Source organism: Pipistrellus kuhlii, unplaced genomic scaffold, assembly GCF_014108245.1.
Source record: "Pipistrellus kuhlii isolate mPipKuh1 unplaced genomic scaffold, mPipKuh1.p scaffold_m20_p_5, whole genome shotgun sequence".
NCBI lineage: Eukaryota > Metazoa > Chordata > Mammalia > Chiroptera > Vespertilionidae > Pipistrellus > Pipistrellus kuhlii.
In genome coordinates this window covers 39,492,394-39,636,572 of record NW_023425551.1, presented here as the reverse complement: position 1 = coordinate 39,636,572, position 144,179 = coordinate 39,492,394, and the positions used below count along the sequence as shown (strand labels likewise).

Below are 144,179 nucleotides of genomic sequence, written 5' to 3'. Positions count from 1 at the left end.
GTTGTCTCAATCACCTTATTTAAAGTAGCCAAACTCCCTGTCTAGCTCTTTCAATCACAATATCCTGTTTTGTCATCTTCATATTGCTTACAGCATTTGAAAATTTTTTTCCTGTTATCTGTCTTCACTGACAGGAGTAAAGCCCCAAGAGGACAGATGTTGTTCTTTGTGATGCCTCTACTACCTAACACAGTCCAAACATGCAACAAGCAATCATTAGGTCTGTGTAGGCCTAATGGAATGGATAATATATTTTCTTTACATAATATATTTTCTCTATATAGTTTTTTTCTAACATATGATCTATACAAGGGTTTCTTGGATTAAAAACATGTGTGAGAAGATCATACCTTTGACTTTTAAATCCAAACTAGCTCTCTCTTTTCTATCCTTTCTTGCTTGTTTGCTTTCTTATTTTTCTGCTTTCTTTTCTTCTTAGTTTCAAATGTTTATCAGTTTTCTATCACATGCCTGTTAGGTACCAATTACTAATACAACATACTATGTACTATGGTCTTAAATACAATATTTTTAATATCTAACTTGCTCTGAATATTGTATGCTGTTTTGTTAGGCAGAGATTATAAATGATTTGGCCTTGTTATTCAAGTGTTCAACATGGTACCAGTACAGACTTGTTTAAATGGTCCATCTATCTAAGGTCCATTTAGAAGAACAAAACATATTATTTGAGACTATGAAAAATTCCAACCAAGAAGGACCACAATAAATTCATTTATTTATCCATCAACTCACTAGTGTAGTCATGTGATCTAAATAGAGCATTACCTAGCAGCTAGTATTCCATAAGAGAAAAGACACAGTGCTGTGAAATCATGGCATGTTCCTGAAACTATAAACACTCAATATGCTTCAAGTACTAAGTACTATTATTGGAATTTGAATTACGCAATGTGGGAGCTAAAGCCCAAGGAGCAATATAAAACCGAGGAATCAACAACTCCCTGGTTTTATCTTGGTTGTGACATTCAGAGACACTGGAATGGGGTGATGTTTATTGGAGTTGATGTCACAGCAGTTTCTCTATACTTGAATTTCCTCATTCTATTTGTTTTTGTTCATACATAAAAGATTTGGTGGGAGAATGGGAAAGGAAGAGAAATAGACCCACCAGAATTCTCAGGTTTTGAACTGAAGTGGGTTTTATTTTTATTTTTATTTTTGCCTACCACTCATTGCTTACTCCCTCACCGTTAATGATCTAATCTTTCTGCTTCTTTCCCATACTTGCCCAGTATGCCTTCTAATGTATGCCTTTTGTCTCTTCAGTTTTCACTCCCCTGATCAATCTTGCAAAACACAACTTGGTAAATGCAGTTCATATACCAGTATCTTCCTCACTTAATAAATAATCTGCCAACTTCTTGAGGGCAGGGTTTACGTATACCATAAATCAGCCACCAAAGTGTCTGCCGGAAAATAAATATTTGATGTATTGTATTCTCAGTGTTCTCAAGCCAGCAAAACCAGAGTGAAGGGTTCTCCATCACTTTAGTTTCTCCCTATTGTGCTTAGTAGGATATCTGATTTGTAATCTGTATGTAAAGTGAAAATTAAGGCAAATGATTTTTCACATGGCTTTCTTTCTATAGTCATATTTCTGCATAGTAAAATAATGGAAACCCTGCAGGGGTATTGGCATTGTGAGGTGGGAGAAAAACTACTGAACCTAGTGACTGCCACTTTCCTGGCTCTAGAATGCACTTGAGAGGTACATCTTTTAACTCCCCTGACCATCAGTTTCCTTCCTCATAAAAGCACATTTCTTAAAGCATCTCTGCCTCCAAATTTCTCTGTTCTATGCTTTTTTGAAACTATTCAGGACACTAAACAAGCATATTTAAAAAAATATATTTTTTTATTAATTTCAGAGGGAAAGAGAGATAGAAACATCAATGATGAGAGAGAATCATTGCTTCAAACTGAGAATCAAGCCCACAATCTGTGCATACGCCCTCACCAGGAATTGAATCATGACCTCGTGGTTCATAGGCTGATGTTCAACCACAGAGCCACACCAGCTAGGCAAAAAACAATCACATTTAACATATAAACACACTCTTAATCACCACTTCTACCTTTTGTTAATCTTAATGATCCTCCTCTTGTAATGGCCTAACCATATGTGCAACAAAGTTTATTGAAGGACAGTATTCTCTCTGATAATTATATTTATGTACAAATAAAGAAAAGAGTGGCAATTGTTCTTATATTCAGAAAAAGAAAGATTAGCTGAAAATATCAAACTATTTGAAGCATAATTATTTTTGTCTGAACTTGATCTTTAGCTATCCATGCATAGGGAAGAAATGACTGTACAGTTGTATTTCATATCTAAGTCAGTGAGAAAAAGATAGAAAAATGTATAAATACTGTGAAGGAAAAGACAAAACTATCATTGTTTGCAGATAATATAATTTTATTCTAGAAATTCTGGGAGGATATATATATATATATATATATATATATATATATATATATATATTAATTGGCATCCAGAAGAGAACACATCACTAAAATATCTAAAAACTTCCTGCATATTTGGTATCCTGCAGAATACCAAATATTTAACTGATCAACTCTATTTTTAATTGAATTTTAAACAACTGAAGTATTTTTTTCCTATATTTCTAAAATAAAACCATAATTCTTTCCTGATGACATAATAATTTCCACAACAACTGGCTCTTGGTTCACAATGAGTTATTATTTAGGATTTAATTTCCAGAACATCTCAAACCATTAAAACAAAGAAACAACAAGCATACAAACCTTAGCACTGTTTCAGTTGAGATTATATAGGGGGAAAAATAACTATGAAAAATAGCAACATCTTAAACATTTTCATGTCACAGAGCCAGTAGGATTCCAATATACAAATATATACATGTATATGTGCATATACATATCTCTATGTGTGTGTGTGTGTGTGTGTGTGTGTGTGTACTGGTATACACACAAGCACACACACATAAACTCTTTAAAACAGTCTGTCACACATAAAATATTTATTTAAAATAAAAAACATACTTTAAACAGGAATAAAACTGTACCATACCAGGCAATTGTGACAAGTTATGTAGTCAGCACGTTTTTATTGTCTTTTACATTTTTTTAGTTAATGCACTCTTTCTCTAGGGTAGTGGTGGGCAAACCGCAGCTCGCGAGCCACATGCGGCTCTTTGGCTTCTTGAGTGTGGCTCTTCCCACAAAATACCTCGTGCGGGCGCACACGTACAGTGCGATTGAAACTTCGTGGCTCATGCCCAGAAGTCAGTTTTCAGCCTGGGAGAGTCTATTTTGAAGAAGTGGAGAAGTGGCGTGAGAACACACAAGGGGCCAAAGAGCCGCATGTGGCTCAGAAGCCGTGGTTTGCAGACCACAGCTGTAGGATATTATCAAATTGCACCCATGCTACTTTTCCAGAACTTGACTCTAGACTAGAGACTGAATTAGCCCTCAGTCTCCTGTCAGGTTCATTCTGCATGCCCTTAGGTTTAGCTTGGTCAAGTGAGTCAGAACTAGATGCCAAATTGTGCCCACAGGTACCAGGGCCTCCCACAGCCTCTGATACATGTTGAAAGTGAGAGTCAGGGCAAAGATGATTATACTACAAGGAAACCAGCACAACCAGTAATTTTGGACCTGGAGGCAAGCAGCAGAATTCCTGCCCTTTAATATAACTATGGAACTACCACATGGATGTTAGCAACCATGTCTGCATCTCATAACTTCTTATTTTAACTAACAGCTGCTAGAAAATTTAAGGTTGATTTTGCATCCTTTAATTTTTTTTCTATTTTATTATGGAAATGTAAAACACATGGAAATTTAAAAGAATATCATATATACCCACTAGATTCTACAACTAGTGTTATGTTGCAATTGCTTTGTGCTTGCATATCCATGTACTTATCCCCTGTCAATTCATCTTTTTTTTAATGCAAAGTAAATTGCAGACATCAGTTCACCTCACCTATACACCAGTATGCATATCATAAACTGAATTTCAATATCTGCTTATGATTCTTTTTTTTCTTTTGAGTATTTAATGTAGGTTTGAGAGATGTATATTTTAGAGATGAATGAAATCTTAGATGTAATGAGGCCCTTAACACTGCTTTGACAATAATAACCATAGTAACATTTACTAAACACTTACCCTGTCTGATAGACTTCATTTTAAAGAAGCTAGATATGTCAACCTACTGAATTCTCATTACATTTCAATAAGGTAGGTCCTCATATTATGCCCTTCCTTCCTATATAATAAAAGCCTAATAAGCAAATCAAATGATCAGCAGAACGACCAGTCACTATGACGCACACTGACCACCAGGGGACAGACGCTCAATGTAGGAGCTGCCTTCAGCTGGCAGGTCCCAGGTAGGCCAGTGGGGACCCCCCAGTCACCCTGCAGATAGGCCCTTATCGCCAGCCAGGTCTAGGCATCCTAACCATGCATGAATTTTGTGCACCAGGCCTCTAGTTTCACATATAAGGGAATTGGAGCCTAGATCAAGTAATTAGGCTTAATTTATTTAGCTTCCTTTGTGCAAATAAAATATACAGTTATCACTTTAGAAGCTTTCATAATTGTGGATATCAGACATTTGTCTGGACCATTGTTGTTCTTGACTCAATTTTTATAGTTCTGGCAATATAAAATACATTAAAAATTTGTCAGTTTTCATAAGCCTAATTTTGATCAATTCATAGGATTATAAGATTATAACTCATAATTGATGTCAGATGACATTGCTTTTTAAAACTTATAATAACAAAAGATGGCAGGTTTATTTTGTATGGTTGGTTGTTTTGTTTGTTTATTGCTTTTACTGGAAAGAAAATATCAATATTATTTTATTTGTACATCTTCTGGTCCATAAAAATCTCCAAATCTGGGAACTCTATGATTTTTAGTATAACTAAATAATTAAAGAAATCTCATGCATTTAACTTTTCTTTAAAAACTTAAGATTGTAATTGCTAGTTTTTAAAGAACAGAGCTGCTATGAATGATTTATCTTGCTGGAATAACACATTTTCTCTTAACAGTGCAGGCTCAAATAAAAAGGTTTACAACTTTCTTGTTCTGACAGTTGATTCTTATATGCCAGGCCAGGGATCGATCTTTCTTTCTTTCTTTCTTTCTTTCTTTCTTTCTTTCTTTCTTTCTTTTCTTTCTTTTCTTTCTTTTCTTTCTTTTCTTTCTTTTCTTTCTTTTCTTTCTTTTTTTTTTTAAGCATAAGATAAAGAGGCTGCAAACACATTTTCAAATGACAAAGAATATCAGAATCATTAAAAATATATTTAAAAATGGCATTTCTTCTGCTATCTGTATATTTGATAGTTATTCTATCTGTATATCTGATAGAGTTACTAGTCTATACAAGATGAAGTTTCAACCACTTTAAAATAATCGTGTTGTTTTTGAATCAGTTAAATTTTGTACCTTTCAATGTCACTTTAGCTCAAAATTGTGCCATTAAAAAGTAATGTTTGATTAAAAAAAGTATAATAGTAATTCTGTTTCTATGTCTCTGTGGGTAGGTAGATAGGGGAAAGAGGGTGGAACAATAGTACCAGAGACATTGTAACTTACATAATTTTTGTACATGTCTGTATTCAAAAGGAAATGAATGTATATGTATACAAATGAAAGCCTTTATTCATGGTGATTTTTCCATTATCTACAATTTGTCTCTAAATTGAAGGAGTGATTCCATGAGCAAAAACCAAGTTAAGGCAGCATGACCTAAGTAATTGTTCTTAAACCTGACTGATTCCTCATTGAATTTTCTGAATTTAGTCACTTTTAAAAAAATATTTTTTTGGGCACAGGCAGAACGACCTTATTTAACAAGACCATTTGCATTCACAGTTGCTTAGAATTGAAAGGAGATATTCCCCAAATCTGTGTGTGTCTTAAGCTCAGTCATGTTTGATAAACTAAAGTAAAAGCCAAGCATACAAATAAACATTATTTTCCAATATGTGACATAGTTTCTTCTTATAGTGTTTGATATTTGCATTGACACAGAATCTCTCAACTAGCACACAGGTATTACATAACAGAAACTCTTAGATTAGGCACTGGAATTTTGTTCAGTAGATTTTTAGTTTCTCTTCCTGACTTAAACACAGCTAAACTTACATTTTTAGAACCACAATCTGGGCTAAATCATCATGATGAAATTGTCTTTAGAAATACCTTTAAAAATAAGAAATAAAAAGATTTATTTATTTATTTTTTTATTTTAGAGACAGAGGAAGGGAGAGGGAGAGAGGAAAACATCAGTGTGGGAGAGAATCATTGATGTACTGCCTCCTGCACACCCCCCACAGGGGATGAAGCCCAAAACTGGGGCACGTGCTCTGACCAGGAATTGAACCACTTACACTCCACCAGCTGAGCCACTCTGTCTGGGTTAGAAATACTTTTTAAAATTGTCTAATGACTGTAGTAATAAGTCATATGAACTTTAAGAAATACTTTACTTATTTTTTGTAAAAAAAATACTATATAAATTAATCACTTTATGGTAATTCAATAATGGTAATCTTAGAATAAGTAAATTTAGTCCCATTATTTAAATATTGGCTGCTATTTACAGCCTAACAGGTTCTACCTGTCACAAATATTTTAAAAGTGCTTGATAATGCCAGATGACTAATATCATTTGGAAACCAAAGGCACAATCTAGGAAGTTAAACTAATGAGTGTGATAGAAAAGGGGTAAGTCCTGGCTGTGCAGCTCAGCAATGAGAGCTTTGGCTCTTGCCCTGGAGGGTCTTGGGGTTGTTTCCTGGTCAGGGGCATGTACCTAGGTTTTGGCTTCCATCTCTGGAGTGTGAGGAGGTAGGCAACCAATGAATGTATCTTTCTCACATTGATGTTTTCTCTCTCTCTTCCACTCCCTTCATCCCTTCCACTCTCTGTAAAAAAGAAGGGGATGGTGGTGAGATGGGCCAAAGTTATTGGAGGGGAGATGTTGGGATTCTGGGAGTTAGACATAGGGCAGATGAGATTGGTCAAACTGGTCTATCAGCCATCATAGCCAGGAGGCAAAGGGGCAAAAATTGAAGATTAAAGGAAAATTATGCTGGAACGAAGTGTCCAGTAGAAATGCCAGAGCAGGGGCTCAGCAACCACCAGCTGTCAAACTGGAAGAAAGAAAGGTGGGTATTAGGTAAAAGGAATACAGGAAATTAAGGAGAAGAGTAAATTGAAGCAAGTGGAACTAAGAGGAACTTTCAGAGTGCCAGAAAGAACTTGACCTGACTTTTATTTTTATTTTTTTTTAAATATATATTGTATTGATTTTTTATAGAGAGGAAGGGAGAGGGATAGAGAGCTAGAAACATAGACCAGCTGCCTCCTGCACAACCCCTGTGGGGTTGTGCCTGCAACCAATGTACATGCCCTTGACCGGAATCGAACCTGGGACCTTTCAGTCCACAGACCGATGCTCTAACCACTGAGCCAAACCGGTTGTGGCTTGACCTGACTTTTAGATGCTGTTCCAGCTGTCTGTTATTGTAGATTGTTCCATGTGCAACTTGCGGACACAAGTTTCTGACATCACTGTATAATAGATTCACTTTGTTGACACCTAGATATTTCATTCTTCAATTACTTGCTTCATTTTTTTTAGCATAATTTTAAACCAGAACTATATTAGGTACTGGTGGTGCTTAAAAATCCCAAGGACTAGCAAATAAGCATTTACCATCCAAGATAGCAAATACTGTTGGAAATTTGACTGGTGAGGCTAAAAGCAGAATTCAGGGCTTGCCCAGAGATCAGGCATGTGGTTATGTACTTCCTGCAGGGTAAAGGGTACTCAACTATGGGAAAAGTGGGGCCTGAAACCAGTCTGAAACCCACTTGCCAAACTGTAACTGGTCACCCTGCTGAGGATATTGCCACGCATTGCACCTCCAAGGAGGCAGCTTCTGTTGAAATCTGTCCTTACCAATAGGGCATCTTTATTGTAATTTTCCCAAGGCAGCTTAATGTAGGACGGGTGCCTCGAGGAGAAAGATGGTTAGTTAAACCTTTCAGAGGTCACCCAGCTCCAAAATGTCCCATGACCTAGGGGCTGATTTTTTCAGCTTCCAAATCCTTAAATCTGATCTCCCTAAAAAAAAAAAGAGAATGGATCAATAGATCCAGTTTTTGAGCAGTTCCCATTCTTTCTTTGTATGTACATATATGGCTTGAAACATTCCTCAGTGTCTTAATACATGTGATAAGCTCTTCAGTAATGCCTGTCAAAAGTTCATTGGTACTCATTGGAAGAAGAGCACATTTTATTTCATTATTCATATATGCATGCACACACTTGTGCACACACACATATGAAGCAATCATTTTGTGAAAACTATCTTCGTAATATATACAGTGCACTCTGATCTTTATATTTTATTCCTTTCTTGTTTCTAAAAAGGCATGGTAGGAGCATTCTTTCCAACTGTTTCTAGGATCTTGAAAAAATTGTTGTCACTTACTGAATTGATTTCAAGATCCACAAATTGGTAACAAACCACAATTTGAAAAACATTAACCTATTAAAAGTCCCAGTAACTTGATTCTAAGGCTTTTCCCCTTTGCCTTATACTCCCCAGTCAGAGATCTCTGAAGGAATGGCACCTTCTTTCGTTTTAAACATCTACTCAAATGTCACTGTTTCAGAGAAGATTGCATTTATCACCTAATCTAAAGTAGATTTTCACCCCAGCGCTGTGGACATCAATGCCATTCACTTATTTAACTGTTTATTTTATGCCGCTCCCCCATGACGAATATACACGCTCTATGAGAGGGGAGTCTGTCTCCTTCACTGCTGCATCACATGAATGTTGGTATGGTGGCGAGTGAATAATGAATATTAGTGCCTCATCTGTCATATATGTGCATCTGTGCTAGAATTCCCAAGGATAATTTTGCAGTGAGAAACACCATTTAGTGTCAACCTGCAAAGTCTTATCAGCAGATGATTGTGTCCTTCCTCTAAGGGCATGCTACATAAAACACTAATTTATTATCAAAATGAGGGATAATTAGTCATGTATTTTGACTTCAGTGACATCAAAGATAACTTTTCCTTCCCTAATGACTAGAAAATCCTTGTCCCTGAAATAGGACACTTGCTTCTTTTTACGGTGCTTTCATGGCAAATGTAAACTCTATGTAGTCTTCACTTTTCTCTAAGAGGAGAAGGATCCATGTTTTTTATGGCCAGAAGTTGGTATAGTTTGGGGACCTCTTTAAGAATGAAAAACTACAAATACAATATGTCCTTCCAATGCTACCCAGCAGAAAGCAAAATGTGAAGGAGAAATGGTAAGACTGACTATAGTGGAAATATCTCACGTGTGCATTTGTTACTACAATGTTTGAGCCTCTCAGGCCTCGCACAGACTTTGGAAGGGGCATGCAAGCGAATAGACCGACATTGTTGAGCATCGTTCACTTCCCTCTCAATCTGTCTCTGCTTCTGGGTGCACATTGAGTCGAAAATCTTTTCTTCTACAGTAAAGTGCTATTAGTACAATTTCCATTTACTGAATCATAATCATATCTTTTTTTCTTTCTGTTTGAGTCTATTCACAAGTATCTTTATTGAGAATTGTGGATATTTCCCAAGTAGATCATTGTACTCTTAAACCATTAAATTTTTGTTTATTCCCTGAGATAGCTAATAGCATTCATTGAGTGTAGATTTTGTGATTTTAATATAAAAAAGGAAATGTATTTTTCACTTACAGTTCGGCAGGAGCTCTTTCTGCCACCCCCACACCAGTGTGAAATTAGAACAATAATGATGATAGAAAACCACCATAGGTAGTGTGTGAGAGAATATGCCAGACAACAAGCATTAAGAAAGAAGTCCCAAATTCTCTAAGGAATTGCTAGATGATTTATAGAGGACAAACTTCTTTTCCATCGCTGCTTAAATAACCACAAATTTAATGGCTTGAAACAATGACAATTTTTTATCCTATGGCTTTCTAATTCAGAAATCCAACGTAGTTTTCAATGAGCTAAAATCGAGGTGACAGCAAGGCTGTGATCCCCTCTGGAGCCTCCAGGAGAGAGTCTGTCTTCTTGCCTTTTCCATCTTCCAGAAATTGCCTGCATTCCTTCATCCATGGCTTCTTTATTCCTTCCTCAAAATCACCAATGTTGCATATCTCTCTCTCTCTCTCTCTCTCTCTCTCTCTCTCTCTCTCTCTCTCTCTCTCTCTCTCTCTTTGTCTCTGTCTCTCTCTCTCTCTTTCCCCTCTCTCTCTTGGTAGTGATATCTTCTGACTACAACCAAAAAGGTATCTCCATTTTTAGAGAACCTAATGAATATATCAGGCCCACCATAAAATGAGGATATTACTCCATCTTAAGGTCCATAACTTATGATCTGTAGAGTCCCTTTTGCCAATGAAATAATATATTCTCAGGTTTCAGGAATTAGCATATAGACATCTTTGTGGGGAGGCATTATTCTTTCTACCATGGAATGATCAGAGTTTTAGAAGGATAAATCTGGTAAAAATATGACAGTAAGCTTGGAAGCTATTAAATGACTGCCACCATTACTCAAGAAAGAAAAGTCAGTCTTCAATGGAAGTGTCAGTGGCTTTGGAAGAAGGCTTTGCTGTGTAATAAATTTAGGAAAGGCTGACAAAGAAGGATGAGGGGTAGGGAGAAGAAAAAAGCTATTCCAAGGTTTATGATTTGGGCAGAGTTCAATCGCAGTTCCATCAGGAAGATGGAAGCTAGAAGAGAGGTTAATGGATAGTGAGTTTATAACGTTATAATGACTTAATGATAGTTGTGCTACACTCATGTGAAGAAGTGCGGATTCCCAGGGAACCGAAGCTCAAATAAAAAGATCTGCACTGAAGATTCTGATTTGCACATTTTCACTCATTTAGCAAATATTTCTGAATACCTCCTAAGTGCCTAAATGTGGGAAATAGGAAGGGGGAACTAAGTATGACTGGAGCTGATTTGGGTTCTGTTTATTTGGTAGGTGTGGTACAGGGGCAGTGAAGCCAGGTGATGAAGAGCAGGGACCTGAAGTCAAATTCTGACTCTGCTTCCTCCTACCAGGGTCACTTTAAGAAAATTGGTTAATCTTATTGTATTTTAATTTCTTTCTCTCTAAGATGGGCATAATACAAGTGTCTTTTTTATGAGCTAATACATACATGTGAAGTTCTTAGAAGAATGCCTGACACATAGTAACTTTTATTTATTTATTTTTTTAATAGATCTTTATTGTTCAGATTATTACAATTGTTCCTCTTTTCCCCCTTTATAGCTCCTCTCCACCTGGTTCCCACCCCACCCCACCCTCTGCCCTTACTGCCCACACTATCCCTATTCATAGGTATACAATTTTTGTCCCGTCTCTTCCTGCACCCCCTACTCCCCTTTCCCCCCAAGAATTGTCAGTTCACTCCCTTTCTATGCCCCTGATTCTATTATATTCATCAGTTTATTCTGTTTCTCAGATTTTTAATGCATTTGATTTTTAGACTCACTCGTTGATTAATATGTATTTGTTGTTCATAATTTTTATCTTTACTTTTTTCTTCTTATTATTTTTTGAGAATACTCTTTAGCATTTCATATAATATTGGTTTGGCGGTGATGAACTTCTTTAGCATTTTCTTATCTATGAAGCTCTTTATCTGACCTTCTATTCTGAATGATAGCTTTGCTGGGTAGAATAATCTTGGTTGTAGGTTCTTGCTATTCATCACTTTGAATATTTCTTGCCACTATCTTCTGGCCTGCATAGTTTCTGTTAAGAAATCAGCTGACAATTGTATGGGTACTCCCTTGTAAGTAACTAACTTTTTCTCTTGATACTTTAAATATTCTCTCTGTCTTTTGCTCTTGGTATTTTAATTATGATGTGTCTTGGTATGGTACTCTCTGGATTCCTTTTGTTTGGGGTTCTCTGCACTTCCTGGACTCCTAAGTCTATTTCTTTCACCAGGTGGGGAAAGGTTTCTGTCTTTATTTCTTCAAATAGGTTTTCAATATCTTGTTCTCTCTCTTCTTCTGGCACCCCGATAATTTGGATATTGGTATGTTTGAAGTTGTCCCAGAGGCTCCTTACACTATCTTCATATTTTTTGGATTTTTTTTTCTTTCTTTTCCGGTTGGGTGTTTTTTGCTTCTTTGTATTTCAATTCTTTGACTTGATACTTGCAATCCTCTAGTCTGCCATTGGATCTCTGTATATTATTTTTTATTTCAGTTAGTGTATGCTTAATTTCTAGTTGGTCCTTTTTCATCCCTCCGTACCTCTGCACTTTACCTCTGCAGCTTCTCTGAGTCTCAGTGTGCTTTTCTCTTCCCTTCTAGTTGTAGAATTTACTTAGCCAGTTTTTCTGTGGTTCTAGATGATGTCTGTTTTGTCTTTTATTTTTGTTTTTTTTTTATATATAGTATTTTATTGACTTTTACACAGAGAAGAATTGAGAGGGATAGAGAGTTAGAAACGTCAATGAGAGAGATACATTGACCAGCTGCCTCTTGCACACCCCCCTCCCCCACTGGGGATGTGCCCGCAACCAAGGTCCGTGCCCTTGACCAGAATCAAACCTGGGACCTTTCAGTCCGCAGGCCGACGCTCTAGTCAAACCGACGCTGTTTTGTCTTTTAGTTGCAGTTTTGAAGTTGTTGTGTGAGGCAGCAAGTTCAGGTGTTTTCCTATGCAGCCATCTTGGTTTCTCACCCATATTAGCTTTTAAATAAGTACTAATTATAATTTTGAAAAGGCAAGAAGGCAATTATAAAAAGATATTCTTAAAGTAGAAGTTTGGTTGGCCTAAGCTGGAAAGTAATGGATAGGAAGAAGAAGGGACATAGAGAGTCTCATAAAACAATCTCTTCTTCACAAGGGTGTGGCCTTCTCAGAGATGTCCTCTGGAATCCCTCCTACCCTGGCTGCTATCTTGTAGAACTTAAATATATATTTTTTATTGATATTTTTACAAGAGGAAGGGAGAAGGATAGAGAGTTAGAAACATCAACAAGAGAGAAACATCGATCAGCTGCCTCCTGCACACCCCCACCTGGGGATGTACCTGCAACCATGGTACATGCCCTTGACTGGAATCGAGCCTGGGACCCTTCAGTCTGCAGACTGATGCTCTACCCACTGAGCCAAACCAATTAAGACTTGTAGCAATTTTTTTTTTTTTTTAAGAATTACATAGTTAGTAACATTCAGTTTCTGGAATGATAATCATAATATACCAAAACACATGCTACTTACTGATAACATTTAGTATTTAAATTGCATAAAATAATGCTTATTTATTTATAATTTATGCATCTAGGTCTAATAAAAATTATTTGTTAGTCCTATCATTAAGTCTGTGAAAAACTCCTTCCTACTTCTCTTATGTCTCATATGAGGCTATTCTGTTTCAAAATAAATATTCAAGAGAATCTGTCAGAGATAGATTTGAAGATAAGGTAATCATAATACTTGTCTGTTTGTGATGCAGTAGAAATAAATGGGTGATTTACCAGACTATTAGCCCCAACTTTTTCAAGTTCTGGAGCAAGAAACACAATGATAAACAATTTTGATTTAATATTTTTTAGTCTGTTACATCTATTTTTTATTACTTTACTTGGATTATGAATTCTTGGGATACCTCTCTATTTTTATTTACAGAAAAGAAAACCAGAGACTTAGATTACAGTAAAACCTTGGGAAAGAGGTGAAATTCTCAATGTAGTGCAGTTAACATCGACTGAACAGTTATGTGTCAGGAACTGTATGAAAATGCTACCTTTCATTGATTCCTCAAAATAATTTTGCAAGGCAGATGTGATTTTTATTTTAAAAATAAGGAAAGGGAGAAATAAAGTAATCTGACTAATAGAAGAAGCCAAGGTATGATTCTAGCTGTGCTTGAGGTGCTTTTTATTTTGGTTTATGATTATTTTATTAGTTCATTTTTGCCATGTTTATTGAGCATGTAATATATGCCAGGCCATTAAGAGTAACAATTTCTAATCCTATAAAATTTTCTGTGTTTTCTTTCTGTTACTCCATGGTGAACAATGAGATCTAACATTTCTAGAAAAGGATTCATGGTGCGAAACTAATTATATTGCTCCCATAGAACAACCTCTCCGTATATCCTTGATGGGTTTGGAAATAATCCAAAATGAAGTGCAGTAATAAATTTAAGTATGCACATACTAGAAGATTTCATCTTTATAACTAGCATCAAATTAGGCATTCTATTTGCAGGAGAAACTGATATTCAAAGATGCTAAGTAACTTAGCTAATGAGTGGGGAGGCAGATTGCCCACTGTATCCAAAGGAAGGTTTCTCTTTGGAAATACCAAGAAAATAGCTCTCAGCTCCAATAGGGAGGATATCCAGCATACTCTATGCCTTCCCTAATTCTTCATAGCGTTTATTGACCTGTTTAAGGTCTTAAGAAACTCTAGTTGTAAGGAAATCTGCTTAATGTTGTTGAAGTTATCATCCCTAAATTTATATAACCATATAGGATGGATAATAGCAAATGGCACCATTCAATCCAAGCATCACACATCCTATTTAACCAGAATTAGCTGCACAATTTGTGGGACCAGATGCAGAATGAAAGAGTAGAGACCCTGGTAAAAGCAGGAAAAATGTCTCTTTAACCATACTAAATATAAAATATGTTCTTTCCTTTTGCAGTAATTACATAGCTGTAATGTCTTTGTCCTTTTCTATCTGATGAAGTAGTATTAAGGGATTTTAAAAAATTAATTCTTGATAATCCAGAAACTGTTTCCTGACTTGCTTGAAATTCTTTTATAAACAGTGAAATAAAGTGAAATTCATTAATTAAAATTTTGAAAATCAGTATTATATATTAAATACACAATCATTTTCTTTTATTAGAATTCTCATGGGAAAAATGCTGGTGGTTTCCCAAAATGCTTTGAGATGCTCAGACATTTTGTTCTTCTTTCCCCAGATGATATTTAGCCTCTACAGTGTTCTCTGTTGATTATTCCTTCCCTCTTTCACTCCTGAACTTCTTGGCACACTTATAACAATTTTCCAAGTTTTTGGCAGTTACTGCTATGAACCACAATTAATGTTCCTCAACTTCCAACTGGTTAAGTCAAGACTAGCAAAATGAAAGCTGGGTGACCCCGAGGTGGCCAGGCTGACACAGAAAAGAAATAGGAGCAGGAAAGACACCACCAGAAAATTTTTCCAATGGAGCCAACTTGACTTGACTGTGGTCACTCAAATGCCAGATCTCTGCAAGATGTCGCAAATATTATTGCTTCCTATTTCTAACATGCTATTTAAAATGAGAGGGTTTTTTTTCTTTTTTAATGTGTAAGATACTTCTTGAAATATCAAGAAAGAATCTCTGAGAAGAAAAATGTCAACTTTTCTCTATTAAGGTGGTATGGAGAGAGGGATACAGGAGAAAATGATTCAATAATTTTATATTTCTATAAAATCCATTTATTTTAAATTCAGTCTTCACAGTTACCTTAGATTTTAGAGATTTTACATATCCAAGAAGCAATAAAACAATGCATTTTTACTAAGCCGCTTAATTTCAATTACTGTTGTGGTCTAGAAACTTCAAAATTATTGTGTCTAAATTACTGCTACAACTATGATTACATTAAATGGAAAAAGACATTTCTCTATTATCTAATTTAAATGAGAGAAAGAATTAAGTTTTAAGTTATTTAAATTGGAAAAAATAAATTTAACAGACACATTTACATACATAATCACTTCAATGCTAGCCAAAATATCACATGTCGCAAATTTATTGTCAATTTTGCAAAGTTCTCTTGGAAAGCTATTTAATATTTGATTGGGTACACCAGAAGCATAAATTATACATAGTATTTATCTGTAATATTAAATTATGGTTCTAGGGAAATTGTGAATCTGAATTATTTGTGAATACAATGTGATATGAGTTACAGAATTAATATATCAGATTAACCAGGTTTATTTCTAATTTTTATATTATATATATTTAATAGTGCCACATGAAGCACAAGATATTATAAGGTGTCAAAATATGATGTTGCCGTGAAGAGTGCGGTAGCTAGAGGACTAACTCATCGACTGTTTCAGGGTCTGCTTCACCAAGTGATCATAGCTGTCAAGGCCTTTTTGGCTTAAAGGTCTTGTCCTTCTATGTGGAGGATGAATGGAGAAACTCATCCACCTCATTTTCTCAATCAACTCTTCTTTACCAAACACTTACTCTGGCCTGGGTATTGTGTTCAGTGCTGGAGTTATAATAAATGTGAGATAGATGTGGATCTTGGTCTTTATGAACCATATGGTCTAGCAGTTAGTTACAATTTACAAGATACTATAACCCAAGCCCAAGTCCACATGCTATTTTACAATATGAGATGTGCCCTACAGAATTAATTTATTCACTCATTCATATATTCAGTCAATCATTTTTTAGTAACTATTATGATCCAAGCACTCTCCCCTGATTTCTGGATTGCAGAGATTTAAATATAAAATCCTTCTGTTCTAGTAGGATTTACAATCTAATACAAAATAATAGCTAAAGTAAACAAAAGATATATAATGCAACACAGTGAATAATAAAAAAACAACCCTTAAAAACCTAACTCTCACAATTAACCATCTAACATAGGGATGTCGAACTCAATCAGAGAAGGGGCCAAAATCTAAAATCCAGCCTAAATCGCGGGCCGAATGGTTTACTGAACAGTCATAAACTGTCATTGTGATGGAAACGCAGCGGAGTGCAGTGATGACAGCGAGGTGCGGGCCACATTGCAAGGCCTGGCGGGACGGATTTGGCCCGTGGGCCTTGTGTTTGACACATGTGGTAACACAATAATTATGTCACATAGTTATAATATGCATACTTCTTTTTAATATATTTTTGTTGATTTCAGAGAGAAAGGGAGAGGGAGATAGAAACATCAATGATGAGAGAGAATCATTGATCAGCTGCCTCCTGCACGCCCCACAGTGGGGATTGAACCCACAACCTGGGCACGTGCCCTGACCTGAAATTGAACCATGACCGCTTGGTTCATAGGTCCGTGCTCAACCACTGAGCCACACTAGCCAGGCATAATGTGCATACTTAATTGTGTACAGTAATAATGATAAAAGAGAGCTTAGGCAGATGAAAACTGCCACAGTTCATTTCTTATTATCAATCTGTTCTATTATCAATCTATAAGATATTTTAGTTTGTGTCCACTTCTTTTATTTTTATATCTGACATTAGAAAGTGCAAAAGAGCAGTAAAGCCACACATATTACCTGCATCATGCAAAAACAGGTGGAAAAAGAAAAACTGAATTGCCAAAGCAATTATAATACCACTCAAAGCTAAGAAACTCAACATTATCAATAGTAACAATGGACAAAATTTACATTTGTTGATTTTATAAACTTATGCTTGAAAAGCTCTTAATTGTTCTTTCCCACCCCTTAAGTTTGGGTTAAAACTCCTTGCTTTTAAATGCTAAATGGGGGGAATTCTTTGTTACCATTTTTGTTGTTGTTGTTTGTTTTGCTTTTTGTTGTTTTTTGCTACACAAAACTAATGTAAGCCCAGGATAAAAAGCAAAATATACATTGGAAGCAGCTGTTGGAGGAAACAGAACGTGAGGCATCGAGATAGGCAACAACACTGTGCATAAAGCGGAGTAGTTGAGGCATCCAGAGAGGACTCCTTGAAAAACCTACCTTCCCTCAATGTCATGTTGCTTGTAAGAACATTGCCATTAGAGTGCATGCCATTGGACTTTAAAAGAGGAAAGGTTTAAGGAAGAGAGGGAGAGAAAACAAACTACTATAAATATAAATAACTAGGCATAAGAAAAAGTATAGGAACTATCTGAAGTAGAAGGTTCACCTCTTTCCAGGAATGTACTTCAGGTGGCCATATATGAGGTAGTCAGATAATATTCTCCGTTTCAAGGACCAGAACTTAAAAATCATCGTCTTTTGGTTCAAGTTTCTAGAAACAGGCACTGGGAGTCTGTTCAAGACATGTCCAGTAATTTTTTTAATGTTTTTATAGATTTTTGAGAGAGGAAGGGAGAGGCAGAAAGGGATAGAAACATCAATGAAGAGAGAGAATCACTGATCAGCTGCCTCCTGCACGCCCCCTTCTGAGGATGGAGCCCTGACCCCCAGGTTCAAGGGTTGATGCTCAACCACTGAGTTAACACGGGTCAAGCGATATGTACAAGAAATGTGATATGTTTGTGCTCTACACAGAAAGGAGCCTGGCATTTCTGAGTCCCAACTTCACCACTTGCTTACAGTGGGGTTCTGACAAGTCAGTACTGGAAGGGATCTAAGGTTCCCATTCATGCTAAAACTTCCCTTGTCTCTTCTCTCTGTCTCCCTCCAGTCCTATGTGTGCCACACACAGGTCTACTGCCACCTTTCTCCCTGCATTTCCTTCTTCTTCCTTCCTTCGTAAGTCAGAGTGAGGTCTCTGTAGCTAATATTGAAGCCCAACCTGTGCAGCACCGAGGGGGGAAGGGGAAATAGGGAGAAAAGCAGAAAAGATGGCCCACAACATGAAGCCACCCCAAACCTGTCAACTTCCCCAAGCCCAGATTCCTCTTTCTCACCAAAAGCATCCAGAATAGTAACAAGAAATTGAAATACTTTCTCATCTAAATACAAACCAGTAGTCACGATGGCTCCATTTTCAAATGAGAAAAACAAAGCAAGACATTTTTAATTCTAATCGGTTCCAGTGCTTTGTAAAATGAGAGCAGCTAATAAAATACCGGGAGTGCTTGACACAGACAGTATTCACCAGGTCCACGTTCCTTTCAGAGGCCTTTGAAAGCCTTGAGACCTAGATGATATAACAAAACTATGTTTTGAAGTAACTGTTAAACCTATTTATATGAACTAGACAGTTTTCTCAAGATGTATTCTTTTTTTGCCTCTTCAGACTCTCTCTAGACCTCTGTCATCAAGTGCTTATTCATACATGTGGAGAAGCCTGCAGCCTCTCCAAACATTTTTTTTAAATATATATTTTATTGATTTTTTACAGAGAGGAAGAGAGAGGGATAGAGAGATAGAAACATCAGTGAGAGAGAATCTTAGATCAGCTGCCTCTTGCACACCTCCTATTAGGGATGACAACCAAGGTACATGCCCTTGACCGGAATTGAACCTGGGACCTTTCAGTCCGCAGGCCGACACTCTATCCACTGAGCCAAATCGGTTTTGGCTCCAAACATTTTTAACATCTGTAAATTAAAGACATTTTCAAGGAATTCAAATGATCTCATCTGGACTGGGGCTTGCCCTAGTTTGACATCCTTCATTATTCTTTTCATAACAGTCCATGGCAGAGGGGCTGTAACGGATCTTCGTTCTGCTCTGTTATGCTGCTCCCGTTTGTCAGTAGGTAAAAACTTTCCCCGTTCCCCAGAAGGCAGTACCTTCTGTGAATAGTTGCTTTAGACAAGCATTCATTGTTCAGGGGGCTAGATTCCTCACTGAGCAAAAGCGACAGCATTATAAAGATGCCAGTTTAAATTTTTTCTAGGCTTGAATTTTTCAAAGCTGGAAAGGAACCCTCACTGTTGAGGCAGTCATGAAAGAAAACCTCTTTTCACAACCCCTGGAACAAGTGGATGAAGAGAGTAAGAGTGAAAGTGCAAAGACTGGGAACCTGGCTTGTTTCCAAGGAACAGAAAAAAGCCACAGTCAGAAGTAATTGAACACTTTGGAAATCTCTTTGAAGACCTAATGCGGTGGAACTTTTTAAAATGAATGAAAAAGCGAAATGCATAATAATTCCATGTAGGAAAAATATCAATTAATATTTGACGTACTAAGTAATGAATGTATAAATGTTTAATGTAGTGAGACCTGGCAGTAGCACAACCCTTTGGAAATGTGTGTTTAGCATGGGCACTGTGGTTACTTGGAGGAGATAAATGAAAAAACCTGACAAAGTTTTACTTCTTGTTATGTTATGCCTTGAATGCATTGCCTGGTTCTTGGTCATGAGATTAGCCATATTGATCACCCTTACTCAATAGAATTTTGTGCACTTTCAAACTGAATTTTGAACATACACACAAAAAGAAAAGATAAAAGAACTAGACAACTACAAAATTGTTCACTCATTCATATTATGACTAATGACATATTAAACAATTTTGTATTTCACTTATAATAACAGGAGGGGTAGTTGTGCTTGCAGGAAAAATGTTAGAATAGATGTTGTTAAGACGACATATATGATATGAGATTTTTGAAATATATGGCTACATGTGGTATTTTTAAATACTAGTAAAATTATATGAAAACCATTGACACTTGGTGAACTTTGGTATCAAATCAAATGTGTGCAGAAGATAGTGGAGGTTGAAAGTCATCTGAGACCTATAAATGACTGCCATTACCATGGAAGACCACTAATTTCTAGTTTTTGACTTAGTTTATGGAGTGGTTTTCCAACCTGCCCCACAATATGTTCTTTGTATGAAAAAAAAAAAAAAGTTTTGTTTTTTTTTTTGCTTTCTTCCAAAATGTGAAGATAAAGAAATGAGACTGCTTTCCTTTTGTGAGTCATATCCGCTCTCTAAAAACAGTTCCTAAAATGGAGTTGCTAAAATATTCTTCAGCATGGAGCATGGTTGGAATAGGCTAAGTCAGGTGAATATTCTGACTGGTATCTCAGCACTCATTTTATAGTCTGTATCTCTACATTCACAGGAAGAACTTTAATACTAAATTGAGTAACTTTAATACTAAAAGAGAAACATAAAACGCATTGCGCCTATTGTTTGCACAGAACAATAGCTTAATTTCTTTATTAGTATATCTCCCTGTGAAAGGGAGCCTGACAAAATTTCATCTTTTTATCTTGCTCTCACTCAGTTATCTAAACACAAGGAATGATTCTGATCTGAATTAAAATGCTTTGTTTAGTGTCAAATTGAGCAGATACAAACTCTCTCATGAAGAGCCTTCCCGTGGGATAAACTCTTTAATTCAATGACTATCTAATCCCAGAGAATATGAGCACCTAGTTAAATTCATTTCAACTAACAAAGAATATTTCAGCAATAACCTTTATATACTAATTTAAATTTAATTATGCAACATAAAGCACAGCACCATTAAATACATGAAGATTATGTTGCATTTTTAAGTGCTTCTAACATCATTCACATAGTAATATAATATTTAAAATAATGAATTAAATACTTAAGTAGACTCTTATTTTAATTTGATTAAAAGTTGGTTGGAACGTGCAGCACACTCAGCATCTACAGAGACATTAATAGTTGGGCTTTTTTTGGACCTAAATCATGGAATTCTATGACTGAAAAAGACCTTTTATTAAGATATAACATGAAAACAGGGAGTTTAAAAAAGTAAATGTTTGGTTTGCTTTTGCAAAAAATGTTCTAAAAAGCGACAAATAGGAGTGTGAGTACACATTACAATGTATTTTATAGCTAATATAGCTAATGAGCAATACATTTGTAATCTCATAAGATTTATCATGACATTATAAGAGACCTATGATAGCTTTTTCTGTTTCATTTAGAATTTACCTATTACAGTACATGAATATTAATCTACTTAACAATAGTGTTGATGAAGAAAATTTTGTAATATATATTAGTAGATCATTCTAATATTTAACCACTTTTTCTATAAGAATAATTTATTAGTTATTGCCCTTTAAAGGTCTCATGGCAATTCTTAAACCCTATACACATCGGGAATTGGTAAAGTCTAATAACCATAATATATTATTATCTTAGAAATCATTAATTTTTTACTTATTTGATATGTTTAACATTCTTTGTTTCTCATGGATCCAGTTTTACAAATGATTTCACTCTTTGTATTGCTCTTCATTTTATAGTTGCATTGACTAATGAAGAATCTTCATTGTATCTGCTGAGAGTTACCTGTTGTTTTTTAAAAATATATATATGTTTATTGATTGCAGAAAGGAAGGGAGAGGGAGAGAGATATACACATCAATAATGAGAGAAAATTATTGATTGGCTGTCTCCTGCATGCCCCACACTGGGTATCAAGCCCTGGATATATGCCCTGACCGGAATCTAACTGTGACTTCCTGGTTCATAGGTCAATACTCAACAACTGAGCCACACCAGCTGGGCTAGTTACCTGCTTCTTATCACCTTAAAATTATGCCAAATCTTATGGAACATTCTTTGCTTTTATATATTACTAGAGGCCTGGTGCACAAATTTCTGCACCAGTGAGGTCTCGGCCTGGCCTGCAGGATCGGGCTGAAACTGACTCTCCAACATCCTCCATGGGGTCCCAGATTGCAAGAGGGCACAGGTCAGGCCAAGGGACCCTACTGGTACATGATTGATTGGAGCTAGGGAAGGACACAGGAAGCTGGCCAGTCTGGGAGGGACCACAGGAGGGCTCCAGAGTGTGTCTGGCCTGTCTTGCTCAGTCCTGATCCACTGGACCCCAACAGCAAGCTAACTGCCTCCTGGTGGTCAGTTCACGTCAAAGCAACTGGTCAACTGCCTGCCCCCTGGTGGTCAGTGCACATCATAGTGAGCAGTTGAGCAGCCTTAGCATAACATTAGCATATTACACTTTGATTGGTTGAACGGCCAACCAGACACTTTGCATATTAAGCTTTAATTATATAGGATTCTCTTTTTCTCACTTTATTTTGTGTAAGTGCACTATGATTCTGAGATCTTGTACTCTCATGCTATGCAGCTATTTACCTTGCTTTGTGTTCCTGTTCTCCATTCTAATGGTGTCTAGCTACTTCACAGGATTAATGTTATTTGTATTGTAATCCTCTCCTCTCAGATGCTGATGATCTAATTATATTTAATCATCAGCAGGTTGAGAAAGCTCTTAACCTTCCCAGTTTTATTGGGAGAACTCTTTAATAATATGAAGTTCTTTTGAGGACACTAAAAAGAAAAAGTGAACCAATGCCACTTTTGAGTTACTTAAAACATAAACATCAGGATTCTCTAGTAGCCAGAGATAATATTTGGTCTATGTGATGTATACCCTGGACATCAAGTTGATCTTTATCATTCTCATGGACTGGATGAATTAATTTAATAATTTTAACTTATAAATATGCCACAGTTATAATAGTATTATGATAATATTCAGAATGACTTTAATTAAGATATCTCTTTTAATACTTGGGAGGAAGGAGATAAATCAGCTGGCTGATGAACCATTTACCATTATTATGAAGAATCATAAGTAAGGATGCTGTTGGGAAGGACCAGGAACAAGTAATTCAATATAATCTCTTTGGAAATAGCTACAAACTGGACCTCTTGGTAATGAACTAATGCTATTAGAGAGAAAAAGGAACCGTATCTATGGAATGTTCTTAGTTTTGTTTAGTATTGCTTATGGTGAATAAACCCATAATTTGTGGCTCTATGGAGCATGATAAATATGGAAGTTTAGTGACTACCTGAGGTATCAATAGATGTGTCATGACCTAAATACCTCACATCTGTGTGAGACAAGTGAGAGGAACGAAGTGTTATAGGATTGTAGATGGAAATGTTATTGATCCAGTGGGAATACATAATGGGGAACAATCAGTTTTCCTTTGGAGAGAGAATTTAGGGAAAGATCCTGTAAATGTCATTAATATTCTGTTCACAAGACAGATGCATCAAAGTACCCCAACCAATATCAGGGTAGGATCCAAAAAGGTGAATGTACATTTAGGCTGGCAAGTAACTCATACGGAACAAATCTATATAATTAAACTAAAAGTTAAGTAATTTTTTTTCTCACTGGAAAAGCCTCAGGGTTAAATAATGGTATGGTTGATTGAACCAGCAAACTCTTTGTTACATTATCAGGATTGTCACATATCTAGATCCATTTGCAACTTATAACAATTGCTGCAAAGTGTACAAGAGATTTGGGGTAAGAGATTCAGAAATACTGGCAGCAAAGTGGAACAATTACCTCATGTTTTCATTGGTTCAGGTTAAACACTAGTGGAGAAGTTGTGTGCCCATACTGGCTGGCTGTGATAAGGAACTTATACTATACCTCACTGGTATTGTGATTGTGATCTCATTTAACTTGGGGAACAGGTTCTCTGACTGACTTCTGCAACATGACCTGGCTGCTGGATGAGAGCTAAATGGAGGTCACAGAGAGCATGGTACAGGAATATATGGAATGTGATGTTGAGGATTGGTCATCCCACATTGGCAATACCCAAATAGGATGAAACTGGCATGCAAATGCACGGCAACAGCAGCAATGAAAATATGAGAGGGCTGAGGGCGTTGTTAAAACAAGTAGCTCTTCACAGTGTCTTCTCGTTTCCTGTGGTAAAAGATTTCCATTTTGAAGTATTTTTTTCCTTTGGTTCCCAATATACACATTTACTCATATTCCCAAAAATACATATGTAAAAGTAGTTCTAATGTATAAAAATGGCTGGGCCCTAAATCTATTTGATTTATTATCTATGATGCTCTTAGCTTGTTTATGACCAAGGTCCTACCCAAACCATTCTTCATCTTTATCTTTTACTGTAACATACACACACACACACACACACACACACACACATACACACACCACACCTCTCCAACCCTTTTCACTTCTGTCTGCATTATATATCTCTAAGCTGAATGGCTAGGTAATTCCACTATTAAGAAACTGAATGTGCAGCCAAAGCAATGAGGAAGATTATCTTTTATTAAAAATATTTTATTGATTTTTTTACAGAGAAGAAGGGAGAGAGATAGAGAGTTAGAAACATCAATGAGAGAGAAACATCGACCAGCTGCCTCTTACACACTCCCTACCGGGGATTTGCCCACAACCCAGGTACATGCCCTTGACCGGAATCGAACCTAGGACCTTTCAGTCCGTAGGCTGATGCTCTATCCACTGACCCAAATCAGTTTCGGTGAAGATTATCTTAATTTATGAAGAAATGTGGTATAGAACAGTATTTCTCAAAATATGTTCTTAGATTGACAACATCAGCATCCCTTGTACATCAGAATCTCCTAGACTGTAAAAATGTAGATTCAATGAATTCATCACCAATTTGGAGTAGGGAATCAACAAAACTTTATGTTTAGCAAGTGTTCCATGTGACTTCTAAGAATAATTATTATTACAACACTATATCATCTGTTTCTGGAAAAGTTGTTAGTGTCATATGCATGCTTTTCCTTTCTTTCTATCTAAGTAACCTTGGGCAACTTATGAAAATCTTCTAAGCTTCATTTCTTTGTCTATAAAATAGAGCAATTAAATTAGATGGTCATGGAGGGCTAGTCCTGGTCTTAGAACAATTCATTGTAAAGTTGTTCAGCTTAAGTGTTTTAAAATGAACTATTCAAACAAACAACACTCTCTTACAGGAGTTTTCCTGATTTTCTGTCATTTCTAGTGTGCTCTGGGAAGACTTCTATAGCCACAAGAAAAACAATACTTGGTGAAGAAAAAACTGTGTTTAGTGAGGGGAATGCCAATGGTTACAAATTCCTGGCAACTTGTTTAGTTCTCTAAGGAGTTGGCAATGTGGCTACTCCATCTATTATAACGGGACATGATCAGCATATTAATTAACAAAATATTGTTGTGTCTCTTTGAGCTGCAAGTCTCTGAATTTTCTCAGGAATTGGTATGCAGTTTAAAGAATTTTGAATTTTTTAAAAAATGCTATATATTGGCTTAGCTTTTTGCAACATTTTCCTTCTAGATGACATGAATGGAAACATAGCCATAAAACTGCTATGGGTCTATTATTTTTAAATTTTAGTGATATGCCATATGCCAAAATATCAATACTTCAGTTGAAAATTTAGTCCTCTATCTGGTCATAAATTACAAAACTGATAGAAAATCTTCAGTGAAAAGACTTAACAATTATGAGCTGCAAGATAACAGAAAGACAGATTGTTGTCACAAGATAATGGCCACTGACTATAAGATAAATATCAAGGCAAAGTCATGGCAAAGTCTGGCCATTTATCAAACATAAACATTCAAGAAAAGTAGCGTACATTTATCAAGCAACTGTTCTAGTTCAAAAATTTTATTTTTCTCATCCAAGCTGATCTATGATTTAGATGCTATCATTTCACCTGCCAGATGTTTGCACAGCTAAATGGCTTGGGTCACTACTACATTATTTAGGGTTATATAACCTTGATTTTTGAATGATGATTTCATTTAATCCAAGAAATATTTTATAGTAAGAAAATAATTAAGGAAGTCATTGATTTGGCTTACTTTTAGTTTCTTTTTTCTTTCTACTCTGAATTTATTATACCTCATATATTTCCTGAATGTGATTTAGTCTGTTTCACATTAAAATGCATATTCAATTGATTTGTAGGATAGACATTCAAATAAAAAGCTAAAACTAGGGCAAATTGTACTCAAAATTATTTTACTATAGGCATAACAGTTCTAACAAGTATACTGAGTGCTTCTACACCTTTACTTCCTGATATGTGTGTCCTACTGAACTACAGGAATGATATATCACTTTGATACTTGACAGCATACTTGTCATCCATAGTCATTTATACCTATTTCCACTCCTAAATTATTATAAAAGAGGGTCACATTCCCCTAATTTAACATGCTATACATTCCAATCATGATGGTGAATTTGGAATGCATTTAACTTCTTAAAAGAATAGGGTCTATAGGCAGCTTCCCCTAATGAAGAGCGAGCTCCCAGTAATTAGTAAGCTGAGGGAATATGAGAAATCTTTGTGTGACTGACACAGCATAAGTTTATTTCCAGATGTACTTGGGGATGGAATGACTTATAGACATTGTAAGATTTTCTTTTCCATTTTACTCCCTAAGTATTCAAGGCACTTAAGTATGGTATTCTCCTTCCAGAATCTTATCTGATTCCTGCATTTACACACTTTTCATTTCTCAGTGTGAGAAATACTAAACCAAATTAATGAAAATCATGAATCATAAAATATGGTTACCTAAAAGCTTTTAATGTCTTTCTATCTTTACTGCTTCCATCATACATTTATGTGTTCAACCAAAACTTATTAAATAACTGCCATATGTGGGGTTTGTATATTGTTAAGGTAAAAAAAGAAAAAAAGAAAAAAGAAAAATAAGACACAATCTTTCCATTGAGGAATTCCTATTCCAGTAGAGAGAATAATCGATACATATATTTATCAGGCTGTGGATATACACATATACATATATGTATGTGTATACACATATACATACATATACACATGCATATATATTTTTAGATAAGATCAGCAGTTTAGTACAACAAAAAAACATATGTTTGGTGTAAGGTTAAGGAGTAAGTGGGAAATTTCTGGAACATAAGACAATTTTAGAACATAAAAGATCTGGCATACATTGCTGAGGAGTTTAAATTTTATCCTATAGGGCACAAAAAATCATGGGAAGATTTTCAGCATAGGAATTATGGAATTGTGCCTGACTACATTAAAATCATCATGAAAGCATAAATATTGGAGAATGATAAGTCTGCCACACTTCAAGAAAGAATTGGTGATTGTTGTAAAAAAACAATAAACAATTGGAGAGTAGAGGTGATTAGAAGGGCATTGACTAAGGACATGAGAGACCAAACTGACAGGCCTTGGTAAATGATTTAGGCATACAAAAAGGAATGACTCAGAGATGACTCTGCTTTTAGTTTGGAAACATAGAATTACATTTTTTTTTTTTAAACAGACTTTGTGGTGAGACTGTTTTTACCACTTTTCATTTTATCAATGTGACCTTGGGTAATTTGCTAAAACTGTACCTAAATTTTCTTACTTGTCAACAGGGATAATAATTACTTTTACCTTGTGGGATTTTTATGAGGATTAATGAATCAATATATTCAATTACAATATATTAACATGGTACTTGGAGTATAGTGTTGACTAAATGTTCTTCTGATTAATGTATCACTATTATTATAGAACATCATTATTATCAATTAATGTCATGATGGTTTTACCCAAAATAAATAATTCCAACAAAGATGGTTTTGAAGAAAACATCACATCTCATTTGGGACTAAGTGAACATTTTAGTCAAACATCTAGATAAAAGTGGCAGATAGAAATGCAGTTCTGAAAAGAGATGATAGCTAATATATAAACTTGGCAGTCTATTGTCTATAGGTCACATTTGAGGCTGAAATAGTTTGGGTTGCCTAAGGAAAAGTATAAGAAAAGAAAGGAAGGAAGAAACAATGACAAACAAATCAGCTTTCATGGAAATACCAATACATATCTAAGCAATGAATAGAAGATGAGCCATTATAATAGCTTGAAGATCAGTCAGAGATGTAATGAAACAATGTGAAAAATGAGTCAGATAACCAAGGAGATAGAACTTAATAAGGAAGAAGATGAAGAAAGCTGCATTGTCAAATTCTAAAAATAAGATACAGCCTAAAGAATACTCATTAGAATTCAACAAATGATTATTGTAAGTGAAGCAATTAACTAATATGATAACTGAGAAGTCACTGGTGACATAGAAGGTTATTTTCATACTGTTTCTATCACCTTATTTAACATATGAATATATTAAAATAAATATTAAAAAAAGAAAGCAGTTTAAGCAATGTTAGAAATGCAATTCAGATTTTAGTGGGTTAAGTTATTAATAAGGAAACAAGGAAAGCTATGCTTTGGTAAAAATATAATTATAGACATATTTTCTATTTAAGTGAATTATATGCCATGTAAATTAGCTACCATACTATTATTTGCACCATTGTAAGGGGAGATGAGCCAGTAAATTTTATCCCTGGGTTTAGGAACAAAACATCCATTTATGAAGAACCTAAGAAGATTAATTGGAAGGAAAAAAGAAGGAAAAATGTTTAGTCAAATAAACTGGGTACAAGCTAATTAAATACCAAAGAGTTCCTGTGCACAAATTATAACCAATTAGAAATTATAGTGGTAAAATAATTTTTTACAAGAGCACATGTGAAATAATATTTTGTGTGACATAATGGAATGAATAAAAAATTTCTGAATGGGAACATTGGAAAAAAATTATTTACTTCCAGATTTTTTTTTATATATTCCATTTAATTTTCATCAAAATCCCAATAGGATACCTTTAGGAGATTTAAAAATCAATTCTAAAATTCATCAAGTTAGACAACATTTGTTAACATAACTTGGAAAAGGATGAGTAAAAAATAAAACAAATTTGTAAAGCACATTTAAATAATAATTAAAACAAAAATCAATTAAAGAAAAGTAAAAATACCTCAATGGATACAGTTCATGAATAATTTATGAATTATTCATTAATTTAGAAACATAATTACTAATGAAATAAAGAATATTTAACTTTTTAATAAAATAAATAAAACATAATGAGAAACATTATTTTACTTTTTTGATTAACTGATACATGAAGAGTACATATTTTATTTAACAAAAATAATAACATGCTTTAAATATTTATATTTTTTGTCCTATAATGACATTTATATGAAGCTATTTTAAAAAAATCTATACTAATAAAGAGCTAATATGCTAATGGTTGGGATTCCGTTACAGGTAATGACCAGACCTTTAGCATATTAGCTGGGGCATTGCTGAGGAGATGGGGCAGAAGTGGGGAGGTGCCCAGAGGAGGCGGGGCCATCCTGTGCCAGGTAGGGTAGAGGTGAGGTCCCATAGCGCCCCCCTCAGCAGTCCTTTGGCACCCACAGCTCACACTCTGAGTGCCCCTGGCCCACCCGCCAGGGGAAGGAGCACAGCGAGCAGGCTGAGGAATCCACGCTCTCCTCCGATGCCATGATGGGGCGGAGCCTCCATGTTGCTCCAGAGACAGGGCAGAAGCACGGAGGTGCCTGGAGACCAGCCCACGTATCATGATTATTAACTTCCTGGCATTTCATTGAAATAAACAATCCAAAAGAAAATATTTCTGGAAGTAAAAATTGATATTGTTTATAGCAGGTCAGTTTTTTAGAAAATAAAGTTTAATTGTCATTTTAGGGAAGAGTATAAAGAGCACCAAGCTACACTTTCAGACACCTGGAAGCTGTCCCAGTTTAACCATTACTACATGGACAAACGAGCAAGATTCACAGTTGTTGTGAACTTCTATGTCCTCAACTGTAAAATAAGGGATTTGTTTTTAAATCATCACTAAGGTCCCTTCTATTCTTAAATTCCTGTGACCATAATTCCAATAACAATCACTCCACAGTTAAAGCAATAATAATAGATTTCACTTATTGTTACCATTTAGCTAAGTGTGCACAAAGTATTTCCTATGCATTATTCTACCTAATCATTGAAATTTATAATGTATATAAAAGGCTAATGTGCACAGTGTCCCCTTGGGAGTTTGACTGGGACACCGGGAGTTCGATCACTTGCTCTGATGTGCAGTGGCCACAGGGGGCGGCGTGGAATGAAGGAAGGCCCCGCTGGCAGCCAGAAGGTCCCGGTTGGCCCAGATCACTGGCCAGGCCTAGGGATCCTACTTGTGCAGAATTTTGTGCACTGGTGCTCTAGTGATTTTACAAGACAGGTTCTGTTCTTCTACTTTTAATGAGAAACTAGGGGTTTAGAGCTGTTAATTAACTCGCCCAAGGTCACATAACTGCAATTGGCAAAGTAAGGATTCAAACCCAATTAACTGCAAATAACAAACACAACCATTAAAAAACACTCCCTCCCCATGTCTATCAGTATCTTATTTAAACAACCAGAGTATATTAGCATCTGGTTGTGAGCATGTAAGAAATTCATTAAATTTATTTGACTTAATAAGTTGTTTCTTATTCTAGTTATTTTCCATAGCATCTAGTATAGTGTCTTACAGCTATACCTTTGTTGAATATACTGAAATACAGCAATTTTTTTCCCCTTAAATATAATTGTTAGGATATTTCAAAAAAATAAATGGGAGGAGCAGGTTGAAAATTATTAGTCCATAATGGTTTGACATATGCAATTTGCTGTAAGCTTGGCATACAACTTCAACATTGTATTAAAATGGTTATTTTAATAGTGTTTTTGTCATAAATTTTTATAAAAGGATCACATTGTTTTCTCTAACAATGTTCACTGGTTTAATTCCTTGATGAAAGACCAAGATTTCCTGAAGCCATCTTTTTGCACCATATATTTTAATTAAAATATTTTGATGCATGTAAGAAATGCACAAATGTAGCTGAGTAAAGTTTGTGATTATTCTAAATATGAGAAAAAGTTGGAAAGCAGATGCTTTTAGTATTTTGAACAAATCAAATTATACATCACCATAAAACTGTATTTTGCAGGCACATTGAGGCCAACACTATCTAGGCACTGAAGTTACTTACATGGAGGAACCAGGCCCTCTTCCTAGTCTTAGGATTCTTTCAGTTTAATGGAGAGTCACACATGAAGAATAAATCAGAAAAGAAGACAAATGTTATCTTGTAACTAAGAACAGGGAACAGCACATTATTTCTACTTGGTCATGGTGGGAAGATGGAAATTAGGACACATTTCACAGAAGAGGATATTAGCATTGTTCCCTGAAGGAGCATTGAAAAGAGAGAGGATGATATTGCTATTAAGTGTACAGGTCAAGTAAAGACCTAAAACTCTATAAGTTCTGAGTATTCAATAGGAAATAGAGGTCTGAATATCAAGAGAGAGGTTGTGCTAGAGAAATGTGTTGAGCATCATCAGTATCAAGGTATTAAAATCTTTGCATTGCATGAGAAGCAGAGCTAGCAAAATTGAAGTGGGAAAGGACAATAGGTACCCCAAGCATTAAAGGGGGGCAGGCTGAGGAAGAAGTGCTAATGAGGGGGTCATAGATGGTGTTTTCTCAAATCAACTCCCCTTTATATTGATTTTCCCTCTGGTTGCTACCTTTCCTGGGTTGTTCAACTTTGAACTTCATACATATCCTGGCACAACTCTTGTCATTTGTCGATTGAAAGAATGAGGCTCATACATTCCCAACTTGGGCCCCCAAAAGTAGTGACAGAGTTCTTAAAACTGAATTCAAACTCCATATCATTTTTAGTATTAGAAAAGTACAGTGTACGTTGCAAGCTTGTCCACTGATTTTCAATCCTTCAAAATTTAGGCTCTGTAGTTAAAATAATGACAGAATCTTTACTGGTTAAAACATTGCAAATCATTTGTCCAGATGGTTATTAGAATTCCTTTTAGCTCTGAAAACTTGTTATCTCAGTGAACATTTGCAGTGGCTGGTTTTCCACATAAAATGTGTACTGCACCGAACAATATTCACACACGGTCCCCAGCTCTAAGAATGTAGCCTTCTGGCAGCTGCACATGGGCCATTAGCTCTGCAGTTTACATAAAATGCAGTGGTATCTGTTTTCTTTAGTTTTTTAAAATCCAAAACATAGCATTTTAAAGCAGTCATCTCCTGCAAGGAAGGCAAAGGCAAAAATGAAAGCAAAGAGTTGTTAACATAAATTTCCCAAAGAAGTCTAGTGTATTGACATCTAGTTAGGAGTCAGACTTTCATTTAATTAGAAGGCTCTTGGAGGAAATTAAAATTAGCCTTCTGGCATATCACTTTCCTTTTTTTTGTAAAAGGGACAGGATCATAATTGCTCTCACCTAGTACTTCACAGATACCTCCAAAAGAACATTTCAGGAAGAGCCTCTTTGTTCTTTTGAACTCTGGAGGTAAAAAACAAGCTCATTTAGTCACAAACATAACCACTTTTTTATAAGCAAATTATTTTCAATACTAAAAATTTGCTCTTGAAATTATATCAAATATTGTAACTATAAAATATAAATAATTAGTATTAATTTTTAGACAATTATTAGATTTTAGTTTTAGTCTAATAAGTAGATTTTAATTTTTATGAAAGCCTGCATTATAAAGAAAACAGCTCTTAGCAGAAAGCTCTTACATAACAAATAAAAAACACTACAGAAAGTTGATTCAGTCAGGATCCAAGTTTGAAACTAATGATGGTGAAAATTTAAACAGTGGCAAACAATTGTGGTTCATGTTCCCTTTGGATACAGCAGTAACTGAGTCATTGACCAGGACTTGATGCAAAGAAAAGTTAAGAAAGCGCAGAATCTTCAAATATTAGCTTTTTACCATTTCATGGTTAGCATCAATAGGAAAATGATGAAAAATCAGTGTTTCAGAAAGGAATTCTACTTTTCTGAAAAACAAATATAGGAATTTTCTTTCTTGCAGAAGCAAGTTTGGCAAATATGAAAACTCAAGTCATGTATCCTTTTTATTTTTTTAACTTGTAATCATTCATTCATTTCATTATATTTTGAAAAGAGAATTAATGGATCAAATATTATAAAGACTAGGACATTCTTGTACTATGAATGTATGAGTGAGAATAATGGAAATTAAAACATTTATATTTTTTTAAACTACCAATCTTACTCAGTTGGTTGCTTCATCAGTTGAATGTTAATATCAGCTGATTCCTTGAATTTTATTTCAATTAACGTCCACTGACTGATTTGACAGTAGCTCAAAGAGCATTGTAGGATTCTAAACTTTAATATGTACGTTAACTGAGAGATCGGCATTTCTTTTCTCCTCCTCCATGTTTTGTAGTGGGCATTAACAAATGCTTGTAAACCCAAGAATCCTGTCATTAGAGCAGCCTTTGTTTTCCTACCTCTTAAAACATACAAGAAAAGGATATTTACACAAGCTATGCTATTCACACCGTGTCACCAGCCTATGGTTTACTCTACACTGAGTGGCCAGATTCTTATGATCTCTGAACGCATAATAATCTGGCCACTCAGTGTAATTATGTATAAGGGAAAGCTTGCAAATCTTGATATGTCAAGGGACCAGGAGATAGTGGCCCCCAGCCTCTGGATAGTAAGTCCTCTGTTTCTTTCCAACTACCCACAATGCATTTCTTATACATGGAAAAACCTTATTTTAAAATCCCAACTCGGTGGTCAGTCTACACTGAGTGGCCAGATTATTATGTGTTCAGAGATCATAATAATCTGACCACTCAGTGTAAATAAGGAAATGACCAGATGAGTGGTCTGAAGTGACCTGTGACGCGGGGCAGTCACTCTGCTGGGGGTAACACTTCCATGGGATTCAGCAATAGCTCAGATTTTCAGTAACTTTCAACAGGAGCATGTACCAAGCAAAGAAAATTTGCATTTTTTACACCAAAATGTATTTTTTAAAATAGATGTTGAAATTTCAGGGACTATAGAAAGACTGTTTTCTTTTGGGGCTGTGTCTGAAGTGGGAAAAATTAATAGGGATTATTAAGCTATCTGCAAAATGTCAAGGATGGCAGCTTCACTGAATACATAGCCTGATTGGTAATCTGGAAATAACTTAGGGTTTCAAGAGGCTGCTGAATTAATATATCCTACCCTATGAATATAAATTACAGTATTTCTTCATCCATGCAGACAAATATCCACATACTTTGTGAATTTTCACCTAAATTTTGTTTTTTGTTTTTTTTTAGTTAGGCCCATTTGAAGAATGCTATATTTATCATTTTACTATATGGGATAGAATTGGCAAACTGATCTGTTTTTTGCTGTTGCTGTTGTTGTTGTGTGGTTTTTTGTTTTGTTTTTTCATTTGAACATTGAACTGCTGGGACTGGCATATATGCTTGGTACTGTTTAATAAGTGCATATTAAATAGATTATTGACAATGTATTACACTGTTTATATAAACACAAAAGAATGAAATCTTGTCATTTGCAACAACTAGATGGATCTAGAAGACACTATGCTAACTGAAATAAGTCAAACAGAGAGAGACAAATATCTTGATTTTACTTACATGTAGAATCTAAAAAAATAAAACTAAAAAAACAGTAACAGACCCATTGATATAGAAAACAAGGTGATGGTTGCCAGAGGGGAGAGGGATGGCAGATGGAAAAAATATATAAATGCATGCTTAACTCCCCCCAAAATGAAAATAAGCATGTTATAATATTGTTTTGTGTTTGCGGTATTATTTCTCCTAGGGCAGCTGAAGTGCTTCTAATAGTAGTTATTTTTGTCTTAGAATTTACCGCATGAAGTACTCTGCAGCAAATATTGTTAACCTTGCTTCACAAATTGGAACATTTAGTCAGGTTTATATTCATAAACGAATGGACCATAGTAAGGAAACCTTGTTGTTAACATACTTACACAAGTCCCTTTTATACAACCTCCTAAACTATTAATATTACAAACTTGTTGGTAAATACCTTGTTTTTAAATGTGGGGAAGAAGGACTAGAAAATAGCTGATTTCTATGTATTCTTTCAACCAACCTTCCATTTTCAATAACTCGAAACAATATCTGGTGTTTCCCAACAATGAACTTTTGGGATACCACGGCTATATTAACCAGTTTCTTATTGTTCTCCTTCTGTCTAGGCATTTAGTGGAAGCTTCCTCCAAGAAGTTAATTCAGTTACGACTTTTTTATTTCCCTTTGGGGAAATAAGAGTTCTTCCAAATTTTCTTAACTAGAACACTGCAGTTGCCGCTTAACTGGTTTCTCTGCTTCCACTTTTGTCTTCTTACAATCCATTCTCCTTATTTATCACAATCTGGAATTTTTCTATTTCAGTTTCTCTTCTAGAGCTCAGCTTCCTGAGAGCAGAAACTTTGTCCTATTTTGATCAACATTGTATCACCAGTGTCTCAAATTGAGTTGTATCTTGAAAATATTTTTGAATAATTGAATAGGCAAGTCACATATATCCCTATTTCAGAATACATAAGTCCCCAGAAAGGCTTGCTTTTCTGATATATAAATAGATTTTTTTGGCTATTTATTAATGAGCATAAACCAAAATAACGGAATTGCAAACCTAACGATAAGATTTATGTATAGCAGGTACAATAGAATAAACTGATGACCTTTCATTTATTCTCTTTTGTTCTCTGGAAATATTCACTTACAATTGTCTTTGAACAGAGTAGACTAGTACGGTCACCTCTACCTACTCTCCTTGTCACACAGTGTCCTAGCACCTCTATTACATCTTTGTTGAGTGGCCACATGACTTACACTTGAATTCCTTCAGTAACAGGCAGCATCTTTTTTCCTCAGGTTTCCATTCCATTTTCAAGTATATCTAATTATGTTAGAGTTCTTTGTACTGAATTAAATTCTGCTTCTCTTGTATCATCATCATTGATTTCACCTTCTGACTGCCAGATCCACAAAACACAATTAAACCTCTTTAAGCAGGATAGCGCTTCAAATATTATAAGTAACCTATTAAATTTACTAATTTTTCTCTTATAAGCCTAAATATCTCTCAGCTACTATTTCTTGAGTGTCTACCATGTCCGGAACATAGCAGATATGAGCAATAGTAATTTGAGAAAACATTTTCCTCACATGTTATCATATGACACTTCAAACTAAGCTTTAACCTTTCAGAATGTATTGCCAAATGAATAGAAAATTAGTTGGAACTTAGGGTTTCTTTTTAATTTTAGTTATAAAAATGAGAGTTGCTTTACAAAAAAAGTGTATAACAACCTTGAAAACATTTTAAAAGAGAGACTTTTATTTAAAAATGTTTAATTATGCCATACTTTAGGTTGCATAGAAGATCATATATTTCTCTTTTCTCTTAATATTTAAAATAATTTTGGATTGATTCTCCAAAAAATTTGGTAAAAAATATTCTAAATTTCTAGGAAAAAACATCTGGTATGTTTCATAAGTGCTATGTATTTATAAGCTATAGACTTAACCATCTAAGAAGATAAAAAGAACAAATTTTTGCATACAGTACTAAAACCAATAAATTGTACCACATTCTTATCTCTTGAAATTACTTATCTAAATTATCCAGATTTCATTGTTAAACTTATCAAAGCTTGACCTTCGCTGACTTTAAAGTTGAATAATCATTATTCAAAGTGCAAAATTAATCTTACCAGACACCCATTTGGGACTCATTTCTCTAATACTCAGCTATTAGCAAATTAAACCTAACATATGCAAAAACATTTCTCATAGAGATTAAACTGAGCTGACTAGCAAAGTAACAGTTTTAAAATTTGTCATATAGTGGAGAGGATTCTGACCTGTAAACCATAGACATTACCTTGAAGGCCCAGTACTGACAGTTGCTTTACTCAGACTCATCAGCTCATTATGGTCTGTAATCTCTGCAAAGTTCTGGTCACTGATTCCCATTGTTTCTTCCCATTCCCCATAGACATTCACTCTAATGTTTATATGTGCTACATATTCCTGGTTCTATATGTATCCTTGTAAAAGTTACTGTTTAGTTTCTATGCATATTTTATTAATTTGCATAAAGGACATTGTGATGTACAGCATGATATCTTATTAAATTTCTTGTTTTACTAAATAAGCTCTATCTAGATAGCTACATTTGTGTGAAGATTTTCTAAGTTTGGCAATCTGAAAGGACTGACCAGACTCCACAGTGGATACTCACCTAAGGCATTTATTTAAATGTAAAATATTCTGGTACAACAAAAGAAAGATAGTGCAGGTAAGTATTGGAGGGTAAAGAGATATCCCGTGTGTAAGGTGCTATTATTGGGAAAACTCAAAGGAGAAGAACCCAGGGAAACCATTTATGTTCCTTTGGCCACGTACAGAAGCCTGGCTTATCAGGCTTTAGAAAACCAGTTGCAAATATCAGTAAAGATCCTCACTCTGAGGGACCCTAATACATCATAAAACCCCACTGCTCTTATCTTGGCCATTGGTAAAAACCAGACACACAGATGTCCCTGAAGTAAAGATAGAGTTTCCAAGTACAGCTATAGGTTCATTCTACATTCACATGTATCTAGTTTATCATTTATAATCATGTGATACCATTTCATATCATACATTCTTTAAGTATTATTTTGTCATTTCCCTAGAGAAGGACATCTAGGTTTTTCTCCAATTCCCAAATACCACAAGCAGCACTGTGATATAATATCCTTACATATGTGCTTAAATAATTATTTAAGAAACCAAGGTGTAGAATTACTGGGTCATCAGTAGAGCATTCATTTAACTTATCTTCCATATCGAAATAACTTTGAGAATGGAAGAGAGAATCTATAATAATAAAAGGTAATTGCTAATTAGACCGAAAGACTTTCCGGAAACCTTCCTGACAAAGCTGGGGGCTTGGCCGTCCTGCAAACTGCCCCCAAATGTCCCTCAGCCCCTCGCCCAGGCTGGCCACACCCCCCAGCGACGACCCTTACCCTGATGAGGGCGTGGCCTGCCTGCAAACTGCTCCATCCCCTTGCCTAGGCCAGCACTGCCCCTCAAGGGGCCCCCCACCCTGATCCAGGGCACCCTTCAGGGCAGATCAGCTGGCCCCCACCCATGCACTAGGCTTCTATCTATACTAATAAAAGGGTAATATGCTAATTAGACTGGGAGACTTACTGGATGTTCTTCTCAACAAAGCCATGGTGGTGGGGCTGAGGCAGAGACGGTTAGGGGCAATCAGGCCAGGAGGGGAAGGCAGTTGCGGGCAAGCAGGCTGGCCAGGGGGGCGGGGGGCAGTTTGGGGTGAGAAGGCCAGAAGGGGGGGCAGTTGGGAGCAATCAGACTGGCAGGGGGAAGGGGGCAGTTGGGGATGAGAAGGCCAGCAGGGGGGGGCAGTTGGAGGTGAGCAGGCAGGCAGGCAGGCAGGTGAGCAGTTAGGAGCCAGTGTCCCAGATTGGAGAGGGTGCAGGGTGGGCTTAGGGACATGCCACCCTGGGTGCATGAATTCCATTCACCGGGCCACTAGTTATTAATAGTTAAGCTAGAGCATCAGCACAACCAGAAAGTAAGCAGCCCAGTTTTCATGTATACACTTAATATACTAGCCTATTCTCCAGATAACAAAGTGCCTGCTAACACTTAGTATTCTCAAATTTCTGACTTGGTAATGTGATAGGTTCAATAATCCTTTCATTTGCCTTTTTATCCACTTATTTGCTAGTTATATAGTCTTTTCTATATTTTAATTTTAAATTTACAGCTTTAAATTTTTTTCTATTTTAAATATGCAGTTGGTGTCAAATTTATACAGATATTATTAGTCCTCAATTTTTCACCTACCCATTAACTTTATCTTTGAACAGAAAAGTCCATCTTTCCTCCTCCTCCTCCCACATCTCATTCCTCAGTTACACAGGAGACACAGGTTTGATTTTCCCATATCACTCTTGTAACATTCCATACTTTTCCTTCTATACCAGTTATTATTTATCATTACTTATAAGGCAGCTGGGTTAATACAATCAGAAACCATATCTATTTGCTAACCAGTGTATCACCAGCACCTAGTGTAGTTTTTGCATATTAAATGTGCTTATCAAATATTTACTAATTAGATGAATGAATTGGCAAAGTCACTTTGCTTCATAAGTTTTGTTTATTTTTATTTCTATGCATTGAAAATTTTTTTATGGATTATTCTATGTTCTCATTTATCTCTCCCATCTGACTAATGCAATTGGATGAGGTATAGGTGTCTCTGTCTGAAGGAGAGGGAATGGGTGTGAGGCTTGACAACACCACTGCATGATTGAATGGCCCATTTCCCAGAGAAATGGAAAGGATATGCTAATCTTGGCTTTATATATATACATAAAGAAGTTGCATAGAAGACCTATTGTAATAAATTAAGTTGTGTTATGAATTAGGATATACCACAGAAAAGCTCTCTTTAACAAAAACAGATTGGAATATGCCTTTCTTCATATATATATTATATGAACATACAAGAGGCCCGGTGCATGAAAATTCATGCACTGGAGGGGGGGGGTCACTCAGTCCAGTCTGCCCCTCTCACAGTGTAGAAGCCCTCAGGAATGGGAGGTGACCCAACAATCAGGGAAAGGCAATGTCCCCATCACACCTCTGCTGTCCCCATCACACCTCTGCTGTCCCCATCACACCTCTGCTGCTACTACTGCTGGCAGCGCAAGCCTTGGCTGGCCCTTGTTACCTGAGCCTTGGGCGGCCCTGAGCGGCTGCGCAGCTGCCATCCTAGGCTTGCCTGCATCTGGGGCATTAGCTGAGCAGTGACATCAGAAGCTTGCCTGTGCCTAGGCCAGCCCTGGGTGGCTGGGGGGCTGAGGGTGGGTCAGGCCGCACCATGTGCCTGCCACCACCCCTCAGCTGGGCTGAAAGGACTGGAGGACCCTGGCGGGACTGAGGGGACTGGGTGCTACCATCTTGTGACTATGGGTGCCACCATCTTTTGTGACTGCATGACAGTCAATTTGCATATTCCCTCTTTATTAGATAGGATAATCACAACTCTTCCTGAGGTAAGAGTGAACATGATTCAAAGATAGTAAGTACATAGGCATGGATTTCTCTTCTTCCAAAATACTTCCTAGGTGTGAATAAGAAGAAAGAATAGGAACAAATTTAAAGCCTTGCTAAACGGCAAATCAAGTAAACTGGGTTCTTCTGTGTTTGCTTAGTAAAGTCAACATTTATGATTATCTTGGAGCACAATCTCTGGTTGGGGTAAGAACAAAGTGCTACCTTTATTTAGGCTATTAAAATCCTGAAATTCAAGTTTTAAAAAGATTCAAAAGGAGATGAATGCATTTTAAAGCAAAATGCTTTCCCTTGTATGCAGAATACAGCTTTGTTGTAAAATCAGGCTACCTTCTGAATGATATTATGTATTTCTTTTTTCTTTTTTAATAAGTTGATTCATTCATAGCTCAAACAATTGTATTTAATGCAGCAATTGCAGCTAAAAATGCATTATATTCTTTGTTTTCTCCTGAACATTACTTGAGGATGAGCATTTAATAAGAAATTGTGATCCTTAAAAATCTTTTGGCAGTTTCAATGCAACTTAAAAGAGAAAATACATAATTTTAAATTAAGTTGTCATGGTATAAAATAGGTTTGGTACTATCAGCAGTTTTAGGCATCCACTGGGTATCTTGGAATAAACCCCCCACAAATAAGGGGGGATGACTGTATTAATAACCACTCACCTTAAATGAGCATTTTCTGTGTTAGAACTGTCTCAACATATCACAAAACTCATGTAATGCTCACAAGGACTATTTATTTTCCCTTTCCTCTCTCTCCCTCTTGCTCCTCAAAGGCCCTGGGCTTTGGGAAAATAACAGCTGGGAGGAGACACATAGGCTTCCTGCTTTCAACTTTGCAACCTTAGCTGAGGTAGTGAACAAAGAATGCAACCCTGTCATTGAACTGGAAATTGAACCACTGAGCCATGCTGGCCAGCCTATATGTGTATTTTTAGGTACTTCCTTCTTCCTCTCTGCTCTCAATTTCCATTTCCCTTGTGAAAAAAATTCTTATGCTCTCTTGTTATTCAGGAAAGGATCACTACTGAAGCTTACCACTCCCACTCCTACCCTTCTTACCCAAATCCCAATTAAACCTTTGACTGATATGTTAATTTTGTAGGGCTGCTATAACAAAATGACCTCAAACTAGGTGGCTTAAAACAACAGAAATTGATTCTATCATAAATTCTAGTGGTTAGATTTTTTCAAGAGAATAATTTGAACTTCTGTTGGCTGCCAGCAATCCTTGATGCTCGTTGGTTTGTGCCAGGATAACTCCCATCTCTGTCTCTGGCTTCACACCGTATGGCATTCTTTTTGAGTGTCTCTGTGTCTCCAAATTTTTCACTCCTTATAAAAATACCAGTCACTGAGTGTAGGGCCCATCTTAATCCAGTGTCCATCTGTTCCATGCATCTATGCCTCTGGACCTATTTTATTCTTCAGTTTATTTTCACTATGTGGACAAAAAGGGTGGGATAAACTCTAACCCTAACCCTAACCCTAACCCTAACCCTAACCCACAGCCCCTGGCTCCTCACTTTGCAAGAAACCCAAGGCTGAGGGTCCATGTCCCTGCCCACTGACCAGAGTGAACCAGCTCCAAATGAGGAAAACTTAGGTTGCTTATCTCAGGTACTTTTCCTTCAGCAATGTTTTCATTTTATGGCAAATATTTAAATAATTTCTTTAAGTCAAATTATATAAAAAATGGCTTCATATTTCATTTTGATTTTCTCATGATAATGTGGATTTAGGTCTGCACATTTCCCATATGTGGTCCCTAAATGAAGGACATAATATAAAAAAATAGGAGGGACATTTGTGTAAAATTTTGGCAACAGAAAACTACACAAATATAAATGGTCTCATAGGCATGGGTTTCTCTTCTTCCAAAATACTTCCTAGATGTGAATAAGAAGAAAGAATAGGAACAAATTTAAAGCCTTGGTAAAGTGTAAATCAAGTAAACTGGGTTCTTCTGTGTTTGCTTAGTAAAGTCAACATTTATGATTATCTTGGAGCACAATCTCTGGTTGGGGTAAGAACAAAGTGCTACCTTTATTTAGGCTATTAAAATCCTGAAATTCAAGTTTTAAAAAGATTCAAAAGGAGATGAATGCATCTTAAAGCAAAATGCTTTCCCTTGTATGCAGTGAGCCAGAATTCAGCTTTGTTGTAAAATCAGGCTACATTCTGAATGATATTATGTATTTCTTTTTTCTTTTTTAATAAGTTGATTCATTCATAGCTCAAACAATTGTATTTAATGCAGCAATTGCAGCTAAAAATGCATTATATTCTTTGTTTTCTCCTGAACATTACTTGAGGATGAGCATTTAATAAGAAATTGTGATCTTTAAAAATCTTTTGGCAGTTTCAATGCAACTTAAAAGAGAAAATACATAATTTTAAATTAAGTTGTCATGGTATAAAATAGTTGTTTACATTTTTAACCAGCATTTCTTCTTTGTTGATTATAAAAAAATGCTAAGTTTTATTATTTTGATGATTGATTTTCCAAGAGATTTTTAACTGAATTACAAAGCTACATAGCATAAGGTGTGTGTGTGTGTGTGTGTGTGTGTGTGTGTGTGTTTCCCAAATACACTTTTCTTTTTACCAAAACACAGGAAAACAAATACATTTAATTTATTTTCAATAAGTTTAAATCCATGGATTCTGTATCCAATGGCCTTAGCAGCAGGGTTGCTTTGGAATTTAGCACGAACCATGTCACTGCTTCCATGAGCACCAGTTACCTTTCTCCCCATTACTCTGGTTTTGTTTGGCTTGCCACCAGGAGTCACTGTGGTGTTCTTTGCTTTGTACACATAGGCACAATTTTTGCCTAGATAGAATTCTGTTTCATCTTAGGCATAAACCGTCAGTTTTAAGAAGAGTTGTGTGCTCCCTTTGGTTCTGGAAATCCTGCTTACAGCCCATAAAAATGACCATGTACCACAGCCTTCCACACATATTTGTCATAAGAGAAGCCCTGTTCCCAGCAGGTCTCCAGATGGCGGAAAAAGGTTCAACTATGTTTTAATTGATTTCAGAGAAAGGAAGGGGCAGGGAGAGAAAAATAGAAACATCAATGATGAGAGAAAATCATTGATTAACTGCTTTCTAAGGCATGTGCCCTGACTGGGAATTGAACTGTGACTTCCTACTTCCTGGGTTTCTGTTCAAATATTGAGCCACACCTTCCAGGATAGCTTAGATTTATAATTAAAATTTATAGCAAAACATTTTTATGCAATTAAGTCATATTCAAAATTTTTTTTTAGTTATTTAAGAAATCATATAAGTTTTTATAGTCTCTTTTATTCAACGGTTTTGAATATTATGGAACTTACCTAGTTGTGATATTTTACAGCATTGCCCCCAAACATCTGCAATAAATTCCACTGGGAGAGAAGGGGCTTATTTTAAATGGAAGTTCTGGATCCTATCCCACATTTATCAGTACCTCTTGAAAATACAGTTCATGAAACTGTTTATAACAATTTTTTTAGTTGTTATTGTCATAGTCAAGGAAGGAAGAAAAGAAGGAAGGAGGGAAGGAAGGAAGAAAGGAAGAAGGAAGGAGGGAAGAAGGAAGGAAGGAAGGAAGGAAGGAAGGAAGGAAGGAAGGAAGGAAGGGAAGGAAGAAAGAAGGAAGGAAGGAAGAAAAGAAAGAAGGAAGGAAGGAAGAAAAGAAAGAAGGAAGGAAGAAAGGGTGTCATCAGTCATCTGTTCTTGGCCAGTCTCCCATCTTTGTTTCCAGCCAGACATCTCACTCTGGATGACTGAGGAAGGATATAATTATCTTACAATTTTTATCTTGACTTTACTTTCTACCTCTCATTTTTAGATTCTTTATTCAGGGAGAGTTTTAAGAAGTAGGATCAGAAATCAAAGCATTATCTGAACAACCAAGAAGGTCACTTGCTTCTGGGGAGCAGCTACTGGACCTCAGTCCAGTGATTATCCTGTCTCTCACAATAGACAGAATTTATTGTTCATTGAATTAATTGCTCCATCACCCCCTCTAGACTAGAGAAATGAAGGGCTTGAGTGCCTAAACTTTATTGATACAATTTAAAGGTAAGGGGTAAAAAAGCCACTTTTAACCGATATTTCAGTGAAATTAAATTAAAACAAAACAAAACAGATTCATATAATCTAAACCAAAAAGTAGAAAACTACAGTCTGTAGGCTAAATCTGACTGACTGCTAGGTTTTATGAATACCAGTTGACTAGGACACAAACCAGAGCATGTGTTTATGTCTGATTTCACACTACAACAGCAGAGTTGAGGAGTTGTAACAGAAATTGCATAATATATTTATATCTATAGAACATCCTTGATTTTACTTCTTGGCCATCAATGCTTAAAATATTTACCATCTGGCTTTTCAATGCACAGTTTACTAATCCTATTCTCAACCAAAACAGTCATGGTGTATTTTTTCCAGCTTCTGAAAGCAAAATACTCAACAATGGAATTCCCTAAAAAGATTTCCCATAGAAATAGAAAATTTGAATAAACCAATTACTAGTAAGAGGACTGAATTAGTAATCCAAATTTCTCCCAATGAAGCAAAGCCCAAGCCTAGATGGCTTTACTGCTGAATTTCACTAAACATTTAAGAAAGAATTAAAATCACACAGTGTGTCTTTCACAATCTGACATATTTCACTTAGAAACTTAAAAGTGGTTTTCACATCTTGGCTATTGTAAATGATACTGTTATGAACAGGTGTGTGTGTATCTCAATTTCTTCATTTATTTTCAGAAAATTTGTTGTTAGTGTATAGAAAGGCAACTGCTTTGTGCATGTTTATTTTGTATCCTGCAAGCTTACAGAATTTATTGATTAGATCTAAACATTTTTTGGTTGTGTCTTTCGGATTTTCTTTATATAAAACCATGTCATCTAAAAATTGAGACCATTTTACTTCTTTCTAATTGTGGTTCCTTTTGTTTCTTTACTTTTTTTTTTTTTTTTTTTTTTTTTTTTGCCTGCTTTCATTTATATGTGGAATCTAAAGAAAAACAACAAAAAACAACACATAAACAAACAACTCATAGAAAAGGTGGTCAGACTACTTATGGTTACCAGAGATGGAAGATGGGGGAAGGGAGAATTGGAGGAGAGTGGCCAAAAGGCACAAACATGCAGTTATAAGATATATACTAGTAAGTACTAGGGATATAATGTGCAATATGATGGCGATAGCTAACATTACTACATGATGCAAATGAACATTCTTTATCCACTGAGCCAACCCGGTTTCGGCTGCAAATGAACATTCTTAAGAGAGTGAATCCTAAAAGTTCTCATTACAAGTAGACTTTTTTCCTATTGTACCTATTTGAGATAGTGGATGTTAGCTAAACCTATTGCATTATTCATTCCATTATATGTAAATCAAACCATCATGCTGTATGCCTTAAACTTGTACGGTAAAGTATGTCAATCATTTCCTAATAAAATTGGGGAGTGGAAAAAGGATTCCTCATATAAATGTTAAAACATACCATGTTTTTCCTCACTAACCAGCACAAGATAACCTGAAATATGTAAGAATAACTGCTTTAATCTCAATAACCACAATAGCACCTATCACAGTAGGGAGTCAATAAATATTTGGTGAGATAAATCTTTAAAAATGCATGTGCATTCTGCATCTTATTTATTACATATCTCTATTATAGAATAATGTTTTCCTAAACATTTGAGTGAAATGGATGATCTAGGAAGAATACACGATGAGCTTTTCAGTACTGCCCCAGATGGAAGGAGCTCAACAAATTGCCCTTAAGGTTTCTGCCCATTTTTTGAGAATTTAAGCAATTCTCCCTCCATCAAAAAGTGTATGTTGAAAAGTATACATTTGTATAGCTACAGACAAATTGATTCCATGTATCTCCAATAATACAATAACCTGTATACCAAGTATAAGCATATTTAAAGTCCTCAAGTTACTGATGTGTTTAATGGTCCTAAGCGCTACTTATCCTGTCTCCTCCAGCAGCTCAGCAAGTACAAGAATCTGCATCAGTCAGGAAGGCTCACTTCATCAGCCCCAATACTGCTCTCTCAGTTCACAGAGATCTGTGTCCTATACCTGTGAGGAATAAGGGTCAGGACAGATCACCCACACCAGCTGCTTAAGAGGGGAGGGAAGAAGAAAGCCCAAAGAACCCAGGCTATGAAAATAACCAAAGAACCATAGCAGTAACCAACCACACACTGCTCCCATAGCCACTCTTTTATTCCAGTTTCTGCAGGGATATGGACCAAGGAAAATGACCATTAAACCATCCAGACTAGAATTGGCCTCATGGTAAAATGTTCCAGAAACATTATTTCCTTCCCCCTCCCCTTTCTTTCTTTGTGTTTTTAGGTTCACGATTCTTATTCCCAGTTTTACATAATATAAAGAGCAAATCAACAAGATGTACTGTCAAAAAAATTATTTATTCCTTTTTCATGTATTGTACATTATTCAAAAGAAATCTCTTACATCTAAATCATCCTATGTGGATCACATGAGGCTGGCCTGAGGGACCAAGAATGATGCTCTGGAATCATTTTTCCTGGGTTCCACGTTAGGTGCACCATTTACAAATTGGCTGACTGAGGACACACTGCTTAAGCTCTCAATGCTTCCTATTCCTCTTTGCTAAAATAATATTTTATAGCACGGCCTGTATGGCTCAGAGGTTGAGCATCAACCTATGAACCAGGAAGTTAGGGATTGATTCCAAGTCAGGGCACATGTCTGGGTTGTGAGCTTGATCCTTAGTAGGGGGCATGAAGGAGGCAGCCAATCAATTCTCTATCATCATTGATATTTCTATCTCTTTCCCTTCCTCTCTGAAATCAATAAAAAAAAATTTTAAAGAAATTTAAAATAATATAAGCTTTTTGATATATTGAATGAGAACATGTATGTAAAACTCTTATAATTGTGGCACATTTTTATTATTAGGTGGTATTATATTAGTGTTAATGATGTTCAAGCTTTCAGCATAACCAAAGGGCCCTCCAATGACCAGCCCCCCTTACCTCTGTGGCTCCTGCACAGGCTTCATCACACTCCCTACCTCTTTGCTCCACCAAAGCCAAGTTATCTTTTAGCCCAAAATTATTTTATCGCTGTCCTCCTTATCTTTGCTAATACTGCACTGCCTAGTTGTGATTCAACATTCTCTTCACACAATCTATTTTTTATTAAGCTTCAACCACTTAGAATTGAATGCTGCTATATATGTGCCCCTGGCCAGACATTTTGTACAAATTTCTTCATTCCTCTTTCTTATCTTCTTCCACTGGACTATGAACCCTTCAAGGGCAGAAGAGTGTTTTAGTCACCATTTTACCCATACCCCCTAGCAGCTGTTATAGAACACATTTAGGAAAATGTATGTTGAATTAAAGCAGACTGAAGGGCCCAGTGTAGTAATGCTGAAGTCATAGAATTCTGTTTAAAGTACAGCCACAGGAATTGGCTCAGTGACCTCTTCTAGCAGCAAATATCATTTATTACTATGAACTGCATAAAAGAATTGTCTTTATTTGTTCAAAATTCAATGTCCTTTAATCCCATGAATTGAATTAAGAAATGTATTCTTATTCATGGAATTCAATTTTTAAAATACCTGAGATGTTTCTAACAAGCTCATTCAGAGTCCAGGATAGTTTTCTTCTTAATAAGTAATACTCCATTTTTCTATTTTACTATTCTTTTTATTTATAGGTGTCATACAATGTTTTTATAATTGTTTATACTATCTTTAATCAATTGGTACAATAATAACTAAACCAATTATAAAATATAAATATGTCCCCATAATTTCCTCTTTGGTAAATTTTACCCAAAATGAATGAAGTACTTTATATAAATAACCACCTAATTTATATTTTGCAAATGGACTCTTTGCTAAAGAAAAGAATAATCTATTCTACGCAATGGCTCAAAAATTCATTTGAGAAATTAGTGAATAGGATTTTATACTTTATTCAACTATATCACAAATTCAAGCATTTGTTTCCAGTGTCATTGCCACCAAACTTACATCCACCATCTTCTCCCAACTCACCTGCCTCAGTAGTCTTTAGACTGGCTGCCTCTTCTGGGTTTGTCTCTGTACTATCCATTGAACACTTGAAGTGATCCTTTCAAGTCTTAATTACTTACCCAGTCCAGTTCCTCCGATCACCATTGTACAATGAATCAAGTCTGAGCTTACAAAGGCTTACGAAACCCAACGTGACCTGGCCACCGGCTGCCTGTCAACCTTACTCTCCACCCCACCACCACCGTGCTCTGGGTCACTGTGCGATCTGGCTATCCCTCCTCCTGGAACATGCCATGCTGGTTCCTGTCCTGAGCTTTTGTACCTAGTGTCTTCTAGCCTTGCCAGCCTGATCCTGAAGATAAGGCTGAGTTCTTCTTGTCAGATCAGTCATGGCTTCCTTCATGAGGCCTGCCTTCCCTGACAGCCTCCCCTCAAGGGGGCTGCCCAGTCCTATGGTTGGCTGCTCTGCCCTGGCATCTCTCACAGTGCTTTCTCAGCTCTGCCTCTGCCTAATGATCCAGCTCATGCAGTCTGCCCTGGATCTTGACATTCAGATCCATCAGAGTCCCCGCTGTTACAATCATGGCTACCTCCCTCTTCTGACACCTAGTTAAAGCTGAAAAATCTCACATACCTCTGTAGCTGAGCTCCTCACTTCCAGGAGGCCAGTATTTCTCAGCCCATTATCCAGGCCACACAATAACCAGGGGAGATTTGGGATTGCAAACTGAGTTTATGTGTACCTGGGACCCTGACTATACTGAGTCACCATGTGTTAGCATGGGTTTACTGAGCACAGTAATCCCTTCCCCAAATAATAGGCAAAATCCTGAGAATTCCCTCAAGTAGGAATTTCTAAAGCTACTCCCACCAGACGTTTGACCTCAAGAAGCTGAGAGGAGAAAACAAGAGCTGTGGCAGCCACTTTCCTCTTCCAATGTGGTCTTCTTTCTCTCCACTTCTGTTATATCTCAAAATAAAACATGAAGAAATCTCTCTTCCTATTGCTTTCTGCATGATTTGAAACCCCTTTATATGAAATTCCATGAAAACAGTCATTGATGCTTGCCAAATAACATCAAGAAGACAAGTACACTCAGTGAGTCACCTTAGTGTTTTATGCTTATATTCCTAAGCATTGGATCTTGGCAAAACACCCAAATAATAGACTAATCCATCAAGTCTAGACTTTATATGTAAGAGGGGAGTAACAGAATTTAGAAATCATTTTTTCTCAAGACTGAATGACTCTAAATCATCTATCAAAGTGGATGAAAGGAACTCAGTGTCTCCTGCCCATCTCTGCCCCATGCCTTTACTGCTCAAGGAGGACAGACAAATCTTTAGGAAATCAGAAGAGAAAAATGTATTATTGTCATCTGAGTTGGACACAAATGTGCGCAATGGAATAGAATGGTTGTTTCCCTACATATAATACAAAAAGCAAGATAAAGATGATAACTATAGTCAAATAAAGCTTCATAAAAAATCTATAATAATAAAAGCATAATGTGCTAATTAGACCAGACATCCTTCCGGACGGCCTTCCAAACAGAGCCGGGGCTGCAGGGAAGCCCAGGTCCCAGGTGCCTGCCTGCTGCCAGAGGGAGGGCCGGGTCCTGGGTGCCAGAGGAAAATCATTGCCCACAGCTGGGGGAAGAAAGGCCTCTGTAATAACAATAAAAGAGTAACTCCATAACTTGAGTGTTATTTATTCTGCATTGTGAGCATTAAATCATAGCTATGATTTAGGAAATGCATATATGTGTGCACAAATGCTTGCATACATGCGTACACACACACACACACACACAAATCTGAGTTGCCAAATAGATGATAGTCCAGACTCAGGCCACTTGCTGGCCCTAATTATTTGCACTCATTCTAGATCAGATTAAAAATATTTTATTTTTGCCGAAATTGGTTTGGCTCAATGGATAGAGCGTTGACTTGGGGACTGAAAGGTCCTGGGTTCGATTCCAGTCCAGGGCATGTATCTTGCTTGCGGGCATATCCCCAGTAGGGGGTGTGCAAGAGGCAGCTGATCGATGACTCTCTCATCGATGTTTCTAACTCTCTATCTCTCTCCCTTCCTCTCTGTACAAAATCAATAAAATATATATTTTTTTTAAATATTTGATTTTCTGACTTTCCAGAAAAAGAAAAAAAAAACATTTTAAAAGCATCAAATCAGATGTTGTATGGTAAAAACAGAGTAAGAATGGCATTTAAAGCTGTGACAGAATATTATTGTTTAAAAAAATTAACATTTGCTCAAATATAATAGTCTGAAACCAGTTGATATAAGTGTGAATGCCCCTTTTCTATTTTTAATATTATTAACTATATTGATCTTTTATGTCAAGATATATAACCAACACATAATATATGTTATATGCAATAATTATGTGTAGTTAATTTAAAAACTTCAAGCACAAGATCTGTACAGTTTCAACAGACGAATTTGATCTACTTTATAGAATTTTTTTTTTTTTCAAATTGAGGGTTCAAATAGTGTTCAAAGTAGATATCCAGGCAGGATGATCTTACAAACAGTTTCCAGGAGGTCATATGCAACTGAAAACTTTTCTGAGTAGACACTTGGGGTTAGGGCTGACTTAACCACAGTTCCCCTGGTGGAATGTCTAGCTTCTTATATGGACAAGGTGTTTGAATGATAAGAACCCTATAGAATGGGGATAAAACCCACCTTATAGAATTGCTGTGATGATTAAATGGCAATTACATACACCAGGAAACATTCAACAATTGATACAGAGGAGCTCCAGTTGCGCAATCGGTTAGCGCAAGGTACTTATAAAACAATTGATACAGAATGTAGACATATTACTCATCTATTATGTTTTATACCTTTGAGAATATATTAGGTAAGATTTGGTTTTAAAGACAAGACAGACATACCATCTATTGTCTATGTTTTGATTATCTTTAAATGTGTTTAAATACAACATTGAAGTATAAATAAAGTATTAAATTAGGGGAAAGTTAAGTTATTTTCCTCTCAAAGTCCCCACCTCCTAATATCATCATCTTGGGGACTGGGATGTAACATGTGAATTTGGGAGTGGAGGGGTGGGGAGTACAAACACTCAAATCATATCAGCTGACATAAATCAACTTGAAAATTAGAGATGTTTAGACAAATCATCCAATTATTTGGTCTTCATTTTATTAAGCATTCAAATAATTATAAACATCCAGATGACTTATAAACATTTTTATATTTAAAATTTTTAATGAATTTAATGTATTCTGTAAGTAGGAAACATAAAAAATAGAGACTAAGAAATATATGTAGTTAACAAGATACACCTCATTTCCTTAGAGTTTCAATTACAGCATTCAGTCTTTTAAGTAATACTTATTTTATTAAGTGATTCAATGGAATTTTCTTAAAAATTGAAACAAATGATAAATTAATATAAACAAGGAACACAACAATATATATAGAAAGATCTATAGTAGTAAAGTCAGTGATTTATTTTAGTTTCTTTTTGGTTATTTACTTACATTTATAGTACATCCAGCTCATTTAACTAACATAGTTTTCTTTTTCTCTTTCCCAACAGATTAAAATATACTAATTGAAGAATTTTAAAGTACAGTGGATCAGCATAACAACTGTGTATGTGCTTTCCATGATATGTTCTCTATATTGTAAGTATATATTTTTATGTTCCCAAGCTACCTTGATTGTGAAAGAAATGTGTTCCATTAGGACTTATAGATAACTTTGATTGTTTCAGAAAAGTACAAGCTATAATTTATCCAAACTATAGAATAGTTTTAGAAGATTATCTTATATGAAGATGTGTCCTGCAAATTTAGATTTAACATTGTATTAAAGTTAAACCTTAATATAATTATTTATCATGCTAAATTAATATGTCCATTATAATAGACTTTTAAAATAAATATTATACTTAATATGATGAAGATTTTTATACTGCTCTTTAGTTTTCTATAAAAAATTTTAAAATATTTGACACGCAGTGTGGTTTAGTGGTTAGTGTATCAACCTACAAACAAAAGGATTCTGAGTTCAATTTCCAGTCAAGGGTAAGTACTTGTGTTGCAAGTCCCCATCCTGGTCAAGATAGGTGTGTCTTCCTTACATCAATGTTTCCTCTCTCTCTCCTCTCTCTCTCTCTTTTTCACTCTTTCACTTTTTCTTAAAAAAAAAATCAATGGAAAAATATCCTCTGGTGAGGATTAGCAGAATTCTATGTAAAAGTATTAAAATTTATTGAAATGTTTTAAAATATAATGTTTACTATTTCAAGGTTAGATCAATTTTTAACATATTAATTATCTTTTTGAAAAATTGTTTTAGTTCTGGCAAGATACATAGCACTAAATCATATATATATATATATATATATATATATAATGTATCTATATGTGTATATAGAATGTGTATATATATACACACACAATTTATTTAATAAACTAAATAAAAAGAAGAAAAGTGATCTTTGTTCAGTAATGAAAACTTTTACCATTCATTTCACATTGCTTAAAAGCAAGGAGAGAAGTGAAAGGCTGAAATACTACACTTTGTTTTTTTATTAGGAGCACTAAGCACTAAGTACTTACTAAGCACTAAGTACCTACAGCAGTGGGAAGAAAAGGAGGCAGCTCAATCCCTTTTTCCTCAGAAGAAAGTGAGCCATGACTGAGCCCTTATTAGTGAACAGTGTTCCCCAAATTTATACACTTTTAGGGCATCAAAGATGTTGTTCCTGCACACCTGATTCTACCATCTCAAGCATCACTCTCCATTCACTCAGCCCTTTTCTTGCTGGAAACCCTGTCTGAGGATTAAAAAAATATATCAAAAGGAACTTGAAATTTAGTGAGCCTCTATTCTCCACAAAGGACCTGTGCCTGATTATGCTTAGGGGAGGGGTTGGAAGTCATGGTGGATAGATAGATCATTAGCATGCCATTTTAGAACACTGAATCAATGCCTTTTGACATAAAATATAATTTAATAACAATATATGGTTCTAAACCAATGATATCTAATAATGTGAGTCACACATGTAATTTAAATCCTTCTTGTGGCCACATTTAAAGAAGTAAAAAAAAAAAAGAGCAAGTATAGTGGGTTTTAATAATAAACTTTATTTAACCTTACATAATCAAAATACAGTCATTTTAACATGTGATCAATGTAAAAACTGTTAATGAGCCATTTATCTCTTTTTTAATGCCAAATCTTTGAAATCCAGTGCATACTTATATTGCATCTCAATTTGGATACTAAATTTTTATTGGATATACTTGACCTGTATTTAAATTTCAAAAAATTTATAGTTGAAAATAGTAGATTCAAAAAAGCAAGATGTTCCACACATTCCTAAAGGATTTTCAATAACTGAATTGAGTCTCAGTTTTTAAATTTAAATGAATTAAAACAAAATGTCATTTAATTTATACTAGCCACATTTCAAGTACTCTGCAGTCCCATATGTCTAGTAGCTTTTGTACTGGAAAACTATTTTCCAGAGGATCAGTGTTATAATTCTGACTTCTCTGGTCTGATATCAAAACTCACCAACAAAGCATATAACTTTAAAATTTCAATGAGGAAAATATGTCAAATCTTGCCCCTCTGACTAAAATGACATTTTATAGAACAACATGTTTTTGAGAAACTATGGATAAAATATACAATGTCTAAATATCCAAGCTGTGAGTTACACTGAAATGCTTTTATAATTTGGTTCAATGTACATGTTCTGTTGCACTCTAAAGAAATTAACAGATTACAGCCATTCCTATTACAGGGTGAATGAAAAACAATATATATATAAAAAAATAAGAAAATATTTGTAACATGGCTCTGTGAAAAAAGCTGTTAAAAGAATAAAAATATAAGCTTCAGACTTGTAAGTCACATTGCTGATAAAGGATTTATATCCAAAATCTACTATAAAGAATTATTAAAACTTAATAATAAGAAAATAAACAACCCAATTTAAAATGGATAAAAGATATGCATGTCACCAAAGGGAAAATGTATGCATGGCCAATAAGTAGATGGGAGGATTTTTAACATCCTTAGTTAAGAGAGATGCAAAATTAAAATCATAATGAGATACCATTAGACACATATTAAAATGGATTTTTTTTCATCTGACTATCAAATTGTGGCAAGTAAATCCACCAAATTATCAGTGTGAGACATAAACTCAGTGAAGGTCTGGGTTGGGGGCAGAGGTGTCAAATGACCTAACTCAGTGGTCGGCAAACTCATTAGTCAGCAGAGCCAAATATCAAAAGTACAATGATTGAAATTTCTTTTGAGAGCCAAATTTTTTAAACTTAAACTATATAGGTAAGTACATTGCTATTAACTTAATTAGGGTACTCCTAAGCTGGCCTTTGCTAAAAACGTGGTATTTTGTGGAAGAGCCGCACTCAAAAGGCCAAAGAGCCGCTTGTGACTTGCGAGCTGCGGTTTGCCGACCACTGACCTAGCCTAAGTACCTTTAAGAAACAGTTTTGACAGGACAAAGACTAAGAATAATGCTAAAGAGAAAAATAACCATACCCAGACCTTGTACTCTATTGGATAATTTGTTTTATTTTTTAATTGAATTTACTGGGGTGACATTGGTACACAAAACCATACAGGTTTCAAGTGAACAACTTAATAAGACATCATCTGCACACTTCATCATACACCCATAGCCCCAAGTAAAATCTCTTTCCAATCTTTACTTACCCACCCCACTTTCCTTCTGGCTGTCATCACACTATTTTCTGTGTCTATGTGCTATAAATATATGTGTTGTTGTTTTTGTTTGTTTGTTTGTTTTGCTTAATCCTTTTACTGTCTATCATCCAGCCTTCCAACACCCCTCCTGTCTGTCAGTTGTCAATGTGTATCATGTGCTCGTGCCTGTTTCTATTTTGTTCATCAGTTTATTTTGTTCATTAGAGTCCACGTATACTAGTAAGTGAGATCACATAGTGTTTGTCCTTCTCTGACTAGCTTATTTCACTTAACATAATAATCTCCAGGTCTATTTCTGCTGTCACAAAAGGTAAGATTTCCTTCTTTTTTATGGCTCTGCATTCCACTGTGTAAATTGTACCACAGCTTTTTTATCCACTTGTCTACTTCTAGGCACTTGGGATGCCTCCAAATCTTGGCTATTATAAAAGATGCTGCAATGAACACAGGGGTGCATATATTCTTTTGAGTTAGTGTTTTGGGTTTCTTCAGATAAACTCCAAGAAGTGGGATCACAGGGTTAAAAGGCAATTCCAAATTTAATTTTTTTTTTTTTGAGGAAATTTCATACTCTTTCCAGAGTGGCTGCATTCCCACCAACAATGCAGGAGGGTTCCTTTCTCCACAACTTGCTGTTTGTTGATTTATTTGTTATAGCCATTCTGACTGTTGTGAGATAATATCTGCTTGTGGTTTTAATTTGCATCTCTCTGATGATTAATGACTTTGAGCATATTTTCATATGTCTATTGGCCATCCATTTTTAAAATTCGGTTAATTGTCTTCTTGGTGTTGAGTAGTATAAGTTCTTTTTATTTTTGGAAATAACTCCTTATCAGATGTATCATTGGAAAATAAGTTCTTCCATTCAGTGGAATCCCTTCTCATTTTCTTGATGGTTTCTTTTGCTTGTGCAGAATCATTTTGGTTTGATGCAGTTCTATTTGATAATATTTCTTGCAAGTGTACAAGTTATTAATTATGAAATATATTTATAAATAAGCAAAATGAATTAGTTAAAATTAACCTTGTAATGCTACATAATAGATGAAGACATCAATACGAACCCATTTTCATTTTAGTATACATACAGATAGGTACAAAATAAGGGTAGCTATGTGTGCATAAATAGGTATACATACATTACATATATTATTAGCTCTACCTCCTGCAAGGTCCTAGAAGTAGTAACACCACTGTCACAGTGATCACACCTCATGTTGATTTATTTTCTAAATATTTTCCAATAAAAAAGTAATTAGGAAAAATGGCTGATTCAAGATCTAGGGCAAGAAAAATAAAAAATGAACCTGAAACATTTTATAGTGCCAGGAAATGAAATAGTGGCCAAAAATAATTATTGGGGCATGTCAAAAGGACACAATAGCCAAACAATCCTGAATCACTGAAGCTAAGATGCTTTGAGCAACAAAATACTGATCGTATTAGATTATAACCTAATAAATAAAATAAATCTCAATGAATCCACACTGATATAAATAAAGAATTGAACAGATAGATAAATGACAGAGCAGGGGAAATCTTTCTTACAGAAAAATTCCAAATAATGTATGTATGTATGTATGTATGTATGTACCTTACCCACTTCCCACTGTGTGAGTCTTAATCCCTATCCCCTGGAATGGGCTAGTCTTAGTGACTCAGAGAGTATGGAAATGAGGAAAACGTGGTAGACATTACCTTCACAGAGTGACTAAGCTAAACATCTCGAAAATAAGTCACGTCATCCCCATGTACCCTGGCGTGTGTGATAAGGACACCTCGCTTCTGTGATAGTCTTTTCCAAAAATCACTCTAATGTTGAGAAAAGCATGCGTTTGTGTGTTTTTTTAACACACATTATGGCATTACACTGAGCATGTAAGTTCAAATAACTTTCCTTATTTATAAGTAAGAAAAAGTCTCTAAGAGGTTAAGTGACTTGTATAACAGTGGGCAGCTTATAAGGGTCGATCATCTACATAGAACACACCTTACTTCCCTAATCTCTCTCTCTTTTTTTAAAAAAAAAATATATTTTATTGATTTTGTACAGAGAGGAAAGGAGAGAGATAGAGAGTTAGAAATATCAATGAGAGAGAGTCATCGATCAGCTGCCTCTTGCACACCCCCTACTGGGGATTTGCCCACAACCAAGGTACATGCCCTCGACCGGAATCGAACCCGGGACCTTTCAGTCCGCAAGCCGACGCTCTATCCATTGAGCCAAACCGGTCTCGGCAGTTCTTGTTTTTCTTAACTTCCAGAGGTGCCAAGCTCTTTTCCTTAATGTATATAAAATTGTAACAAATTATATATCATTTAAAAAAAAACATTATTAACATTTAAACCAAAAAATCTCTGTGATCTGAAATGTCTTAAAATATTTGTTTTGGTTTTTTTTCTTGTTGTTGTTGTTGTTGAAGTTCAGAATCCAACCAAGGCTACTCGATTAGAAATCACTACTGCTAATCTATTTATGTGACACTAGGCGCAAGTATGTTTTCACTTTAAGGAAATCTGATGAATGAGAACACAAAAGAATCACAAAATCCACCAACTGAGAAGCAATGTTTTAAATTATAGAAAGATTATTTGTCTCACAAAAGAATTCATCATGTCTTTTCTCAACAATATTCTCTGGTGCTATTTCATTAGATTTATACATCAATATTTCAGAAGAAGTAGATTCATTTTACACATTAAAGGATACCTATTCTTGGACATTGTAATCCTTTTCTTCAGTACTTATATCACTATTCCTAGCTGCTGAAATTTCTCTAAGTTAGAGTGATCTCATAATCCACAGGCAGTTTTACTATGAACAAAATTCATAGCACACTCTCACTTATCTATGAATCAAGCTTTCTCTCTATTGCTTTCCAATCACAATGCTGACTTTTAGGGGACCTTATTTTATTAGGTAATTAAAAAATAGTTGACAAGGCTATTTAAAAAGCTTCTTGAAAAAAATAAAAATCTTCTTGAATATGAGAGGGTGATAAACAATAAAAGACACCAATAGAAAAACATATTCTATACTTTCAAATAATGTAATAGTGGCAGACAAATGCAAAATGAGTCTGTTCTATCTCATGTTTAAATCTCATTTTATACTAGTACTAAAGGCCCGGTGCATGAAATTCATGCAAGGGGGATGGGGGGGTGGAGTCTCCTCAGCCCAGCCTGCATCCTCTCCAATCTGAGACCCCCTGGGGATGTCTGACTGCTAGTTTAAGCCTGATACCAGGGATCAGGCCTAAATCAGCAGTTAGACATTCCTTTCACAATCCTGGACCATTGACTCCTAATCATTCACCTGCCTGCCTGTCTGTCGCCCCTAACTGGCTCCCCTGTCGGCCTGGTCACCCCTAACAGCCCCCCTGCTGCTGGCCAGGTCACCCGCAACTGCCTCCTTCCTGTTGGCCTGGTCACTCCTAACTGCCCTTACTGCCAGCTTGGTCACCCCTTACTGCCCCCCCGCCAGCCTGGTTAACCCCAACCCCTCCCCCCCTGCCAGCCTAGTTGCCCCTCACTGTCCCCCCTGCCAGCCTAATCACCCCCAATTGCCCCTGCTGCCAGCCAGGTTGTCCCCAACTGCACCCTCCCACTGGCCTGGTCACCTCCAACTCCCCTCCACCCCCAGCTGGCCTGGTTTTTCCCAACTGCCTCCCTGCTGGCCTGGTCGCCCCTCACGGCCCCACTGGTGGCCTGATCGCCCCATGCAGCCTGTTGTTCAGTTGTTTGGTCATCCCTCATTAACTGCCCTGCCAGCCTGGTCGTAGACAGCCATCTTGTGAGGGCATGAGAGTTAATTTTATTAACTCTTTTATAGGATGTCGTAATAAACAAATATGCATTGAAAAGAAGACCCCCCTCAAATCTACTTCTCTGATATATTTGAATGTTTAGTGTTCTCACTATTTTCTTATTTCTAATCAAAAGCCTTTCTACCATAATTAAAGGCTATTTTATTTTTTGGTTTTGGTTTTTGTTGCTGAGAAGCTCCAGAGTGTCTGTGATGACCTTTCAGTATATGCAGTAGAAAGTGATTATATACGTCTGATTCTATCCCTTCCCCAAGGAGATGTAGGTGGACTATGGATGAATAGCTGGATGCATGCATGAGTGGATGGAAGAGGTTGGATGAATGGACAGACAGATAACTTATTGTTCTGGTGTTGCTCTCTGATATCTTTAATGCCATCAATAACATTTTACATGGAACACTAGTTTAAAGAAATTGGGGATAAGAGGAAACCTTACCTACTTCCTATGAGGTAAATATTAATCCCTGTCCCCTTGAGTATGGGCTTGTCTTCATGACTCAAATATACAAAATATAATTTATATCTACGTTACTTTGTTATGTCACAAACATTGAAGCAATATTTTTTAAAACTCAATAAAAATGTATTTCACAACAACCCTAGAAATTCAGTTATTTATCCACATTTTCTGTTATTTTAATTTATATGTATACATTATTTTATGACATGATTATAATTTTATATTTTGATAGTGTGCTCAAGCACAAACAACAACACCTTAACATAGTCATTATTTTAAAGGCATCTTTATAACGATTACCAATTTTTTTTCTAATTTTGGATATCTAGGTGTTTGAGGGTTTTCATTTATTTTAAATACTTATCACATGGTTTGGTTCTTATTTTGGTTTATTTTCTTTTGCAGATGAAGTAGAATTGTGACCCAAGAGTCAGTATTAAGAATGAACTAGGGTATGTGGCTATTCTAATAGTTTTAAACTTTCTATTCCTTGCTTTTATCAGATGCAAAGTCAAAATAATAATAGGACTTATATTGTAGAATTATTGAAAGGATTAAATGTAAAAATGCATAGCAAAGACATCAAGTTTTCTAAGGTGAGAGTGTCATTGATTAATTGACTTTCAGAAGTGTATTCTTAGGAGTGAGTCTTTCTGATCACCTGACTTTCTGAAGTTAGAATTGTTACTAATTGGTTAATTTGCAAATGCGTGTTCACCAAAGTATGTTGCCATTAGTTGATCAAATTTGCGTGAAATCAGTTTTTATGATTTTTAGAACTGCAGGTTTAATATTAGTTCAATTGACTACCACAAATACGAGGATGGGGGTATTTTCTACAAGTATAGGATCCTACATTTTATTCTCAAGCTATATTTGAAACAACTATATGAGAAAAAATTTCATCCTTCTAAATTTTCTTTTCCACCTTAGTCAGCAACTGTGAACACTTTTTAAAAAAAATAATATTCAGTTCCTGAAATATTGGATTCTCTCGTTTTTACTTCCATCCCTTCTGTTTTCATCCAACTAACTCTCCTCTTCTTTTGGCTAACCCTTCCCAAAAGATGTACTTTTTTTTTCTTTCTTTCTTCATTTTTGAAAAATTAGACAGTAAGACAATTCTAGGTTAACTCATTGAGAGTGATGCCTATATCTTCCATTCTGTCACTTCTACAACCCACTCTGCACCATCAAGAGATGACTCATTCCATTTTGTCTCAGGAAAAGAGCTTGTATTCTAGGGTCAAACAGAATAGCAAGTGATTCCTGTTTCGCTTATTTGATCTTATGTGAGTAATTTAGATCTAATAAGACTCCCTTTCAGTATCTGTACAATGTGAAGTCTAGCACACTGGATGGTTTTGAGGATATGATGAAATTAAGCTAAGGAAACACATAGCACACCCTCTCTGTTGGGAGGAAATATGTAAATAATATATCTTCCTATTTTTGTTCACTTATTATCACCAATTGTCACATTTACTTTTCCTCAGAATTGCACAGCCAAAGATCCATGAGGTCAAGTGTCAAAAGATCAATGTCTTTGTCTGTCAGGATGTTAGACAATTTTATTTATTTGGTGATAGTTATAATTCCTTCTCTATCGTAATCTCATTGTGAGGATGACAAATTAAAATATGATAATGGTTACAAAAGTACTAATATTATAAAAATAACTTAGGATTTTTTGTCATTGTCTCAATGCGAAAACACTGTGTTGGCACTTAATATATGTGAGCTCAGTATCAGAGAGTTACTATTATTCCTAATATTTATGTGGAATAAATACTATTTATTTATTATTTATATTTATGTGAGAACTAAAGCTCAGAAAAAATGAAGAAGTTGAGCCAACGGTACTTAGCAAAGAGGCAGAAGAGTTAAAATTGAATCTCTGAATCTCCATCTCTACTCTCAGAGCTCTATGCAAGGTCTAATGATCAAAATTACATTCAATAAGTTTCTTTTCATTAAATAATCCTTGACCATTACTTGAACCATACCCTATCACTACCAAGCCCCAATTAAAGGCTGCTGTTAACTTTCCTGAAGGCATTTTAGAGCCAGAGTTTGCTGTCATTTACTTGAGGTTCAGTTGCCTTTGTGACTGCCAGCACTAACCAGTACAGTTATACAGATTACAAGTGATGTCATTCTCCCCAAACAAACACACATACACAAACAAACATACAAACCACCCCCCCAACACACACACATGCCTTTGTTTCAGATCACTGTTGAGCTTAGTCATAATTTTTTAATTAAAAGGAGGAATCAGGCATTTGCTTCAAATTCTCATCTATGAGGAGATAGCTTGGTCAAAGCAATGTATTTCTTATTCTACTCTTCTCGACCTCCAAAGAGACTGGTGGTTGTTCAGTCATCTCAGGATGCTTCTAAAAATCCCACCTTCCACACCCTGAGTCATCTGGGAGCCACTCCCACAAATCCCCCAAAGTAACAGATTATTTTGAAGATACTATAAAACCCAAAAGAAATAATCTTTCTCCTTCACCCTATTACACAGAAAATTTCTCACCTGTTCCCAAACAAGTAAACCATTTCTCTAATAATATGGAGAGAAATTACTAAAATTCACTAATTGCCTGAAATATGTCAGTAAGTGACAAGAATTATTTTTTTTACTATCACCACAGTTCTACAAAGAGAGAGGGGGACTGGATGAAAGAAGATGAATAAATTAGCAAAAGAACATATATGGATAACCCATAGGCATAGACAATAGTGTGGTGATGGGGGCAGGGGCTGGATGGTGGTGGGCAAAGGGGCTAGGCAGGAAATGGGGACATATGTAATGGAGTCAACAATACAAATTAAATTAAACTAAAAGAAACTTTTCCGGTATCCGAAGCCAATCCTTTGCTTTAAATGCTATCTTCACTTCTCTGGTGCAATTCTCAAATAACTATGAAAGTAGCTAGAGGAAGAGTACAAGAAAGAAGTAAAACTCAGAAAAAGAAAGTGATGAAATCATTGCAAATACTTGAGTGAGTAGTCCATTTAAAAAATGTAAGATTCAGTTAATTAATAGTGGATGCAGACTAATGGGAATCAGACCTCAGCTGTACAACATGCTGGTTGAGAAATCCTGGACAAAGTTATTTAACCAGCCTCGCTGCACATCCTTATCTATGAATTGAAGATAAATTTACCTCCAGTCTCCTCAGGCAGTTAACAGAATTAAATTATGCAGTTCATAGATTGGATTTAGTGCTCACATGTGATATATTTTCAGCAACTGTTAGCTGTTAGTTCTACAGCTCTACAAGAGAAATTACAAAGTATTAATTTCTAGACTGACCTAAAATTGTTTGTTGCTTTTTAAACCAGGTTTTGTATGCCTGTATTATTTATAACCTGCTAAAAATTATTTGAAAAGTTAGTAATTCTCTCAAGTAAAAAATCAAAATTTTGAGTTTTTATACGTGAATAATATTTATTTGTAAGCCTCTATGGTCCAATGATAGATAATGATAATTTCATTTTGCTTCACCTTTTACTCTAGAATCTTAATAGTTGAACTAAATATGATTTCAGACAGGGATGCTTAAAAATATCCTTTTTCGCCGAAGCCGGTTTGGCTCAGTGGAAGAGCGTCGGCCTGGGGACTGAAGGGTCCTGGGTTCGATTCCGGTCAAGGGCATGTACATTGGTTGCGGGCACATCCCCAGTGGGGGGTGTGCAAGAGGCAGCTGGTCGAAGTTTCTCTCTCATCGACGTTTCTAACTCTCTATGCCTCTCAATTCCTCTCTGTGTAAAATCAATAAAACATATTAAAAAAAAAAAAAGAATATCCTTTTTCATGATTTCCAAATAGAGACCCCCAAAATATGAGATTAACAAGTTTAAGAATGTTAGACACATGAGTTTTGGAGATAACTGAATGTGAAAAATAGATATGAACAGAGAGAAAGAAAAATATTTACTTTTAAAATAAAATATTTTTCTGGTTATATAATTAACATATGCTCATATAGTTAATACCAAGAGATAAAAAAGAACAATGTTAGTATTTTGGTGTATTGATCTTAAAGGTTTTTTCTGTGCATGTATAAAGCAAATAGATTTATTTAATGAGCTCATACCATACATAGAGTTTTCTAAGTTTATTTTGTTTTCTTACTACACCTTGGATGCTTTCTATATCAACATATATAAGTCAATAGTGTTGTTTTAAGAACTGAATAGTATTTTATTCTTTTTTGGACAATAATTTTTTAACCAATTATTTGAGAATATTTACCTTATATCTAACTAGAGGACCGTTCATGGATTTTGCACCAGTGGGGTCCCTCAGCCTGGTCTGTGTCCTCTGGCTCTCGGGGACCTCACCGGGATCGGGCTGAAACTGGCAGTCCAGTCCGACATCCCCCGAGGGATGTAGTAGTGCATGAAGCAGCAGGAGGCCAGGAAGGAGCCTGAGCCCAGGCCAGGTGCCATGTCCCTCCCGCACATCCCAGCCCCACTGCACCTGCTGCCTCTACTGCTGCTTGGTAGTGCTGCAGCAGAGGCAGGAGAGGCTCACACCACTGCAGCTGTGCTCACCAGCGATGAGCCTGGAGTCTGGTGCCCATAGGTCAGCTGAACAGCACTCCTATTGTGGGAGAGCACTGACCACCAGGGGGCAGCTCCTGCATTGAGCATCTGTTCCCTGGTGCTCGGTGCATGTCATAGAGATGTGTCAAATGGTCCACTAGTCGAATGGTCGACCTGTTGCTTAGGGTTTTATGTATATACTAGAGGCCTGGTGCATGAAATTCGAGGGTGGGGGGAGAGTGTCCCTCAGTCTAGCCTGCACCCTCTCCAATCTAGGACTCCTCGTGGGATGTCCAACTGCCCATTTAGAATCAGACCTAAATGGGCAGATGTACATCCCTCTCACAATCTAGGACTGCTGGCTCCCAACTGCGCACCTGCCTGCCTTCCTGATCACCCCCAACCACTCCCCTGCCAGCCTGTTTGTCCCTAACTGCCCTTCCCTGTAGGCCTGGTCGCCCCAACTTCCCTCCTCTGCTGGCCTGGTCACCCCTAACTGTCCTCCTATGCAGGCTTGATCACCCCTACTGCCCTCCCTTGCAGGCCTGCTTCCTCCCAATTGCCCTCCCCTGCTGGCCATCTAGTGGCGGCCATCTTGTGTCCACATGGGGGCAGCCATCTTGTGTGTTGGAGTGATGGTCAATTTGCATATTACTCTTTTATTAGATAGGACTAAAGGCCCAGCACACAATTGAAATCAAGCAAGGAGGTGCCTCGCCTCTCACCTTCTGCCACTGCAAGGAGGTGCCCTGCCTCCTGCCTCCTTGCGAGGCCACCCTGGTACACCAGGCTGTGCATGCAGCCTCCTGCTGATCATTCATTACAGCATGACGGCGTGATGACCATTAGCATATTAGCTCTTTATTATATAGGATAGATATGAAGAGTTTGCTTCTATTCTTTTATAAAACTCTGTGTTCTCCAGATAATTCTCTTCCACTTACCAAATGTAGTCACCAATTATTAAATGCCAACTATATGATAATTAGTGTTGAGTATTATATAAATATATATAGTATATGAAATACGTTATTTCATAGAATTATTATAATACCCTCTGTGTCAGGTACCAGCATTACTAACTCTACTTAACCAAATAGGCAATTGAGAATTAATACAGTTTAATAATTAATACAGTTTAATACAGTTTTGACAAAATCCACAGAAAGCTAGAATTATACCCAGTACAAATGATTCAAAAATCCATGTGTGTAACCATCACACTATACTATCTCTATCCTATATTATGTACATCTTAAATTTTATTAGTATTGATTAATTTGTTTCCAGAAATTTTAAATTTATTTTGATGGATAACCTCAATTGCATTTTGTAGGACAACTGCAATTCACTTGTCCCTAATCCCCAGTGCATCGTCTTTTGTGGAACCTTGTCAAATAGCTACCTGACATTTAAATTTCATGGCATTTTCAAAAAGAGGCAAATCACACAATTGCTGAGGATTTTATAAAAATCAGTTGCAAAGTTAAGAACTAATATGTTGTTTGGAAAGAAAACAAATTATTAAAATTACTTTATCAAGTGATTATCAATATGAAGTAATATGAATGACAGATAATGTCAAAGAGAAACTAGTATTGTCTTCGTATTCTGACTGAGACATCTCTGTCAGAATTATATGCTACACATCTCTGACTCAGATGTGTAGCATATAATCAAGTGTCAGCATAGGTGTGATTCATATACATGAGGGACATTGTGCTCACTGAAAATGGGTCCTAGAAGAGAAGAGATATTTCTTTAGTTACTGATCATTATTCTTTTGAAAAATATTGTAGCTCCAGACAACATTCTACTGAAATTAGAAGTGAATTAGCACCAGTTATTGCATCTAAGGGAACAGTGTAAATAAGTAATGTCAGTGGTTGCAACTTAGTGCCAATATTTAAACTAGCTTTAGGCCAAAGACCAGCTGGCAGCCCCTCTAATTAATGCCGACCATGGTTTAACATAAAAAATATAATTATGAGCTTTGGGAATAAATTAAGATTATGGACATTAAGTATACTGTATAAAGATATACACAGCAAATGTAAAACTGCTTTTCTCCTCTAGAATAACTGGTTGTTGAAAGGAAAGTCACTTTTTAAATGAGAGGGAGGAAACAAACATTTCTTCACAAGACTAATGTCTCTAAGGGACTCCCTCAAGCAGCAGATCTTAGTGATATATTCAAAATCTAGCACAGCCCAAACCAATTACTCATTGTCAAAAAATGACTTTTCTTAAATAAAGGTAATAGCATCCCTTAACAAGAACAAAAGAAAATCATGCAAAAGACTTATTTATTTAATAAATTTCTTTATTGATTTCAGAGAGGAAGGGAGAGGGATAAAGAGATAGTAACATCAATGATGAGAATCATTGATTGGCTGCCTCTTGCATGGCCCCTACTGGGGATCGAGCCCACAATCCAGACATGTGTCCTTGGCCTGAATCAAAACTGGGATCCTCAGTCTGCAGGCCGATGTTCTATCCACTGAGACAAACCAGCGAAAGTGAGACTCAATTATTTATATATTGACTTTTTCCAATACTTGATGATTTCCTTTATCTCCTGGTTGCCTTAGAAATATATTGATGAAATATCATCAAGCATATTTAAAATTCTCATCCATATGCTGTACAGGATCATGAACAAATCATCTCAAAGTAAAAGATCACTGAAGAGTACATTAGAAAGCCATTTCAACTTTTAGCTTTGAGCATGATAAGTTGACTTAATATCTGATGAAGCACCAGAATTTGGATCACAGTATTCAAAACTATTGAACAGAGCCTCTGAATGCTTATAGATATAATCAAAAGTTTAGATTTAATTTTACTAAGAAACAAAATCGCTTAGAACCTGTTTATTGAAGAGTCAGATGGAAACAGCATCATCCTTATGAAATAATTTTATTATGCTTTATTATATTTTATCTTTATATTTCAATTCTGATAAACATTTTACTGTATTTAAAATCTGGCAATCCTTTTTCAAATTAATCCATTAATAGGTCTGCAGATGCTGACATATTGATGTCATGCTAGGAATATCTTCTTCACAGCCCTTACATATTATTCCAATGCTTTTTACATTCAGAAGAGAGTGAATTTTATTCCAAATCAAATAAAAAATCACCAAAGTTGTGGCAAAGTCACGTGTGTAGGAGCCAATTATGAGTAGCTTATAGTTTTATCAACAAAATAATGATTTAATGTCATAGTATAACCCAATGTGTTAAGTGAATGTCTGTGAATGCATGTTTATATGAATAAGTGAGTAAATAAATAAGGGGGGGGGGCGTGCGAGGAGATCTGTGTAGAAGAATTCCAAATAACTTATGTACTAGTAGATAATCCATCCTCAAAGAAAGGAAGCATGACTCCCAGATCCTTAAGTGTGAGCAGGTAGTGACTTCCTCTCAAATAGTACAATACTGAGGTGGAGGAAAGGGGGAACTTTACAGTGCTGAAGTCTGATAAGCACTGCCTCAGCCAGGTAACAACAATTATAAGACATGGCAATAGGACTTATCTTTGGCATGATGTGATAAGAATGGTACTTCCCTTCTTCAGTCTTCCTCCCCAAACTTCATAATCAGTATAATAATATAAAAAAATCAAAATTAAAGGATGTCCTATAAAATACTTGATTAGTGCACCTCAATACTTTCAAGGTCTTCCAAAGTAAGGAAAGTTTGATGAAAGTATCACAGTGAAGTCTTGCCTACGGGGACAGACTTGATAACTAAAGATAACGTGGTATCTTGGATGGGATGTTTGAACAGAAAATGTGCATTAGATTAAAACTAAGGAAATATTAGTAAGGTATAAAGTTTAGTGAATAACAGTGCATCAGTACTGGTTCAATCATTGTCACAAATGAACCATAGTAATGTAAGACATTAAAATAGGGGAAACTGTATTTGGAGTATACAAGAATTCTCTGTACTACAGTTGCAACATTTTTGTGACTGTAAAACTATCCTAAAATCATAATTTAATTTATAAGGTTATATATAAAAGGCTACCTAGAATTATAATCTTAGGCAATCTATAGATCATCCCAGGGATAACTAATGGGAAAAAATGTGACTCTGAGTGACTGCTCATCTATGGAACTGCTGGACAGTTCTCTCAGATCCTCCTGTTGGTGGATATTCTACAATACATATGTCACCATTCTTTCTGTCTTCTTTAATGATAAACTTATAACCTTATCAGTTTTGAATTATCCTGCTCTCTTTTGAGTAAAAAATTAGAGAATAATAGTTTTTCAATATCTACAGAACTGGATTTTACTATATCTTTGGGAAAAATGACTTTAAGGAAAGACGTATTGAAGGTCTTAGAGGAAAGAAGCAGGATAATCTTAGCAAAGGAGACTCTCATTTGATTTTGTATTCTTTATTCTTTCTTTTATGTACTTCCATTTTTTCCTTTATTGCATTATAAAAATAAATCCGAATGCTGACAATGAAAAAGAATAGCTTCCAAAGGAAGATATGTGAAGGAGTATTCTTGGGTCACATAGCCCAACCAAGTGCCTATGTGTCTTTTTTTTTTTTTTAACAACACCTTAACTTTACAAGGAAAGTGAAATTTGAAAATGGCTCTACCTAATGCAAAAACAGAGAGCAAAAACTATTAGCACAGATGGTTAGCAACAAGGCTGACACAATTAACAGGCTAAAATTATAGGGGTGTAAAGTCTATCAGCAATATAAAAGCTGTGGCAGCAGCAGTCAGGACTGGGCTGGCTTTATTAGGAAGGCATCCTTTCATTTCCTCTCAGTCTACCTGTTGAATCATTTGTCACTGTAACACAGAGACGTTTCTAAGAGTCTATAAATGAATTCTACTTATCAAGAATCCTTTATGCAGTACGTGCTATGTCTTTTAAAGCAGAAGTTTCTCTTTCAGAAACTTAACTTTAGTTTGAAGTGTTCAGGTAAAAGTTCACAGAAAAAGTGTCACAATAATTAGACATAATTAAAGCAGAGGCCATCCTTTTAGAAAAATTAATCAACCAGGCATTGATTGCTTCAGTGTGGAAGATGCAAATCTCAGTTTAATCTCCATGTGTTAAAAAATTATTCAGTTGTTAGAAATCAACATTGTATGTGTTAAAAGCAAGACTTTTGCCTTGCAAGCTGTTTTCACCATTGAGAATATCTATATCCTTCCATTTCAGTGTTTGAATGTCTAACATAGGCCATGCATTATATAACAAATCTTGATAGAAATGCAATTACATTTGAATGACAAAAGAAATGTTTTATGTCCTATATTGACATTACCATTAGGTAATAATTACAACCAAACACTTCAATTTCTGGGTAATAAAGGAGTTTTTGCAAATACCCTTTTTTTGTGGAATCTATTTCTTTGGTTAAAATTAAAAAGATTTTTTAAATTGTCCCAAAGGTACTAGTTTGTGCAGGTTATCTATAACACTGTGTGGGAGTTATGCATCTGAATTATGAAGGATTTTTTATGTTGTGTTAAAAAGTTTCTTCTGAAATAAGCTTTTTCTTATTGGTTTTCACACCTTAAGAAGATTTATCCTGGTGATAAAATCTAGACCAAATATAAAAGATAGTGGATCACTTCCCCAAAATTGAAAAACTACTCATTCTAAGGAACTTTTAAAAAATGTTTCTATGAAAAAGAAAAAGTTTTTCGTGGGCAAATAAATTTCAGAAATGTTGCTTTACTAGACTTTTCTCAGTTTCTTCCCATCAGCATAGGAAAGGTTTTGTCAAGTCTTCTAGAACTGGATATCTGTCAAAAATATCCTGAGATCAGCAGAAGTAAGACTGTGGAAGCAAATAGCATCCAAATTATGAAGGATTTTTTTTATGTTGTGTTAAAAAGTTTGAAACTTTTCCAATTTTTTTCTTTTAGAATGACCACTTTGGTGGCAGTGTGTAGGATGGATTAGGGGCCTATTTAGGGAATTTTTTTGGTAATCAGAACAACAACAACAAAAAGTAGCAAAAATAGTGATAATCATGCTAGAAAGTAACTAGATTGAAAATATACATGATAGGATTTGAAGACTGGCTGAATGTTAGGGATGAGAATTCAAGAGTGAATCAAGTTTATGGCTTTGTTGCCTTGTGAATGTTGAAGTCTACTTACTTTGGAAGAGGCACATAAAAGGAACATCAGAAATGAGAAGAAATAAAATGGAGAATCTGTTTTTATGTGTGTTGAGTTTGAAGTACCTGTAGAAAATCAATGAAGAGATTCTCAGTGTATAGTGGGATAAAGAGTCATGGAATCCCAGAAAACAAACAAACTCACAAACAAAAACCCAGGCTCCAGATACTAGCAAAACTAGCAAACAGGTGGTAAAGTCATGTGAACGAATGGAGGAACTCAGAGACAATAGTCAGAATGTGAAATGGAAAGAGCGCAACAAGAACAAGCAAAATGCATTAACTAAGTACTCTACTAGTGGGAAGACATAAGTGAGTAGGGTCATAGGACCTGAGTGTAGGGAAAGGATCTAATGACACCATGCCATTTCGTTACATTATTTTCTAAGTGATCAACATGCTGTCTGAATTCAGTAATCTGAGAAAACAGATTGACCCAGGGTCAAAGTTTAAAGGAATTGTGATAAAGTCTAAGTAAGATGATGGGAATAAATACTAGGGTGTAGGAGAGGAGGACAACATAATTAGAAAGTTTACAGCAAAAGTGAATTCAATAGTACAACAGTGGAAGCGATAAAGTAAGGAAGATAGCAGTTGAGATATCATAGGATATTTGATGTAATATTTCAGAAGTAAAGGCATAGGTCATGGTGATTGTCCATGGATGATGAGGATGATGGTTGAAGGAAGATACAGTTAGAGGTCATTGGAGATGACATGGTTAAGTAACCAGTGGCCATAATGTTGGATGTCTTATCTATATGAACACTGTGATCGCCCTCGATTAGGGCAGGATTAGTTTAAAGAGGAAAACTGAGAGCCAGATCCACAGAATTCAGGGGTCATTGGAAACACATAGGGAGTGGGAAAGTAGATGATGAAAGAAAACAATACAATCTACCTAAATAGTCAGGTCATCAAAGACATAAAATTTTACCTAAAAGTAGAGGGTAAAATGTAAAGGGTATTGAGGAAAAAGGACTCCCAGCGCTGTTGAAGCATAGAAGAATAGAGTGTCAGGTGAGAATCAGGAAATGAAAGCAAGAAAGCAGAGGGTTCCAGAGGGCACAGAGGAGAAGCAGGGGTTTGGGTCAAAAGAATGGAAGGTGAGTAACAGAGCAGCATGGCATGAAGGTAAGGAGAAGATGGATTTTCACAGGGGTTTGCATTTTATGCAGGGATGTAGGATGGCAGAGACAGAAGCTGCATGAATTAATTACTTCCTAAGTTTTCAGAGAGCTCTAGCATTATGTTACGAGCTAAGAACCCAGGAAATCTGGGCAATCTGACAGTGGTAGACCAACCAGTCCTTTCTGAGACTCGACCTGCTAATTCCCTACTGTTTCTTCAATTCTGGTTGTCTTCTCCCATATTGAGCTGGCTATGACTTGGCTGCTTTTCTTGACTATGAGGCATACTCTTCCTCTCTCTGTCTACTAGATATGGCTCACCAAATTCAATTCTTACCTCTCTTTTATTTTATATCCCGGGCCTTGTAGGGATTAATTAGTACAAACACATCTAAACAATATATGGATATTTGTGAAAGGATATTTTAATGGCACTGTCCAGAGTAAGGCCAACCACTTATACACATGAGTATTGTGCTCTTAAGCTTGCCTTAGCTATAAAATCCTTTAAAACTAGTAATTTCAGAGATGGAACAGGTTGTAGGAAGTTGGGGAAACAATCAGTTCCATTAAAATTTTCTCTAGTCCTAAGGCCAATTTCTAGTTCCTAAATTCACCTGCACATTGACCTTTTATATTAACAAGTGATACTAAAAGCAAGATTAACATATGCTTGTAGAAGTACTCAAATTATCCTGGGGTTGGGGAAGAGGTATGATCAAGTTATAAATAAGAGAAATGAACAGAAAAGGGCTGGATTGTATCAATATCTGACTTAACACTTAGTCTGAGGGAAAAGCTGGCTTCATTTTGCCAAAGTGAACAGAAGACCAAATACCAGAATATGTACAAGAAGGTAAGTGATCGGTATCAAGACACACCTGGATTAGCAGCTACTTCAAGGTTCATCATTAACTAACAGAATAGCTAAATGAATCTGATCATAGACCAGAGGCTGTTTGCCCTTTTATTCTTGTATTTGTCCAACTCTCCTTCTGCCATGTATTTCATTTCTCTGAATCCAGGTCTATTATGGGGTAAGATTTCAGGTTATTCAGAACATTTTACAGAAAGAATAGCCCCCAGAAAGTGGCTGTTCATTATTTTGTTTATACATGTTCAAAAAGTGCAGTAAAATACATATACTATGAGCAGGGACCAGTGTTTACTTATTAGCACTCTCCATCTCTGAAAATATTTGAATGTGGGTTCCTCATTATTATTATTACTTACTTCTTAATGCTATTTTTACCTAAGAAAGAGCAAAGCTATAGGGGAAAATATATATGGTTATAAGGTTTTTATCAAAGTAACAAACTTAAAATTATAGCAACATATGATATTTTAAAAATAATTTTTTTTCATAGCTGTCTGATTGGTGTGGCTCAGTGGTTGATCATCCAACCTTACACCAAGAGTTCAGGGTTCGATTCTTGGTCAGGATACATGCCCAGTAGGGAGCACATTGGAGGCAGCCAATCAATGATTCTCTCTCATCTTTGATGTTTTTATCTCTCTCTTCCTCTTTCTTTCTTTCTCTGAAATCAATAAAAAAATATATTCTTATAAAAATTTATTTTCTCATAGCTTATATCATATGGCCCTCATAAAAGCCCTGTGATACTAACAGAACAGATATTTTGCCTGCTTTTCTGCAAGAGAGAAATTGAATCTTAGAAAAATTTGGGGTCTTTCTATTAATGGCATAACTAGTCAATGTTACAGGTAGAATTGATGCCAAGAGCATTTTAACTCCACAGACTGTGTTCTTCAATTTATTACCTCCTGAATAAATTCTCTAAATTCTCTGTGTTTTCTTGTAATTACATGACCTTGGACAAGTTACTTAACCTCCCTAAACCTCAGTTCCCTATCAGGATAATGTAGATATCAGTGTCATTTACCTGATAAGTTTGTTATGAGAATGAGATGATATACTGAGTGTAAATTCTCAGTTTAGTGTAAAATAGGTGAAAATTTTAGAGAAGTTGAGGATTCCTTCACAGACAATAATTGAATTCGCATTCATTGAACATTTATTATATGCTAGGCATTGTGCTAAGTACTGGGCAAATAGGAACATAAGTGAACATAAGAACACTCCTTGCCTAGAGTGTTCTTATTTTTGTTTTTGTTTTTTGCCCAAGAAGGAAAGTACACATGCAAACTAACACTTACCGAGTGCGTATCAATCATTAAGATAGAAATAGTAGGGAGGGGGGTGTTGTAGGCATCCAGCACAGAGTGGTCAGGAAAGGTCAGTAATTTAGGAACTGTTTTTTAAAACGTGGCATTCCAGGCAGAGAGAAGAAAATGAGCAGGGGCAATAAAACAAGAAGCTACAATGTGCTTGGAAAACCAAGCATTTTAGAATAATTAGTTTAATTATCATAAGGGTCCTAATGCAATATAAGCTAATGGTTGAAAAAAGCAGGTAAGTCTTATTGTTCTCACTTTCCTTTCTTTCTTCCTCCTTTCTCCCCTCTCTTCTTCCTCCCTTCTTCCTTCTTTTCTATCCTTTCCTTTCCTTACCCTCTTACCTTCCTTTCTTCCTTTCTTTTTTTTTTGCATTTTGGTATACCAGTTCCCATGCTTCAGTTTCCAAACAACAGGTGCACCATATCCTCAGTACCTGTCAATGCTGAGCACACAGCCATTAGCAGAAGCTGTGCCAGCAGTGTGTGTTCAACAAGATTATTTTAAACTATAAGAACCTGGTGAGTTGATTAAAATTTTAGATAGCCAACTTGTGTGTCTTTTTTTTTTTTTAAAACAAATAAAAAGATAAATGAGAATAATACACTTGCCCTGTTGGAAGCAAGGAAGGGACCACGTGACAGAGGATCATGAAAAGACATCAGTGAAAAAATGTAAGCAGATTGCCCCTTTCCCATCCCTTTTCAACTCCACCTGCCCCTTGGAGACAGCTAACTCCAGTTGTTCATCTGTCTCCAAAGGCCCAGACTTAGTGAATGAAGAGGTGAGGCTTCTCATATAAGCCATGAACTGTACCTCTTAATCGGTGTGCGCTTCTTCTCAAATCAAGTCTCCAGGTTAGACTTCTCTCCTTCAGTACCCTCACCTGGTCATATTTTCACAACATGGGGCTTCAGCTGTACAAACACATGCATACACACACACAGTAAGAACCTGAACCTGTTCATTATATTATCTGTGACTATTATGGGAAGTTGATTTCTAAATCCTCTTTCTTCCTTAGTAATTTTTTAAAATTAGTTGAACAAATGATGACATTGGTTCACAGCATCCAGAGCAGTTATTCATTTAGGAAGATTGCTTGATCAATGCTATGCAGGGCTATTATATATTTTTTCTACTGAGAGGAGAAAAGAGTGATATGTCAGATTGAAAGAAGTGGGAAAACAGATTGCTAAATTAGAGCTGAAGGTATCATTAGATGCACCCTCCAATAATTGCTTAGAATTGGAAACATTTAAGTCTGTGCATAATCAAATATTGCTTGGAAATGTTACACCATCCTTATTTTATGCTAAATGGATTTTTACGGAAAGGCAATAAAGGGGGAAATTTGCTTTCTAAGTAGATTAAAAACACGATGGATCTCTGTTATTTTAGCTATTAAAACTCCAAGTAGGAGGAGGCTAATTAGAAAAGAAAAAGAAAGAATTAATTTTGTATTTGAGATCTATTATCAAACATTGCATATTTTTAAAGTGGAATTGTTCATAACAATTAAAGATGCATTCTCATAATTACTCTCAGAAAAGAATAGATATATTTCTAGGTTCTTTTCAAAAGCATCTAAAGAAATAACAGCACTCTATCAGCACCATTATTGGGAGATAGATTGTAGTTTATTAACTACATAAACCCATTCACAGAAAATACAAAACTGATTGAAGGAATTCCCCTTGCTAAAGGCCATTCTAAAACACAAATCTGTAGAGTCCTATAACTTAAACACTGTGTTCATTCTCTGCTTATACTATTTATAATTTCTTATTGTCACTGGAGGACCGATGGGTGAAGATTTATTCAAGAATGGGCCTTCCTTCTCTTGGCTGCCGACACCGCCTAAGCTCTGACCAGAGCCACCTTTCTGCCCTGCTCCCACCATCTTGGCACTGGTGTATGCAAATTAACCCACCATCTTTGTTGGGTTAATTAGCATACTCACTTCTGATTGGCTGGCAGGCGTCACAATGGTACAGTCAATTAGCATGTTACCCTTTTATTAGGTAGATAGCTATTAGTGAGCACATTCTTTTGCCTTATTATTCACTCAGTCAATAAACAGATATTTACTGAACACAATTTTATGGCAGGCAGTTTTTCATGTACCAGGGATACAGTAGAGAATTTAGAAAACAGAACTTCCTACCATAAAGAATCGTATAATTTATTTGAAAATGGACAATGGGAAAAAAAAAGTAAATAACTGCAATACATAGTATGTTGGATATTGATAAATGCTAGGGAAGATAAATCTGTAGAAGAATAGGAAGAGTGGGGATGGGTTTTAATTTTAGACATAGTGGTCAAAAAAAGACCTCACTGGGGAAAGTTTTGTGTGTATTTAAATGACATAAAGGAGCTGCTCTTGTGAATATATGAAAAAAGCCTTTAAGCAGATGTGCAAAGGCCCTGAGGCAGACAAGTGCCTGGCTTGTTGGGGCAACAGTAAGAAAGCTTGTCTTGAAAGCACATCAGCGAAGTGGCAGGGATAGGATGCCAGGGGTACTGTTCTAGTAAACCATGTAGATTATAGGGCCATTGTAAGATTGGATTTTTAATCAAAGTGAGGTTGAAAACAGGTTGATTTTGCACAGAAGAGAAATGATCTGCCTTATTTCATTAGATGTGAGCTTCTAAATTGATGGTGTAGAGCACGCTTCTCTAAGTGGCCTAACATGGTACTTCTTACATAGGTTCAAATTATCTTCTAAATGCATCATAGATTCATGATAACATGAAGGTGTTATCGTTGGGGTGTCTTCTGCATCCCCATCTGTGGCAGTGGAGGTGCCACGGAATAAGAATTTCCTGACCCCCCCCCCCTGGGGGGGATGAGTTGTTGTGGAAAGCTCTATTGTTTGGTAACATAAGGGAATTCCCCATCAGGGTCCCATTTCTACTGTCTCACTGAGGAGCAAGTCCCATTTTGTCTTCAGCAGAGCTGGGATTAAAGCCACTACCCAGAATCTCCGCTCTACGTGGAAGCACAGTCCAGTCCAGCATCTGGCTAGTTTAGCTTGTGTTCCTGCTGCAGTGTAGGTAGGTGTGCATGGCCATGGGCCGTGTGGCTTCTAGGGTCACCTGGCAGGTTGGCGCTGGTCACAGAACAAGGGAGTGGAAGGAAGCAGGAGAAAAAGCAAGAGGCACAAGAGACTTCTTTGGGCATTAAGTAGGAGTTTATCAAATGAATCCTTCAGGATTTCACGGGTTTGCAGTGGCTCCACCCTCTCCATCCAATTATTTTTTCTCAGTTTAGACTGAGTAGATGGACAGACAAGCACCTTCCTTATGTCACCAGACATCACTGCGCATGCACCCATCCTCCCCCTCGTTGGGCCCCCTCCCCCAGGCATTTGCAAGGAATGCACCAGCAGTTCCCTGGGGAGTGTGACACTACAGCTTCCCCCAGTGAAGCTGCCCAGGTGCTTATAATGGCTGGCCTTCCCTTTGCTCTCTTCCTATTTTAATATTGGCTACCTCATTATGATGGTAACCAGGGCTCCTATCTTTATAATCCAGCTTAAAGCCTATACTTAATTGCTCAATTATAGTTAATTATAAGGCAAAGAAATCCTAAAAGAGAATCCACCCCAACAAAATAAATAAATAAATTCCTACACAGTACTTCCTAAGAATAGTATAATTTGATGAGGAAAAAAAAAGAAGAAAAAAGAAGCTCTCTTGATGCATCATGCATATAAGAATATTCCTTGCTTTTTCTCCCTTGAAAATACACATTTAAAGAGACATAAATTAATTCTGGACTGCCAATTCATCACAGAAAGAAGGCAAAGGGGTTTCTCTAAATATCTATTTTATGTACCTTCTCATTCTTTTCCCTGTTACCATAAAATAACATTACTACTTGGTAAAAGTTTTGTTTTATTATAAAATAAAATGATAAAATGAATTTTAAATTTATTTCAAAGCATGCTAAATATACTCATGGGTCTGCTCCATCCATGGCATTATTGCTGTTCATTGACAAGCCCTATTGTACTCTACTAAATTTGGAACAGAAAATTCTCTATCTTTAGATAACTGTAATTTAATCAAGCTTGCTTTAGCTCTCTTATTATTTCATAATGAAATATAAAATACCATGCAAGCCAATGCTTTTCTTTCAGAAATTAAATAGAGAGCAAAGAATTCACAGGGCAGAGAGTAACAATCAGTACAAATACAATTACCTTCTCACTTACAAGATAAAGCAACTCTCCCTTTTTTTATTTCTTATCTAATATCAGAGTAGCACAATCTTTTCTCCTAGCTTGTAAAAGAACCTATTATCCTCGTCTTTATAATAAAGTAAAGTAAAAGGATAATATAGAAATGCTACAAGTATTCATGTATTTTCTGGGAGAAACTGAATTTCAGTTAGGATATAGCTGTAGATCTTAAACCTAAAGACAGACATAAGCCTTTTTTATATGTCCAAAAGCAATGTTAATACTTGCACCCAGAGTGAAGATATCCTCATTTTCCATCCTTCCTTTTCTAATTGAACTGATGAATACCCCAGGGGGGTGGGCAAACAGTCATTTCATACAAAGAGCTGAAGCATCATTTGATGGCTGGCCATGATGGATTCAGGCTCGCATAACTAATCTGCAGGAATTCTTTGAAGATATCTCAGCCATGCTAGATAAAAGGTGTTCATGGGCTGCAATATAGCTAATATTTTAGGGGGAAAGTACATTTGATATAGTTTCACATCAGAAATAAAGGCAAAAGACGCCACTGAATGTGAGATAAAGAGCACCTAAGGGAAAATTAGTTTTAGAGACAACTACAAAGAGAACCCTTCAAAAGGCACATTAATGTTGGGGAAAGGTGCTTAAGCAAGGCAGTACATGTGCAATTAATTAAAGGCCGGTCCAATAAAAAAAAATTTTTTTAACTCATCACATACTTCACAAAGCTGATACCTATAATTCTAACTGCTTATAATCATAGACTAATCAACCACTAAGCTAACAATGTGAAAAAATTTAGGTTATAGTGATAGTAAATTACTAAATGACCTTGGGCAATTAAGTTTACCACTCTAGGTCTCAGAGTCTTACCTAGAAAATGGGAAATCAGGTCCAGATAGACCACGAATTCTAACTGCTTATAATCATAGACTAATCAACCACTAAGCTAACAATGTGAAAAAATTTAGGTTATAGTGATAGTAAATTACTAAATGACCTTGGGCAATTAAGTTTACCACTCTAGGTCTCAGAGTCTTACCTAGAAAATGGGAAATCAGGTCCAGATAGACCACTAAGCTCCTCCTATCTCCAAAATGATGTCATTGTAAGAGCTCCATAGAGCTCTGGAGAGCTTTAGGGATAGAAGCCAGTCACAACCACCATCAAAGAGCAGGGCAACTTACCATAGCTAAGATCTGGAAACAACTCAAGTGCCCATCAGCAGATAAGTGAATAAAAAAAGCTGTGGAACATTTACACCATGAAATACTATGCATCAGAAAAAGAAAAAAAAAAGGAACTCTTAACCATTTGCCACAGCATGGAGGGACCTGGAGAGTATTATGCTAAGAGAAATAAGCCAGTCACAAAAAGACAAGTATCACATGATCTCACTCATATGTGGAATCTAATGCACAAAACAAACTGATGAACAAAATAGATCCAGAGACATAGAACCATGGAATAGACTGATGAATTTCAGAGGGAAGGTGGGGCTGGAGGATGCAAGCGAGGGGGATGGAAAGAGTAACCAGGGGTACTTATATGCATATGTGCATAGGTCATGGACCCAGACAATAGTGTAGTGAAGACTTGAGAGGGGTGGGTATACAGAGGAGGGAGGCCAATGGGGAAAAAATACAATAAAAAAGCAAAGGGGACATCTGTAATACTTTCAACAATAAAGATAAATTTTTAAAAAATAAAGCAATCAAAATGTGAATATTCATCAAACAAGTCCCATTATTGAAGTGGACAATGTATGAACGTTCAGTACATGAAGAGCAGATCCTCACTCCTGGCTTGTTAAAATGTTGCAGTTTTGGTTTTAATAAAAATGACATGGCATAACCTGTCTGGCTAAGGAAACGTGCTGTGAAGGCTGTTGCTCCTGGTTCTTGAAAGCAACATTGACCCTATGAGGACAGTGAAACAATCCAAAGCCTGCAGGGGCCTCGGGGAAGCTCCGATGGTAACCATTTTGCATTGCCCAGGGTACATATTGCTACGGGTAAATGTTTTATAATAGGGTTGAAAAGACGTTAAAACAAAAACTTTTAAATGACTCATATAGTGGTATAAGTTAATGAACATTCAAACCAATCCAGTGTCTTCTCTGGCTCTCTATATACACACAAATTCCGACAAAATGTGCTGCAACTGCATTTATAGCACTCTGGCTTAAAACCTGGGCTACTTAAGCAAATAGACCACTTTCACTGTATAATTCCCTACCATCAGCTTAAACAGTGTACTCCATGCAGTTTTGCTAAATTGAATTTAATTCTGCTACCACCACCAGAGTTCATTGGTTTTAATGAGCAACATGATTTCCAATTTAGATGACTTTGGTGTCCGAGTTTAAGACAGACAAAGAGTCTATTTGGAAACCAAAATGAAACATTTTGGGGATAAAATAAAATTATCAGCTTAAAGTTTACCACTCCCTACCCCCAGGACTTATGACTCAAAATGGGCAAATATTTTAATGCCTCAAAGAAATATTTTTTCATTCTAACCCTTCTTGAAAAAGTATACTCGTTTCATTATGTAGCAAAAAGTCAGTTGCCTCAAGTGAGATCCATATTATCAACATCAAGCAAAATTCAATTATTCACTCTCATCAGCAAAGCCAAGAATAAAGCTTATTGTGATATGGACATTACAAGAAGAAGGAGGAGGAGGAGGAAGAGGAAGAAGAGGAGGAGGAGGAGAAGGAGGATGATTGGTGGAGGGAGGATGTTTGGTAGAGAAATACAGCTGTGAGTCCCCCATAAAAAGTAAATCTTTCTTTGCCAAATTTTTAATAATTATTCTTCTAGATCAAAAAATAATATCTGTGTACCCGGGCCTTGGTTCTTCTAAGTAAGACATAGGTAATAATTATCACAATTTAGGAGATTCGAGACTATCAGAGGAAGTTCCATGAGAACTCAAGAGAAGAAGCCATCAGGGATCAAGAAGTCATTGCAAAGAAAGGGGCTTTTTGGTGAATGGGTTGGTGCTCAACCAACTGAGCCACAGCGGCCAGGCAAGAAAGGGGCATTTTGGATAGGCCTGGACTGTCCAAGTATGGGAATTGAGTAGGGAGGTTGGGGTTGGGCTCAGCATTCTCAATAGAAAGCAATGAGAAGAAAAGCCAGGTGAAGAAGGTATACTTCCTTTCACCCCAGCCCCTGCAGTGTGTGAAAGAGAGCAGTGGGCAATTAGGCACTAGATGGTGGAACTCTTTGGATGCCTGACATGGGCTGTCATCATCGGACTTGGATGAAGCATAGAGGATTTTGAGAAGGGGAAAGACAGAGCAAGAGCTGTGCTAGAAGACATTTTTTTCTGGCAGCAGTGTGGAAGATGGATTGAAGGACTGGATGCTAGTTCAACAGGTCAGCAGTAGCACCTAATCCATGTGCCTCTGAGCATCAGCCTGCATTCCACTGATGCAGCTCATAGAAGGAAGACTTGTCCACCTCTTTCCAGGATATCCCAGTTATGTGAACAGTTAAAAACCTTTCTACACCTGAGCTTTTTGAGTTGGCTTAGTACAATAATAACGAAGGGCGCATGCAGTTCCCTGCGATTAAGGGAAGAAGCAACATAATATTTGAACAACTCCCACTTAGTTCCTCTTTTAGATTTTGATGTTTTATAGTAGCAAGATACTTAATTCATCTTGAGATCTGAGCTATGCCACTGATATCAGCTCTCTTACTATCTTTATCAATGCCACTACACAAGGAAAAGTGTGATTCCATAATTTAGATTTGCAGATAGCGAATAGAAGCCTAGCTGGTATTTTGGATATGTGACTTCCAAAGTCAGCAGACATGATAACAAGAAGAAAGTGTTTTAACCTAAAGTCATTTGAAGGCTAGAATAGATGTTAAATTTAGATTTCAAAAGAAAGTGAGGAGAGCTCTGTTTCCTTGAGGCTTAAATGCTTTGAAAAAACTTAATAGTGAATTATCTTTAGGGTAACTTCTATTTCAAGATAAGCCCCAATCCATGGGTCAGGCTATTGTAGAGTATGTATAGTAGAAATTGGGACTTTCCCCCCAATATATGTTACAATGTCTGAAGAAGATCGTCAGAGAGAAAGAGAAATCTATCAAAGAGAACAGATGAAATCGTACCTTCCTTTCTTGTCTTTGCTGCCCAAAATGAAGTGAAATTGTTTTGCCTGCTATCAGATCACATGCAGAGACTAGCCTTCCTTAAAGATTTTATCAGATAAAGACATTAGTCTTGCCTTCCTGCTTGATTCAGGGCACTGTAAATGGCCTCATAGCATATCCATAGGCTAGTTCACTTGCCATACTTATGCAGAACAAAACTCCCCTAAATTCTCAAGAGACCTGTTACGCAAAGCTACGAGCAGAATTTTATTATACACAGATCCACTATTCTCATCTCAAAACAGCCAGGAAACTGCCATGAGCAGGTCTGCCCAGAGCCAGCCAGTCATGAGCAGATTCTTGACCTCGTGCAGGAAAAATTTCACAACATAAGTCAACTATGAGAGTATGTTTATTAAAGCTGGAGACAGTGAACAAGGAAGGGCTTAGCACAGAAGAAGCAATAGGAGAGCCCAGGCTGAGCTGTCTTTGGTTCACTGGGAAGTCAGAGAAAAGACAGATTCAGGGGGTTAGCCCAGGACCGGCTGCCACTGCCCATTGCTCCCCTACTTGCAAGTCTCACAGGGTCTCTGAGAGTTTAGGAGATGCATGCCTGTGGGGGGAAAGGGAAAGGGAGTGGTGTCACATGTAAGTTTTTCTTCAATCAATCAATCAATGGAGTGGGGCTGAATAATTCCGGGCAATTATACTTTCATAAATGCCCTGCGGCAATGTGCTCTCTAACCATTTCAGATGAAAGGATTCCATTGGGACTGGTCTATGTGCCTTTCTACTTAGGATCATAGCACCTTGAATCACTAGGGATTGTCTTTTTCAGCTATGATTTGATGCATGACTTTGCCAAGTACAAATAATTTAATATAATAATACTGTCCCTTCAATTGATAGAGTTGTAAATAGGGAATTACTGCCTTTCAGAAGGATATTGCTAAAAGTGCATTCAAAGCAATACCTGAAGAGTATATGAAAGTGTTTTATTGCCACCTGCCTGGTTCAGTGAAAGCTGAGCTTTGCCTCCCGGAGGACAGGCAACCTGCATCCCGGTGCCTTTTGGGAAAACTGCAGGAATCCGGTTAGGAACTGCACTAAATGGACACAGCCATTTTAGGTATGATAGAGATGTCATTAATTCTTCATATTAAAAAAGAATGAGTGCCTTAGATCAAGCCTACCATTTTCCCAATCTGTTAAGTGTATATCAAGCTAGGTTACATCCATTTAACTGTATTATATATTTGTATACAAAGTTGTACAACCACTTAACTGTGAAGTATATTTGAATATTGTATGTAAAGTTGCTAAGAGAGTAGATCTTTAAAGTTCTCACTACAAAATATCTTTTTTTTTTAAATATATTTTATTGATTTCTTACAGAGAGGAAGAGAGAGGGATAGAGAGTTAGAAACATGGATGAGAGAGAATCATCGATCAGCTGCCTCTTGCACACCCCCCACTGGGGATGTACCTGCAACTAAGGTACATGCCCTTGACTGGAATCGAACCCGGGACCTTTCAGTCTGCAGGCCGACGCTCTATCCACTGAGCCAAACCAGTTTCGGCATTACAAAATATCTTGTAACTATGTGAGGTGATTGATGTGTTAACCTTTTTTTTTTGGTAATCATTTCTCAATACATGCATATATAGCAAATTATTATGTTGTACCCCTAAAACTTATCCAATGGTATATGTCAATTCGATCTCAAAATTGGAGAGGAGAGTATTAACTGTTGTAGGTAATTGGTAAGAAAAGGTCCAAATTCTGTAAATGCATGTAAAAAATTATTGAAAAGCAGTGAATCAGACCAGCTGAGATTTGATTCTTCACAACTAAATCCCGGATGTAATCTCTCTCAGAGGTCTCACCTTCATGGGCATTAGGCGATGATTGGTGCCTTGCATTAATCTTTGTTCTGGGGATACTAGAAAAACTGACTTGACATCAATTTTTTTTTTTTATAAGTGTGTAGGATTCCTTATAACCTAGATAATGTGAGAAAGTTATGAGCACTTTCCAAACTTCTACCTAGGAATTAAATGGAGAAATATCCTAAAAAGTCAGAGAAAGCAGACTGAGTTAGTCTAAGAAAATAAAAAAGGGATATGTTTCCACTAGGAAGCTATCTGTACCCTGATAATGACCTCTATCTCAGATCCCTGCAAAGGCTTTCACTCAGACAAGACTGAAATAATAGCTTGTCAAATGAGAATGTGGGAAATACTGCCTCCTGAGGTCTCCCATTTATCACCATTCTCAGATCTTAGTTTTTTCAGTTTCTTTAGAGTTTTCCATTATGAATGCTGGAATCACAGCTATCATTAAAAAAAGAAGAAGAAGAATGTTTTTATTTCTATGTGCCATAGATTTAATTTCCTGTCCCTTTCAGAAACAATTGTTTTGCTATTCATGACCCAAAATTATCTCAATCTGGAAATGAAATGATTGAATTCTTACTTTCTTGGAGGGGGAGCTGCTACATTTATCTTTTGTCACTGGATTTAATTGTCAAACTGAATGTTTCCACCTCATTAACCTTATTTCATGACCAGTTTTTAATGCAAGTAAAGGGAGAAGGTGGCATAGATGCTTTTGTTGGGCTGCGGAAACTTTCTTCCTGTCCCTTCTGTTATTCTTGCTGGTTGAATAATTCAACCAACATATAGCAGATTAACGGGGGGAGGAGGGGAAAATAAAATCAAACACAGGGAATTCATATAAGCATAAAAATCCCAAAGATTGTGAAGGGAAACTTGGTATGTATGTCATTTTGAACAAATGAGAAAGGAGAGCGGGGAATGGAATCTTGGATTTTAGTGGGACAGGTGGAAGCAAGCGGTAGGTATCTAGCTACCAGGCCCCTCTTTGGGTCCTTTCTGTGTAATGCTAGGGTAAAAGTGCTTCACATGACCTTGCTATGGTTCCCTTCCTGAAACAATTAAAAAAAATGAGATGTAAAACTAAACAAAAGCAATCTCTTCCTGAGTTTGTTGGATTTTATCTGCATGCCAGAGCCACACATTCTGAGGACACTCACTTCTGATCCCACCCCTACATTTTCAATCCAATGATTAATCTTATTTGACACAATATTTGCTTCCAATAATGATGTACTTTATTTTTAAAAATATATTTTATTGATTTTTTACAGAGAGGAAGGGAGAGAGATAGAGAATTAGAAACATCGATGAGAGAGATATATTGATCAGCGGCCTCTTGCATACTCCCCACTGGAGATGAGCCTGCAACCAAGGTTCATGCCCTTGATCAGAATTGAACCTGAGACCTTTCAGTCCACAGGCCAACACTCTATCCACTGAGCCAAACCGGTTTTGGCAAATGATGTACTTTATGTTACTCTCTAAATCAGAGTTCAAAATTCTTTTTAATTACCACTTTAATAAAATATTTCTCATGCTTCTTGGAGTTGAATATTAGCAAAAGTGAAAGAAATACAAGGGCACAGGGTAGGGAAATCATTTCCCCAAATAGTGACCCACTGTTAATTCCAAGTTTTCAGTTCTGGTTCCCTCAATTGTCTATATAGCCACAATTACCTAACCAAGTTTTATTTTATTTTTTTAAATATAGGGATTTGGGGATTATAAAAGTAGTAAAAAGGCAAACAAAACAATAGTTAAGTTGTTCGTTTGAAATTATAAAGTATATTAGTAAAGATGGCTTGGATTATAAATCACAATGCATGTCTTAAGCTCTCTTTAAAAGTAAAAGAAATTTATTAACTTACATAATTTAAGAGTCAAGAGGTGGAAGCTTTGGGTACAGTCTGACCAAGTCTAACTCAATGTCTTTATAATTCTATCAGCTCGTTATCCTTTCACAAAAAGCTTCATTCTTAGATTCACTGTATTCGTGATTGCAAAATGGCTCCTGCAATTGCAGGTATTACTTCCACGCTCCATTCTATCCAGACAGAAAGAGAACTTCTTTTCTCAGTAGTCAGAAATTCTGGGAGCATTCCTCTATTTGCCAGGTTCTGGGAATCTGCCCAATTCATGAATCACTTCATAAAGCCAATTAGACCTTGAAAAAAATTCCTGGGCTTCATTCTGCTTAGGCCAACTTATCATGTGTCAATTTCTGAAAGAGTCACTGTAACTGGACACAAATCCAGTATATGCAGATTGGAAGGCAGGGGTCGGCATTGGATTGGACCTCATGAAAGTTCTCTCCTGGGTGGAATGAAACCTCTGAAGTGCTTGCCTTGCTATGCAATACAGAGGGGTACAGTGCATGCTGAGGAGGCCATGACAGTTTTAGTAATTACCCTTTCTTAACATTTCTATAGGCTTTTCTTTAAATCACTGAATCATTCTCTTTATTGCATAGAAAATGGCCCCCAATTACCAGAGCAAAGAACTTCTCAAATCTACAGCTGCTGAGGTTCACTTTCCTATATAGCACCTGCCTTTTCTGAATGCTCTTAGAAAGCTTATTAAGATCCTAAAATCTTATTTTTAGATTTCTTTTAAATCTAGAGAGTTGCTAATTGGGAGTTAAAGATAAAAAAATAAATAAAAAGACTTAGTGTCAAATGATTCACTACAAAAGCTCTATCTTGTCTTTTGGGGAAGAAGGTGTTGCAAGCTGAATTGTGTCCCTTATAAATACTCCGCTAGTACCTGAGATATAACGTACTTTTCAAATAAGGTCTTTAAAAGAGGTATTTAAGTTAATATGAAGCCATTAGGGAGGAAGCCTAATCCAATATGAGTAGAATCCTTGTAAGAAGAGGCAGAACCATGAGGGGGAACCACAAAGGAACAATCCTGTGAAGAAACAGAAGGTGCTGGCCCTGTGCAAGCTGAGAAGAGAGACCTAAGAAGAATTCAGCCCTCCCAGCACCTTGATCTTGCACGTTCATCTTACAGAACTGTGAGGAAAATATTTTTGTGGTTAAGCCACTGAGTCTCTGCCATTTTGTTTTGTAGTCCTAGGGAACTTATACAGGTGGATTTTTTGTTTTTATGGACCATTACATATTTGTTAAAGCAATTGTTTTCCAATGTTGTTCTTTAACATGCCTTTGTTAAGTGCGTCTAGGACTCCCCTCTGCAGTTAGTTGAATTTTTTTTTTTAATATAGCTGTATCCCTATGGAAACTATAAAACTAAGCTGTCTCTTCCAGCTTTTTAATTTGAGGTTTTGTGGTTTCCCTAAGGAGAGCTGGTTTCAAGGAGGGAAATAATTACTTTGCTGCTGTTCGAAGCATACTTCTCATACTTGGTGAGGTTGGTGTATTTCTCTTCACAAACGGAATATATAAAGAAAATTTCATTAAAAATATAGAGATTTGCTCATCATAGGATACAAAGGAAAGTAATATATTTATAGTAGATATGATTTTCACTGCAATTTATTTTTCTTTCCCTGTTAGAAATTTTATCTATATTAATTACATAATCCAGTCCTAGCTGGATAGAATATCGGCCTGGGACTGAAGGGTTCCAGGTTCGATTCCAGTAAATGGCACATGCCTGGGTTGCAGGGGGTGTGCAGGAGGCAGGCGGTCAATGATTCTCATCATTGATGTTTTTGTCTCTCTCTCCTTTTCCCTTCTAATCAGAAATCAATAAAAACATAACCCACTCTTTAAGTATTACTAATATAATAAACATTATTAGAAAAGATAAATATGCATGGTCTTAACTATGATGATTTTTAAATAATGACTTTACAATCTGCTTTTCTGAAGGAAAAATAAGTATGATTAGTGTTTACCATAATTTTCACAATACTATTTTCCCTAACTTTCTATTTTATGTCATATTTCAAAATAAAGAATAAAGGTGAAAGAAAGCAAGAAAGGAAAGATGGAGAGAGAGAGAGAGAGAGAGAGAGAGAGAGAGAGAGAGAGAGAGAGAGAGAGAGAGAAGAAAAAAGAAGAAATAGAAGGAGGAAGAGAAGGAGGAGGAGGAGGAGGAGGAGGAGGAGGAGGAAGAAACAGTCTTGCCAACTTCATTTCCAAAAAGTATTTTCAAACAATGTGAAAGCTTAGTGAGCTTTAATCATCCTCATATCATAATGGACATACTGGAGAGAATTATTTTCTCCACTTTATGGGTGTATGATATTGAACCAGTAAATACTGTATGATGGAAGTTAAACTTCCTATGTAATAGATATTAAATGTCAATCTATTTGAATTTATTACTTGGCAAGGGAAGTTATTAACTTCTCACATGGAAACCACTTACAACAGCAAAGAAAGAGATTGGTCTGTAATTTTTTAATCACTCCTTCTGTGACACTGGGGACTATACACTCATTAACCAGCCCTCACACAGGAACTTACTCTGTTCTTTTAATGATCATATATTCTGAGGAAACAAACAAACAAAAAAAATCACTAACCATCTCTGCTGCTGGTTGATCACTCACACTATCCATGACTTCTTTCTGTACCATTAAAGATTAAAATTAAAGTTCTTCTCTCCTTTATTCTGTATCAGCCAAGTAGGCTTAACTCCTCAGAATTTTAGCATCATTTATTAAAGTTATTGCTAAGCATCTGCTCATGGACTATCTGCTGTGGGCCTGACTTTACACTCTAAATGATGAGGTGCTAATCATCAGGATGAGCCAAAGGAAGATAAAAATAATTAAAAGCAGCTCTTCTCCTCCAAATGTCATAGAATGGAGCAGGGCATGAAAAATTAGGGTGTACATTATTAAGATGAGTTCTAGAAGAACAAAAGCATTGGTAGACCTGTAGGTCTGTAAGATGATTTTTTTTAAATCTATAATTTTTACAAATGTCTTCCACAACAAGCTTTCAGAGTCAGACTAATTATTTTGACTTGTTCTATTTCATTCATGTAAAGTCTTCCCATCGTATTTCAAATTACCCTTTGTGCTTTAAACTACCTTCGACTGCAGCCAGAACCAAGTTCCATGCATCTTTCCATCTCCTCAATCCCGAGTATAGTACTTTAATTTAGGATGTAATCAGAGGCCAGTATCTGTTGAATGAATGAATGAACGAATGAATGAATGGTTGAATCAAGCATACGTTTTCATAAGTGAGTCTTGTATCAGTAGAATTTCAAACACATTTATTATTTTGCCTTTAGAAGTACGTAATTAATAATATTGGTGAATTGCACCACTATTTATGCTTTCTTACTGAAACTATTTATTACTACCTCATCTACTCTTTATTGTTCTAATTTATATTCACTGATTATTTCTTGGATATATTTTTTCACTAATCTAAACTTATAATACTTTAAAGAGACAAACATGAATTAGCCTAAAATCAGAAAAGGGTAGAAGAATCTTTGGGATACTTTTCAGTTACATAGAAATAAGATATATGTTTAGTTTTTTGTCCACATAGGCATTATGACTAATATTTTAAAATATTGTCATATTGCATTCCCAATTTTAAATAAGGCTCAAAACTTAAAATGGTATGGAAACTGCTAATTTAGTTTTTGCACACAGAATTAGAATTGGAAATTCAAAAATTTATGTCAGTGATGGGATTGTATCTCTGTGAAAAACTGTCAATAAGAGTGAGGAAGGAATTTTGAATAAAATTCTGGATTGTCCAGTCATTACAACACCTAATTATTTGAGCTGATGAGAGATATATAGTTACACTATCTGTGTTTGCAGAATAAATAACATTAATTTTTATCACTATCTGTGTTTCTAGTTGAATAACAAAAACTTTGTTCACCAGGTTTGGTTGCTCAGATCAATCCAGTGAAATAATCAGTTACTATCATTGGAACAATGTATATGAAAGTTTCAAAAAGCTATAAAATACCATAAACTTTCAAGGTATTATTTATAAAATATTTCATATGAAGTGATAAAAATTTGTCTAACTTAGTGACTCACTGAATTGTCCCAAATCTGTCAAAAATGTGGGAAAGACAACTTAATAAAGTATTCAGATAATCTTTAATAATTTCACCACCCTAGACAGTTTGCTCTTGATTACTTATGGAAATGGGCTATGGTGATAGCATGAGAAAATGAAAATATGTAGATCTAGTAATAAGATAAACATATTTGCATTACAAATAGTCTTTTCCATGACAGATAATTCTCACATTTGGATTTTTCTACTATTGCTGATTTACTTAATGTGGTAGAAGTAATCATAATGATGAAGTGATGATCATGAGTATTTCTCTGTGTGTATGTGCATAAGAGAGCAAGGCGAGAGAGAGAGAGAGAGAGAAAAGAAATAATATTCTGTTTCTAAATTATGATGTGTAAAGATTGTAATTACTGATTAACTTCCATCTACTTTTATAGGGTAAAATAATTAAATTGAGTTAATTTTATTTTGTAACACCAGAGTCAAAACAATGATTGTCACAAGATAAACCAAGCACAAAGCTATAGCTATATAGATAGAGATAGATGGGTATGAATATATAGAAATAGATATATTTATAGACAGATTGGATTTAACTTGTTTGGAAAGAATAGTAAGTAGTTTCAGTGTTGGAGGTTCCTACCTGAATGTAGGCATGAATATTCAAGGTCCACATAAATATATAGTTATGATATCTAGATATAACTTCATACACTTTATAAACTAAAAGAAATAAGCAGTACCTATAACTTCTGTATCACTAATGTATCGAAGGTCAGATATCTCTAAAAAAAAGTGCTCTCATTACTCTATGCCTTTTGTCATGGGATATGAAGGAGAGGTGATCACCCCTCCCAAGTTTGTGCTAGTGGATTTTTTTTTTTTTTTTAGTTCCCTACTCCAAACATTGCTCCAAATACTACAGTGTACCCTTAAACCCATCAAATGGGTTTTTAACTTCAGACAGTATATTTTCAGATCTAGAATGTCTATTTGTCTTTTACACATTCCAATTGTTGAAATGCTATATCATTTAATGTCGTTTGTCAGTTTTGTTTTAATCATTAAAAGATACCCAAGATCACTAGATTCTTCAAGCTCTTCTTAATACTTGACATCAAACAGAATCCCAAGTACAAGCAGTATCTGAAGATTGTACCATTAATGTTTTATTTTTTATATGTTTCTGCAGAACGTGTTACATTTCTCATTAACTCTTCTTTGTAATAAAATTGTATATACTCAGCAACATTCTGATCCCTCAGGCTGAACAATGAGGTCATACAGTAACATGGTGAAGCCACACAAAGTATTTCTTTCCTCAGGGCAAGCTCATAGTTGAGACTGCAAAAGAGTGGCCTAGCCAAATTGAAATCAGAACATTCTACTGATGGAATCTTTTATTAGGGACACAAATAACTGGCACTGCCTGTTAGAAAACAGTGTCTTTATCTTTCAGAGCATTTACTTCTACACACTACACCTCAGGTAAAATATGGCAGAGAGCCAGGATGAAATGTTTTCAGTCAGTAAATGCATTCTTTGAAGGCTGAAAACTATCTGCATGTTCAACAAGTCAACGAGTCTTCCTTCTGCTTAAATTTACAACAGTTGATTCACAAATCTTTGCAAGGATAGAATGTTTAAAGATCTTTTTCCCCTGGACTCAATTATTTGGCATTATTCCACTCTTCAGGGGCATTGTATTTAGAAACAAGTTCTAAGCAGGTCTAATATCATTCTGTGGTATCGTAGATTTGCTGATGGTTGCTTATCCAGGTGCACCCAACAGTCAAAAGGAAGTCCCCATATACAGTGCAGAAGCCATCAAGACTCACCAGATAGGCCCATGGTTATTTGCTTGTTAAAATCTTTGGCCCAAAATTGTGAGAGTACTCAAGGAATAGGGTGCCTTTTGATCTGTTCACCAGTGAGAAAAGTCGATTGGGCTTTGCTCCTTGTGCAGGCAATAGGAGAACATCTTTTCGATCTTTAATGGTTGTCCTAGTCTAGGACCTAGAATTTGCAATTTACGTTTTCTTCATTATTGTTTCTTTTCATAGTTCAATCTGAGAGTTTCTACTAACAAATCTTCAAACTCTCTGATTCTTTCATTGGTCATGTCCCTCAAAGGCATGCATAGGAAGGGAGTGAAGCAAGATTAGAGGGAGAAAGGATCTGCCATGAAGACACTCCAGGCGTCTCAGATAATCCCTAGGACCTCTGGATAAGGGATGGTCCTTCTAAGAGGGCTTGCATTGAGGCTAAACTCTCACCATGACAAAGCAGTGGATCTAGGGACAAATTTGGGAGGAGCACTCAACTATAGAGGGACTCAGCTGTGAGCTGATAGTAGCCAACAGGCCCAGCAACTGGGAAAATGAGTGAGTGCCAAGGTCCTGAAGGAAGGAGATGAGTGGTGCCCCCTGGTGTCCACCTGGTGTTGAATAACTATCTGATGTTGTGCAACCCATGGAAATTTTAATAAATGTGTACCAAATATGATCATGTCAATTATAACTTCAAATATAAATGTGCTGATAGTTTTAATTGTATTTTAAATTCACCCACATTTAAGTATAATAAAATAATGTCATTATCCTGGAGGAGAGGGTTGTTTGAGGGATCAATGAAATAGTGTAGAAACAAGTACCAACATAGTTATGGGCACATAGTAAGTACTTGATAAATGCCAGCTAAGTTTAATAAATGAAACAAAATTATAGTTCTTAGAAAGTCATAGTTTCTTTTTTTATTATCTGTAAGGGTATCTGTGTGTGTGTCTGGTTTGGTTTTCTTGTTGCTTGTGTTTTGTTTTTCTATTCAAGATTAGAATTAGACTTTTATCTCTCAGGAAGAAGTTTTCTTTTATTGTAGAAGTGCACAATAATTTTAAAGTTAGGGAGCTTAGTTTTTTGTGTGTTTTTTTAAGTGAAGAACTCTTCTAAAATGAATGTGCATTATAAACAAAACATTTTTTCTCTCAGGTTAAAATCTTTTTAAAATGTTTTTAAAACTATTGTTACTTTTTATTTTATACTAGAGGTCCCATGCACGGAATCTGTGCAAGAATAGGCCTTCCTTTCCCTGGCTGCCGGCACCTTGGACCCGGGCTTCCCTTGCAGCCCCGGCTTGGTCCAGAAGGTTGCCCTGAAGGAAGTCCAAAAGGACATCCAGTCTAATTAGCATATTGAGCTTTTATTATTATAGATTTCATGTATGAGAGAAATCACATAGATTTTTGTCTTTTTTCATCTGATTTATTTCAGTTAGCACAATATCCTCAATATGTATCTTTGTGTCACAAATGGCTATATTTCTTATTTTTTGTCTGGGTTAGATGTGGTATATTGACATAAGTTGGGGCAAAAGTAGGTTTACAATTATTTATATACAAAATAACATAATTAATAAATACAAGAATAAACTGTTTTTTTGCATACTCACAACTGTAAACCACTTTCCCACCCTGTACAATGGAATACCACTCAAATCTCTTTTTTAATGATGTATCCACCAACTTTTTATCCTTTACTCTTCAAAATTGGTTGATTTTGACTCATTTGGGGAAATTCAAACCAACATTTTTTTATTGTGTTGATTAAGAGAAATTCTGGTACTGATGAGTTAGAGATTACTTTCTGTCAGCCAAATAAATTTGGAATAAAGTTAAGAGTGATTTTTTTCATTAGCCTGTGAGAAGGCTATTTATTTCCATGTGTAATTAGAAAACAAGTAATTCTAACTTGATGAAATAAAACCAACCTGAAAAACAAATAGGACTCATTTGCAGTTCCAGCTAAATTGGATACTGAAAAATGCTTGCATCCTGAAGTGTTTTGAAGTGTCTAATGAAATTACAGATATACTATTTCAAAAAATGAGGGGAAAAGCTTTGATCAAAGAAGAGAATATATGTACACAAATAACATCTTAAGAAGCTCAAACTCACATTGCCATTTTAAAGTTTCTCTTATTTATAAGTCAAGGTGTTAAATAATGCAAGAAAATTGAGTTTCCACCTGAATCTCATGGAAATGCTGAATTTCATGAGATTTGAATATAAGTAGTTTATAGTTTGCACAGTAGGTCGAATTGATATTGTGACTCATGAGAGTTAAATGTTTCATTTGATAGATGTTGAAAACCAAGATTGCCCCTGGCAGAAATTTAAAATAAATTATAAGTAAGATTGAATGTTAACAGCAGGGATTTATACTAACCATAAATAGAAAACAACCCACATTAATACATTAGAATCATGAACTATGTTATATCAAAATTAAACTGTCTTTGAAAAAAAAAAGAATAGGCATTTAAAACCAGTTAAACTAGAACAAAATCTATTTCTTTCATACATACATACACATACAGTTGAATAGGAATAAAATAAGAAAATACTATTACTGTCACACAGAATCATTGCCTTATAAGTTAAAGATAATGGTTTTCCCATGGTTTTTATTATAAGTTAATAGAAGTCCATAAAGTATATAATAATGACAAAGAGCTACTGTCCCTGGATTAGAAGGAAGTACATTTTTCTAGCTCTCCATTCAGACAACACATTTGAAACTCTGGAGATTGAGACATTTGGGGATTGTGTTCTGAATCAAGTAGAAAATAAAACCAAAACAATAAAATCCCTGTTTTCTATAAAACTCACTTTCTCTAAGTTACTTATAACCTCAATTTAGGACATAAAGCTATTAACATCTACTGTTTGGGGGACAATATGTTGTTTACTCTTCCTGCTTTTCCCCCCTTTCTTTTAAGTGCCCACTACTGTAGTTGTAGTCCTGAAAGGTTGCCTAAAACAGATAATTGAAGGCCAGTAATTTTTGAGGAACACCCGATTTTAATAACAGGAATACAGAACAGGACAAGTGAAAAAGGGAAGATAAAAAAAGCTTATTCCAGCATGCATTATCAAGGTGGCTACTAACAGGTGACTGGCACTGAAGCTCCTGGCAAGGAGCCTAGGACACGTGTCAGAACTGTTAGCCTAGGGCAGTGGTCGGCAAACTCATTACCAACAGAGCCAAATATCAACAGTACAACAATTGAAATTTCTTTTGAGAACCAAAATTTTTAAGCTTAAACTTCTTCTAATGCCACTTCTTCAAAATAGACTCTCCCAGGCTGTGGTATTTTCTGAAAAAGCCTCACTAAAGGGGCCAAAGAGCTGCCTGTGGCTCGCGAGCCACAGTTTGCTTACCACTGGCCTAGGAGATGAAAGACAAAAGCATTTTTGTTAGTTCCAATTCCCATTTGGACAAGGTAGACTTCTTAGATATTAACTGCCCAGAGTTGCTGAGTGTTTTGCAGGGTCCTAAGAATGTTCTACTCTCAGGGTGTCAGAGAGGTCTCAGTGCAGTAAGGGGTTGGGGTATCACCCATGGAAAGGTGCTGTTGGATTGCATAAACAAGCCAGAGCTAGCAGAGGGTGTGGAGATGGACACCTCACTCAGCAGAGGTCAGAGTACGAGGTTGGGCTGGGAGCAGTGTGAGGGGGGCACAGGAGTTGTCTGAGACACCTCTCTTCTTCCTCATGCAGTCTAGATTTCTTTAGGCTCCTCACGCAGGGTTCCTGATCACCTTTGGTTTCTTGTTGCCATTCTCCATGTCCCAAGGGGATTTTGTCTCCAATGTATGACCCTTATTTTTCTGGAGCAAGTTTCAAATTTTTATCCTCAAATACTTAAAGTTTTTAAATGGCAGCTTTAAAGAGGGCCCATGCAGAAAAATGTCAAATCCCTCTGCCTTATTCAAGGGCTCCCATAATCTTAAGGAATAACCATTCTTGGTTTTCCTTCTTTTATCCCAAATGTAAAATTATGCAAGTGGCCTGAAACATCATCCTGAGATCCTATTCTGAGATATCTAACAGAATAAATTTTTCTAATGCTTAAGAATATTTTTGGCTGATAATGTCATTGATAATTTTTTAAAAATATATATATATATATTATTGTGTTTTTTGTTTGTTTGTTTTTGTTTGTTTTTTTGTTTTTGTTTTTGTTTTTTACAGAAAGGAAGGGAGAGGGATAGAGAATTAGAAACATTGATCAGCTGCCTCCTGCACACTCCCTTCTGGGGATGTGCCCACAACCCTTGACCGCATCAAACCTGGGACCTTTCAGTCCTCAAGCCGACACTCTCTCCATTGAGCCAAACCGACTAGGGCATGTCATTGACAATTCTAAAGATAAGAAATAGTCCTTAAATCAACAACATAAGCTAACTAGAATGAAAAGTTTCCATAAATATTTTTATGGGGGATAATGCCATTTATCACCATATGCATCTTTCATATGTATTTTCTTCCCACCAAAATGCTTGTATGTGACTGTTTATAGGTCTGAACCCAATTTCAACTGATTATTTTGTCCCTGTATTTGGAAAACTACACTACATCACTAAGGTATATTAAGCTTATTAACTAAACCACTAAAATATTTTACCCCTTCTTGAAGATTAGGGTCTGAACTCTGTGGTTTCTGTACCCTTGTACCAATGTATAGAGATTGCTGCCAAAAGTCAAGACAGGAAAGAAAGTAAATTTGTTACTGAAAAAAAAAAAAGGACAATCATTGAAAGTGTATGTCTGAAAACTGACAACTAACAACTGAGAAGCATGTTTAAATTTTTAAACCAAGGACTATGCTTTTAGGATCCATTGGGAAATGTGCCCAATCTGAGTAGCTTCAACTACTTTGCTTTTACTTAACAAACTTTTGTCATGTCACTATTAGGCAAGATGCTGTGATTATTATCCCTATAGGCATTCCTCTTCTCTTTTTACAAAAAGATACAGTCAGGACATAAGGGTGCTATGTACAGACATTTACATAATAACACATAATGAGGTGTGAAGTTCTTTCCCTGGTATTGTTGAAATAATAAAAACACTATTAACAGAAACTATTTTAAAAGGCTAGAGTCAAAATAAATGGTCTTATGGATTTGGGAAAAGACATGGAAAATGGAAGGTAAGAATTGGCACTGGTGGGAAGGGGCAGGCAATTCATTCCTTGTAAAGAGTAATGTACAAACAGCTCCACTGCTTGTTCTCCAGATCACTGGGGGGCTGGCTCCCATTCGTCATTTAAATATGCCTTTTAATATATCCCTCTGTCATCTGCTTTACCTAGACACTAGTCACCCCCGCAGCACTGTATTTCATTTTCTTCAAACAATTTGCCTTAACTGATACTGTCTGGTTTACTTGTTTTTGTTTATTATCTGGATCTCCCACTAAAATATTAGCTGTGTGAGAGAAGAGAACTTGTCAATCTCCTTTACCAGCTATATTAAAAGCAACTTGAAGAGCGCTCAACATGAAGTTGATAACAAGTTATATTTATTGAATGAACTGATGAATAACACAATGGCATTCCCTCTTTCCTGGTGGGAAGTGGAACTTAAGCATTTTTTTTTTCCTCAAAGTCTGTGTTCACTTGTGGTTTTCTTGACTATGATCTTGTTTCATTAAAAATCTATTTTCAGAAAAGAAACAAAAAAAATGATGAATATTTTAGGGGATAAAATATTTTTGCATCTGTGTCTTGTATAATTATGAATTTGGCAAGATGGAACACCTGGTCATTTATATTTACAATATGATAATTTAACATGTATTATGACATTTAAAAAAAATTCTACAGATTTTCTTTTGTTTTTTCTAATACTATCTACTTCATGAAATATACTATTATTTCACAGCATTGTTAAGAATTTTAAGTTTTTAAATAAATATGATTTCCACATTGTTGTCATTAAATTTTCTTTTAGGAAAGCATTTACATACCAAAAAAGTTAATTTGTTTTGTGTTTATTGTTGCTTATATTTTTCTAAAGAGGGATCTGAGATTTTATTCTGTGAATCAAAACTAAGAGAAGCACAGAAGTGTTTTTTAGGGCTTCTAAAATGAAGAATTTTTCTCACTGGGTGCGACAAGAAATATGGAATCCAATGGCCCAGTAATTATCTCACTTGCTTTTAAGTCACAAGTCACAACTTGTCCCCAACCCCAAACCCCTTAAAGATTCACAAGCAGCACATTAGGAATTGAAGCTAAAAAAAAAAAAAAAATGTGATTGGATCAATGAAAACTTTTCACCACTCCATGAAACAATTCAAATAAACATATTAACATGCACAGCTTTGTATTGAAAGAACAGCACATTATCATGAAAAGATGTTAAAGAATCTTAGATTACTATTAACAAAAGGATGGCTGAGGACTGTTAATAACTGGTTTTAAGAATAGAAAAAGCTTTGTTGAAAGGTTGACCAGCCCAACCAGTGTGGCTCAGTTGATTCCTGATCAGGGCACATGCCTGGGTGCAGGCTCAATGCCCAGTAGAGGGCGTGCAAGAGGCAGCCAACCTATGATGTTCCTCTTTCATGGACGTTTCTATCTCCATCCCTCTTCCTTTCCTCTCTCTCTAAAAATAAATAAATAAAAAACTTCTAAAAATGTTGACCAGATGTTTTCCATCTACATGGAGATAGAACCAAATTAATGGTAGCAAATTACAAGAAAGATGGAAATTATACCTAAAAAGTTTCTCCACTGGAGAAGGTTATTGAAATAGAACTGTTATCTTTCACCAGTTAAGTACTCAGAGGCAGAGGTTAAATAATATGGTTTGTTTTTTCTACTAGCAAGAACCAGACAAAAGTTTCCCTAAAAAGAGGCTGACCACTTTATTTGTGATCTAGGTATGAGGGAAACAAAAACACACCAAAAACAAAAAACAAAACAAACAAAAAAAAACCAAAAACATAAGGTGAACACAGAAAGTGTGATTAAGTTAAAGAGGTTGACAAAGGTGGAAGTAAATGGAAAAGGTAAGAATTCACAGAAAGTGGTCTGTGACCATAGAAAACCAAAGGACTTCTTGTATCTGACTCAGGACTGAAGTCCTTTACAAATTATCTAGAAACATCCCAAACAAAAACTCACTGAAATTAAATACAAGCCATTTCATATATATGCTTTTTTTTCTTCTCTCTCCCTTCCTCCCTTCCTCCCTTCCTCCCTTCCTCTCTCTCTCTCTCTCTCTCTCTCTCTCACTCTCTCTCTCTCTCTCCTCTCTCTCTCTCTCTCTCTCTCCCTCTCTCTCTCCCTCTCTCTCTCTCTCTCTCTCTCTCTCTCTCTCTCTCTCTCTCTCTCTCTCTCTCTCTCGTTTTAATGAGCACGGTCTAAAGTATTTTTCTATTCCATAGGAATAGTTGACTCCAAAATGTTTCAGGCTCTTACACTAAATATCGCTGCGCTCTAATTGTGTTGTCATAGCAATCATGACTTTGCCTTAACAATTAGGAGTTAGCTAGCTGCAGGACTTTTCTTGAAGCTGGACTAAAAAATAAAATAAAAATAAAAGTCTCAGTAAGGAAAGTTAAAGGAACGCCCTTTTGGCTCCCCCTTCCTGAGGCTATAGTTCAGGAACTCTTGGAGCTCATCAAAGAGAAAGAAACAGGGCTTCTCCAGGCCATGGCCTTTCCCTGCCAGCATACTCAGTGTTATATTTTTATTTCCTACTCCCGCCTTCTATTTCAACTAAGTACATCCCTAATGTTGCATTGTCTGCTAGGAAATATATATAAGAAATATATTCACTTCAAAAGAAGCAGAAAAAATATTAGTATAACTTTAGTCATAAAAATATGTACCTACTCTATAGCTATCAGTAATAATCAGTTATGTAGAGATGTTATCGACACCTAATTTAATGCAGGTTTAACTATCAGTAAAGAGAAAGTAGAGTTTGTTGCTAAAAATTGCTCTGGTTTTCCACCTGAACCACCAAATAACAATAAAAATATATAAATAATAGATGCATATTAGGTTTTAAAACAAGTTCAACCTGCTGCTTTAAAGCAGGGGTTACAAACTTTTCCTGTAAAGGGGCAGATAATAAATATTTTAGCCTCTGTGGGACGTACAGTCTCTGTCGCAGCTGCTAATTCTGTCAGCACAGCACAAAAGTGACCTCAGACAGCACACAAATGGGTGGTCTGGCTGTTGTCCAATGTAATTTTATTTGCAAAAACAGCCATTGACTAAATTTGACCACCAGGCACATAGTTGCTACCCCTTCTGGTTATTTTAAATGGTTTATTCTCTCAGATATTCTCTCCTTTCACCTGCTCAGATAAAAGTTCAGATAAAACCCAAGAGAAGGCAGAAGCACCTTCCTCTTGGCATCTTCCAACCTGAGGGCCAAGCTTCTTTTCTACCTGCCTGTGGCTTGCCCTGCTGACTGAAGTGTGAGACCTGGATAGCTATGACCTGTGACCTCCCAGTAAGGACCCTCAGTGGTTGCGGTGGGTTCTGCAGTTTCTTTGGTGCTATGACCTTTAAAGGGACAGGCTGTGGGCATCACTCAGACCCAGCTCAGAGTCCAATCTGTAGACCCGCAGGCCCACATCATGGCATTCTCCTCAAGCAAGCTTCCCAAGTCCATCTGCATCCCACCCATACCGTATATGAACCCAGGGCAGCCTGGGAAAAGTGTTCCTCGAGATCACAGTGTCTGCCTACACTTAGCAAGTTGACTTTGATGACTAATATGGTTTTTAAGAGGCCTCTTTGTGTCCCTCTGCTTTTACTATTACACTCTATTACCTGACCCCTCCACTTAGGACAAAACCCAGACTGCTTCCTTCCGTCTTAGAATTTGAGAGATTCAAAAAAAGGAATATAGGCACTTGAAAATCCTCTCTCAAAATAATATTTGAACTTGCATCTTGTACTACACGTCAGAAACCAAAATTACATTTGTCTTTCTCTTTTTTATTCTCAAATCAATCCTAACTCACCTATGCCACTGCCATGATAATTGAGGTAGTAGACACTCCAGTTTGGATAAAGGTCATACATTGAGAAAATTTCAACAAAGAAAATGTGTGGATAGTCCCAAACTATTACTCTGTTATACATTGTCTTACATATCTTCACAGCCACCGTTATAGCCTAGGTGTGGTTATTCTGGTTTAGAAGTAAAAAAAAAACAACAACTAAGGTTCAGAAGACATGCTAAAGTTTGCTACTGTGTAAGGAATGGAAGGCACACCTCAGTCTCTCTCTACCCCACCCCCACTTCTCATTCAACTGAAGTTTTTGAAAGATGCAGGAAGCTAGCTAGTCTGGGTCCCCAGAGTCTCACCCTGAACTGTAGTTCAGAGCAGTCGGGATCTTGTGTCTCCCACCCTCATTGAAAAAAACAACAGCATACTCAGTTGCCAGCCCCTTTCTGGGTGTACGACTCCGTACCTCCACACTTTACTTCCACACCTCCACACCTCCTCCGAGTCTCAGTTCGCTTTTCTCTTTCCTTCTATCCAATAGTTGTAGAATTTCCACTCAGCCAGCCTTCCCATGGTTCTGGATAATGTCCGATTTGTCTTTTAGTTGTAATTTTGAAGTGGTTGTGCAAAGCAGCAAGTTCAGGTGTTTACTTATACTGCCATCTTGTTTTCTCCCAGAAACAATTCTTAATAATAGTCAGGCTGTTTGCTTACACTGTGGAGGTAAATGACCCCCCCCCCCTTTTTTTTTTAATCCTTACCCAAGGATATTGATTTTAGAGAGAAAGAGCAAGGGAGAGAGAAATATGGATCAGTTGCCTCCTGTACATGCCCTGGTCCTGATCTGGGATTTGATTGTTCTGGACAAAGCTCCAACCAACTGAGCCATCAGGCTGGGCAAGACCTACCATTTTTAAAGGGATTAAATGTGTCAGACTTGCCAAAACTGGTTTGGCTCAGTGGAATGAGGGTCAGCCTGCAGACTGAAAGGTCCCGGGTTCGATTCTGGTCAAGGGCATGTGCCTTGGTTGCAGGCACATCCGTAGTGGGGGGTGTGCAGGAGCCAAGTGATTGATGTTTCTCTCTCATCAATGTTTCTAGCTCTCTATACCTCTCCCTTCCTCTCAGAAAAAAAAAAAAAATCAATAAAAATTAAAAAAAAAAATTTAAAGTGTCATACTGAAGACCAAAATTTGACATCAACGTACCCTGCCATTTTGCTCAGCTCCCATTGCTGGTGACTTCTAAAGCTGCAGGACTCAGGACACAGTGACAGTGCCATGAAGAAAAAGGAGGAAGTGAAAGGATGTGTACTAGGATGGTCAAGAGAAGCTACTGGGCCAATTCAATATCTCAGCAAGACTTTTCTGTTTTCAATTTCTTTTTCATTTGAGTTATTTTAATCCTAATCCACTTGATAAATTGCATTTAGACTTTTTTCATTTTGAATTCTTAGTATCACAGCTATACTTCCCTATGTCATGAGGAGAAGAGATATTGTACTATGGAAAAGTCTTGGACCAGAGGCCAAAATACATGATTTGAAGTCCCTGCTGTTTCTACTGTATCACTAAATATGTGGTATTAGTAGTAATTTCATAATTATATCAAGCTATAAAATGGACTGTTTAATTAGATGATCACAAAGATACTTTACAGCTAAAATTTGTCTTAATTATTTTCCATTATCATCAATGCAAATGCTAAAAATCTCTATCTTTAGTCTATGTAAGACTTGCAAATATTTCCATTGTCAACCACCTGACAATCATTAATTAAAGGAACTCTAACTCCAGGCTTTGAATAATGTCATTATTTTTAGAAATAATTACTAATGAATCTTAATTTCTCATTTGATTTACTATTTAACAGAAATATAAATGGAAGGAATATGAATTACAATATGTAAGCGTTTCCTAGCCCGATCAATATGCTAATTATTTAGTATACTAAGCATGGTTAAAAAGCATCAATATTCCTTCTCATCACTATATAAGAGTTGGCTTTTAAACTTAATGTCACAGAACTGTCATCTATTAATATAAACCAACAAATAAATAAAAATTACTTTGCACTTTCCCTAGCTTTGGAATTTCTGAAGAATCTGAGTCTTATTTAATACCACAGGAAGCAGAAACCCCACTCTCTCAAAGCATTGACCTTATTGCTTGGAAATTTCCAGGTTTTGGGAATTTGGGCATTGTCATTCCATCCTATGCAATAAAGAGGAAGTATGCTAATTGATCCTCATGCTATTGCAAAGATGGCAGCGCCCACAGCCAATAAGGAGGGAATATGCTAATTGACTGCACCACCCTCAAAGATGGCAGTGCCCACAGCCACAAGATGGCAGCACTCAGTTCCCTCAGCCCTGCTAGGGTGTCAGGCATGCTCCTGCCTCTGGAGTTCCCCAGTCCCCTCAGTCCCCAAGCCTCCCAGGTCAGGCCTGAGGCACAGGCAAGCCTTGGATGGTGGCTGCCCAGCTGTTCGGGGCTGCCTGAGGCTCAGGTAACCAGGGCAGGCCAAGACTTGCACTGCCAGCAGTGGCAGGAGCAGATGTGTGATGGGGCATTGCCTTCCCCTGATTGCCAGGTTGCCTCCCACCCCTAAGGGCTCCCTGACTGTGAGAGGGGACAGGCCAGGCTGAGGGACCCCCCTCTAGGGCATGCATTTTCATGCACTGGGCCTCTACTATTGTATATGAAGATAGAAAATATGTCTCTCTCCACTCCATACAAAGAAAAAAAAGAAAGAAAAACCATATAAAGTCAGAATGTTTGCTTGAACTTTTATTCATTCATTTACTTTTTCACCTACTCAATTAGTAAATATTTATGCCTCCCATGTACCAGAAACTATCGTAGGTAGCTAGAAGAGAAATTCAAAATAAATTTGGTTAATGCCTCTATGAAGCTCGGGTGTAATAGAGGAGAAATACAGGCAAATTCACTATGACCTCATTATAATGCAAGTATATCAGAAAAATGCACGGCAGCTAGAGGAGCACAAAGGGGGGAAGGCTTTTTGAATATAAAATCTTTTAAAGCATATATTATTCAGTAGGATTTGTACCTTACTTTACCACTTTTTTTTTTTTATCAGTTCGTTAAGGAAGCTTAATTGTATTTGTGGGAATGCCCATTTATAACATTGTGCCACATAAACAAAGGAACTTAAAAATGTACAATGAGCATTTGTTATATGCAAAGCTTTATAATCAGCTAGTTTGCCAACTGTAAGAAAAAATGGAATTTCAGTACACAGGCACAATGGAAATTAAAATTAAAATGAGTGAAAATCACTTACTCCAAAAGAGAACACCTGAAAAAAATATGTTTTCAGAAATTGAAGGTCACAGAGGGGCAAAGCACATCAGAGAAAATGAGTTTCTTAATCTCGTGGAGCCAGATTTGCCTAATGAGCATACAGCTTATGACAAAATAATTGTCCAGTAATTACTCTAAAAGATGGAACAAAATCAAAATTAAAACGGAGCAAATTGCCTTTTGCATTGTGGCCAATGACAAGCAGTGACACATTCAGGCTGCAAAATACCACTTACTTTTTGACTGATGGCTCAGTGGTTAAGTGGAAAGGTTACTCCATGTAAAATCACCTACAGCCCTGTTCCTCAAAGGCAGTACAAAGCTTATTTTTGTTACTGCTATGTGTGGAAATTTTATCGTCAGTAATAAAAGAAAGCATATGTCTTAAGTCATATACATGAATGTGTAGCAAATATTACAGTTCACAATTACTGAGTGCTTGCTAGGTGCCATGACCTGTTCTGGGTAATTTACATGTATCAATTCATTTTACATGCACAAATCTAACATGTAGCTATTTTTTAAAATTTATATATAAATAACTGACTAAATGTAGTAATGGATTAGATGTCAGGTTAAGGGAGTGAAAGGCATAAACAATGATTTTCAATTAGAGGCTTACACAGGTATATGGGTGATATGGCCACTGGTATTTGCAGAGATAGGAAAACAGGAGCCATGGTTAGGCGGGTGAAGATTCTTTAACAACAGATTTGGGAACTATGATTATGTTTAAATTCTAATGAAAAAACAACAGAAACACAGAAATTGAACATTTAGGAAAAATCAGGATTAATAAGTGGAATGAAGTTACTTTACTTATTTAGATTCCAGAATTATGAGAAGGAAGCAGTTTTTGTTGGGAAAACAGTTGTCTTTTCCACGGTGGTGGAAGAGGAAAAATCAAGTGTTTAATCTAGTCTCTTTTTTAAAATAAATTTTGTATATTGATTTCAGAGCAGAAGGAAGAGGGAGAGAGAGAAAAACAACAATGATGAGAGAGAATCATTGATGGGTTGCCTCCTGCACGCCACCTACTGGGGATTAAGCCTGCAATCCAGGCATGTGACCTAATCAGGAATTGAACCATGACCCTCTGAGGTCGACACTTAACCATTGAGGCACACTGTCCGGGCAAATATAGTCTTTTTTGACAGCCTCCATTTTCTCTATATACCAAGTATGGCACTTTCTTTTGAGCATTCAACTACTCGGTAAACTAAATATTCAAAAAAATATTTATTCCTTTTTTGGGTCATTGAGGCTAAGGAGAAAGATGCCAATGGGGCCAGTTTAATTGTGTAATACAATGGAAGTTCTCCCCTCCACGGGTTGATGTATTTGTATCTATAAGATTGAGGGTTTCTCACTAGTGAATTCTTCACCTCTAAATGCCTCTTTTTCATCTTTCCTATAATATCATCTTCTGTTAATTATGCTAATCAGTTCATGTTCAGATTACTCAGATGCAAGTTGATTAAACTTGCTCCTTTCCTACAATCTGTAGCCACACTTTTTATCATATTGTCTCTATTGAGTCTTTGTGGCTCATCCTTTCTATGTTAGTTCTTACTGGCCTATTCTCTGATTGTAGATTTAATTGAAGTTTCAGAATCTCCTCATTAACTACAGTGATGTGTTTTTATTTAATCCTCGTAAAGCTGATGCTAATTAGTGTCACATGAGTTCAAAAGATGATCAGCCTGCAAAATGTGGTGTGATTCAGAAACTGTTGTCATGGCAATGCCCCGTCTAATACCTCCTTAGATAGACATTCTTTCTTTTATTCCTTCAGCCTTCTTCTTGGAACCTGTTACCGTTATTTGGTATGCATGATGTTATTCTGTTTCTGTTTTCATAACCATAAGAGCAGGAATTTTATGTTGAGTAAAGGGTTGAAGGAAAGAGCCAAGGAAGGTATGGAGTTTGTTGCCTATGGATTCACTGTCTTGTCCTGCAAACAGGACTAAAGCTACCACGGTCAGCCGTTAGAAGACCAGAAATTAAAGGAAATGTTCTAGGAGAAAGGTATTATCTCAGCACAGTCAAAGCTACTGGAGACAGAAAGATTGGTTCATACAGCCAATTTTCCACTGAAATGTGAACCCTGAGGTTAGAGGTCAGAGAAAGCTGGAGTTGGTATTCAAGGCCCACACACTCCATGGGTAGGACCAGAGATGAAGCTGCATCAAGTGGTTCTCAGACTTGTTGTAGCCAAAGGATGAGGGACAGAGTGGATGGCGACTGCTGCTGCCAGACAGGTGGAACTCCCGTCCTCTTTTATGGACACAACTAAGGACCTGGAAGAAAAGTTTCCAGACCAATGGAGATCAAACTATTTTAATATGGTCATTAAAAGCATAGAACTTTATGTAGTGGTCTGGTGAGATCCAGGGAATTTGCCATATAAAATTTTAGAGGATAAATTTCATATTCTGTTTTAAGTAACAGAATAAAAACTTGCAAATTCTTTCGAAATTTTAACTGATGACATTATGTGAGCACACTCTAAAATATAACTGAAATTTTAAAAATTAATCATTTTCTCTACCTTTATTTATTTGTTTTGGGGCAACTAGGCCCATTGAGGTAGGTTCATTTTTTAAAATATATTTTTATTGATTTCAGAGAAGATGGAAGAAAGAGAGAGAAAGAGAGAGAGAAACATCAATGGTGAGAGAGAATCATTGATTGGCTGCCTCATGCACGACTCTGGGGATTGAGCCTGCAACCCAGGAATGTGCCCTGACCAGGAATTGAACTGTAACCTCCTGGTTCATAGGTAGATGCTTAGCCACTGAGCCACACCACCCAAGTGTGGTACATTAAATTTTAAAGCTGAGCCGAAACCGGTTTGGCTCAGGGGTAGAGCGTCAGTCTGCGGACTGAAGGGTCCCAGGTTCGGTTCCGGTCAAGGGCATGTACATTGGTTGCGGGCCCATCCCCGGTAGGGGGTGTGCAAGAGGCAGCTGGTCGATATTTCTCTCTCATTGACGTTTCTACTTCTCTATCCCTCTCTCCTCCTCTCTGTAAAAAAATCAATAAAATAAATTTTAAAGCTGATGTAGCAAAGCGTCATATAAGGAATTCATCTTAAACAGTGTGGCTATGCAAAACAGAACTATCACAGAGGCCTTGATTCAGCAATTGCAAATGTGTCAATAATCTTTGATATTTCTTGATTTGCATTATAGATACCCCAATAATAAAACAAAGCTAGACTCCTTCTCATTCATCCCTCCAGAGTCTCTGAGGAGAGAAAGAGAATTATCTAGAACTTCTAGTATTCTGGATCCATCCTTCCTAGCCACTGGTGTCCAGAATAAGAGTAGGGAGGGAGTATTGGTGAATCCAGTTTGTTCTAATGAACAACAGCTCCAGAGTAATAGAGCCATAAAATAAATTTTCATTCTTAAAACTATCTGCAATTATAAGCTGGAATCTATATTTTTAAGATGTATTTTTAAAGCAACACCTTTTGGAGTCATGTCCACATCTTAATTGACCACTTACTATATGACGTGGACCAAATAGATGCACATCAATTTCCTCATTTGTAAAAATGTATATAATTGTAATATATGTTTTAACTGGTCATTATGGGTTCTAAAGGAGTTGATATGTGTTGAATGCATACAACCATGTTTGACACATAGAAAGTGATACATACCTATTTGGTAAATAAATGAACAAAAAAAGTATTTTTTCCCTGAATATCAAGTGATAAAATATACATAAAAGTATTAACCTGGTGCTTATTGAGCAAATGCCCAATAATTGTTAGCCACAGGGTTATTCAAAAGCATTTATTTATTGCAAGGATATGCCAAGCCTGACTGGGCACTTAGAGATTAAATCCTGAGGAAGACTACCCAATGTCTCTCATAGGAGTCTAGTTACAATCAAACAGAGGCAACACTATTAATAAAATAATCACACAAATATAGGCGAGCTTGCTCGTATGGTATGTGCTATGCAAAAATGACACATGGTGCAATGAGACATGTACTTTGAGTTGTGGGGGAGGAATGATGGGAGGTTGTCAGGAATCCCTTGACAAAGAACTGTCACTGAGATCTGAAAAGTGAAAAGGAGCAAATCAACATAGAGAGGAAGGGAACTGTTACAGGGAACAGAGAGGGAAGAGCTGATGCAGTGACCATGGAAGAGGTGATGCAGGCAATGAGCTTGCCATGCACTCAGTCTAGGAACAGGGCTGTTTAAGCCACATTAAGACATAAGCAATTGGAATTCATTGACGGGCCTTGAGCAGAAGCATATGGTGTGATGCATGATTTGAAAAGATCACTCTACTGCAGGGATTCTCAAAATTTAGTGCAGGTCAGAATCACTTGAAGAACTCTTTAAACTGATTGCCTTGTCCCAGAGCTTCTGATTTCACTTACCTGAAGTTGGGTGGGAGAACTTGCATGCATAATGAGACTTCTATGTTGATGCTGAAGCTGATGCTGTAGGTCTGAGGACCACACTTTGAGAACCACGAGGTCTACTGCACTGTGAAGGAATTGAAAACATAGAAAGTGAATGCCAGATGCACCACTTAAAAAAGCACTGTCAGCAGTCTATACAAAAGACAGATGTTTGACCCAAGGAAACGGAGAAAAGTCAACAAATCTAAGGAATATTTAGGAGGCAAACGTTCAAGGATTTGGTGCTGGGCCAGGTGTAGATTTGAAGGACAGGGACCAATCAAGGAGAATCCAGTAGGTTAATTGCTCTGTTTTGTATATGAAAGAATGGAAGTGTCATCTTCAGAGTCAGGAATACATCTCTCTATTATATATAAAAGCCTAAGTGACCAAACAACTGGTTGACTGGTCGCTATGGTGCATACTGACCACCAGAAGGAAGATGATCATTGCAGGAGCTGCCCCCTGGAGCAGTGTGCTCCCACATGGGAGTTCTGCTCAGCTGACTGACAAGCACTAGACACCAGGTTCACTGCTGGGGAGCACAGCTGCAGTGGTGCAAGCCTCTCTTGTCTCCATGGCCACGTGCAGGTGCCTTAGGGTTCGGATGAGCAGGAGCAGTGTGGTGCCAGGCTGCCTGCCATTTTGTGCACTACTACATCCCTTGGGGGGATGGCAGAATGCCAGTTTTGATTCCCTTGGGTCAGGCCTCGGTGATAGTTCTGTTCCGGATATCCACACTGTTTCAGATGAATTCCTTATACGTTGCTTTTCTGCAACAGCTTTAAAATTTAACTTACCTCGCTCAGGTGGTCTGGCTCAGTGGTTGAGCATCCACCTATGAAGCAGGAGGTCACAGTTTAATTCCTGGTCAGGGCACATGCCTGGGTTAACAGGCTTTACCCTCAAGGTCATGCAGGAGACAGCCAATCAATGATTCTTGCTTATCATTGATGTTTCTCTCCCCCTCTCTACTAGAGGCCCAGTGCATGGATTTGTTCACCAGTGGGGTCCCTCGGCCTGGCCTTCGGAGATTGGGCCAACACCGACAATGCCCCACGGGTTCTGGATTGCAGGAGGGTGCAGGCCAGACTGAGGGACCCTGCCGGTGCACAAATCCGTGCACCGGCCTTCAGTAGTAGCATATCAGGCCAAAATGAGAGGCCGTTTTTAAAAAGGCTTTCATTGACTTTCCCTACCTCGCTGCTATGGGCTAAAACGTGGCAATAATCACAGAAAGCACAGGTGCTGGGAGCCAAATGGCGAAAGAGTGTTAGCCTCCAGGCAAGCCAGAAAGCCTGTCCTGGGGAAATGCCAAGACAAGCAGCCCGGGCTGTTTGTGGTATTCTAAGGGCAGGCAGCGCAGAAGCCAAGTTACTCCTGGGCTCAGCGTCAGGTCTGATTGTTCCAGCCTCAGCTGAGGCCCGCAAACAGAGCTTCTAATTTAAATAAAGACAGCAGTTAAGACTTAGAGATTAGGAGCAGAGAGCGAACAGATAAAAGATCAACCAAAAAAAAAAAGGTTAATCCCTAAATTGAAAAGGAAATTTCAAAGACCGTGAAAATCAAAGTGCCCAAGATGAAGTTCGCAGCACAGGGAAACTGCGGCTGGCGGCTGGCCCGCCACAGGACACAAATGCCTGAGACAAAAATGAAGAGGGGTGTGGGGGGAGAGTGAGGAACAGAGAGATGTTTTTGAAAATTTTCTAAGAAATATCCTTAAAGATGAAAACAGTGCATAAGTAAGTCAGGGGATTCTAGTATGTTCTGAGGAATAATGAGGGGAAAAAAGGCTTGGTGACTAAGACCTGCATTGTTGGTGCAGCTTCTCCAGTGTTTGGAGGAAGTAAAGCAGAGGCTTCCCCCTGGAATACCAGACACATATCCAGAGGTCTTTAAGAGAGGCTCACAGGCACACATTTGATAGCATTCGAGATCAACCAGTGTTTTCTTGCCAAAGAGTGATCATCTCTCCCAAAGGCGGGCGACATTTGGCTCAGGATCCGATGGGAGAGCTGCGGGAACTCAGAGCAGGAAGGCCCGGGAGAAAGGTTCCAAGGAATGTGAGGTGTCAAGGGAATCTTTCAGAGTGAAGCAATGAATATATTCAATTTTGAAGTACTTTGAGACCAAGAATATTTTGATAGCACACAATGTATAAGGGTTATAGTTTTATTCTTGTAAAGGATCTTGGCATAAACATTGTAGGGAGAAGTAAAAACAAAACAATAACAAGACAAACAACCTGCCCACCCTCACTCCCCAATAAATAAAGCAGAATCCCATACTGATATCGTGATACTAAACACTATAATGATGACGTGGGAACGAAGTGGTCTCTGAGCCTGCCTAAACAGAGTACTAGCCGTTCAGTGAGACACCACCTACCACCCAATATGTAAACCCTGGATGGAGTCTATGACTCAATATAAAGTGAAGAGAGTTGTTTGCTGTTTTGAGAGTTTATCTATAGTTTATTTTTAATCCAAATACTCATGCGTCTGTTTTGAAATAATCAATTATACATTTCACATCCTGCAGAAAGTGAAACAAGAGGGGAGTTTGGGGTTTTTGTATTAACATTATTATTTTGCTTAATTAAGGAGTTTTATGTGTTTGTTTCAAGCACTAAAAACAATTATAACTAAGTAAACAAAACAGAAATAATTGCAAGCCTCCTGGAGCTCTTGGAACTGAAGAAATACCTAAAAAACCCATACCTGAAGGCAGGCAGGATCCTGGGAGCTCCTTGGACCCAAGTAGCAGAGATCACATAATTGCCTTCTCAGGGAACCCCACTGTGATTAATTAGGCCCAACTTTCCCCCCTCGTAGCCCCTCAATTCCAAATTCAAAGAGAGAGAGTTTGAATGACCTGGCTCCCTGCTCAACACTGCTCAGGATTGCACACAGAGGAGACGTAGTGTTCCCGCAGGAAGCTGGGGTGCTATTATCAGAAAGAGACAGTAATTGCCAGGTAGTAAAAAATCAGTGAATATCTGCTATAGAATCCTTTAATCCTTTACAATTTGCTTATAGAGGAACCTTTTATGAAAAGACTGATTTCATGAACAACTGAAAGACGCTGATCCTTATATTCATCAGAACTTTGTATTACATATTTTATCCAGAGATTATTAATAATGAGTTATTATGAATGTAGAAGTGATTGTGCACTGTTAGAAATGGTAATAATTTGCATAGAAATCAAAAGGGATCTATTATTCCAAGAGAGTTTTAGCTGAGAGCTCTGATTCTTGTCCAATTAGCAGGGAATAATAACATAATCACAAACACAGAATGCGTTCAGTGTGGCATTCTCAGAAGCACTTCACAAATTCCATTTTATTTAACAGGGGAAAAGCCACAATGTGACTATATGTGGTATTTTTTAAACTATTTATAACTTTAGTTCACCTACTAATTTGTCAATGATTCATTTCTGGTCTTTGCGGTTGGTCTGAGTTGATGGAAAGATCCACAAGTAGATCCAAAGTTCTGGTCGAATGGTCTATGATCTTTGCAGGTTTCTACCATGGATAAAACTTCTCACCTTATCAAGGAATAGTTTGATTGTGCACCCACACCACCAGTAGAGAATAAATGTACCTCACAATGATTGTCAAACACATTGACACAAGAACTCCTAAGAGCGGAGGGAAAATCTCTTCCACCCCCACATACCTGCTAGTGTGAGACAGACAGGTGGGTTGAAGAAGTAGGTGGTGGGGGCAACCTATAAAGTCCTAAGTGGCAAGTTACAAGCCCACAGTCCTATTCTAGCTTACAGCTTAAGGCAAGTATTGGATTCTGTTCTACAGTATAGTACACTCTATTTTTAATTAATGTATTTTATTCATTTATATCTATTGTTGAAATATTACAGTTGTCCCCCCTTTTTTTTTTTACCATTGACCCCCTTCACCCTACACACCCTCCCCCTAGGACTTTTACCATACTATTGTCTGTGTGCATGGGCTATGCATATTTTCATGTAAGTTCTTTGGTGAATCTCTCTCCACCCACCCCTCCACCCCGCCCCCCACTTTCCCTCTGAAATTTATCATTCTGTTCCATACTTCTGTGTTTCTGGATCTATTTTGTTCATCAGTTTATTTTGTCCAATAGATTCCACATATGAGTGAGATCATGTGATACTTGTCTTTCTCTGACTTATTTCACTTAGCATAACAGTAATACTCTCCTCATCCTTCCATGCTGTCTCAAAGGGTAAGAGATCCTTCTTTTATTATAGCTGCATAGTATTCCATGGTGTAAACGTACCAAGGCTTTTTTATCCACTCATCTACCCATGGGCACTTGGGCTGTTTCCAGATCTTAGCTGTTGTAAATGGTGCTGCTATGAACATATGGGGTGCATATATTCTTTCTGAAGGCTGTTTTGAATTTCTTGGGATACTTTCCTAGAAGTGGGATCACTGGGTCAAATGGGAGTTCCATTTTTAATTTTTTTATGAAACTCCATGCTGTTTTACACAGTGGCTGCAGCTGTCTGCATTCCCACTAGGGTTCCCTTTTCTCCACATCCTTGCCAATATTTGTCATTTGTTGATTATTAATGATAACCATTCTGACAGATGTGAGGTGACACCTCAATTAATTTAAAATACACATACTATTACACACATACAACAACAATGAAAACCTAAAATAGAATTACCACTTCTTGAAGAAGCCTCTGTTCGCCTTGGTTTCACAATTCTCTCCCTAATACCTTCAAGTATATTTATGGCTTGAGAAGTACAAGTTGAACCCCTTTTTTTATTACAAACTATCTTCCATTTTTCAGTACTCAGTAGTAGAGCAATTGTAAAGTATGACTGAAGGTTGTCTTTTAATGGCAAACAGAATCATATGCATATCAAGTCTTATAAGGTAGTACTTTTACTAAAGATTATGTTATTTTTAATGCTAAAATCTTTAAGTCACATTTTTCCTAGTATTGGAAACCATTAAAATAATTGAAAAATGTAATTATTTTATTTGCTGTTGCAGCTTGCTTTATGCTATACATTTACTGCTGTCTTTGGGGAGCTCTATCCTGACACAGCTCCCAGTGCTGTAAAAACAGGTTCTATTGATGAACAGTTGAAGGCATGTTGAGTATCCAACTGAATTATTAAGAATAGGTGAAAAGGTTCCTGTCCAGAGAATGCCAATTTGGCCCCAAGAGGCCGACTTTTCTGACAGTTTCTGTACAAAGCATGGATTACTGAGTAACTGTTCCTACTGTTTGGTACATAACCCTGACACAGTTAAAAGGTGAGGGGAGGCGGTGTACAGAGAGTTAACAAGAAGAACCCCAAGTAATACAAAAATGTCCAGGAAGCAGGGAAAACTGAAAGGCACACAGAGGGCAAAACATTACTTCTGCCTGATGATTATTTCTTATTTGGCAAAAATAAAAATAAAAGGAGGGAATGGGGGGGGCATGGAACTAAAATGTGCTAGATAGATGCCAACGTTGAGGCATGATAGAGGCAAAACTGGGAGATTTTGTGATAGGAACACCTGTATGTCAATTTTAATGGTAATTATTCTGTTGAGAAATACAGTACATGTTAAATGTACCAAGAAGTCATTCAGTCATACCTGGCTCATTTTGGTCTATCTAGTTACCAAGCATTTTACGTTGCACATAGTTGGGGATTCATCAGTCATTCAGCATACACAGCATTTACTGAGCACCTGATGTTTTCGGGTGATGAGGATACAACGGTGAAGAAACAAAGCCCCTCACAAAGCTTGCATTCTGGTATCTCCAGGATGGTTGCATTCTCTGGCTGCAACCCGAGGAATCAGTGATATAAAGTATGGTTATCAAATGCCCAGACTCTGGAGCCAGATGGCCTGCGTTTGAGTGTGCTCTGCCATTTACTAACTGTGTGAACCTGGGCAAGTTTCTTAACCATTCTGGGCCCCAGACTCTTCATCAATAAAACTGGAATATAAGAAGGTAACTTATGTGCTCACATATATCTGTATATGTGTTAATGTATATATATTAATGTAAGTGCTCAGATCAATGTTTGGCACTAATAGGCACCATATAAGTGTCAGATATTTTTTCTTATATAGGGAAATTGATCTAAATTTAATCATGGGTAAAGAGTCCTTTATTATAGAGAAAATGATACAGACCAGATATGTCAAGATAATAAAACTTGATGTACTAATGTACCTCGATGGATTATTGGTATTTGCATTATTTGTTTAAAGAAATCAAGAGAGAGCATAACTCAGTGGTGATATATCTCTGGCCCTCAATTTCCTCAGCTGTGAAGAAGAGGTGGTAAAAGATTTCCAAGATAAAAGCTCCTTGAGAATTAAAAGAAATGATGTGTGCAAAGTGCTCAGCACAGGCCTAGCAGAGAATGAACATTTATTAAACAGTGGCTGGTGGCTATTAAAGTTTAACCTGATTATTTTAAATTGACATCATCTATTTAGATAGTTCCTGCCATTGAATTTCAACTCAAAAAGGACTTATGAAAATCTTCCATGAGAGCACTTCTAAAAATCCTTAAACATTGGTACATAGAGAAAAACAACAATCACTGCAGTGCTTAATCAAATCGTGTATGCCAAAGGTTAATATTGCTCCATCAAAAGGGGATCCTCCTAATAAATTTCCTCAGTCAGTAGATCCCAGTAGTGTCAAATGTAACTAAGTTGCCATAAACCTGTTCATGAATTTCATCATGATATGTTTTCAGTATTATTTATTGCTACATTTTTGTATTTTTGCATCTGTGTTCATAAGTAAAATACAATTTTTTTTAGCTTTTCATATCTTCTTTTGTCATCAAGATAAGAATTGGCTTCATATAATGAGTTAAGCTTCTTATTTTTCTGTTTTCTAGAATAATTTTTTAAGTGACAGCAGTATTCTCTGCTCTTTGAATTGTTGATATCACTCTGGCAAAATGATCTTGCTCTAGTATTTGTTTTTAGTTAGCATTTATGAATTCCATTTCTTTGACTGTTATTTGTTTAATCATAGTTTCTGATTAGAATTGGCATTTTTCTATTTGTGCAGAAACACAACCATTTATTTAATCAGTTTTTCAAATTTATTACCATAAAATTACTTCAAATAGTCATTTTTATTTTTTATGATAAACCAATATTATTTACTCTTTTTTGATATTTAATTTTCTTTTTCTCTTCTTGATTATTACACTTACCTAAAGCTTACCTTAATATTTTCTAGGTTTATGAAATTATAATTGACATATAAAATAGTATTAGCTTAAGTTGTACAACAAATAACTTAAAATACATATATATTGTGAAATTATTACCACAATAAGTTTAGTTAACATTCATCATCTCAGAAAATTATATGTGATATTAATTCTCTCAAATCTCTGCTCTCAATTTCAATAATTTCTATCCACACCTTAATTCTTTATTTCTTATTTCTTTGTACCATTGTTGAGTACAGATTGTTGAGTGACCGATTTATTAATTCATTTCCTGAAAACTGTGCAAATCTATTCATATCCTTGTATTAATAAATACTGTTTTAACTACATATTATAAAACTTGACAAGTGGTACCATCAATGTCATTTAGTTCTAAAGAGTTGAGATTTTCTTCATATTCATTTTGATTTTCTCTGTCACTCAATGGTTAATTACATATATAGAATATACTCTTTTGTTTTTATTTGTTAATGACTTCCTAGGTATGAAGCTAATTCTGACTTAAGTCTCAGTCTCTGATTCCAATAATTGTCTTCTAGTGGTGTGTCTAGGATAAAACATCCAGAATCTTTGCACTCACAAAATCAAGCTTTGCCATATAGAAAATATCATAGGGTTTAAAAAAACTATATATTAAAATAGGATTTTTTTAAGTGTCCACATAAATTTAGGTATTTAAATAAGAACAATTTCTCCCTTTTTCTTTAAGTAAACAACTAATGTTTCTATACTAGTTTTTAATCAAGATTTTAAAATATTTTAAAGTATTTGAAATAGAAGGAACTTATCATTTTGTTATGAAGAATAATGAGTTTTAGAGATAGTTTTGTAAACCTTTGTGTTTATATTCATTCATAAGGAGCCATCAATGGCAAAGAGGAAAAATCTTAACCAGAATGCTATTTAAAAAATTAAAAGCCTTGGTTCACATTTTTAACTGCAATCTGCTAAAATCTATAAGATCAATACTGTTCGCCATGAAATTTAATTCTTTCCTTTTGATAATTAATTTATTATTTTTAAATTTATTTTTATTTTTGAAACTATTACAGATGTCCTCCCCGCCACTGACCCCTTTCACTCTCCTTCCATTGCCTCCCATGCCTTCCCTGCACTGTTGTCTGTCCACAGGCTGTGCATATACACATACAAGGTCATTTGGTTAGTCCTTGCCCTGCCACCATTCTCCCTCTAAAATTCATCAGTCTATTGTTTGCTTCAATGTCTCTGGGTCTTTCTTGTTCATCAATTTATTTTGTTCATTAGATTCCACATATAAGCGGTATAATGTGATACTTGTCTTTCTCTGACTGGCTTATTTTGCTTAAGCCTCTCCATAATAATATCATTTTAATGCTATGAAAAATTATTTTGAGTGGCCCATCCCACATAAGTGGGAATGTTGTTCTAATGCCAATAGAGCATTTGATTATCACATCCTCGTAGATATTGGGAATAGTAAGACATTATTAAATGCAAACAATAAAAAGGGTAAGAACAATTTTAAGTTAAATAATGAGGGGTTTTTATTTGCCCAATTTTTGCATTAGTGCATTTACTAAAAAAAAAAAATATATATCAGATTAAGAGTTGCCATTTTCTACAGGATGACTATCCTGTTGCATTTTTAACAGTGAATATAAACTTATACCAAAAAATACAAAAACCTTTTCCTTTTAAAAGTTGTTTTTTATTTTTTACCGAACTTCATCTGAATTGCAAAGTTATATTGCCATCTCAAAAAGTACCCTAGCAAATAAATGATTATATCAACTGGGATGTTTTCACAAGTCTGGCCTGGTTTCCGAATATTAAAACTTTTAGCCATAGCTTTCATGATGGTAATCTGTCGTGCAGTGTTCAGCAAGCAAATAAAAATATAGCAAGTAAGGATGACATTGAAAAAATAAAATGTGACTGGCTTGAAGATACATGGTACATAGTGCATGTCTACCGAATTCTGACTTGTTTGTAACACTTAGGGGAAACTTCCTTTTAAAAGCAGGTTTTTTTGTTTGTTTGTCTTGTGTTTGTTTGTTGTTTGTTTTTTGCAAAAACGAAAGCTCTATTTCTCTCAGTGGTTTGATAACACTAAAAAGGAAAATTCAGTTGATTCTGCGATTAAATGTAATTTAGGATTTGCAGCATGTTCATCTCAAGTTATATTTATGATTAATTCTTCATTCCCTACACCTACCTACCCCGCTTTCTCTTTCTGTTTCATAGAAAAAATTATGACATCAACATCCAAAGGAATTCTCCGCCCATTTTTAATCGTCTGCTTAGTCCTGGGCCTCTTTATATCATGCCTTCTCGTTTACATCAAGCCCACCAACAGCTGGATCTTCAGCTCGATGGAGTCCACCAGCTCTGTGCTGAAAATGAAAAATTTCTTCACCACCAAAACTGATGATTTTAATGAAACGACTATTCTGATCTGGGTGTGGCCGTTCGGGCAGACCTTCGACCTCACCTCCTGCCAGGCGATGTTCAACATCCAGGGGTGCCACCTCACCACAGACCGTTCTCTGTACAACAAGTCCCACGCGGTTCTGATCCATCACCGAGACATCAGCTGGGACCTGACGAATTTACCTCAGCAGGCCAGGCCGCCCTTCCAGAAGTGGATCTGGATGAATCTGGAATCACCCACTCACACGCCCCAGAAGAACGGCATCGAGCACCTGTTCAATCTCACTCTGACTTACCGCCGCGACTCGGACATCCAAGTGCCTTACGGCCTGTTGACGGTGAGCACAAGCCCCTTCGTGTTCGAAGTGCCAAGCAAAGAGAAGTTGGTGTGCTGGGTTGTCAGTAACTGGAACCCCGAGCACGCCAGGGTCAAGTATTTCAATGAGCTGAGCAAAAGCATTGAGATCCACACCTACGGGCAAGCGTTCGGGGAGTATCTGAACAGTAAAAACTTGATCCCCACCATATCTACTTGTAAATTTTATCTCTCCTTCGAAAACTCGATCCACAAAGATTACATCACGGAAAAGCTCTACAATGCTCTTCTGGCTGGCTCAGTGCCTATTGTCCTGGGCCCATCTAGGGAGAACTATGAAAATTATATTCCAGCAGATTCGTTCATTCATGTGGAAGATTTTAACTCTCCAAGCGAGCTAGCAAAGCATCTGAAGGAGGTCGACAAAAACAATAAGTTGTACCTTAGTTACTTTAACTGGAAGAAAGATTTCACGGTAAATCTTCCGCGGTTTTGGGAATCGCACGCGTGCTTGGCTTGTGATCACGTGAAAAGGCATCAAGAATATAAGTCCGTTGGTAATTTAGAGAAATGGTTTTGGCATTAGAGTTTTCCAACATTAGCACACCTGGCAAATTCTTTCGATGAAATATCATAGACGTTTAGAGAATGAAAAGGGGGATGAGACATTCTGCTTTTCTGTCACACAATTTATTTTGATCACTCTCGGGTAACGTATATTTTGATGAAGATTTTTAAGAGTTCGGCATTAGCAATCACTCCATTTGGATTTAAATTATCCTATACATTCCTAATTATGTGCATTGAAAAAAATAATTTATTCTTCACTATCATTTATAAACATTGTTTTTTCACACTTTTTGTAGTTGTCAGTAATGTAAGTTTGTGGTACAATTACCGTTTATATATTGATCATCTGTTTAATCTATTTGAAATTAAAATGAAATGAACATCTTAAAACATGAAATCTTTTTCACTAAATATTATAACCTCTAGTTCCAAGTTTGCATAATATAACAAATGAAAAGTATTTGTAATTGAATTCTAACCTCTCTGACTTCTGAGTTGAACAAAGTGTGTAACTGTTGCTATTTGATCTATTTTTACCTGTTTACCATGTTTTCGAAGACAGAAATATTCATGTAGTGAAGAAGAAACATAGTGAAGCAAAACTGTTCTATTCAGAAAACTATTAGATTTCCCATATACTTTCATGAAGCAGATTTGCAAATGCAGCTACTATTCTCATGATCTTAAGTTAAATTATTGAAGTATTTTTAAATATGTATTTTGGGGGATTTTTAGTGTTATTAGAATTATTTCCTAGAAAATAACTTAAAAAATCTAAGACAGTTCTTTTTTTATCCTTATAACACATTATTATAATAAAAATAATTTATTCAAATAACAAAAGGATAGGTATAGATCGCATCACATTTCTAATTGGCACATAGATGTACAATTTTAATAACATACCAATTAAAATATTTTTTCTAGCCCCACTATTTAAAAGTTTATTTTAGCATATAGACAAATAAATAAGCATAACATTTGACAAACTTTTGTCCTATCATTTAAAAGAACCTAAATAGAATGAACATCAAGGAGTTAAATTTAACATGTGAAACATAACAAAGTGAGGTTTTATAAAATCTCAATGCATATTTATTGAATGAATAAATAAATGCCATTGACCATCAAGGGAATATTTTACTACTATCAATGAAATGACAGTTGTAGCCTAGAGGTACTCACTGGTGATGATGTTGTACATTTCTCTTTAGTAATTGTTTATACTTTAGCACATGGTAAGGCCCTCAGGGCTTTACCAAACCAAAATGAGTTTGTCATTACACTAAGTTTTTGGAGAATTCACTCGTGAACTTAGTTGCTGTACAGCATTTCTCCACCCTTAGGTTAAGGGCTAGCTAGAAATAAGCATAGAACAGCAGGTGAGAAAAGTTGGATTGCTAAGGATTCTTCAAGAAAAGTAGTCCCCAAAAGAACTTTATTCCATCCTTGGCAAAAACTCAAAAGACTTAGAATGTCCTGATAGGATCTGTTTGATTCTACGTGTGACTAATTCTAATAGTCCTATTACATGTGGCACCAGTACTGTACAACTCAAACCCACAACCTTCTACATCAAATTAAAGAGAAAGGGGCAAATGTCAATTCAGTAAAACGGAGGCGCCAACTGTTTCTAATAGGACTACCACAGGAGGGAACGAGCTCTCTAGAGCACTAGAAGAATTTGAGCAGAGGAAGAGTCCTGTGTTGATGGAGGATTGTTTGGTCCTCAGAATAATTTATTTACCCCTGATTGAATAGGCATGCTGGGTCAGGCAATGCCACAAGCAGGGAGAAAGATGAACAAGGAACTATCACTGTCTTGAAGTAGCTTATAATTAAGTGGAGAGATACAGAAAGCCTTCTTTGGATTCTCAATGGAGTTTACATGGATCACTGCTGATTTAATGAAAATAGGGAAGCAAATTTCCCTGATTGTTTCCGAGCTGCAAATTTGTTTACTCATGTGACTCAATGGAGATTTCCTCCGCAGAATTTCTTCTAACCACACTGGCTCAAGAAATGGTGTGTCTGTATGGCCGCCCTCCTAGATAAGGAAAGATTTCCACCCATATTTATTTTATTTTGTTAAAACAGTCATGTTCATTCATTTACATTTACTTTGTTATCTTTTTGTCCTATGAAAAGTATAGGCACAGAAAGAGGATTTATTACAAGCAAGTTTAGAAAGTACCTACTTTCTTCAAAAGCTGAACAATCATGACAAGCCACATTTGCTGTGGCAGATGCCCAGATTTTAATAAACTGAGAAACCTGCATACATTTCCTATATTGTCAACTATGAATTTGGATTCATTCTTAGACTGTGACTATAATCACATGCTGATAATATAACTCAAGCCAAGGCAATAATACTAATTGATTAACTAGAGCATCTCTATTTTGGAAACCCATTACCAAGTCTGAGAACAAGTTTTCTGAATTTGAAGTGCCAAAATAAATGAGTCAATTGGACCCTTCAGTTCTGGGTCCATTGATCTGTGAGTTTTAGGGCTGGAATTATAACAATGTTTACAAAGTAATCCCTTTATTCTACCTATGTGTTAACTAGATACAGAGATAATATTTATTCAAGACATATGTATACACATACCCAGCAGGTGTGGCCCAGTGGTTGTGCTTCGACCAATGAGCTAGGAGGTCCTGGTTCTATTCCCAAGATTGGGGCATATGCTCAGGCTGTGGGCTCGATTCCCGGGTCCCAGTGTGGGGCATGCAAGAGGCAGCTGATCAATGATTATTTCTCATCATTGATGTTTCTATCTCTCTCTCTCCCTCTCCCTTCAATAAAAATTTATTATTTAAAAATGCACACACACATCACAGATAGTGACATAGCCACGGTTAGAATTGAAAAGCTTGTATTTTTAAATCCTATGCTCCTATTCATATTATTTTCACTTTATCATAGAACTATGCCTCCATTCCTAAAAAATGTGAATGTCTACATGGTATCATTAGGGCCTATAGAATAATACACTCTATGTGGAAGCACTTTGACTTTTGAAAAAATATAAGTAAAAAAAAAACACACATTGAACTTGTTAGCAATCTTTCTGGTTTAAATATTTTAGGAGTTGAGCTTCAGCAAAAAGACTTGGGCTGTCATTACATTTTAAATCAAATGCATTCCTTAAGATAATGTGTAGTCCTCAGCACTGCTTTGTAAATCCTGCAGACAGCAAAATTCTATTTAAGGATATCTCATGGTAAATGATATGGATTTGATGAAATTGGCTTGCTGCTGATGATTATAAAAGCAATTATGTTAGGGGATAGTTGTGGACATAAAAAAAAAGAATCTACCATTTAAAAAATTTTATTTCAAAATACCAAAAAATCTATTACCTTCAATGCTATGATTATTTAAATATTAATTATTGTAGGCCTTAATAGTAAAAGCATATATTAATTTTATAGGCCTTATTAGTAGTAAGGATATATAATGAATTCTCTATATCAAGCAGTAATGATACTCTGAAGGAAAAAAATAAACATGGCAATCATATTTTATGACAGCCATAAATTTGAAAATATGAAGTAGAAACTGGTAAAAATCATCTTACTGGAAAATCAATATCAGTTACAATTTGTATATATTTACCAAATAAATCCTGATAGGCCTAGAATGTCCCGAAATGTTTTCTATTGCGAGGGCTTAGAAGGCTCAGAGTATTTGAGGTTTAAAGTGACAGACTATTTAGAAACTATTTGCTGAGCCTTTAAAGTCTTGCCTCCAATTGGAAGTTAAATATGGAAAGAATAGGAAACAGTATTATTGAAATCTTTTTGCTTAGCCTATTTGCAAATTAGATTCCATGAGTTTTAAGATAATCTACCTAGAAAATGTCTTTGTATGAATTAATATTACTAAAGCAAGTTTAGATTCTTACATTATGACTTTGTGCTTAAATATATCTTTGAATTCCCCTGAACACTATATCATTTAAACTTCTTAACAAATTAATTATAATCAGGCTGCTAACTATAATAAACTTCAGAACCTAAAAGACAAGACAGTGCCTAACATAGAGGAGGATCTCAGCAAATACTGCTGAAAGAACAAAAACGTTGTATTCATGAACAATATTTTTATTATGAGCTCCAGCTTATTGATGTCAGGTAGAGGTGATATTTTACATTTTTCATAAGTCAATGTGCTGCTGGATGCAAAGGAAGGCATTTTTTTGTTGTTATTGTTGTTCTTCCAGTTTTGCAGCATTCCAAGACCCCCAAAAAAGTAACATTTCAGAAAGGTTATCAAGGATTTGCAACATGTAAACACTCTTCAAATGTCAACATACCAACTGTTTCTAATAGGAAAGACAATTAATATTTAAGGGGAATTTAAAGTGCAAGCACTGTGAAGGGCACAGTATTTATTACCAGACTCTACCAGAAAATAGTTTACTTTCTCCCTAACCACAGTCCTTTGTATTGTAAACGTTGGTTAAGGTGTTTTTCGGAGTGTGTGTGTGTGTGTGTGTGTGTGTTTCCAATGATAAGCTCTACTACTATCTGAAGTGCTCTCCCTCTCAGTAATTCATATTGAATGCAACCATATTCATAAGCATTATCTAGAGCAGTTAACAGAACATAAATGATAGCCTGATATCTAGATATATGAATAATGCTAGGCTGGGTTATTGGTTCAATAGATTATAATTTTGAGAAAGCCAATGAACCCCTCTGGACTTTGCTGATTTTAAGGTTCCCTCTGGCACTACTTCTCTCACCTAAAATCTAAACTAATAAATTCATGTATTTGCAAGTGAAATTTCAATGACCATCTCAAAATAATTTTTGGAGATAACTACTCCAAGCTGACTTTCCTTTCATTTCTCTGAATAGATATGTAAAGTATAAAACTGATCAGGTAAACTACTGTGTGGAAAGAACCTAGTCCAGTGCTTGGACCATAGCAAGTGATCAATTAGCTAATCCTCCTCCTTTGACACCTTCTTCCCCTTATTTCTCTAGCTAAGTCCTTCACAATTCATGCATGCCTTACTCACTGAGACCTTAATTGTCTGCAGAAAACCAACCGTATATTTGACATTGTTTTAAAATATTTTAGATTTTTCTCTACCATCCACATTTTTATTGTAATAATCTAAAAAAAAAATTTATTGGTACAAAAATGGCTGGGCCAATAAAGGCAGATAGTCAAACTCCAGAGGCCAACAAAATAGGGAACATGATCTAAACCTAATTGAATGTATCTAGACAACTTAGTTATTTTTAAGCTTGTAATTAATATATTTACTCATTTGACTTAGTTTGAAAATATTTTTAAAAGAAATTCTGAACATCAGCTGCCTTTTGTTAGTGTTCCAGAAAACCTGGTTCCTAGAATTGCCAAAGGTGCTTATGCACACTCTGATTTATGGACCCTGTTCATGTAATTGGAATATCTTAAAATAATTTTTAAAAAATACAAAACATGTTTTAATACATTTCCTAATATGTTTTTTGTATGTTTGTTGTTGTTTTGTCCCATGCTGTAGTTTATGACCCATCCTAAGCCAGCAGTTCTCAAACACACATATGTCTTTGAGACTTTCTGTATCAGCTGCACAAGAATCATTTGAGAGAGTGTTAATAGTACAGTTTCTAATCCTCTAGGTCTGAGATCTGAGTTGGAATCTATATTTTAAAAATCTCCCCAGATAGGTCTGATGTGCTGTCAGCCTTGAGGTTTGCATTTTAGCTATCAATTAAATGGAAAATATTCTATTTCTCAATTGATATGAGCTATGGCCTTTCTTTGTTTCATGTGTATGGCCTTTCTTTCTGAATATGTCACTAAATATTTCCCTACTCAAAAGCCCTAGACATTTCTCTACATCTAATAATTTTGTGCCCAAGCATGATACTGATTAATCTCTTGATGTGGGTTGGGTTATTTATAGTCTCCAGTTCTTTTAAATCTGAGTGGTGTATATGTAGCAGTACATCTCAAGCTTGGATGAACATCTGAATCAACTAGAGAGGATTTAAAATTGTTGATGCCCAAAATACAGGTGGTTTGAGATAAGCCCCAGTGGCGGGCAGTTGTAAAAGCTCCACAGGTGATATGAATGTGAAACTGCCTCTGGGAATCATCAGTCTGCATAAAAGACTTTTGTAATTTTTTTTACCTGGAGAAATTATTAGGAACAGAGAAGGTTATATAACTTGAAAGAATATATCTCATTGTCTTTTTAGGCTCCAACTTTATGTTTGTATTTTATAACATAAAAGACTGGACTATCCAATTACCAGAATCTTTTACAGCCTTAAATTTCTATGCTCTGTGATCTGCTTCTCCTCTGTGTGTGTTTAAGAGATCTCTTTACCATGTGCCAGAGTCCTGGCTTGATGGGTGGAAAAGTAATTTACAATTGGGATACAGCAACATGACATAGCATCCAGATTTTATGACCATAAATTTAGGATTGAATCCAAACTCTGCCACTCATTAACTGTGAGTCAGTTACTTGACTTCTCTTAGCCTCAGATTTTGCATCTGTAATGTGGAGGCAGCATCTTCTTGATGGGTGTGTGTGTGTGTGTGTGTGTGTGTGTGTGTGTAGAATCACATGTGTCAAACACAAGGCCCGCGGGCCAAATCCGCCCCGCCAGGCCTTGCAATGTGGCCCGCACCGCGCTGTCATCACTGCACTCCGCTGCGTTTCCATCACAATGACAGTTTATGACTGTTCAGTAAACCATTCGGCCCGCGATTTAGGCTGGATTTTAGATTTTGGCCCCTTCTCTGATTGAGTTCGACACCCCTAGTGTAGATGAAATGACACTTAAGTGACTAGATAACATCTTTAATTAGTATCATTTACTATGATAAAACTCATTGTGAGGAATCCAAATCTAGTTCCAAAAATCTGAAATTGTTAAGCAGAGAGCTTATAAGTATCATTGCAAATTTAAATAAGCCAAAGGAATAATCTTCAGGAGAAGAGAAACAAAAATAGTGCAGAAATGTGAGCATTTACATTTTTTGTAATTACTAAGTAATTGAAGGGGTGCAGGAGCTGGCAGTGAGTGGTTGTGCATAAACATTATTAAGCAAATATACCACTTCTTAAAATAATTGGAACCCATGCAGACCTAATTTTTCCTCACTGTTATAAGCAATCAGTAATCTAACAGACAATTTAGGGTATGATCAGTAGTATAGCTCAAGTCACAGAATTCAATAGCAGGAAGATTCTCAGAAATCATTATCTATTAAGGAAAGAGGTCTAGAAATGTTCAATAACTTGACTTAATCCATCACTTCAACTGGTCCACTAGTTTAATCCCAGATTAATGAACTATATAAGTTAGAATACATAATCAAGTCTCCATCTACTTTCCCTAAATTTAAAAGAATGCTAAAAGTTAGTTTTTAAATGATCGTGTATAAATTTAATAAACAGAAATATATTAGCTTAGTGGTGCAGAAATAAAATAATTCTTAGACAATCTGTGATTAAGACCATTCTAATTGTTAATTGCATAATAAATAGAATTTTTACATGAATAATCTCAACTATTCATGTGCACAAATTCTAAATGGTACTGTAATAAAAAAAGCAAGCTTAAAAATGTTTTCTATTCATGTGCATAAAAATAAATGATATTCAAAATAGTATTTTTAAAGTTAGCTCTTTAAAGAATATTAGGAGTGTTTATTTCAGATACAACATTAGAAAACTTCAAAATTTAAGTTATTTTTCTGAGTTCTCTGGCAACCAGATTGTTGAAAGTAGTTGTACTATAATAGTATAACTGTAAACTATGTTAAATTAGAGTTTGTTGAACTTTCGTTGTGAAAAACAAATGAAAGATTTTTCTGACAATTTTTAAGAGTGACTTCTACAAAGAGGTATGTTAATTACTGGGATTCTTTAGACACATGGCTGCATTTCATTTTCATTAATGAGGGTGTAGGAGATAGAAAAGCAGGCTCGGCATAAATGATACCCAAAGTGAATGAACAACCTAGTGCTACTCATTATGCAAGACATATGTGCCAGCAATCAGAGCGCATCCTCAGATTTCTGTTTAGCTTCATTAGCCATCTTCAGTCCTTTGGGTGGGACAATCCTGAAGATGTCATCCTCATCTAAGGCGAGATTGCCAGAGCACAGTTCACTGCCATCTAGGGCAGATTGTGTGTCTCCAGAGACTGTAATTAGATCAGGCCTTTCACACACTGGTTTTCTTTTTGAGAGCCCTTGAACAAATCAAGCATACATGGTTGTCTATGTAAAACTAAGAGCTGTTCACTTTCTTAGAGCACAGATGACCTATCTCAAATATTTTATATATTACTTTAAAATAATGAATCAAAGGGCAAAGTCTACAATAATTGAAAGCAGTTTACTAACAAAAAGAAAAACCTTTCAGCATGTAGATGTTCTACATTCAAATCAATGAGAGCTCTCACCCTAAAGATTGACAGGCTGTGTGGCATTGGAAATGGAGATAGAAAAAAAAAAGTAGTGAAAATAATGGCATCTTTTTCACTCTTAAATAAAAATGTAAATCTCTAGAGCTATCAGCATGGTGTCAACCTTCAAAAACAATATTTATATTCATCTGGGTTCCCCCCCCCCCTTTTTTTCTCGTTTTCTTTTGCTTAAAAGGTTGGGTTTGGTAGGAGTCGAGGTTAGTGAAGTAAATCTGACAATATAAAATAACATTTTTATAAATCAGGTCTAAGACAAAGGGAAGAAGGAGTGTTTGCTGGCAGAAATACAAGTGGTCAGAAATACTTGGATGAAATTATTGAGCTTAATCATCTTCATTGGAATAATAGGGTTTATTCTGAAGCTGCAGAACACATATGAGTCATAGAGGTTTTATTTTTTTAATATATTTTATTGATATTTACAGAGAGGAAGGGAGACAGTTAGAAACATCAATCAGCTGCCTCCTACACACTCCCCACTGGGGATGTGCCTTCAACCAAGGTACATGCCCTTGACCAGAATTGAACCCGGGACCCTTCAATCCACAGGCCAGCGCTCTCTCCACTGAGCCAAACCAGTCTCAACAAATCATAGAGGTTTTAAAGGGCAAAAATAGAAAGCTAAAAGTCTAAAGGTAGATTCAAATATACAAAGCGGCAGGAGGGAGAGAAGTGGTGACGAGAAACAAGAAAGGGAACAGTAAACAAAGATCAGAACCCACGTTCCAGTTTGCACAATCAATTGTATAATTCACTGGCTTTTCTGAACTATAGATTTCTCATCTGTCAATGGGATGTGGTGAACTTCACGTTAAAAATCCCCCAAGAAGCTCTTAATAAATTTTAATTGATTAGTTAAGACATTCTGGGTTAATTAGCCTGGCACCGAGCATGGCTGCCATATATTCTAGAATTTTTTTTTCTTCTTTTCTTCCTTCTCTTTTCTATGTGGCTATGTCACTGCTCTGGAAGGGAGAGAAGGGAGGGAAAGAAAACCACGCAATTTCTTCAGGAGCTCTAGCTGAAGAGCTGCCAAAGAAGAAAGCTGCAATGGAGTTTTTGCAAGTGAAGAATGGAGACTTTATATGTTTCCTTTTATCTCATTTCTTCAAGAACTCACACATGCCTATACCTTTTTATGTAGTTTAAGTATGACTGAATAAAACAATTTACTTAAGTCCGGAAGCTCTAAATTTTTATGATGAAACAAAATGTGCCAATTCTAGCCAATCTGTGAATGTAAGGGTCAGTAATCCATAAACTATTTGGGTAGTAATTATATGTTTCATTAATGTAATGTGATTTTGCACTACTGTATCATTGTATTTAAGCAGAATCTTTAAAATACCCTGAAACCTAAATGCCAAATGTACAGTTTATAGGTTCATGTTATTTCTTATAAGGATTTAATTGCATTGTGCTAACAGTTGTTTAATGCTATTAATGTTCTGTATGTGTTACTACTGTGATTCAAACCCATGAGGTTGTAAGCACACTAATTGATCATCCGGATTTTTATAGATAAAATCACCCATTGATCAGAAATCACTTTTCTACTTATTTTTTTGTAGAGTATTTTTCCACACTTGAAAAACAAACATGATTATTTTATATCAAACATCAGCTTTTCTTTAAATCTTATTTTAGTAGCCAGTGCATGTTTGAAATAAAATGTGTTAGAAATTATATAATATTAAGATTGTGCTATATTGGGGGGAAATGCATGCTGTTGGCGAATCATGCAACTTTGGGGAAATTTACACTGCCAACTCACATGCAGGCATGTCTCAATCCATGTGCATGATTTATGTCCTTTCAAAAATCTTTTTTAAACTTTAGTAAAGTGAAAATGGCATTCTTAGTGTTAAGAGCCAATAGACAAAGCTGCTTTGCTTTTTTTAATGTCGCAGTATATTGTGGTAAATTTACCCCTTCCCCAAATTTTCTTCTTTGATTTTCTAGTTGGCAATAAATAAAATTATTTATTGGCAAATGATATAATTTACTGTATAGCAACTTACTATAATAAGCATGAAGATGTGATAAAAATCATGTTAATAGTTCAAATCTATGAACACAATATTCTGGCAGCTTTTTCTACAATCAAAAATGGTATGTCTTTTTTTTTTTTTTTTTTTTTTTTACACTGCCAAAATCAGTACTACTGCCAGGGTGGGGGTAACTTGAGGTCAGGTCTGCACTACATTAATTTGAGTAATAATGTAGGACATCTAGGAAGTGTGGACAGCCAATCAGAGTAACTGATAGAAGAAAAGTAAACTTCATTTTTTTCTCAGTAACTTAGGTAATTAAGAAAAAAATTGCATAGAAAATATGAATTTTGGCTGCAGAGACCAAGCCTCTACATGCTAACAATTTGCAGTAGTCTTTAGAAATAGAAATTATTCAGTGTAGTTTCCTTTTCGTGTTTGCTTTGTTTTCTTCTTCAGAAAATATACTTGTGTTTTTGAAAGGGCTTAATTCCAAATGGATAATATTATGAACCAATGACCACCACCCCAATGAAATAAGTCATTCATCATGTTATGTTATGTCTAGAACATAGCACTCGGTGACTTAAAACACCAATATAAACATTTACACTGCCGGAAGGTAATTTCATTGCTATGTTATTAAAGCAGTTGGGATCCTATTTATACATTTATTTATTTATTTACAGAAGTTTGGTTCATTCGAGTTCAATTTTAACAGCTTCAGTGAAGTTACTATATATAATTATAATAAAAGTTGACTCTAGCTACTACTCCAAGAGAAAATCATACAACAGAATTTCCCTACATCCTGGAGTAAAGCATTAATCCAAATGATAAGTAATCAGCCCACCATCAACATGATTTTGTATGTGTATGATATACAACAAAACTGATCTTGTTCTTAATTTGCTAACATATTGTTGCCTCTTCATAGATTCAACCTGTAAATAACATAAAACATCATGTGGCTAAGCCAATATTTTAATAAGCCATGAAAGGCAAAATGCCATAGGGAATCAATAAATTCAGCTATTTGGGTAACTTGTGTTTTCCACAAATAATACTGCAGATGTTATTTGAAATTTTCTTCCCTTAAAAATATCAAAATGTATGTTCCTGCCCATTAATGTCTTTCTGGGACTATAAATAAATATTTGGTATGATTGTTATAGTTAAAATTTTGTTAAATTTTTGTTCAATAATTTTTGGTGATTTCAGCATCTGTGCTAAGATTCCAAGGCAGGAATAAATGTGTAAAGGATTTGAGCCTTTATGTGTAAGAAGAAATCTCTCCAATCATATTTCCTATATTTAGTGTAAGTACTTCAGTGATTTACCACTGGAATTATTCCTTGAATGTATAAATAATGGTGTTCTGTTCAAGCCTAATGAATTTCTGTACTGTGAATATTTAAAATAAAAGAATTCAATTTCAATGTGCAAAATAGTGCTGGTCATTTGTAATGCTTACATTGAAAATCATTCACTCAAGAAGATTCATTTTCAGTTACATAAAAAAATCTAGATTCCCTATATATACTAAATTGAAATTAAAAAAACAATTATATTTTATATATTACACAATTAGTACAAATAACAAATTAAAAGATAACAGTAAACACATATAAACTATCCTACAGCAGTTTGTTTTCTTAATCTTGCATTATTGTAATGAACTTGGACCAGCTTAGATCTATTAATGATTTCAATTTGTATGTGTGATGTGGAGGAATAGGTGAATCTATCCAACTCTCTTCATTCAGCCTTGATCTAGCTTAAAAGATGCCTTATGTTGCATCCCCAATTTACTACTCTACATACTCTCCTAATTGTTTTTATTAAGGGCTATACACTCAATTATTTTCACAGGCTAGGGTTTCATTGTGTGTGTATCTATTATGGACATCCTTCTTCAGCCACAAGTTTTGAATATCCAGGTAATTACTGTCATCTAACTTCCTTTAGACTCCGTGCCTTGGATAGCTCACTGTGAGGGGCTTTTAGCATCATATTCTCGTCTTTTTTTTTTTTTTACCTACCTGTTACAAATTATGTTGCCTAAAAGCTTAGAAATCATTCTTGATTATTTCTCTTCCTTTTCTGCACATCCACTTGACCATGAAATATCTCTCTCAAATATGTCCCCTTTCTTCCAGCCTAATGCCATTGCCTCTTTTATCAATGAGGCCTTCACCATTTGCAATACTTTGCAAAAGTTATTTCCTCATTTAGTAGCAAGTCATATACATTCCTTAAAGTTGGCTTTTACAAATATTTCTAAGGTCTTGTTTGCTCCCTTGTAATATTTCATTACATTTGCACTTCTGTGATAGCTCCCACATCCATCCAGAACCCAGGCTGTTATTGTACTTTGCCCAGTGAACTTTTGGCATCCTTAAGATTACACTCAAGAGTCACATCCATTTACAAAATATATTCTGTATGTCAAATAGATTTCAGAGGCTTCAAAAGTCAAGACAACAGGTGAGGTGATCTGTATTTTCATGGAAGAAGTTCTGAAATAGTTCTTGAAGAAAGAATTCAGTCAGGCAAGATGAGAGGCTATATGGATATACTTTTCAATGAGGATATGAACAAAGTCTTAGAGGCAGGATACACTGAATAAACATGGGTGATTTTAATAGTTAATAAAAATGTTAAATAAGTCATTAGGGTGTTGAAAATAAAAAGATTAGAATATGGAGAGCTTGACACTCAAACCTATAATGCAGTAAGCTGATTGATTTAAAATGGTTTATACTGAAGCATGATGGAAAGTCATTGAAAATTTGTAAGCTGATGTACAGTATGAGCAAAGCCACAAAACATGTCTCTCTAGAACTGAATCATTTAAAGAATGGAAACTAGCATCATAACATCTTATCCATCTTCATGTCCAATTCCAATGTCTCTTACTTTAGCTGAAGGGATGCCCTGTGATCCGATGTTTGCAGTGTTAGTTCTGGAGCAAAACTGCTCACGTTCAACTATCAGACTCTCACTGCCAGCTCTGTGGCCTTAGCAAGGTTATTTCACCTTGAATCACCTCAGTTTTCATCCATAAATACAAGAATAACAACACCTTACTCATAAGATTGTTGAGAAGATTAAATGACATAATGCACATGAAAGATTTATATATTGTAGCATTGAAATAGTAAGCACTCAATAACTCTTAGCTATTACTTTCAAAGTAACACAAACATTTTCCTAAACATCTTTCCTTCAGTCCCTCCAGTCTCTATTAAGCCATTTTATCCTAAAAATATATTGCTTTTGTTAAAACTTCAGATCTCCAAATTATCCCTTTGTTTTTGAATAAGCAGAGAAAATGTTAGAAAACATGACTGGATATACTAGAAGCCGGAAGAATATTGTATTTTTGATAATTTATTATAATAAGTCAGAGACTCTGAAACAAAAAATTTCATGTAGACCACCCAGACTCAGTTTTGGGAATTACCATAACTATAGTAAGCTGGTGATGTGGTAGCTCAGAAGGCTTCTTAAAAATTTTAGAATACCTTTAACTTTACGTTGCCATAACCAGCATAAGAATAAACTTGATTCCCAGAAGCCAGCAGGGATATGATTCCCCACAACACACAGTTAATGTAAAAAGAAGAGCAAATAGGTTATTCTTGAAGGTTGAATATTCCTCTGGGATTGTCAGATTATATCATAATATTAAATATTGAGCACAAAAGCTACAGTCACCCATAAAGCTCAGGATTGTAATTATGCAAACCATAATTACTTCAGTGAAATCACCAGTTTTAGAGATTATGAGTATAGGAGCACAAGAAAACATTTGCACGACCATTTGGCCATCCATTAAATTTGTTGGCATATGTTATTTATTTTTGTAAATGACCATGTTTGCAAATGATTACTCTGCCTCTGAAAACTGCATCAAATGGGGCCCTTCAATCTATGTCCCAAATTAGGCTAGTATCAAACACTTATTTTTTGCGATGCTCACTGAATAAAAATTGGGTCAGTCATCAAAAACATTTGAAAAATGCTTTGTAATATATTCCTTTTCAGAGATTTATACTGTACTTTTATATGTGAAAGTCCCCGAGACAACCTTCAATAAAGGAGTGTGTTTACTTTTATTAACTCAGCATTTCTCAAATATATTTTACATCAGAAATTCTGTTTTCCTGGAGTGCTAATTACATTCCATAAAAATAGTGGTTGAGTAGCACTGTGGAGAGTGCTGCTCAGAGGCCGGTTGTTTTTTGCTCTAATGCATTCTGGGTTCAGCAGAGCCTGAGCATCCCCGGATGGTGTTGTACCGTTATCTGCTTTTGCTAATGGACTGTTTTGGACCTTTGTCTGCCCTAGACCCAACAAACCGGAGTGGCTCTGCATTCACATTCCATGCTCATCCCAGAAACCTAAAGTCCTCCCTAGAAGAAATGTCCAATAGTTCTATTAGTTGTTTGCCAAAACACCTGGGCCCATCCAGATTCTTTATTAGACTACCCAATGAAACGATCCCTAGTACATTATGTGAAATGACCCTACCTCCCCTCGCCAAAAAAAAACCAAAAACTCATCTTCTATCTTAGAATTTGTAAAGTTTGAGAGGAAAAAATCCTGAATATACTAATCCTGAAATTAGTGCAAAGCACATGCTGACAATGAGTTAGATTAAGCAAAGTCCTTGATCCTGCCCCTTCCCAGCCCCCTCCTTTAATCACTTTCAGGTTCAAATGTCTTTCAGATACGGTCTTGTTAACTACACTAAGAAAGGAGAACCTGAGACCTGGAAATAGTGCTGCCAACCGACACCGAGCAGGTACTAAGAGGTAAGCCAAGGTTTTAGATAATAAAGGTGAGTTTATTCCAGTACATACAGCATAATGTGATATCCACAGATTAAGGCAACTGGCAACAAATGATTAGGGCAGAAGGAGAAGCAAGTGCATTTCTTTATGTGAAACAGAAACCCATTCATGGAGCAGGAGGCATAGAAGGCTGGGAGAAGAGTGTGAGGGAAGGTACTGCAAAGCAGACTTGGGTTCTTGGGAGACCAGGACTTCATGGCATCAGGGACTCAGGAGGATATGGACCAAAGGAAGACTCAGACACTCAGCAATCAGAATGGAAACCAAAGGTGAGAGAGCACTTTAGACCCGTGGTTGGCAGCCTGCAGCTTGCGAGCCACATGCGGCTCTTTGGCCCCTTGAGTGTGGCTCTTCCACAAAATACCACAGCCTGGGGGAGTCTATTTTAAAGAAATGGCGTTAGAAGAAGTTTAAGTTTAAAAAATCTGGCTCTCAAAAGAAATTTCAGTCGTTGTACTGTTGATATTTGGCTCTGTTGACTAATGAGTTTGCTGACCACTGCCTTAGACTATCTTAGAGTGTCTAACAGAGCTTTTTAAGTGACCTGGCCTTAATTTGGACAAGCCTCTGAGCTTATAGATGATACTCTATTACTTACTATATAAGAGAAGGTCAGGAACTCAGAATTCCCTAACATCTCATAGCTTAATGATCTGGTCAGATAATTCACATTTCCTGGCTGTAAAAACACTTATAGGCCAGGAATTTACTTTGGCAAAGCTAGAGGCAAATGATGGAGTGGTTTTGAGAACTATTGTCATCAGCTCTCTTCAGATGGCCTCTTTCTCAAAGAAATGCAGTGTTCTTCATTGTTTACTTCTGGAGAAGAATCCACTCTCCTAGAGATATATTTTTACCCAGATAGCCATGTAACAGACCTGCAGAAATGCATTTATCTATAGCTAAATAATCTATACTATTTACCATATCTTTCTATTAGGGATTATAATGACTTTGGCACAGAGAAGGCAAAGTATAGAGAAGAAATAAATAATCCCAATTAACTGTATCCTTGTGTCTGCGAAGGGAGGAATAAGCAGTGATACATACAGGGTAAATGGAAACAAAGACAAAACCTGGTCCCATGCAAAACTTCCCAGTAGAGAAGCAGTGTGATGGTTATGAGCATGGGCTGTGGCGAGATCTCATCAGTGGCTCTCAACCCGGAGCAGTTTTGCTCCCAGGAAGACATTTATGGTTGTCATAATTATTTAAATGTTGTATTTAATATTGTAATAGCTTAAAGGGCTTAAAGTTACACCACATTTAACATTTAAGATAGGGATATAGCTATAGCACACTGCTTATTGACATTTAAAGGGAAAATATCATGTCTCTCATTTCCAAAATCAGTGGACTAAATATTTCAGAAAAAACTCTTCTGATGAACACAACTAAAAAGGATGAATAAAATATAAGGATTATCTTCCAAAAATCACCAAATAGCTGGGTAGTAAGAAATCAAAATGCCAAGACACTGAAAACGATGTGATTCCAGAGATTTTAACACAGCAGTTGGGAAAATGTTTCCCGGGGCATTTTCCAAACATAAATTGGTCTCCACCAAAAGCTGAGCTACTTTTTATTTTATACATTTTTAATATCATCACAAGGCTTGAAAGAAAAAATCAGCCTCTGGGACCTATGAAGTTGAATCCTGCTAAATATAAACGTCATTGTTGGCTTTATATTGGGATCCAAAGAGCCACATCCCAAGATTAAAAGGAAAGAAGGAACCACCCTCACACAGGCAGCAGCCAGTTATCTGGATAGACCAGAAAATTTCAAACCCAAATCTCAGTGTTAAGTTATAGACTACCTAGTGGCCTGGTGCATGAAATTCATGCATGGGGGAAGGGATGGGAGAAAGCATGTTCCTCAGCCCAGCCTGCACCCTCTCCATCTAGGACCCCTTGGGGGATGTCCGACTGTCCACAGGGATCAGGCCTAAACCGGCAGTTGAGCATCCCTCTCACAATGTGGGACTGCTGGCTCCTAACCGCTCACCTGCCTGCCTGCCTGATCACCTCTAACCACTCTACCTGCCAGCCTGCTCACCCCCAACTGCCCCCCACTATTGGCCTTCTCATCCCCAACTGCCCTCCCTTACTGGCCTGCTTGCCCCCTACTGCCCCCCTTCCAGCCTGATCACCCCCAACTTCCCTCCCCTCCTGGCCTGATCACCCCATACCAATTCTGCCTCAGCCCCACCACCATGGCTTTGTCTGGAAGGATGTCCAAAAGGTCTCCTGGTCTAATTACCATATTACCCTTTTATTAGTATAGATAGTGACCCCAGAGACCCAGTTGTCAATTATTTCTATAAGTACTTTTTCTGATACAATGTTTATTATACAAAAATAAGCAAATGAGTAGACTAATCATGGATGAAAAGCAAGCAAAATTACTTTTGAAAAGACAACAAAACCACATACTAAAGACTCCTGAGTTGACACTGTGGGACAGAATTGGTAGTCTGGAGAGGTAAGAGCAGCCATATTTTATAAGCACTGTACCAAATAGAGGTAAGAGAGAGGGAGAGGGGGAAGGAGAGAAGGAGAGAGAAGAAACAAATATCCAGAGGGGTCCTGGTAAGTATTTAGCTGAGTGCAGATCAAAGCATGAATTACCCAAGGCCAGAGGGTTACAGGACACAATTCTTGGAAATAATACAAGGCTGGGACTAGGTTGTGTTTCTACCAAAGAGAAAAAGTTGAAATTCATAGAATTTTAGGTAAAGTACTCAGAATCTAGTGCCTCAAATGGAGGAAAAAACAGTACTAAATTAAAGGCTGCTTTGATTCTGCCTAATAGCTAAAAGCAAGCCATAACAGAATCAAACTATTTCCAAGTAACTTAACTGTGTCCAAAACAAAGCTCAAGAATATTGGTAAGAATAAAAATATCTGTTATCAAACATAATAAGCTACATAATGTCTGACATCGAAAAAAAAGTTAAATCCAAAAAGCAGAAGAAAGTATATGATAAAATAAAAGTAGAAATTAAAGAAATTGAAAATTAAAAAGGAAAATCAATGAAGCAAAAAAACTAGTTCTTAAAGGTAATTAATAATATTGAAAAATCTCTGGCTAGATGATTATGAAAAAAAAAAACAAAAAACAAAAAACAGAGTAGACATAAATCACCATTATCAGAAATGAGAGAAATAACATGATTCCAGATTATTAGAGGATAATAATTAAAGAATAATGAAGGAATACAATAAACAACTCTATGTTAACTCATTTGACAATTTAAATAAAATATAAATTTTTTTGTAAAATACCAACTATCAAAGTTCATTCAAAAAGAAATAAATTGAGGAATACAGTATCCATTTTCTGAAATTGAATGTGTAGTTAAAAACCTTTCCACAAATAATCTATGGAACTTGATAATATATTGGCATGTTTTACCAAACACTTAATGATGATATAATACCCATTCTACATAAATTCTTTTAAAAATTGAAGATGTTCTTTTTATTGCAGTGATGTTTATGCATATGTCCAAACTTTTAAAAAATTATATTTTAAATATATGCAGTTTATTATATGTCAATTTAACTCACAAGTCTAATTTAAAAGGTTTAAATTTTATGTTCCCATGAATAGGCAATAGATAATTTCCATAGAAAAATGTTCAGAATCTTGTAAAAAAAAAAAATGAAAATAAAGCAATATTGAAATATTATTTTGTATTTCTCACCAATTTTGAAAATTAAAGATCAAACGAATGCTGACAAAGTTGTGGGATAACTATATTTATGTGCTGGTGGAGTTCTAAACTTTTCACCCATTATGAAAAACAATGTAAAAAGTAGCAGCTGCCATAAATGGTTTAATATTTATCCAATGTCCTTTGTTTTTATCAAATGTTCTAAGGAAATGATATAACCATTGGGAAAGAGCTACCTGCACCAAGATATTTTCTTCATTCTGTGTAATAGAGGGGAAAAATACAATTCTAATACCAAATAGTACAAAAGGTTTTCTAAATCATGTTGCTGATACATTATGAAACTCCTTGTAAAAAAAAAATAAAAAAGAAAAAAAAATGACTGAACAAGTGCAAACACAGATGTTAATATTAGATGTGTTATAACTGCAACTATTTTCAAATTTATATTCATGAATGAGAGAAACAACAAAGCTTGAAATTAATATGTGAAACTAAAAAATAGTTTTGTTATGGTAAGGACAATACTGATGATTTAAAATATTTCAATGTTTCTGTTACATTTGTTTTGACAGGAAAAAGGGGTAACCCGCTTGATTTGCTTCCTACAACATAGGCTTTCTCTCTTTAAAATTATTCTTTGGAATAGCTTTCTATAAATGATATATAATTTGCACTAATTCATCAATATGCTTTTGTCTCCTAATTTTATCAGGGATCTGAAGTATTACAGACTACAGCCATAGGACAGTGTGAAGCCCTGAAGTAGAAGATAATCTCATTAGCATATTTATCAGCTGAGCTAAGAGTCCATGAATATGAATGCTGTAGAAACTGTGACTGAGAAAGTTTCTGCTGTGATGGTTGCATTTTTCACTGTGCACAAGAAATAATAAAGTTTATGAAAGAAGTAGCCAAAAGCAATAATACAATACTTTTTTTAAAATCTTTGCACAGTTCAATACCTACAGAAATTTGCATCCACCTTCTTTTTGGTTAAACCTCACCAGAGGATATTTTTTCCATTGATTTTTAGAGAAAGTGAAAGGGAAGGATAGAGGAAAGAGAGAGGAGAGAGAGAGAGAGAGAGAGAGAGAGAGAGAGAGAGAGAGAGAGAGAGAGAGAGAGAGAGGTGATAGAGACACATTGACTGATTGCCTCCCACAGGAGTCCTGACTGGGGCTAGGGATGCAACCTGCAACCCAGATAGGTGCCCTTGAGTGAGAATTATACCCTTTGGTGCATGGGTCAATGCTCTAACCACTGACAACACTGGCCAGAGCACATTCACCATCTTGGTCAATTGATCCTGCTTAGAGATACAGATCCTTTGATGTATTTGTTTTCAACAGAATCTTGTTTGACCAACAGTAAAAATAGATCTCAACATGCCGCTTCTTTTTCATTTCTCTTTCAGTCTCTGTCTCTCTCTCTGCTTCTCTTCACAGCTTCGTCCCTCATTCACAGCAACTTCACCAAATAACTCTGTGCTTCTGGAAACCACTCAACTGCCTACTACCTTTGCATACTGCTAAGCTTTTTAGCTGCAGGAGTGCTTGTCTCTGCATGCTTCAAACATGTTTATACACTAGGAAAAATCACTCAGGAACCAACTGCATTTGCCCATTTTATATTGACATAATGTCCTTATTTGCCAATCTCCTATTTGCACTACAAAAACAGACATTCAAATCTCTTGAGCTATTCTAATAGGTTATCATCTCAACATGCAACACCACAGTACATTATAAGTCCAAGGATTTTTTGTAGACTTCTTACAAATTTATTAAATCTGTCCATTTTAACATTTTGAAATATTTATCACTTGCCTAATAAGATCACTGTGAAAACTAAATGAGAATATATCTTTATAGTATTTAACAAAGTAAAATATTTTTCATTACCATTAATTTCTGTAGATAAAAGAGGGATTTCTTGGTAAATGTATCAGAGCTAATTAGGTCTTTTATTTTATTATTTAATTTTTTAACTAGGTCTTTTAAACACTATCATATTGATCTGTATTGTTTTTACATTGCATCATGAAATTCAAGTTTTAGTTTTCAAGATTACTAAATTTGTCTTTGTTGAAAATCTAAAGTTAAACAAAAACAGTTGGTTCTAGTATTAGGAAGAAGTTGACTTGAGAGGAATGTATAGATTCCAAACTCATATCAACCATAATGCTTATTGACTAATGTGTGATGCAAAGTTATTCACACATTATTGTGAAACTGAACTGAGACCCTAACTGAAGAATACAAAGAATCTAGAAAACATTGATGATTTCCAACTTATAGTCAAAAATAAAATATTTCCCACAAATGGAATGTAAGGAGAATCTTGACACATTTATGGAATATTCTGGTGCCAAATATACTGAGTGGCCAGATTATTATGATCTCTGAATGCATAATAATCTGGCCACTCAGTGTATATCCTATATAATAAAAGGCTAATATGCAAATTGTCTCCTAGACCAGGAGTTCAATCAACAGGCAGGCAGGCCAGCCAACTGCCCATGTACCCTTCCCCTGGCCAGGCTGGACCCCACCCATGCACAAATTCATGCACCAGGCTTCTAATATATATATATATATATATATATATATATATATATATATATATATATATATACACACACACACATACACACACTGAATGGTCAGATAATTATGCATTCAGAGATCATAATAATCTGGCAATTCAGTGTATATTTCACAAAGTAATCTCCTTCAAAAGTAATCTAGAAACAAGCATTCAAGTAAAGAGAAAAATTAACAAATAATAGAAAAGAACAAAGGGTCACATTAAAACAGAAATAGATGCTCTGCTTTATAAAGCCAGGAATAAGCCATTTAATCCAATTTCTTATTTTACAAATAAGTTTGAGTTCAGAGAAGTCGAGTAACTTTCTCAAGATTACATAGTCATTGGTTGATGTAATAAATACTGGAATCTTAAATTCTAGTGTTGTGCCTGTTCATATTCTCTACTATGCTTTTATGTCATGTCAGATAAGATGAGGCACTAAATGGAGCATGCTATGAAGCATACATACCATGCTCAAGGTAAAACGTTACCTGTAAGCCAAAAAGATTTCTTTTTCTTCTTCATTAATTAGAAAATCAGTTATATTCATAAGAAGTTAAAATACGTCATGTCTTACATATTAGCTATCATTATGCTTTTATTTCAAACCCAATGTAGCCAGAATTCCCATGTGAATATAATTGTGATGAAAGAATAAGACCTTAAGTGATTATTTTTAAATGCTTGCTATTTTGAACAAAACATCTAATTAATTTGTTCATCTTCCATGATTTGGTCAGTAATCAGAATTAGGTCTTTTATTTATATTATGTATGTAAGTATGGGGAAAATTATAATCTTATTTAATTAGAAAATATTCATTTAATTCCTCACTACAAAAGTACCTGTAAAGACTAAAAAATAAACTGACAAATGCTGAACATTAATCCAATTATATTTTCTCCTGGAGGTAGAAGAGACATTGGGGACTGAGTTGCAGCACCTTAATTCATTAATGAACCATCCAAGACCCACAGATTATTCACAGCGGTGGGGCTATTATAGCAAGAACAGAAATAGAATCCTTGGGTCTGAGTTATTTGTTCCAGAGATTGTTCAATATATTTTAACATAGGTATCTGAAAATTTAGAGCCCTGAGATTGGGTTTTCAAGTTGATAACCACATAACTATGCACTCCAAATGACTTTACAGAGTGTGCTTTCAAAAGGAAAACACTTTAATCTAACTTTAGAAAGTATAATAAATAAAAGAGGATCTTACACACTGGCAGTGCAGCTTATCTCACCTTCCCACCTTAAACTGCGTTTACCGAACTTGCTAATATGTGTCACCGCTGGGTCCCATCCTAGAATAAAGAACAAGCATGGTGATTGGAAAAAAAACAAAGAGTGGTAATAAAAAGGATCAGTGGAAATAATTCTTTCAGGAGGAAGCTTGATGTATAAAACAGAAAAGTGCCGGTTTTTTTTGTTTTTTTTAAGGAATAAATATATTATGAAGGCAGGTGGTTACAATATATTAAAGAGACACTCAAGGAGCATAATTTACTAGAAACAAGGAGCAAAGAAAAATGTAACCACAGACACAGAGAGAATCTCCTTCCATGCATGTAATTAGCCCTGAGGTTCTAGTGGGACAGAGAAATGAGGATAAAAAGACATCTGCAATAAATGAAGAGAAAAGTTACATTTTATTCATGTCGCAAGATCAGTATGCATGGGGCTTGTCATATAGCAAGGATTTCCAGCACCACAGGTAAGACAAGATGAGAAAAAATATATATATAGTACAAATGCCTTAACTTTTAAACACACAAGGGAGGTGGGATAGATCAACAGATGTGCAGACATTTGTTTTCCTAAGAGCAGAAGGCAGTTGCCTAAAATGATTTCTTGTTACTAGAGCTCCCAACAGTCACCATTCATTCATCTTCTAACCCAGCTCCCTTCCTCATTCCATTTCAGTTTTACCCTCACATCAACCAGTTTAAGATTCTAAAGATGTGCCTATGTTCAGACAGATTAATTTAAACCTATTAGTCACAACATTTTTTTAATGAAGCAGTAAACTTAATTAATGAGTCAAAACAAAGAACTAATAGTAAAACTGACAGGTATCCATCGGACTGCCAGTCTTCTTTCTAACTTCAAAAAAAAGTGATATAATTCAAAGATTACTGAATTTGGAATAACTGGAAAATAATATGTTTTCAGATACTTAAATAGTCGTTCTTTTACAAAGTTAATTTAGTCATGATCCTAAAATTAATATGAAACATATATATATATATATATATATATATATATATATATAGCCAGATGTTCATTGAAATTACAATAAATTGAAATCAATGTATGTACAGACTGTCTTCAAATGCAGGCAATAGGATAAACAAGCCAGATGCACAGGCGTACCACAATCAGGGATTTTTCTAGAATATGGTACCTAAAGCTTCTCAGTCTCAGGATGGCTTAGGTTATACCACTTCATTAGAAGTTGTCATAACATCTCAATGGAAATGCAGAGCACTTTTCTATGTTATTCATTTTCATAAAAACAATCCTGGAGAGTAAATCTGAAAAAACTCACTTAGATGAAGAAACTGGGGCCAGTAACTGGAGATACATGTGGACCTCATAAAAGAGTAACAAAAAAAATTAACTACCAGTACATTGTTTGACTCTGGATTATCCTATCTTGCTTTTGAACTTGTACACAACACCTCACTCAATGGCTCACAGTATCCAGTATGTGGTTGAGTTTATCCACTCATTTTTTATCTAGTAACCTTGATATTTTACACTACTTAAGTTTTATTACCTGGAAATTACATCTAATTTATCTCCATAAATACATTGGAATCAAATAAATGTAATGTAAATCAGCAATCAGGTGGCTTTAAGACTGCCTTTTAATTAGATCTGTGGTAATTTGTCTAACCAATATATCACTATGCAATCAAATTAATGTATACAATAAATTGTAAAGTGTCTCCTCTGTTATTGGAAGACTGTAAGGCATGCTATGTACTAAGTTTTATGAAAGTTTTCTCTGTTCTGCAGATTTTCTGCAATGAATTTTTTTTTTCTCAGTAGGAAGTTAGTTACTAACTCAAGTTACATGCACATTCTCCCTCTTTCATGGGTAACCCAAAACCACAGCATGACCAAAGATTCATGCCTTCTGCTAGTAACATTTTGCCCAATTTGCAAGCTTTTCTGTTATTGAAAATTCTCATGGTCTTATTCATAAGCCATCTCCAAAGGCTTCTTTGTCAGCCACCGCAGTACACCTGTCAGGGGTAATGATAGAAGTTGGCAGAGAGAGAAAATCAATCAATGGCTCCTTCTTGTCCAAGAGCTTCCAATATAGAGACAAAAGTATCCTGTAAATTAATCCTTTCTAAGTACATGAAGCTTCATAAACCTGCAAAAAAATCAGTCATATAGAGAATGGGCTGGTCTGTCTTCAGTTCTCAAATATATTTGCAATTTGACTTGCCATTCCTCAGCGGCATCTTTAGTAGAATAGTGGTATCTTTCAGCAAAAATTAATAACTCAGTTCTCTTCTTCAAATACACTTTGCCTCAAAATGTTTAACATATCATACTCTGTCAGCTACCAGAGCATTTTGACTGTTAGTTCTACTGGTATCTTTCTTTAAAACATACTCCTGGGCTGCATTTTTTTGAATTAGTCAGATAAAAATATC

The 144,179-nt window shown here is 36.1% G+C and overlaps 2 protein-coding genes and 2 long non-coding RNA genes across 5 annotated transcripts; 3 read left to right on the top strand and 1 right to left on the bottom strand.

The window, feature by feature from the left end:
• Positions 1-42,416: 42,416 nt before the first annotated feature.
• Positions 42,417-43,433, bottom strand: LOC118705576 (60S ribosomal protein L35a-like). Its single transcript, XM_045572907.1, is given in 3 exon segments — positions 42,417-42,497; positions 43,062-43,299; positions 43,301-43,433. Coding segments are annotated over 3 exon segments (423 nt in total). The 5' UTR covers positions 43,405-43,433.
• An 8,643-nt stretch (positions 43,434-52,076) lies between these two features.
• Positions 52,077-121,714, top strand: FUT9 (fucosyltransferase 9). Of its 2 annotated transcripts, none has more exons than XM_045572906.1 (2): positions 52,077-52,169; positions 117,836-121,714. In XM_045572906.1, exon 2 carries the CDS (start codon positions 117,844-117,846, stop codon positions 118,921-118,923), a length of 1,080 nt encoding a protein of 359 aa, XP_045428862.1. In that variant the 5' UTR covers positions 52,077-52,169; positions 117,836-117,843; the 3' UTR covers positions 118,924-121,714. The 2 variants fall into 2 exon arrangements, with proteins under 2 accessions (XP_045428862.1, XP_036271012.1); XM_036415119.2 differs by lacking the exon at positions 52,077-52,169 and adding an exon at positions 114,011-114,357.
• On the top strand, positions 111,870-125,498 carry LOC118705978. Its single transcript, XR_004983873.2, has 3 exons — positions 111,870-111,881; positions 115,047-115,052; positions 124,952-125,498. It is a non-coding gene; the product is annotated as an uncharacterized LOC118705978 (long non-coding RNA).
• A 302-nt stretch (positions 125,499-125,800) lies between these two features.
• Positions 125,801-130,822, top strand: LOC118705977. The gene is made up of 2 exons (XR_004983872.2): positions 125,801-127,771; positions 127,981-130,822. It is a non-coding gene; the product is annotated as an uncharacterized LOC118705977 (long non-coding RNA).
• The last annotated feature ends 13,357 nt before the right edge of the window (positions 130,823-144,179 follow it).

Bases quoted from the DNA above. Each gene is read 5' to 3' on its own strand.
- FUT9 (XM_045572906.1), top strand. From the start codon at position 117,844: ATGACATCAACATCCAAAGGAATTCTCCGCCCATTTTTAATCGTCTGC.